The sequence below is a fragment of the Rhinatrema bivittatum genome, chromosome 12 (genome assembly GCF_901001135.1).
Source record: "Rhinatrema bivittatum chromosome 12, aRhiBiv1.1, whole genome shotgun sequence".
NCBI lineage: Eukaryota > Metazoa > Chordata > Amphibia > Gymnophiona > Rhinatrematidae > Rhinatrema > Rhinatrema bivittatum.
The window spans coordinates 5,443,419-5,575,936 of NC_042626.1; the positions used below are offsets into that span (position 1 = coordinate 5,443,419).

General features: G+C 45.3%; 4 protein-coding genes across 10 annotated transcripts; 2 read left to right on the plus strand and 2 right to left on the minus strand.

Moving 5' to 3' along the window:
* Window positions 1-37,256: 37,256 nt before the first annotated feature.
* LOC115074242 (olfactory receptor class A-like protein 1) lies at window positions 37,257-38,159 on the plus strand. Its single transcript, XM_029573538.1, has one exon. The coding sequence runs from the start codon at window positions 37,257-37,259 to the stop codon at window positions 38,157-38,159; it is 903 nt and encodes a 300-aa protein (XP_029429398.1).
* A 13,519-nt stretch (window positions 38,160-51,678) lies between these two features.
* LOC115074175 (polymeric immunoglobulin receptor-like) lies at window positions 51,679-79,241 on the minus strand. 5 transcript variants are annotated; one of them, XM_029573412.1, is made up of 12 exons: window positions 79,196-79,241; window positions 78,919-79,038; window positions 63,335-63,479; window positions 62,182-62,523; window positions 61,582-61,911; window positions 60,081-60,407; window positions 58,342-58,659; window positions 56,987-57,074; window positions 56,489-56,598; window positions 54,908-55,033; window positions 54,449-54,471; window positions 51,679-53,207 (listed from the first exon to the last, which is right to left on the minus strand). In XM_029573412.1, exons 3-12 carry the CDS (start codon window positions 63,390-63,392, stop codon window positions 53,121-53,123), a joined length of 1,809 nt encoding a protein of 602 aa, XP_029429272.1. In that variant the 5' UTR covers window positions 63,393-63,479; window positions 78,919-79,038; window positions 79,196-79,241; the 3' UTR covers window positions 51,679-53,120. The 5 variants fall into 5 exon arrangements, with proteins under 5 accessions (XP_029429272.1, XP_029429270.1, XP_029429268.1 ...); XM_029573410.1 differs by having other exon boundaries at window positions 56,987-57,077; window positions 78,932-79,038; window positions 79,196-79,239; XM_029573408.1 differs by having other exon boundaries at window positions 56,987-57,077; window positions 79,196-79,239.
* Window positions 79,242-81,663: 2,422 nt separating this feature from the next.
* LOC115074561 (polymeric immunoglobulin receptor-like) lies at window positions 81,664-114,525 on the minus strand. Of its 3 annotated transcripts, XM_029574131.1 has the most exons (17): window positions 114,382-114,525; window positions 106,955-107,076; window positions 100,350-100,691; window positions 98,550-98,879; window positions 96,970-97,299; window positions 93,332-93,457; window positions 92,964-93,092; window positions 92,451-92,579; window positions 89,090-89,215; window positions 88,722-88,850; window positions 88,209-88,337; window positions 87,244-87,384; window positions 86,686-86,848; window positions 85,925-86,040; window positions 85,718-85,831; window positions 83,239-83,299; window positions 81,664-81,975 (listed from the first exon to the last, which is right to left on the minus strand). In XM_029574131.1, exons 2-16 carry the CDS (start codon window positions 106,986-106,988, stop codon window positions 83,262-83,264), a joined length of 2,376 nt encoding a protein of 791 aa, XP_029429991.1. In that variant the 5' UTR covers window positions 106,989-107,076; window positions 114,382-114,525; the 3' UTR covers window positions 81,664-81,975; window positions 83,239-83,261. The 3 variants fall into 3 exon arrangements, with proteins under 3 accessions (XP_029429991.1, XP_029429992.1, XP_029429993.1); XM_029574132.1 differs by lacking the exon at window positions 92,964-93,092; XM_029574133.1 differs by lacking the exon at window positions 88,722-88,850.
* A 9,859-nt stretch (window positions 114,526-124,384) lies between these two features.
* Window positions 124,385-125,266, plus strand: LOC115074243 (olfactory receptor class A-like protein 1). Its single transcript, XM_029573539.1, has one exon. The coding sequence runs from the start codon at window positions 124,385-124,387 to the stop codon at window positions 125,264-125,266; it is 882 nt and encodes a 293-aa protein (XP_029429399.1).
* The last annotated feature ends 7,252 nt before the right edge of the window (window positions 125,267-132,518 follow it).

Sequence of the window (132,518 nt, forward strand, 5' to 3'; positions counted from 1 at the left end):
TGCAGTAGATTCCGGATTGTACTGGTAAGCAATGCAACGACATCAGCGAGGGTGCAATGTAATCATATTTCCTAGATCCTAATAAGATTCTTGCTGCCGTGTTTTGCTGGAAGGCCTAGTAGTAAGGAGTTGCAGTAGGCTAGGTTTGAGAAGATTAGTGTTTGCAATCCAGTACGGAAGTCCTGAAAAGTTAATAATGGTTTCAACCAATGAAGTATACACAACTTGGTGTAACCTGTTTTGATTAATTTTCTGATGTGCATTTTGAAAATCTGCCCCATAGTGTGCCTAAATCACAGTGTCCAATTGCTCGTTAACCTGTGTGCTAGGCTTGGCACATTTTATTGCATCGGGAGCACTGAGAGGAGAGGATCACCTTGCTGGTGGCTGAAAGGAATCAGTAAGTTTTTGCTTGGGAAATTTTCTTTTTTAAAAGTATCGGGGCGAAGTTAACTATTTAACTAACAGGCAAAAGAAAATCTGACTACATCACCCCCACCCTGATTAACCTTCATTGGTTGCCAATTGAATTTTGAATCATATTTCACACCCTCTGCATTCTACATAGATTGATCTTTGGTGAACACGTTGATGGGTTGAACACAGCCATCAGATTACACGTCCCGCAACGAAACTTACGCTCAGCAAACAAGGGGTTACTTTCATTACCCTCTGTACAATCAGCACGCTTGAACCAAGTGAGGGAGAGAGCACTATCATTAGCGTGTTACCAACCACATTAAGCCTAGAGTCCAACTTTAAAAAGTTCAAACGTGAATTAAAAACCTGGCTTTTTAGCGAAGCACATACAGTCTGAGTGCAACATGTTGTCTGATTCTATTTATGTTAGTTTTACCCTAAATTTAATTGCTTCTATTTGATTTTTACTGTATTTTATTTCATTTTGATCTCATTTTAATCATTTTAAGTATTTTTATTTAGCATTTTTTATATACCGAGGTATAGCAGAGTTGCCTTCACTCCGGTTTACATTTATAACAACCTGTTACATTAAAAAATTTAAATTTTAATTTTAACAATAAACTGAGAACTGGCATATAATGTAGTATAAACAAAAGTATGTATATTTTATTAGAGTTCTTATTTTTGTTTTATAGTATTCAATTTGGTTTTAAGAATTTCATTCTCCCCAAACTATCATTGCTGCTTGTTCTTTTGATAATTAATTTTAAGGAATTGTTAAAGGTACTCTCTATTTATTTTACAAACAGTTACCATACATGGAAAGACTGTTTTTGATTGTAAATATTTTGTTTTAATGACTACTTTTATATTCTATTGTAAACTGTTACGATGGCTCGTCTGAGTGACGGTATATAAAACTAACTAAATAATAAATAAATATTTGGGAATATTATTTAGTGTGTTTGTGCTTTTAATAGTCAGTAAGGCAGCAAATAAACAGAAGTTAGAGTGTTTGTATGATTTAAAAAAATGGTAGCCAGAAGCTAGAAATAAGCTAGGAACAGTGTATACCTAAGTAAAAAGGTTGAGAAGTTCAGTTCAGTTACTCACCTTGGAAAGGTGTTGAGGTAGTGTGATTTGGTTTGAGTAGGTACCAACATTGGTTAATCAAGAGAGCAGTGAGTCACTCAGGCTGACTAACTGAGCGGCCTCGGAGAGAACAGGGAAAGCCATTGGGGCGCAAGCTGAATTGAGGATTTATGTAAATATATAAAAGAGGGTTAATCTGGATGACATTAGCATACGTGGACTCCGGATAGACAGCGGTTCTGCATAGAGTTTTGAGAGTCTGCCTGATGTCAAAGAAGCGCGTGATAAGGGAATGTGGGTTGCATTGAGTCGCTCTTAGTGTGAGTGATGCTTACAAAACTTACAAGTATTCAAGATGTTTTGTTTTTTTATTTGGTAGATTCAGTTTTTGGCAAAGATTATGTACATACTGTCTGTGTGTTTTGTTTTATGTGTATGGAATTATGTATGTTATTCTGTTCCTCGCTGAAATGTTTGGATCAGTGGCTTATAAATTTTATAGAGAAATAACTGTGCTGAGGTGTTCTTCCTCGTAGAACAGGCATGAAGCCATTTCTGAGCACCGTCATCCTCACAGGCGTGAGAACACAAGTATGGAGTAGAACTGGGGCTGAGAACCAGAAAAGCTCATGGTTCAAATTCCACTGCCACTCCTTATGACCTTGAGCAAGTCATTTCACCCTGCACTGCCCCTCGGATTGTGAGCCCTCAGGGGACATGGAAATACCTGAATGTAATTCACTGTGAAGTGTCTGAAAGGCAGAATATAAATATACCAAAAAGGAAACAGTCCATCTTCCTGCAAGGAGGAGGAGCAAGCAACGCAGGCTGGAGTTCCCCTAAAACATCCTTCCTCAAGACAAGACAAGATTTCAGCAAGGATGCAGCTGATGGAAAGGAGGAATTCCAGCACCCCAAAGCTTTTCCTTATATCACAGACGCATTTGGTTACAGGCGCCAGCTGCTGAATAATGAGTGAGAGCCTGGGCTTCCTGCTGCTCACAACACGAATTCCCGAACACAAGCAAAAAGAGCCACTTCTAATGCTCCCAACTCCACAGCGGAGCCGGGCAAAAGCACCCCAGCGGAGTCTGAAAACAAGGCCTTTTTTATGTTGCTGAGAGAATCCAAAAAGCGAGAGTGCCATGCACGTGGCCCTCTTGCCAGATCAAGATGGCCGCTCTCACTTCAGGGCCAGCACCTTGTTCAGGAAAAGCAAGCTCACAACCTCTTTCTTGCTACTTTCTGCAAATCCTGTCAGCGTGAGTCCTTTTGTCGGACTGAGTGGGAGCGTAGTAGCTGATTTAGTCTGGTGCTGGTTCAAGCCTCTGCCTGTAATGGTGCTCTGTGTTTCTTTCTGTGTGGAGCCACGGAGCCCATAGGGTGATAGGGAAGAAGGCCACGGAGCCACGGAGCCCATAGGGTGATAGGGAAGAAGGCATTCTGTCCACGGGCGAGAGGAGTCCTCGAGGCCCTCCGGTGAACGTGGCTGCTCTTTCCTTCTGTTTGCAACAAACGAACGCATGAAACCCAGTAAATGTGGTTCTCTTTAATGGTCCCTGACTCGGGTCCCTTCTGGCACAGGGTGGACACCAGGAAGGCAGATTTCCCCTAGCTCTCTACCAGCAGCTCCCCCGGCACTGGGAGAACTGGAACCTCGTTCTTATCACTGTAAAACTTTCACTTCAAACTTCCTCTCTGACTGCAACTTTCCCCCTTCTCCAAGGTAAGTTACACGGGGTCCGCCTGCGCCCCTCACACACAAGGTTAGAAGAACCTCAGAGGCCGGAGCCTTTCAACCAGAGAAGTAAGGCAGGGAGGCAGCAGGTGCAGTTCATTTCCACCTGCTCCTGCTTCACACCTCCAGCTCTTAGGTAATTGAACATTCACTAGTTTACATCCCGAAAACAGACAAAGAGCAGACAAGAAGGAAGTAATTAGATGACTGCATTCGTCAGACTGCGGTATTTTCCACATTCTGAGAAACTCCTCGGCTTGCCTTTCTCACCTCCACTTTCTGTTTCAGATTTCTCCACCCACCTGCCCTGGTGTGGGAGATACTGATGGGATATCCGCAGTCAGGCAGCAGAGCTCCTCGCTCCATGAAAGCTTCCCCTAGCGGAGGATATTCCTCCTTTCCAAAAATACAAACATTTCGGTAGGGGAGGGAGAGGCAATTCCCTGGCGCTCTCTGCAGAAACATCACCTGACACTAAACGAAATCCATGGGGATAAATGACTTCTCTCACTGATTTCATTACCAAGGCTTTGGTGCAAATGAATAAATGAAATTGAGGATTTTAGGGTAAAATTCCTCAGAGGTGACAGGCTCTGTATCCCTGCTCCCATCCCCTGCTCCCTCCAGTCCTAACAGGCTCTGTATCCCTGCTCCCATCCCCTGCTCCCTCCAGTCCTAGAGGTGACAGGCTCTGTATCCCTGCACCCATCCCCTGATCCCTCCAGTCCTAGAGGTGACAGGCTCTGTATCCCTGCTCCCATCCCCTGCTCCCTCCAGTCCTAGAGGTGACAGGCTCTGTATCCCTGTGCCCATCCCCTGATCCCTCCAGTCCTAGAGGTGCCAGGCCCTGTATCCCTGCTCCCAACCCCTGATCCCTCCAGTCCTAGAGGTGACAGGCTCTATATCCCTGCTCCCATCCCCTGATCCCTCCAGTCCTAGAGGTGACAGGCTCTGTACCCCTGCTCCCATCCCATGCTCCCTCCAGTCCTAGAGGTGACAGGCTCTGTATCCCTGCTCCCATCTCCTGATCCCTCCAGTCCTAGAGGTGACAGGCTCTGTATCCCTGCGCCCATCCCCTGATCCCTCCAGTCCTAGAGGTGACAGGCTCTGTATCCCTGCTCCCATCCCCTGCTCCCTCCAGTCCTAGAGGTGACAGGCTCTGTATCCCTGCACCCATTCCCTGATCCCTCCAGTCCTAGAGGTGACAGGCTCTGTATCCCTGCTCCCATCCCATGATCCCTCCAGTCTTAGAGGTGACAGGCTCTGTATCCCTGCTCCCGTCCCCTGATCCCTCCAGTCCTAGAGGTGACAGGCTCTGTATCCCTGCTCCCAGCCCCTGATCTCTCCAGTCCTAGAGGTGACAGGCTCTGTATCCCTGCTCCCATCCCCTGAGCCCTCCAGTCCTAGAGGTGACAGGCTCAGTATCCCTGCTCCCATCCCCTGATCCCTCCAGTCCTAGAGGTGACAGGCTCTGTATCCCTGCTCCCATCCCCTGAGCCCTCCAGTCCTAGAGGTGACAGGATCTGTATCCCTGCGCCCATCCCCTGATCCCTCCAGTCCTAGAGGTGACAGGCTCTGTATCCCTGCTCCCATCCCCTGAGCCCTCCAGTCCTAGAGGTGACAGGCTCTGTATCCCTGCTCCCATCCCCTGATCCCTCCAGTCCTAGAGGTGACAGGCTCTGTATCCCTGCACCCATCCCCTGAGCCCTCCAGTCCTAGAGGTGACAGGCTCTGTATCCCTGCTCCCATCCCCTGATCCCTCCAGTCCTAGAGGTGACAGGCTCTGTATCCCTGCTCCCATCCCCTGAGCCCTCCAGTCCTAGAGGTGACAGGCTCTGTATCCCTGCGCCCATCCCCTGATCCCTCCAGTCCTAGAGGTGACAGGATCTGTATCCCTGCGCCCATCCCCTGATCCCTCCAGTCCTAGAGGTGACAGGCTCTGTATCCCTGCTCCCATCCCCTGAGCCCTCCAGTCCTAGAGGTGACAGGCTCTGTATCCCTGCTCCCATCCCCTGATCCCTCCAGTCCTAGAGGTGACAGGCTCTGTATCCCTGCACCCATCCCCTGATCCCTCCAGTCCTAGAGGTGACAGGCTCTGTATCCCTGCTCCCATCCCCTGATCCTTCCAGTCCTAGAGGTGACAGGCTCTGTATCCCTGCACCCATCCCCTGATCCTTCCAGTCCTAGAGGTGACAGGCTCTGTATCCCTGCACCCATCCCCTGATCCCTCCAGTCCTAGAGGTGACAGGCTCTGTATCCCTGCGCCCATCCCCTGATCCCTCCAGTCCTAGAGGTGACAGGATCTGTATCCCTGCACCCATCCCCTGATCCCTCCAGTCCTAGAGGTGACAGGCTCTGTATCCCTGCTCCCATCCCCTGAGCCCTCCAGTCCTAGAGGTGACAGGCTCTGTATCCCTGCGCCCATCCCCTGAGCCCTCCAGTCCTAGAGGTGACAGGCTCTGTATCCCTGTGCCCATCCCCTGATCCCTCCAGTCCTAGAGGTGACAGGCTCTGTATCCCTGCGCCCATCCCCTGATCCCTCCAGTCCTAGAGGTGACAGGCTCTGTATCCCTGCCCCACCCCTTGATCCCTCCTGTCCTAGAGGTGACAGGCTCTGTATCCCTGTCCCATCCCCTGAGCCCTCCAGTCCTAGAGGTGACAGGCTCTGTATCTCTGCACCCATCCCATGATCCCTCCAGTCCTAGAGGTGACAGGCTCTGTATCCCTGCTCCCATCCCCTGAGCCCTCCAGTCCTAGAGGTGACAGGCTCTGTATCCCTGCTCCCATCCCCTGATCCCTCCAGTCCTAGAGGTGACAGGCTCTGTATCCCTGCACCCATCCCCTGATCCCTCCAGTCCTAGAGGTGACAGGCTCTGTATCCCTGCTCCCATCCCATGATCCCTCCAGTCCTAGAGGTGACAGGCTCTGTATCCCTGCACCCATCCCCTGATCCCTCCAGTCCTAGAGGTGACGGGCTCTGTATCCCTGCTCCCATCCCATGATCCCTCCAGTCCTAGAGGTGACAGGCTCTGTATCCCTGCACCCATCCCCTGATCTCTCCAGTCCTAGAGGTAACAGGCTCTGTATCCCTGCTCCCATCCCCTGATCCCTCCAGTCCTAGAGGTGACAGGCTCTGTATCCCTGCTCCCATCCCCTGATCCCTCCAGTCCTAGAGGTGACAGGCTCTGTATCCCTGCTCCCATCCCATGATCCCTCCAGTCCTAGAGGTGTGTTCTTTTTAGTGGCTGCACGGCCCGTGACTGGAGCCAGGTGTGTTCTTTTTAATGACTGCACAGCCCGTGACTGGAGCCACGTGTGTTCTTTTTAGTGGGTGCACGGCCCGTGACTGGAGCCAGGTGTGTTCTTTTTAGTGACTGCACGGCCCCCGACTGGAGCCAGGTGTGCTCTTTTTAGTGGCTGCACGGCCCCCGACTGGAGCCACGTGTGTTCTTTTTAGTGGCTGCACGGCCCGTGACTGGAGCCACGTGTGTTCTTTTTAGTGGCTGCACGGCCCCTGACTGGAGCCACGTGTGTTCTTTTTAGTGGCTGCACGGCCCCCAACTGGAGCCACGTGTGTTCTTTTTAGTGGCTGCACGGCCCGTGACTGGAGCCACGTTGTGTTCTTTTTAGTGGCTGCACGGCCCCCAACTGGAGCCAGGTGTGTTCTTTTTAGTGGCTGCACGGCCCGTGACTGGAGCCTGGTTTGTTCTTTTTAGTGACTGTACGGCCCCTGACTGGAGCCACGTGTGTTCTTTTTAGTGGCTGCACGGCCTGTGACTGGAGCCACGTGTGTTCTTTCTGTATTAGAGGGAGGCTGCAGCTATGAAGAGTGGAAGCAGAAAGTCATGACTCCGGGACAATCCAACATGAAGGTTAATGTTAGAAACACATCTGCACAGCAGCTTCTAGATTTTCTGCGCAAGGTAGTCCATATTCCGGTGCTTTATTAGATGGAGATGTTTGCTTATTAAAAGCTGTAAGTGCTTGGTTGAAGAGCAGATGAAGTGTTAGGTTCCCCTGTGTGGCAGGAAGAGGGCAGTTTCTTTCTAAAAGACAAGACAGCCCCAGGGATTTGCCTTTTCTGCTGTTCTTTTTAATATTTGCATCTTTCCTTTTTGCCAGGTTCCTTCCAGTTTAGGAGTTGGCTACAAAATGCCTGCTACTGCTGTACCCTTTTACTTCCCTGACTCTTGCAGTACTCAGGATGCTGCCTCCAGAATCTCCCATTGCGTTGCTGCCATCAACAGCTGGATCAGCATTAACAAATGTGCCCTCCACTTGAATAAAACTGAAATTATTGTGCTTGCTCACTGTCCCTCTGCGTCACCCTTTACAGTCTGAAGATGCCAATCATTGCTCAGGCTTTGCCTCTGCGCTGCTGCGATGACTTCGTTTTGCAGGTTTCATCGTTTGCGGAAGCTGGAAATCTTTCCCCAATGAAACTTGGCTTCCGGATTGTGATTCAAGCCCTCATAATTGCACCCACTGATGATTGCACTAAGCCCTTGGACAGCACTTCAGCCCCCCCCCCGTGCAGGGTCAAGTTCAAATGCTAACCCTAAATTTCTAGACTGCTTTATTGCTGTATTAAAAATGTATTGCCCTTGTCTTTCCAGAACCTTCTCGATAGTCCTTCTATTGAGTCAATTCATCTGGCAGAAGCGCGTGAATGAGCTCACGAATGATCGATTCCAGTCAATCGGGCATTTCTCAGCCAGCCGTGCCGGTTATAAATGATCAGCTTTGCTTTACAGAGGCTTTGCCTTCTTAACCTATGTTTCATCGGCTGGAGTTACAGGGATTTGGTGAGCTCCGTCTTCGTTTAATTTAGCGTCTAAATGTTAACGTGGTTTGATGGATGCTTTTTGTAAACCGCCGAGAATTGGTGAACGAACAGGATAAAAGTTTTTTAATGAAATAAAACAGGAGCAGACCAATAGAGTAAGTCACTTCTAATCCCTGCTCTGATCCATCTGCGTAGGATGTGGGGCACAGAGGTGGCTGCTGTTGCCTTTAAAAGCAGTGACTAAGAGGTCCATAGTCAAAGATATTTAGCCAGATAACATGTAAACTAAGCAGCCAAATGCTGACTTTTGAATATCCTCAACACTTATCTGGATAAACTTTAAGTTGATAAGTCCTTATCCAGCTAGCATTTTGGGAGTGTTCAGGATCTGAATATTCATTCATCTGTATCCTGCTAAATTAAGTGGATAATGCTAGGGCTGCTGCCTGGGCGCAGTCCTGATCTTTCACTTACTGAGACTGTAAACACAAAGAATGGTGCTTTCTTGTGCACCTTTGGGTGTGCAACGGGCGATTTCTGCCAGGAGAGGAAAAAGCATTTGGTGAGTTGATCAGAACTGCAGGCTGAATCTGGGTCTGGGTCCTGATCCGGGCCTCTTCCCTAAAAAGGAGCAGACGACGCCTGCCTCAGAATCTAAGGGAGAGGAGCCATGAATCAGCTTGAAAGGAGCCCACTTATACCTTTGGACGGAGCTCAACAAAGTCCTTGATTCATTTCGTTTATGTCCTGCAAGTCAACTTCACAGGGCCAGTACAAGAGTATTAGGTGCCCTAGAATATCCTTCAGTCTCGTGCCCTCCCCCTTACGCCCCTGCTATCAGGGGCAGCTCTGGCACAGCATCCACTGTTCACTCTCCTCTCTTGCCCCCTGGCGACAGTGCCCAGCATTCCTTCCCGTCCCCTTCTCCCCCGACATCACTGCCCTCTCAGCGCAGCAGCAATAACGCCAATCTCTTTGTCCCCTCTTTCTCCACCCTGACCAGAATCCTCTCTCTCTCTCTCTCTTTTCACCCCAATCCCCAGCATTCTCTCTCCAATCTCCTCAATTCTCCCAGCCACCCCCAAATTTACCTAGCATCCATTAGGGATGTACATTCATCACGGCCGATTGGTGGGTACGCGCGTACCTCACAGACGTGCTGGCACACGCAGGAAAACGGGGAGCATGCGTGTTTCTCATGATTAAAAATACACGCATACTCTCCGCTTCCCGCATGTTGTAGAAAGTCAGCAAGGGATGTGACGAGTGCACATCCCTAGTATCTGTGACCTTTCCTCTTGCAGTGCCGTTCCTCGACCATGGTGGCACCTGGAAGTTGTTTGCTGCCCCTCTGCCATCGGATAAAGTTTGACGCCCTAGGCAACTTCCTAGTTCACCTAATGGAAGAACCGGCCACGTAACGTCACGTGAGAGAACAAACCTCACACTCACTCACTTGGAAAAGCAGCAAAGACCCAGTGGATATCTCAGTGGCATGCAGAGGGCAATACTCCTGGAAGTAACACCCACGCTCGGAAGACTTTCTACGCCGGTAACTTCATTGCAAAAAACCTGCCCTCTAAGTGAAAGGAGAAGTCTTTGGGGACAGCAATCCCGTGTCTTGTGTTTACCTTAGGGAGTGCTTTCATTTGAAAATCACGACAAAATATATTTCAAAAGAAAACAAAAGTAAAACAAATACAATTTCAGTGTTAAAAGATGCAGGGCTACAATACAATGTTACATTTTGCAGCCTGGTTTACACCAACCTGCTCCTGAAAGGAGCCTGGGCCTATTGTGAATCCCTGCAAACCAATGACATCACCCATTGCAGCACCTGTGATGTCACCTGTGAGTTATGATGTCACTCAGCACATGGGTCCGTAGGAGCTCGCTGCTGAGCAAAGCAGGGCTGGCCTTTAACATGGTGCTTATAAATGATTTAATTAATACGGTCACCGCTGGAACTGTGGCCCCCTACGTGTGTCTGCGGTGACATGGGATATCAACTTTTCCACTAGCACAGCCCTACATTACAAAACAGGGGTTTTCTGTAGCAGTTGGCAGATCAGCAATTACAGGAATCTCTGACCATAATGTTCTTAAAAATAAAATCCATGTCAGTCTTCTAAGGATGAGAACAGAAAAAAAAAAAAAGAATAATTTATAATGCAAACAGTGTCACCTAAAGAATCAGATCTGCTGAGGGTACAGGTGATGGGCAAGCTGCCTTTCACTGCTACCAGAACACAAACATAAAATATTCCTAGAATAGGAGCTCGGGATTGCCACCCTGAGCAGGCTGATCCCATCCTGGTTTTGTCCTACTACAGGCCTGGAGTCGTCGTTCCGATTTCCCGCCCTGCATGCAATGGGCAAAGCCAGGATTAGCTCAGCTTGTTCAGGTTAACCTGGGTAAACAGTTCCTTACTCCTCAGCAGCTCCCCCTAGAGGACTCCCAGGGATTGCACGTCTGCGGTATCCAGATCGCCGGCAGTAAGAGCTGGCTGTGCCCACTGTCAGGCCGATGCAATACCGCGTGCGCTGCCGCGACTGACGCACGTCCATAACCCTCGATGCAAAACGGGGGTTAGCAAGTCCAAAACACACGTCCAATCACGCGCGTAGGTAATAGCGCTCATCGCATACAAATACATGTTAATGAGGCTATTATCTATTCCCCCCTTGCAGAAAAAAAAGAGCGCCCGACGCACACAATTTTACTCGCCAAAACTAATGCCTGCCCAGAGCAGGAGCCCAAAAAGTGTACAGTAAAGCAGAAAATACTGCTTTTCTGTCCTTCCTCTGACTTAATATCAACATTAAGTCGGAGGAACTAAAAAATTAGACTGTCCTGAGAAAAAAAAAACGGGTGCCGGCGGTCAGGTTATGAAAAAGGATGCTCGATTAACGAGGGCTGACAGCCACCTCTCCCGGGCGCCCGCTGCCGAGGTCCATGGGGCACACAATTTCCCCCTAGCGCCTCCTTTTCACTGCGGCAGCCCGTTTGTATTTTTCATTGGGTGCCCCAGAGAGGTGGAGTGGCGCATGTCAAGGGGGCGGGCGCTGATATTGCATCAGCCTGTGTGTGTGTGTTTATGAGAAAAATGCCGAGTACACACACAAGGCTCACCTGCACTTCTGCAGGAGCACCACTGAGATGCGTTTGGCAGTTTTTGTACATTACTAATATCCGGCCTGTACCGTAGGGATGTCGAGGCTTTGAGGCTGAGCCTACCAGGAAGCTACAGCCAAACGTCACAGTGAGAAAAACACAGCATTCTTTCAAGAACGGAAATTTGTGCCTTCTAATTCAGAAAAGACCTGCGCACCGCTTCCCATGAGATAAGGACCTGGCATTCTGTGATCTCATGGTAGTGTCGCTGCTGGCCTGACGTCAGTATTTGGTAACCCGGCACCTTTTTTTTCTGTTGGTTAAAAAAAAAACAGCCCCAGAGGGCAGGTTCATCTGTCTGGGCTCGTCTGCTCTTCCGGTTTTGTCTGTCTTTCTTCAAACATCATTCTTACATTATATTGCAAAGAGGGAAGCTTTGCATCATGGCTTAGGAGGCGATATTTCTCAAAATTTACATACAGTGGAATTCACAGTTTCACCTGCACAGGCGTTCATCATCCACTTCAGTCTTATCCCAAGCACCTGCTTTTCTGCAGGAAGTTTCCAAGTTAGCAAATTCTATGGTAATTATGTGGCTAATTTGCATAATTTTGCATCAAGATTTACACCTATGCAAAAAAGTCTAAATTTTAAAATATTCACATTGTTTAGAAACAAAACAATCAAACTATATACAAAGAAAAAAAATACAAAGAAATAAAATCAACACTTTATCTAGCAGCGACATACGAATTACAAACGTTTAACTGTGAAATTAAATGAAATTCAAGGCAACTATGCTTTTTATATTTTCTTCAGCAAGTCTCTCTCGTCCTTATGTAAGCTGAAAATGCCCCTGGTATCAGCAGTTTCTTATGATGTTAATTACGCATAGGGCTCGAGATTCACTTCTTATCCTGCTAACCCAGCAGCCACAACACTGAACATAGCCGGATAAGTTTTAAGTCAGTCAGATAAATAGCTCCTCCCCATTATGCCCCCTTCCTGTCCATCAGCCTGCATATATTGGGGGTACAACAAGGCTTGAAACTTGTCAGCAGTAGTGCCAGTCATCACTCTGCTGCTTTCTTCAAATGATCTGGTTAAGGGGGGGGAAAGCTTCAGTCTGGACTGATGATTATGTGCAATTGTCAATTATGCAGCAAAAAGCTAATTATGCAATTTCTCCCAGGACTGTATAATCGCAGGAGCCTAGGGACACTGGTCTTAACCCTCAGCACTCCTTGCTCTTCCAGTATTGAATAGGGATTATGCTTTCATTTGCAATTAAACCTGTCAATTAAATCCACAACCCAAAACTTTTTAAAAATCCTCCCCCGCTAGTTTGGCCTTCACCCCTCCTTCCCTTTTGTCTCTCTTCCTGAGTCTTGGGATCCGAAGCAAGCAACAGCGATCTCTAGCTGCTCCTGCCTCACCTATGCCGTTCTCCACCATGGCAAAGCAGGCAGAAGCAATTCCCAGTCACTCCTGCTCCTCTCGTGCCGGCTGACTTACTCCCCAAGCAGGTGCAGGTCTCAGGTCAGCCAGCGCCATTGTGGAGTGAGGGGCAGGAAAGGCAGGAGCAGTCAGACGTCGAGGGCAGGGGGCTGAAGGATGGTAAATCCAGGACACCCTTTGCTTTTATTATGGGAGCTGGCTTTCATCAGTGAGGGGCCAGGGCGGGCCGTCAGCTTTTGGTGGCTGATATTTACAGGCACTAGAACATTTTAACAGGCGCTTCAGAAGTATTTTTGTAGTTTTTAATATGTTTAAATGGCAAAGTCCCGCTTATCTGAGGCTCATCAGAATTTTTATACACTTTTGGTTCCGTCTCCTGCAGAAGTCAAACTTACTCTTACCTGTTCACATTTAGAAAGCAGCTGAAGGCCTGGGGTTTTGTACAGGCTCTTCCCCGACTCGGATCTCCAAAGGAACCCAGTGCTCACACAGCCTCACCCCTAAAAGTTCATGCTGAAAGCTATTTGTGTGCATAAACAGCGCAGGGTCGAGTGGGTGTAAACATTTTTTTACGCACACTGATCAGACGTGTTCCAAGGGTGAAGACGGCACCTTTTTATTTTAAAACGTTTGTGTGTAAATTCATGTTGAAAATCCTCGGTAAAGTCTATATGTACAATGCAGCGTACAGGCTGCTGGGAAATGACTCCTCACCCCTTTTTTTTGATTGTTTGAAGTTTATGGTGTTTGTTTTTTGTAATTTTATGATTGTACTGTTGTTGAGTTTCTTTTTGTGATTCACCTCAAGGCTCTTCGAATAGCATGGTGGAAAACCTAATTTAAATAAATAAAATAAATATACAAACAGCATGCATTAAAAAAGCCATGCTGACAGGGTGCATTTAAAGCTATTTACAACTGTATCCTGCTCCTGTTTCCAGCCGATGGAGACCTGGTCTGCTCTGACGCAGTCCCTCCTAGGCTACTTAAACAGGCTCTGAACTGGCCTCACATGGGTTAACAGCTAGAAAAGGCAGGATTTCCGCCCTTGTGTGCTAGAGGCTCCGTCTGCCCTATCACATGCATATATTCCTTTGAGGAGTTTTACGATTAATTGATTCCCTTTGTGAACATTAATCATTATTTATTGGGACACAGCTCTGGTACAATTCATAATGCTGCTCTTAACATCAGCTGCACGCACAGCTATTGAAGGAGTCTGGGGATAGGATGAGAACTGCTGTGCTTTGTAACTCTCAGGTTTAAAGTGAAATGAATATTATATAATAAGCAAACTGTGCAAGCCTAGCAGTGGTGCTAGAAACAGGCTGGCCTTCCAGTCTGCTTTCTTTAAATCCTGGTTAGAACGAGAAAAACTCTGCTCTCCATTAAAGGCAGCATCTCTATCACCTGCTTCCTTCTCTTAAAACATGTCGAAATCATTCTTAAAAGACTAGGAACTTCTTTTTTCATATTTTCTAGGCATGAGGAAATCACTGTAAATTTATTGTTTTGTTAAAACAAAATACCTCGACAATCAAAGGTAAAAATCACAAAAATGGAAAAGCTGAAACATTTTCCATATTGCACTTAAAAAAGAGCTATGTCAGAGATGAAGTAAGAGCAAATTACTCATCCTTGGGATATTTTTGTTTTAAAAGAATTATGCACAAGTCATGGAGAAAGAAGAGAGAAAACTCCCGGGGACCAATTGGACCTGTTAGGTGAGACAAGCACTTCCTGTATCCTCTCACCTGTATAAAAAGGGCCAGAGATGGATAGGAGCATTCAGCAAGGCAGCAACACAGCATCAGGCCAAGGCTCTCGCAGCAGGTAAGAGGCGCAGCCTCGCTGCAGGTTGCTTCATTTACTGAATTCAAGGATAAGACGACATTAGGGAAGCGGAAGGGTGAAATGCTAGCTTGGGGTCTTGTCAGTGTTTCAGGTGATGGATTCATATTTCTTTGATAACAGAATGTAATGTGAATCATGCAAAGAAGGAGTCTCCTTGTGGGACGGGCAGAAAATCCTGATATTGTATCAAAACCGGAAGAAAAGGGCTTTTATGCTGTTATTAATTATTCCTATAAACTCTTGATGCTAAGTGCAGCCCCTTTCAGATGGAAATAGTCAGTCTTACGTATACTATATAAAGGTAACTAATTTCCCTTATTATCAAAACGTTCGACGCCTAGATCATGAGCGTCATAATAGGCATCATTGTGTTATGCTTCCCAGCATTTTGCACTCTGCCTTACCTATAACCATAGGTCAATGTTACCATCCAAAACAATTTTTTTTATATTTTGTGTGCTTCTTCACCCGTGATAATAAAATATGAATTAACTACTGAACTTGTTATTCTTATCCATATTCTGTGAGAACTTTTACTTATCTTGCATTCCAGTCCTCATGTTAGTTCTGCTGCAATCTGTGTATTTCTTACGATCTCCTTGCCAGACACAGTGCTGGTGTTTCGGACGTAATAGTGTCCTTCCTCGAGGGCTCTATTTATTGTTGCAACATGGTTCCTCTCAGCGTTTTTGCCGCAGTGAAATGCGGCAAAAACGCTGAGAGGATGGAACAAAGTCTGAGAGGATGGAACAAAGTCAGCATGGCTTTACCCAGGGCAAGTCTTGCCTCACAAATCTGCTTCACGTTTTTGAAGGAGTTAATAAACATGTGGATAAAGGTGAACCTGTAGATGTAGTATACTTGGATTTTCAGAAGGCGTTTGACAGAGTCCCTCATGAGAGGCTTCTAGGAAAAGTAAAAAGTCATGGGATAGGAGGCGATGTCCTTTCGTGGATTGCAAACTGGCTAAAAGACAGGAAACAGAGAGTAGGATTAAATGGACAATTTTCTCAGTGGAAGGGAGTGGACAGTGGAGTGCATCAGGGACCTGTATTGGGACCCTTACTTTTCAATATATTTATAAATGATCTGGAAATAAATACGACGAGTGAGGTAATCAAATTTGCAGATGATACAAAATTGTTCAGAGTAGTTAAATCACAAGCAGATTGTGATAAATTGCAGGAAGACCTTGTGAGACTGAAAAATTGGGCATCAAAATGGCAGATGAAATTTAATGTGGACAAGTGCAAGGTGATGCATATAGGGAAAAATAACCCATGCTATAATTACACAATGTTGGGTTCCGTATTAGGTGCTACAACCCAAGAAAGAGATCTAGGTGTCATAGTGGATAACACATTGAAATCGTCGGCTCAGTGTGCTGCAGCAGTCAAAAAAGCAAACAGAATGTTTGGAATTATTAGAAAGGGAATGGTGAATAAAACGGAAAATGTCATAATGCCTCTGTATCGCTCCATGGTGAGACCACACCTTGAATACTGTGTACAATTCTGGTCACCACATCTCAAAAAAGATATAATTGCGATGGAGAAGGTACAGAGAAGGGCACCAAAATGATAAGGGGAATGGAACAGCTTCCCTATAAGGAAAGACTAAAGAGGTTAGGACTTTCAGCTTGGAGAAGAGACGGCTGAGGGGGGATATGATAGAGGTGTTTAAAATCATGGGAGGTATAGAATGGGTAGATGTGAATCGGTTATTTACTCTTTCGGATAATAGAAAGACTAGGGGGCACTCCATGAAGTTAGCAAGTAGCACATTTAAAACTAATCGGAGAAAGTTCTTCTTCACTCAACGCACAATTAAACTCTGGAATTTGTTGCCAGAGGATGTGGTTCGTGCAGTTAGTGTAGCTGGGTTTAAAAAAGGATTGGATAAGTTCTTGGAGGAGAAGTCCATTGCCTGCTATTAATTAAGTTGAATTAGAAAATAGCCACTGCTATTGCTAGCAATGGTAACATGGAATAGACTTAGTTTTTGGGTACTTGCCAGGTTCTTGTGGCCTGGATTGGCCTCTGTTGGAAACAGGATGCTGGGCTTGATGGACCCTTGGTCTGACCCAGTATGGCATGTTCTTATGTTCTTATGAGGATTGGAATACAAGATAAGTAAAAGTTCTCACAGAATATGGAAAAGAATAACAAGTTCAGTAGTTAATTCACATTTTATTATCACGGGTGAAGAAGCACACAAAATATAAAAAAAATCGTTTTGGATGGTAACATTGACCTATGGTTATACGTAAGGCAGAGTGCAAAATGCTGGGAAGCATAACACAATGATGCCTATTATGACGCTCATGATCAAAGCGTCGAAAGTTTTGATAATAAGGGAAATTAGTTACCTTTATATAGTATTAATTATTCCTAGTCATGTAATTAATTACTTACAGTTTTAGTGCATTTAATTATTGGGAAAATGGCTTATTAGTGATAGTAATCGATCCTGGAGTGTACAAATACAAGGAAAAGATAAGAGCCAGGTAGAAGTGCGAGTTAAACAGCCCAGCATGGCCGAGGTCAATTCCAAAGCCTTCTGGGTTATGAAGCAGATGGTTGAGCAGCAGGGGGATGTGGGTTATGAGCTGGGGTCTCCCCATATTTGATTTTATGGCGACATAGGATACCTTGTTTTCGTCGTTTGGTCTTGCAAGGTTTATGAGAAAGGCACTTGATGGGTGCAGTATCTGAGCCTCCCTCTAGCAAAAGCACCGTAACCCAGTGAGGCTTCAGAGAATGCGGACTACTTAGCCCTTGAAATGTTGTGCACTCTGTCAGCAGCTCAGGTAATGGAGCACAATCCCTTTGCTTCTCTCAGACAGGAAGAATGAAGACCGCACGCGCTCCCTTTGCTTTTTTCATCGCGCTGGTTTTCCTGCATGCGACTTCCACGGACGGCAGAAACCTCCACATCGGGCAGTGCCCAGTGACGGTCGATATTCGTGAATTACAGGGCTACTTCAACACTTTGAAAGAGGTCATTGTAAGTACAGGCACTTGGGGGCTCTCCAGCAGGAAAGAGAACTGATTAGGCCCAAATTTAGGGATAGGCAACATGGAGGGGCCTGCTTACACTGCTCCCTACAGAGGGGCACTGACGGCACTCCAGGATGGGAGGGGAGGGACCTCCCCCACTGCCTATAGGCACCTCAATCTTAAATCCAGCCCTGGATTTGATTTAAGGCCCTGATAAGTTTACAATAATCATATTTATAGCGAGGGTGACCCTATACATCTACATCTACCTTTAATAATCTTTATAGCGAAGGTGACCCTATATCTCTACCTATAATAATCTTTATAGCGAGGATGACCCCATATCTCTACCTATAATAATCTTTATAGCGAGGGTGACCCCATATCTCTACCTATAATAATCTTTATAGCGAGGGTGACCCTATACATCTACATCTACCTTTAATAATCTTTATAGCGAAGGTGACCCTATATCTCTACCTATAATAATCTTTATAGCGAGGGTGACCCCATATCTCTACCTATAATAATCTTTATAGCGAGGGTGACCCCATATCTCTACCTATAATAATCTTTATAGTGAGGGTGACCCTATATCTCTACCTATAATAATCTTTATAGCGAGGGTGACCCCATATCTCTACCTATAATAATCTTTATAGTGACGGTGACCCCATATCTCTACCTATAATAATCTTTATAGTGAGGGTGACCCTATATCTCTACCTATAATAATCTTTATAGCGAGGGTGACCCCATATCTCTACCTATAATAATCTTTATAGCGAGGATGACCCCATATCTCTACCTATAATAATCTTTATAGTGACGGTGACCCCATATCTCTACCTATAATAATCTTTATAGTGAGGGTGACCCTATATCTCTACCTATAATAATCTTTATAGCGAGGGTGACCCCATATCTCTACCTATAATAATCTTTATAGCGAGGATGACCCCATATCTCTACCTATAATAATCTTTATAGTGAGGGTGACCCTATATCTCTACCTATAATGATCTTTATAGCGAGGGTGACCCCATATCTCTACCTATAATAATCTTTATAGCGAGGATGACCCCATATCTCTACCTATAATGATCTTTATAGTGACGGTGACCCCATATCTCTACCTATAATAATCTTTATAGCGAGGGTAACCCTATATCTCTACCTATAATAATCTTTATAGTGACGGTGACCCCATATCTCTACCTATAATAATCTTTATAGTGAGGGTAACCCTATATCTCTACCTATAATAATCTTTATAGTGACGGTGACCTCATATCTCTACCTATAATAATCTTTATAGTGAGGGTAACCCTATATCTCTACCTATAATAATCTTTATAGTGAGGGTGACCCCATATCTCTACCTATAATAATCTTTATAGTGAGGGTAACCCTATATCTCTACCTATAATAATCTTTATAGTGAGGGTAACCCTATATCTCGCTGTCAAAGGTGAGTCAGACTTGGTTTGACCACACTGCAGAATAGTCTTGGTTTTCTTTGAGAACTCAACTAGAAAAATGAGAGTTGCCTCGCCCTAAAACCAGCACTGGCTCAGCTAAGTCACCCTGGGCAATGAATCTCCCTGGTTCTAAAGATCTTTGAGTCCAAGTTAATCTTGGCTCCTTCAGTAGTGGATGTGAGGCTCAAAAGAACCCCAAACCTCCAGTTAGTTCATTTTACAATAGCTGGATTGATGGGCTTGGGTTAAGTTTGGGGGAGGAAGATAATGTGAGTTTGTGTGTGGCCAATGATACCCAAAATAAAAGAGCAGATTTGGAGGATTTAAATCATCTCCGAAGTGCATCTTTTATCTTACTGAAGTAAAGTTAGGAGCATGATTCAGGTGGTTATAAAAGGTCCATGTTTTGCTGAATCACGCCAGACTGGCAGGTCCTACCTGCAGTCTGCCCAGATGACTTCACATTGCTCTTAACTTTCTGCCATTTCCATTCCAGCAAGCTCAGGATTCGGAGACAGATGTGAAGCTCCTGCAGCGTTCCCTGTATGAGATCCAGGTAAACATCCATCATTATTTCCATCGTATAATAAATGTGTTAATACTCTGTGATTTCATTCAGAGTTTTATTACACTCCAGGATGAAATGTCTGTGTTTGAAGTTTTTCATATTTTATTTAGATTTAGATTCCACTTTTCGCACTTTTTTCAAGTGGATTACATTCAGGTACTGTAGGTATTTCCCTATCCCCGGAGGGCTTCCAATCTAAGGCCTGGATTCATCATTCATTGCAGAATGATGAATCCAGTGAAAGCCAGCAGCCTTTCGCACCAAATAGCAACTCCACACGGACTCAAATTTGCATGCTATTGCACGCTTTAGAAAATACCTGAGGCAATGGAGGGTAAAGTGACTTGCCCAGGGTCACAAGGAGCGACAGCGGGACTCGAACCCTGGTCTCCTGGTTCTCTAGGCTACTCTTCCACTTCACTTCTTATGTAGCCATGCACCCCATTATGAATATCAGTAAAGCAGGGAGGAGAGAGCGGTGCTGCTGTGCTGATTGTCATCGGATCCTCTCCCTTCCCTCTCTCCCCATTCTAGTGTCATGCCAATACAGATAAAGTGTGACTACAGCATGGACAGCTGAAGAAGGGACACAGGAAGGAGATTTGTTGTTTTGTTTTTTTAAATACTTTATTTATAATTTTCAAAATTAAGATAAATAAGCAATCCTGTTTTGACAGAAAATAAAACATTTAACCCAAGTGTAGAATAAAATAATAATAATAATAAAACTACAAAGAAAAACACAAAACATTCAAGTCTATCAAGTCCCCAAAAGAAGATGGAAGCAAGAGATTGAAACTGAATAGAACTTGCCAATCATAGAGTTATTCTACCTAAATGTCAGCACTAACACAGAGGTTCTGGAGCAGATGAGAGTAACCTAGCGCCAATCACAGAGTTATTCTACCTAAATGTCAGCACTAACGCAGAGGTTCTGGAGCAGATGAGAGTAACCTAGCGCCAATCACAGAGTTATTCTACCTAAATGTCAGCACTAACGCAGAGGTTCTGGAGCAGATGAGAGTAACCTAGCGCCAATCACAGAGTTATTCTACCTAAATGTCAGCACTAACGCAGAGGTTCTGGAGCAGATGAGAGTAACCTAGCGCCAATCACAGAGTTATTCTACCTAAATGTCAGCACTAACGCAGAGGTTCTGGAGCAGATGAGAGTAACCTACCGCCAATCACAGAGTTATTCTACCTAAATGTCAGCACTAACGCAGAGGTTCTGGAGCAGATGAGAGTAACCTAGCGCCAATCACAGAGTTATTCTACCTAAATGTCAGCACTAACGCAGAGGTTCTGGAGACGATGAGAGTAACCTAGCGCCAATCACAGAGTTATTCTACCTAAATGTCAGCGCTAACGCAGAGGTTCTGGAGACGATGAGAGTAACCTAGCGCCAATCACAGAGTTATTCTACCTAAATGTCAGCGCTAACGCAGAGGTTCTGGAGCAGATGAGAGTAACCTAGCGCCAATCACAGAGTTATTCTACCTAAATGTCAGCGCTAACGCAGAGGTTCTGGAGCAGATGAGAGTAACCTAGCGCCAATCACAGAGTTATTCTACCTAAATGTCAGCACTAACGCAGAGGTTCTGGAGCAGATGAGAGTAACCTAGCGCCAATCACAGAGTTATTCTACCTAAATGTCAGCACTAACGCAGAGGTTCTGGAGACGATGAGAGTAACCTAGCGCCAATCACAGAGTTATTCTACCTAAATGTCAGCACTAACGCAGAGGTTCTGGAGACGATGAGAGTAACCTAGCGCCAATCATAGAGTTATTCTACCTAAATGTCAGCACTAATGCAGAGGTTCTGGAGACGATGAGAGTAACCTAGCGCCAATCATAGAGTTATTCTACCTAAATGTCAGCACTAACGCAGAGGTTCTGGAGCAGATGAGAGTAACAATCCAGGAAAGCCTTACACTATTTACCTTCAAGAAAGATAGACATATTACCAAGTCACCGATTACACATTTTTCTGGGTATCTCAGGGGAAAAGGCCCACGAAGGCTAACCAAAGCATCTCCATTTTGGAGGAACATCTTCCTGCAAGACCAAGTCTGTTCACAAATGACTGGGAAAACCATAAAAAGAAAATGTGTATTAGGAAAAATGATTATTATCAGCTTTAGATGAACAAGATAACAATAATGTAGCATGACCTGAAGATTGTTTCAGGGACTTAGTTAAATTTAAAGTATCTGCTATGTCCAATGCTGGGAAAATGACTTCATTCACTCCATCGAGTTTTTGAAAAGGCAAATATAAGACTTTAAACAGTGAAGGAAGAGCATTCTCAGCCATACTTAAAGCTCCTTTCATTTATTTTTGAAGTAACTGATAAGGAGAGTCTAGAGGAGATCGTGGAAAATTCAATGTAGAGAGGTTCAAAAATCTAAATTATAGATTTCAAAAAACTCAAGCTTCCTATGAAGCAACAATACTGACTTTAAATGATGACATTTTAAATTCTGAAGTTCAACAGAAGGAATCCCGTCTCCACAGTCAGTGGTAGTGGTTTGGAACGCTTTTATTCATTTAAAAAAAAAAAAAAGAGAGGGGATGCCTGTAAAATAATCACTGCAGAGCTTTTATTCTAAAAAAAAAAAAAAAAAATAGGTGTGAAAAAATAAAAAAGTATCTACATTGGGCTAGAAAAGGAGAAGCAGGAGAGTGCCGGGCTGAAGACGGCATTGTATGGAAGTTTGCGGTATATATACGTCTTTAAACAGAAAAGCGACAGAGTCCTTTGTGCACAGGCATGTGTCGATTAATCTATGGTAGCTTGTTGGGCGTTTTAAAATGTTCATTTTATGAGCTTTGATTTACTTTCTGTATTTTATGCATGCAAATTGCAGTCCACTGTGAATATGCTTAGAATTGCAGAATAGATGTGAAAGAAATGAATTCATAAGAGGAAAGGTAGGGGGGTTTGCTGGTCATGTGGTGTCAAGCTCCATCTGCATCTCTTCCCCTCTCTCAGGCCTCGGAGCAGTGCTGCTTCCTCCGTCACCTCCTGCAGTTCTACCTGGGGAAGGTCTTCAAGCCACACCAGGCCAGCGATTCCCACACCAGGAGCCTAGCTAACTCCCTCCTCAGCATCAAGATGCAGCTGAGACAGTGTGTAAGTAGCACTGACAGCATTCACTACACATCAGGACTCCTCTCCCAAAGAGCGCAGGGAGATGATTCTGGCTCACTCATATTCCTACAGCAGGTTTTACAGACATGCACATACACAGTGAACACAAGCAGAGCCTGCCAAGGTTAGGACAGATGCCACCACAAACAAAGGCATGGTCTTCATTTTATTTCTTGACCTGTCTGATTTTTATACTCATTTTGTGCATGTTTTATTGGCATTAGCATGAAAACAAGATTTGCCAGTGCGGGGAGGAATCGAAGGCGGGTCAGCAGCTGTTCCAGGAGCAGTTTGAAAAGGTAAGTCAGATTTTGTACTGCATCAGTGCTTGAGTTTACTTTAGACAGTGCTTTCTGGTCCAATGGTGAAAGCCACATGAGTGTGGGCTCAGCAACCAGCTGATGATGCCTTTCCTTGAACAATTACTAAGGCGTGTTCCGTGCTGCCTTCCCTTGCCAGCCAAGGCTGGGGATGCTGCGGAGGTAGCACTCATAATCTCTGGGGGAAGGGAGGTGGCGTCTCAGGAAGTTCCAAACCTACAGCCTCCCCAGAACCTGCGCTAGAGTTGTGATTAGAGAACTAACTGTCCCTTTGTAGGCATGAGCTGCTTTCCAGAGCTGCGACCCACATGCAGAGCACTAATGGCACACTTCCTGCTTTCCTTATTCTAGCTGGATACTAATGCAGCCATCCTCAAGGCCATCGGGGAACTAGACCTTCTCCTGGACTGGATCAGAAGCAGATCCCGGAACTGACAAGCAACAGCGTCAAAGCTTAAAAATAAAACAGGAACAAAGCAAGAAGACCGTCCCTGCAGACAAGAATTTCCAGTTCTCGCCTGTAGTGTATTCAGCTGCTGCCACTTAATTATAGAGGAAATGGTCTGGAATTCATGTCTGTGCTATCAGGCTCTGGAACATGACAGAAGGCTGCACAGATCTACTGTGACTTTCAGGTTCCAGCGTTTGAGCTAAAAAATAGGAGTTGAAAAGGTTATTGTGTTCTATTTCTGCCAAAATTGAGAAGTATACGTTTTTTTTAAATATTTATTTATGGATTATTTATGGTTCAAATACATATGATATATTTTATTTATATTATGTTCATCTTCATTTGGCCTCAGTGCCTTTCTCCATGAATGCTAGAGATGGCTTGGAGGATGTCTTCTGTTGCACTGTTCTGCTACTGGACTGGAGTCCCCTGAGCTGCACAGCTGGCCTGTGCCATCACTGGCGCCCATGCAATTATGTGCGCTGAAAGCGGGCGCTGACTTTTCAGCGCCCGCTTTTTTTAATGCACGCATGGCGCCCACAAGGGGGGCGCCATGCAATATGGAAATTAGGGGGTCACGCTAGGAATGAGGCGCTAGGGTGGCTTGTGCGACCTTAGCGCCTTCTTCCTAACGCGACCCCGCCGCTGCTGCCTTTTATGAAGGCTGACGCCGGTAAACTCGGCCTGGGTTTTCATAACCTGCCTGTCTGCCAGTAATGGAAACGGCCGCTGAGTGCCCTGTATTGCATGGGCCCCACTGTCATTCCAGAAATCCTCCGAGAGTAAAGATGCCCCCAGGCCTGCTCTTCTGATCTTGTGGCAGGTGGACTTGGGCAAGGCTCTGAACTCCAGTATCGTGAAAGCACAAGGGCAGTGCAAATGCCTTTGTTTTGTTTTGTAATTCTGTCATTATTTATGCATTCAATTATCAGAGATGTATTTAAAGAGCATTTAATTTATCAGTGAATATTTTGTGTGATATTTAATGGCTATTTTATTCTTTGTTATATATTTAACTCTTGCTGTATTTCTGCCCCTCAGTAAGGGTGAGGATGAGGGCATGGACAAACTGTTAGCCTTCCAACTTGTGAGCTGATTTTTTTGGCTTGGGCTTTTGCACTCCAACATTTGTGGCTTGTGACTGGTGGATCTTGATTTGTGGCTCATGATTCACAGATTCCTTGAGGCTTCATCCCTCACACTGAGGGTACATTGTACCTGTGGCTGCTAAACAGGAACCCCAGGCTGGAAACGGCTTAGGTAACAGTGTTCAAACGTTATTTAAAATTATTTAAATCTATAAAATGTGCAGTCCAAGAATATATTTTTTCACCTTTCTATTATTGGAATAAAGTTGACCTGGTTTAGTAACTGAAGCTTCCTTTCTTTCTTGCTCCATATTTCATATCCGGTCATTCCCTTGCGCCTCATAGTGGGTAACCAATACCATAAAATAACTCCACTTAAACTGAAATCCTCCTCGCTCACCCGGCCAAGAGTTTGCTGCCTTCTGAACTCCGCCTAACCCGTTTCATCGCAGGCCTCCCAAAGAGGGAGAACCACTAAGCGCAAAGCTAAGAGAAGGAGGCAGATGAGCAATTAAGCGAAGGCGCTAGATAGTGTGGACAGGACATGCATCGCGCAACCTTTGCACCTTCAGCGCACATAGTCCAGGGGATCAGGAAGACTCAGGGTCACTTAGAAAATGACCCTCAAATGCTTATGCAGACGTCATGGTGCCTAGGGGCCACGGCAGCCAATCAAAATGCAAGCAGCCCCGCCAGCCAGATCCATGGCTCAGGGGAGCAGGGGATTTGGTAGATCTTTAGGGACTTTTCTTCTCAGTTCTTTATCGGTGGATAAAGGACTGATACAATGCACAGGAGATCAGGTCCACAAAAAGAGAAAAAGGGTTTACCTGCTTCAGGCGTGCGCCAGTGTAGGAGAGGCAGCAGGCAGGTCGCTGGCATTAAAGATGAAAGTTAAACTCCCAAGGATGCATTGGGGCACGCAAGGGCTTCTGGGATGGCCCAGCAGTACTTGCGACAGGCAAGCAAGTGAGAGACTGCCGGGGAGACATGGAAAACCTGCACTGGAGCAGCTTCTGGAAACGCATGTGTGGTATGGGCTGCCCTGCTCATATCAGCTGAGGTTTGGGGGACTAGAAAAAGAGCCGGAGACAGCTCTCTGCTCCTGGCCTGGGATCCAGCACAGCCTTTCCTCCTGCTCTTTTGGAGGGGAGAAAGCCAGTGCAGGGTCCCCTGAAGAGGTGAAGTGACCAGCACGGGTACTTTGAAGAGCAATGTGAATTTTCTTTAGTAACATTTTATTTAAGCAAATATCATCAGTGCAGAAGAAGAGGGTTTCACAAGCACATGATTACGGTTAGAATTGCAAGAGCTCCACATGGGAAGGAGATGAGAGAGAGAAAGAAACATCGAGGCCCATTAGCTCACACCGTCCCTTTGCTAGGGTCCCCATACACCCGGGAATTGGTGGCGCTCAGTATCTGCTATGTCTTGGACGTGCGCGTGCCAGTGTTCCAGGCTTGCACAGGTCTTTCAAAATTTGGCGATTGTGAATCGTGCAGCCAGTAGTGGCTGCCCGACCAACAGCCTGTTTTTTACAGGAATGGAGGATCCAGCCCATCTGCCTAAGAACCTAAGATGTCAGCTAATGTTTGCACCGAAGCGACCACACAGAGGTGAGCTTTGTAGAGAAGGTTTCAAAAAGCTGAGTTGCAAACGAAGGCCACTCTTCCTCTTCCGTGGCTCATTCCTCCACCTCGTCCCCCTTACCAGCCTGAGCCTTTTTACCGGATCGGAGTGTTATGACGGGCTGATCAGCCCACATGGCCGGCAGGGATTTTGAAACGAGATCTTTAGCCATGATTCAGGTGAGAAAGGTTTGTGATTAGATCAAGGATGACGAAGGATTTAAATCAGAAGCCTGGGAGCGGGAGCAGAGCAGAGCAGATCACTTTAAGTCCAGCAATGTGAATTTAATGCAGGTACCTGTTGCATGAGATGGGGAAGCTGGACAGTGATAATATTGCAGAGGATGAACAGTTGAAATCTTGGACTCCTTGCTGTGATGTCAGAGGTGTGTTGATCTCTCTGGGAAGGAATATCCTTGTGGACACAGTTCAGTTGCAGAGACGTGTTGAGCTTGCTTTCAGGAGGAGTTTGCAGCCACAGAGGGATCATTATGGGACACTGATAGCTGTTTGGTGAGAGCATATTTTAAAAATTTGGAATAAGGTAAAGTGAAAAAGTAAGGTTAAAGCATTGATGAGTGACAGTTAAAAGAACTGCTGGGAATGTAGATTTATAGACCCAGCAAGGCCAAGCACAAGAGGAAACTATAGATAAATGTGACTGTTATCTACAAGCTACAGCTGGAAGTGAGAATCAATCTGAGGATTTTCTACCTGAAAGAGGTTAACCAGTTTGCTGATCTGTATTACTAGTACCGAGTGAAGGAGTGAGGGTTTTCCAGACTGTACTGAGTCCAGGAAAATGAAGACATTTGGGACTCAGATGCAGTAACATTTCACCTCAGTCACTGCATAAACTGAGGTGCTCTGAATTCAAGATTTTATTCATTGTGTAAGCAGGGCTACAGCTCTGGTACTGAGAGACCTGTGGTAGTGTCCAGGATATTGGAGTGCATCTGAAGGAATACGAGGCTGTGATTTGCTTCCTCACTGATCCAGTTTTGCTGATCTCTCTGCATCCAGTAGATGGGGCTTGCTGCAATTATTTTTTATTTTCTCCCTACGATGAGCAAGTTCAATTAGACGGGGAAGACGCACACCGAGCAAGATATTAGCAGTTGTGGAAGATTGCGGGGATAGTGTAGCCAGTTACTCTCTGTTATTTTATTTAAAGCATAGGGAAGGATTTTCTTTCTGCAGGAGAGGAACAGCGACTGAGCACAGGGTGCTCCCAGGCTACTGAACGCCGGAGGAAGCAGGAGGCAGTGGAGACAAAGGTGGCCCTCAGTCATTCAGCAGAACCAGCTTCACCTGCTTGCCAACGGCATCCAAGCCGCCGGAAGGAGAGGGCCAGGCTTCTGTCTGTAACAGATAAGGGGGTGCACTCACTGGGACACAAAAACACAAAGCGTAGAGAAAGAGAGGAAAAGGACTGACATTACAGAGAAAGCAAACATAAGTAAGCCACAGAAAGAAAGAAGGACGGAGAACAAATTACTTACTGTTTCTTGCAGGGAGTAATTTCTTGTATCGGGTGACCCCTGATAACACTGATTTCATCTGGAGGCAAATGAGAAGAAAAATATGCAAGTAACAAATCCTTGGGTTTACCTGATAGTTATAAAAAACCCAATATAGAACAGTAAGACCTGAAGAAATTTTGTTATGACAAACGATATCTCTATCATACAAGCTTCATATATTTATTCGTCAGAGAACATCTTAACACTGTGAATACTTTATTACACTATACAGTCTGCATTTAACTTCAACATTTCTTTAAAAACCCCTGAGCATCAATGAATGTATTAACCCATTCAAATAAAAAACATACCACTCCATCATCATACACACTACTCACCACACTGCAACACACACCTCTTTCATTCAGCACCAAAATGACCTCTAAATAATACCAATTCTGAAGTTATCAATGTACACTACAAGTATGTATCAACATAGTCTTGAAACCTTCAGTGTCCAGATCAAGCCGCACAGTTCGAAAATGTTGAGGACTCCTCTAGCATGAGCATCTAGCGTAATAATCCCTTCCAATATTTATAAATGAGCCAACGCTTCTACTTAACTTATATGGATCCACCAAAAAATCCAGCGTTCATCAAATGTACTCAAACATCCCTCAGGCTCAAGAAAGTATTCCCATCCTGAAAGATGTATGTTCAGACAATCCTTGAATTCCTCCTCTTCCTGGCATCAAATTTTAAGCCTTCAAATTCAATAGATGGTGCTCCAGTTGCGCCAGATCACTGTCCAGCCTCTCAAATTAGTGCCATTACTAAGAGAATTTCTCCCATTCAGCCTCTGAGATATAGAACTGCTGCAGTTACATATTCTTGTTTATTTTTGTCTTTAGATAGAACAGTAGTAGCAGTCCTTTTGTTTGCACTAGTTTACATGATAGTTCACGTACTCTTGTAAATAATGCAGTGAACTGTAAAGGACGGTTATTGAGTGAATAATAGAGAGAGAGAGTTTATTGCACTGTACTTGTTTGATGAGAAGTGAAGATTTGGAGATTTCATACAGAACCTGTACAATACCTAGAAATTTGTACGATCGCTATTGATAGAATTGTTTCTGGTAAATTGGGGGTTTTTTTTTGTTATTTCTGATAAACCTCAATTCTTTTATTTTAAACAATAAATCTTGTTATTCGCCAGCGGAAGCTTTCCAATCCTGCTTTCCCTTCCAACCTCTGGGAGCATTGCTGGCTGGTTGGATTTCCCAAACACTCAAAATGAGCCGGTCGGGAAGAGGGCAAGATGTGGAAGCCCTCTGAGTTGCAACCTTGGTTCCAGTACCCCTCACATACCCCCATACACCGAAGCAGAGAGCTCATCATTACACCGCTTGCCTCTTGGGGGCGCTAGACTAACATTGAAATTCCTAGGCAAAATAAAATAAAAACTGAAAAGGAAGGTCTCTACTTAAGTTTTGTTATCCAAGCCCCAGGAGCTTAACCTGAGTGACCCCTGGCTGGCTGTGAGACAGAGTGAAGTAGGCGCTTGAGTGGTGTCATAGAGTCCAAATCCTTACCTCCCTTCTTTAAGGCCCTCGGGCATTGGCTCCTTAGCATGAGGACCACATTTCGAACAAAACCCCTCCCCTGGTTAGGTCACAATAATAGCTCAAGGGGCCCTCCCGCTTCCAGTGTTTCCTGATCGTTCCTCTGCTCCTGTTTTGTTCTTCTTTTGCAATAATTGCTCTTGGTTGTTTCTTCTTTTGTTCTATGTGGATCCAGTTGTTGCTGTGTTTGGTAGAGAGAAAAGCTTGGTAGTACTTGGAGTCTCTGGCGGATGTGATGCGTTGTGGAGATCTGGTTCCTTGCTGGCTGTGATGGGTCTACCTGGGGGTAGTCTTGGCTTGCTGTTTGAGGGATGGCTTAGTTTAAGTACAGTGATGTTTATGTTCCTTGGCTTGGGGAGTGAATTTTAATAAAAGCTGTGGCTTTTGTGTTATGTATTTGTGAACGTGCAAGGAGGCTTATAAGAACAGGGAAGCCCAGCAAACTCTTTGATAGCTCAGGACTCTGGAATGTGTGTTTGCCAGTTTTATTACCTGTGACAAGAGGCCCTCAGCGCCTAATTGCAGTTAGAGTTTCATCAGCACAGACTCGTTAATCTCTGGCTGCAGCAAAAGCTTTGATGCTCTAATTGCACTGTGGGGAGGAGGAGGCGGACCCTTTGCTGAAGAACCTCAAGTGGCCACCATCAAATACTGCTAAGTGCAGGTTATTTGTAATCTGCCCATCCCCGGTGGGGCAGAGCCCTGGAGGACTCTCTCATTAGCACACTTGCTACTTTTGCTAATTAGCAGCCACCTGCCTCCTGGGTAGATTGGGACAAACCTGCTCCCCATATGTTGCCTGCAGTGAGTCTCCCTGCGTTGAGTTTTCTGTGCAGCGGGGGACATCAGCGCGTCCTCAGTGCAGAGGGATCGAGGGTGGCACTTATGCAGTTGGTTTTAGATGGAAAACGATCTTAATGAGCTTTGCAATTTACTATTTATGCACAGCCGCTGTAGGGGTACAGTGCCTGTCTATCAATTTCATTGTCTTACTGCTGGGACAGTTTCTGGCATTTTGTGCGCACTTTTCTTGTACAAATTCCTGAGTCTTGGCCATGAGTCCCCTGCTGGGCGTCTTCCATGGCCTCAGTGAGATAGGACATAGGGAAGGAAGGAAGAGGACCTCGGGCTCCAGCCTGACTTTCCATTGAATGATTTGGGTGACTCAAAGAAGGATTGGTAATGAGTTAGAGGAGGGGGTTAACTGATACAGCCATCAACTCATAATCACGTCCTTACGGACACCGCTGAAGTTTCGGAGCACTAACAGTGTATCTCACCCTGTCCTTACAATAAAGCCCCCAATAAAGACGCATGAGACAACCGTGTTTCTAATTTCCCTGGAATGTGCAGGAATTAATATGAGAAAATCCGTGAAAAATAAAAATTTACTTTGAGAGTCGGTCGCTCCTGTCCTCTGCAGCGCTAGGGTGCACTGACAGAGCTGAACTGCCCATCAGCCCTCCAGGGAGCTACAATGCCAAGCCAAGAGATCTGGGTACTTCCAAGTCATATTTATCATTTCGGAAGAGAAAGTCAGGGATGTCACAAAGCAGTGGAGAAATCTCAGCCCAGAAGGGACGAGCTGGTCCTTCAGTTCTGCAGCATCCGGAGTGATGCCGAGTCCATGGGCCTCGTTCTAGTGACTCCGGATTCCTCGCTGGGGGAAGGAGACCCTAGTTATAGGGATCTGCATTCATGTGCAAGCAAAAGGAAAAAACAAATCCTGCCGCTCATGCACAATCCCCCAAAATGACAGAAAGACCCCCGGAAAATGAACTCCCCGCCCAGGGAGTCTGTTGCCCTGCACATCCTCACGACCTTTGATGAGAACCTGCAGTGCACCAGAAACAGCGCAAGGTGATACCTGAGCTGCTAGCAAAGTCATCTTCTCTTCCTTCCATTTCACTGCCAACCCCTGAAAGCTGCACCCAGGAAGGGAGGAGCAGGTCCTGCCCAGACCGAGGCTTAGTGTGCACAGCTCTGCAGGAATCATAGAAATGACGGCAGAAAAGGACCAAACGGTCCATCCAGTCCGTCCAGCAAGCTTATGGTAGCATCTGCCGCGCCATACAGGCCACCTTTGTAATTATCAGTTTCCCAGACTGTCAAAGTCAGGGAAAGCTGTTTGAGTCCAGCTCCCAGTTATCTCTTGCCATTGAAGCAGAGAGCAATGTTAGAGTTTCATCAACAGTATCAAGGGCTTATCGGTTAAGGGCAGTAACCGCCACACCAGCAAGTTACCCCCATGCACTCTTTTCCTCATTTCCATCCTCGAGCCTTTAGGGATCCTCAGTGTTTGTCCCATGCCTCTTTGAAATCTTTCACCGTTTGTTTCTTCACCACCTTCTCCAGGAGGGCGTTCCAGGCATCCACCACCCTCTCCATGAAGAAATATTTCCTGACATTGGTTCTAAGTCATTCTCCCTGGAGTTTCATTTCATGACCCCTAGTTCTACTGATTTCTTTCCAGCAGAAAAGGTTTGACGATTGTGCATCATTAAAACCTTTCAGGTACCTGAAGGTCTGTATCATATCCCCCTGCACCTCTTCTCCTCCAGGGTGAACATATTCAGATCCTTCAGCCTCTCCTCATAAGTCATTTGATGGAGACCCCTCACCATTTTGGTCGCCCTTCTCTGGATCCTGTAACAACTTTCAAAGGGAAAGCAGAGAAATCGTGGAAAGGCCAGAGGAAAGGAACCTTCACAGGTTGGGCCTGTGCCCAGAGTTTTAATGATTGTCCCCGACATGGGTTAAATATAAAGCACCAGCAAAGTGAATGAAGGCAGAGAAAGACCAAATGAATCCATCCAGTCTGCCCAGCTGGGTGTGTGTTTTAGGGTTGTAGCAGGTGCGGCTTCGTGCAGGCCACCCCTGTCCCTCACCGTTCTCATCTTCCCCACCTCCATGCATGCACCGCCCTCACCATGAAGAATCGTTTCAATGTTGTATCTATGTAAGTATTTCCCCTGTCTGTGCCCAGTAGGTAATTATCCTGCTACAAGGTCTATCTAGAGAACTCTTCCATCACTGTGCAAGTAAACTGAGGTGACACAACTGGGATTAGAGAGGAGGCACAGGGAGGTCACAGGGAGTTTGGGATTCTGCCCCTTGAGTCTTGATATTCTCCCTCTGATCTAACACCTACATAATTACATCTATTTTCAATTTAAAATCGGATTGGATTAAGATCTGGGAGGAGGGCTATAGACAGTAGGTGTGCTCTTCCGATATACATATATAAATACATTTCGCATTTATAAAGCCTATTATCCACTGTTTCCAGACTAAACAGAAGGGAGAGAACACCTGGCATAGGTAAAGATTTTTTTTCAAATACTTTTTTTTATATATAATATACTGAGTTTTCAAACTATTAATCTCTGATTTACTCTGATTCCACCTATTAAGATATGTTGCACAGAGGCTGTTAGTTTCAGAGATTTTCTGCTGTAGCAAAAGTCTAAAATGTCAGTAATCTATTTACAGCACAACATCAAGAGGGCGCCATTATACTACAGAAAGTGCATTGGGATAGTGAGCTGAAATATCTTCCTCACTGATCAGTTTCATTATACTACAGAAAGTGCATTGGGATAGTGAGCTGAAATATCTTCCTCACTGATCAATTTCATTATACTACATTATAGTACAGAAACTGCATTGGGATAGTGAGCTGAAATATCTTCCTCACTGATCAATTTCATTATACTACATTATAGTACAGAAAGTGCATTGGGATAGTGAGCTGAAATATCTTCCTCACTGATCAATTTCATTATACTACAGAAAGTGCATTGGGATAGTGAGCTGAAATATCTTCCTCACTGATCAGTTTCATTATACTACAGAAAGTGCATTGGGATAGTGAGCTGAAATATCTTCCTCACTGATCAGTTTCATTATACTACAGAATGTGCCTTAGGATAGTGAGCTGAAATATCTTCCTCACTGATCAATTTCATTATACTACAGAAAGTGCATTGGGATAGTGAGCTGAAATATCTTCCTCACTGATCAATTTCATTATACTACAGAAAGTGCATTGGGATAGTGAGCTGAAATATCTTCCTCACTGATCAATTTCATTATAGTACAGAAAGTGCATTGGGATAGTGAGCTGAAATATCTTCCTCACTGATCAGTTTCATTATACTACAGAAAGTGCATTGGGATAGTGAGCTGAAATATCTTCCTCACTGATCAGTTTCATTATACTACAGAAAGTGCATTGGGATAGTGAGCTGAAATATCTTCCTCACTGATCAGTTTCATTATACTACAGAAAGTGCATTGGGATAGTGAGCTGAAATATCTTCCTCACTGATCAATTTCATTATAGTACAGAAAGTGCATTGGGATAGTGAGCTGAAATATCTTCCTCACTGATCAGTTTCATTATACTACAGAATGTGCATTGGGATAGTGAGCTGAAATATCTTCCTCACTGATCAGTTTCATTATACTACAGAAAGTGCATTGGGATAGTGAGCTGAAATATCTTCCTCACTGATCAGTTTCATTATACTACAGAAAGTGCATTGGGATAGTGAGCTGAAATATCTTCCTCACTGATCAATTTCATTATAGTACAGAAAGTGCATTGGGATAGTGAGCTGAAATATCTTCCTCACTGATCAGTTTCATTATACTACAGAAAGTGCATTGGGATAGTGAGCTGAAATATCTTCCTCACTGATCAATTTCATTATACTACAGAAAGTGCATTGGGATAGTGAGCTGAAATATCTTCCTCACTGATCAATTTCATTATAGTACAGAAAGTGCATTGGGATAGTGAGCTGAAATATCTTCCTCACTGATCAATTTCATTATAGTACAGAAAGTGCATTGGGATAGTGAGCTGAAATATCTTCCTCACTGATCAATTTCATTATACTACAGAAAGTGCATTGGGATAGTGAGCTGAAATATCTTCCTCACTGATCAATTTCATTATACTACAGAAAGTGCATTGGGATAGTGAGCTGAAATATCTTCCTCACTGATTAGTTTCATTATACTACAGAAAGTGCATTGGGATAGTGAGCTGAAATATCTTCCTCACTGATCAGTTTCATTATACTACAGAATGTGCCTTAGGATAGTGAGCTGAAATATCTTCCTCACTGATCAATTTCATTATACTACAGAAAGTGCATTGGGATAGTGAGCTGAAATATCTTCCTCACTGATCAATTTCATTATACTACAGAAAGTGCATTGGGATAGTGAGCTGAAATATCTTCCTCACTGATCAATTTCATTATACTACAGAAAGTGCATTGGGATAGTGAGCTGAAATATCTTCCTCACTGATCAATTTCATTATAGTACAGAAAGTGCATTGGGATAGTGAGCTGAAATATCTTCCTCACTGATCAGTTTCATTATACTACAGAAAGTGCATTGGGATAGTGAGCTGAAATATCTTCCTCACTGATCAGTTTCATTATACTACAGAAAGTGCATTGGGATAGTGAGCTGAAATATCTTCCTCACTGATCAGTTTCATTATACTACAGAATGTGCATTGGGATAGTGAGCTGAAATATCTTCCTCACTGATCAGTTTCATTATACTACATTATAGTACAGAATGTGCATTGGGATAGTGAGCTGAAATATCTTCCTCACTGATCAGTTTCATTATACTACAGAAAGTGCATTGGGATAGTGAGCTGAAATATCTTCCTCACTGATCAATTTCATTATAGTACAGAAAGTGCATTGGGATAGTGAGCTGAAATATCTTCCTCACTGATCAGTTTCATTATACTACATTATACTACAGAAAGTGCATTGGGATAGTGAGCTGAAATATCTTCCTCACTGATCATTTTCATTATACTACAGAAAGTGCATTGGGATAGTGAGCTGAAATATCTTCCTCACTGATCAGTTTCATTATACTACAGAAAGTGCATTGGGATAGTGAGCTGAAATATCTTCCTCACTGATCAGTTTCATTATACTACAGAATGTGCATTGGGATAGTGAGCTGAAATATCTTCCTCACTGATCAATTTCATTATAGTACAGAAAGTGCATTGGGATAGTGAGCTGAAATATCTTCCTCACTGATCAGTTTCATTATACTACAGAAAGTGCATTAGGATAGTGAGCTGAAATATCTTCCTCACTGATCAGTTTCATTATACTACAGAAAGTGCATTGGGATAGTGAGCTGAAATATCTTCCTCACTGATCAATTTCATTATAGTACAGAAAGTGCATTGGGATAGTGAGCTGAAATATCTTCCTCACTGATCAATTTCATTATAGTACAGAAAGTGCATTGGGATAGTGAGCTGAAATATCTTCCTCACTGATCAGTTTCATTATACTACAGAATGTGCATTGGGATAGTGAGCTGAAATATCTTCCTCACTGATCAATTTCATTATAGTACAGAAAGTGCATTGGGATAGTGAGCTGAAATATCTTCCTCACTGATCAGTTTCATTATACTACAGAAAGTGCATTAGGATAGTGAGCTGAAATATCTTCCTCACTGATCAGTTTCATTATACTACAGAAAGTGCATTGGGATAGTGAGCTGAAATATCTTCCTCACTGATCAGTTTCATTATACTACATTATAGTACAGAAACTGCATTGGGATAGTGAGCTGAAATATCTTCCTCACTGATCAATTTCATTATACTACAGAAAGTGCATTGGGATAGTGAGCTGAAATATCTTCCTCACTGATCAATTTCATTCCGAAAGGCTTCACGCCTCTCCTGAGTGTACAGCAAGCATTCTTTACCCAGGTCCGTGCCTTTCTCAGGGACTGGTGTACAGGCGCCAGTGTTTGGATGGGCCTTTGATAAGATGGACCTGGGCTTCCTGATTCCAGTCCTCTGTCCTTGTGACTCAAGGCTTGGAATTTATTCTTCAAGCATTCAGGTGTCTATCCCAAATGAAACTAAACTATTGGAATGTAATCTCTCCATCCTGTTTGTCTGACTCCTGCAGTACAATAAAGGGTGGGTAGCTAGCTGAGGCATGGTTCCCTCCGGGTATCCATTTCACTGCTACCTATCCCAGAATGTGTGCCTTTCTGGATCTTCTGTACTAAGCATTCCCTCCAGTAAGAGTGCTGTACTCATGGATAAGATTGTCCATCTGATATGCAGGTAAGGTTACCTGGGCTGAGTGGAAGGGATGATGGGTAGGGTGGCCTCATGTAACCACTTCAGCATAGATGTCCTTGAATAATTTTTGTGTACAAATTATTAGGTGTAATTGTGTGCAGATAGTTTGGGGGGATCATTACAAAGCAAACAAATGCGAGTAAGTAAGGCCCTCAAAATGAGAGAATCACATGTTGTACATCCTGCTCTCTGAGTCTGCAAGGAGCCGTGTTCTGGAAATTGGTGTAGCTTCTGCAGGTAGATGCTACATATGTTATCTGCAGTCATGCACCATTGCCCTCCCTCTGACTCAGTGTATAGAGTCTATGAGCATCTCTCTCCTTATACCGCATGGGTTTCATATTAAAACCCTAACACAGTTCTCATTTTGCATTTGGATATAGACTGTAGCTTCTGAATTAGCAGGGGGAGAGGGGTTGAACTTCACTAAGCATTACAGCCCTTGCGTCAGTGATGAGTCAGGGACTTCCCAGTCACACAGAAGCTCGCTGACATAAAGTGGCAATCCAGTGCATTGGGAGAATATGCATTTTATAAGGCATAACATGAAGGCGCCATGGATGTGACAGTACTGGGAATCTGTTGTTTTTCAAGCAGAAAAATAAATGTGTTTCAGTAATAAGATGCTCCTTAGGGTCTCCTAAATACTTTAAAAGACATCACTCAGTTGCTTCAATGCAAAAGCACACTGGCGCTCCTTTCCAGCAGTGCTCCGTTCCTGCCTTATTCTCATTCCTTTACTATTACAACTTACAAAATCATCTCCTTTAGGTGGAAGACTGGAATTTACTGCTTATGGACCTCCCCCAACTAATCAAAGGAATTGTCTTTATCTCAACGGCAATAGTTGGAATGATTGGGAATGCGGTCGTATTGGTCCTGTTCTCCTTTCTGGCATGCCAGGAAAGAAAGATCCTGCCATCAGAGGTGATCGTTTTGAACCTAGCTGCAGCCAATCTGGTCATGGCCGTGACACGAGGACTTCCGCATGCCCTCTACGTTCTCGGGGTGGGAAACTTCTTCAGTGACACCGGCTGCAAGGCAGTGATTTACACTGCTCGGGTTTCCAGGGCCTTGTCCATCTGTCTGACTTGTTTCCTCAGCTGTTTCCAGGCTGTCACTCTGGCTTCCACCTCTGTTAGCTGCATGCGCCTAAAACTACATTTGCAGACCCAGGTGCTCCCCATTGTCTTCCTTTTGTTGCTCGTAAACGCTGCCTTCTGCATCTCTCCCTTGCTGTTCACCATCTCAGGCACTAATATGACAAACCTGAAATATGCTTTTAGTGTTGGGCACTGCCTTGTGATATTCCCTGATAAACTGTCCCTGCACGGGAATAGCTTTGCTTTGTTCGCTCGTGATCTGCTGTTTGTGGCTGCTATGAGCGGTGCCAGCTCTTACATAGTGTGCACTTTGTACAGACATGGGAAGAGGGTGCGAGGCATAAGAAGCTCAGAGCGTTCCCAGAAGATTTCGGCAGAGGCCAACGCAGCCAGAATGGTCACCAGCCTGGTCCTGCTCTACGGTGTCTTCTTTGGGATTGATAATACCATTTGGTTGTACCAGAACGCCTGGTCCATGAACTCCCTCGCTGCCGCCACTGACGCACGTTATTTCTTCTCCATTTGTTATACCTCTGTGTTCCCTGTTGTTATCCTAATCTTCAACCAAAGGATCTTGTACAGCGTTAAAGGGTTTCCCAGTCAAGAAAAATTGTGTGTGAAAGAGACTAGTAAAATTAGCTCTGTGGAGTAGCCCCTCTGTTACATTCTGTTCCCTAATTGTAAGCGATGCTAGCAGTGGTATGGAAGACTAATCGATATGGAACAATGTCACAATAGTTGCAGGTACATTGCCAATAAAACAGAAGCCTTCTGGAAGGTAATGGATAATGTTTATGGTTTATGGAAATCGTGCATAAGAAACCTGCCAGTTCTTGCAGTCCTGTGCAGAATGTGAATCAGAGAAGGAATTAAGGTATTAAATGTGGACACTGAAAACTAAGACACCCCCCCCCCCCCCGTCCCGTAAATCTGTTCTTAAATCGGTCCTAAGAGACAAAGAGCCAGATCTCACTTTCAGAAAGCAAAATGGAGAAAAGACTACAAATCCATTTCCTAACAAAGGTCAAGTAACCTAGCAAATGGCAGCAAAAGACATAAATGGCCCATCCAGTCTGCCGCTCTGTGCGGGTTACCCCCACGCCTTCTGTTGAGGGTAGTAACTGCCGCTCTGTGCGGGTTACCCCCACGCCTTCTGTTGAGGGTAGTAACTGACGCTCTGTGCGGGTTACCCCCACGCCTTCTGTTGAGGGTAGTAACTGACGCTCTGTGCGGGTTACCCCCACGCCTTCTGTTGAGGGTAGTAACTGCCGCTCTGTGCGGGTTACCCCCACGTCTTCTGTTGAGGGTAGTAACTGCCGCTCTGTGCGGGTTACCCCCACGTCTTCTGTTGAGGGTAGTAACTGACGCTCTGTGCGGGTTACCCCCACGCCTTCTGTTGAGGGTAGTAACTGCCGCTCTGTGCGGGTTACCCCCACGCCTTCTGTTGAGGGTAGTAACTGCCGCTCTGTGCGGGTTACCCCCACGCCTTCTGTTGAGGGCAGTAACTGCCGCTCTGTGCGGGTTACCCCCACACCTTCTGCTGAGGGTAGTAACTGACGCTCTGTGCGGGTTACCCGCACGTCTTCTGTTGAGGGTAGTAACTGACGCTCTGTGCGGGTTACCCGCACGTCTTCTGTTGAGGGCAGTAACTGACGCTCTGTGCGGGTTACCCCCACGTCTTCTGTTGAGGGCAGTAACTGCCACTCTGTGCGGGTTACCCCCACGTCTTCTGTTGAGGGCAGTAACTGCCGCTCTGTGCGGGTTACCCCCACGTCTTCTGTTGAGGGTAGTAACTGCCGCTCTGTGCGGGTTACCCCCACGCCTTCTGTTGAGGGTAGTAACTGCCGCTCTGTGCGGGTTACCCCCACGCCTTCTGTTGAGGGTAGTAACTGACGCTCTGTGCGGGTTACCCCCATGCCTTCTGTTGAGGGTAGTAACTGACGCTCTGTGCGGGTTACCCCCACGTCTTCTGTTGAGGGTAGTAACTGACGCTCTGGGCGGGTTACCCTCACGTCTTCTGTTGAGGGTAGTAACTGACGCTCTGTGCGGGTTACCCCCATGTCTTCTGTTGAGGGTAGTAACTGCCGCTCTGTGCATCTTACTCCACTGCTTTACTACCATCCTAGGGATTCTCTGTATTTATCCCAGGCTTTGTAAAATTCTGCTACTTTTTTTTCTCTCCTCCACATCCACTGGGAGGGAGGGAGCATGGCATTTCAGGTCCATATTTTCTGACATTTGCCCTGTGTCTCCTCCCTTGGAGCTTCATATCATGCCCCTTAGTTCCAGAATTTACTTTCCATTGAAAAAGGTTTGCCTTATGTATATTACTAATATATTTTAGGTAATTAAGAATCTGTATCATATCCCTTCTGTCTCTCTGCTCCTCTAGGGGGGGCATTTTTAGATCTCTGTCTCATCATTCCCATGTAGGGCTCACACAAATTGAGGTGCCTCTCTCTAGCCTTTCTGAGATGTGGTCCCCAGAACTAAACACTGCATTCCAGGTGAGGTCTCACCTGTGACATGTACATTGGCATTATCACCTCCTTTTCTATGCTGGTTATGCCCCTCTCTCTGCATCCCAGCATCCCTCTGGCTCTAGCCACCACCTTGTCATACTACTTCACTACCTTGAGATCATCAGACGCTATCATCTCCAGGTCTCTCTCTTTCAGGCCGATACAGAAATAAGAAACACGGGAGAGTGGGCGAGCGCCCGCTGTCCCGGCGCGTGCACAGGCCAATGTCCTGGGTGTGCGATCCAGTAAAGAAAAATATGCTAATTAGGGCCCGCGGTAAAAGGAGGCGCTAGGGACACTAGTGCATCCCTAGCGCCTCCTTTTTATAGGAGCGGTGGCTGTCAGCAGATTTGACAGCCGACGCTCAATTTTTCCGGCGTCGGTTCTTGAGCCCGCTGACAGCCATGTGTTCGGAAACTGGATGCTGGCAAAATTGAGCGTCTGGTTTTCAACCCGCGAGCCGTGGGCTGATTTAAAATTTTTTTTTTTATTTAAAATTATTTTTTACTTTTGGGATCTCCGACTTAATATCGCCATGATATTAAGTTGGAGGGTGCACAGAAAAGCAGTTTTTACTGTTTTTCTGTGCACTTTCCCAGTCCCGGCAGAAACTAACGCCTACTTTTGGGTAGGCGCTAATTTCTGAAAGTAAAATGTATGGCTTGGCTGCACATTTTACTTACTTAATCGCGTGGGAATAACTTATAGGGCCATCAATATGTGTTTGCATGTTGCGGGTGCTATTAGTTTCGGGGGGTTGGCTGCGTGTTTTCGACATGCTATTACCCCTTACTGAATAAAGGGTAAAGCTAGCACGTCGAAAACACACGTCCAAACGCGGGTTGCAGCGCACTGTACTGTATCAGCCCATTTGTCGGTGCCCATCAGCTTCTCACTAATCATTTCATACAGCTCCTTTGGATTTCCACGCTCCAAATGAATGACTGTACTGTTTTGCATTGAATCTCACCTGCCCAGCACTCAACCATGCCTCAAGTTTACTTAAATCACTAGTCATTTTGATGGCTCCTTCAGGTGCGTCCACATTGCTGCAAATGTTAGTATCATGAACAATATGACACTAACTCAAGCAGAGATCATTATAAGCCTCCTTCCATCCTACCTTTTTTTTATACAGTATATTGTAAATTTGTGAGCAACTTGTCAACAACTTACTTGTGCTCAAAAGGTCGCAGTTTGCAATGAGTTTGTTAGATACAGCACCTCTCTAAAAAGCTTAAAATAGTATTGTGAAAATAGAATATCGAACTGACTTGTATTAAGTTCAAATCTGTGAAGGCTATCCTGCCAATTTTTTAAAAATAATTCACAAATTAAATTGAATTATTCAAGTCTTCAAAGGCACTTTACAAATCGCAGCAGCTTTCTCTAAACAGCTCAATGGTAACAGTTCACAGCTGGTACAGTAATTGTAAATGTTTAGTGAAATCAAAGCAAGATTGTACTTATCATTATGAGGTTGCTCAAACCGCCAAATCAATCTTTGAGTTTTTCTTTCAAATATCCGGACATTGAGAAGGTTTTGCCGCTATGCGGCTGCTTCAAGGAAGAAGCTACTCAAAGGGAAACCATGCACAAAACATAACAAGAAAGATATTTGTTATTCCTAAAGGCCATCACTTTTTATAAATGATATCCATAAAATGATTGCTCCTTGTGAACCCAACACAACACATCCATGTGAATATCGTAAGTCACTTTGTTTATTGTTGAATGGATGTCAATAAGGCAGAGGAGTTACAATTCCCTCTATCAGGCTCTCCTCAGGAACTCACAATCCATATCACAGGCCGGGTTTACTGTTGAGTCCTCATAGATCGCTTAAATTGTATCACCTCTTCTTATAAATATAGCAGGAAGTATTTTTGTTGGACTATCTACAATCTAAGCGATCATGGGAGTATTGTGGTATGTAGGGTCTCAGGGATCAGCTTGTTGCAAATTATCAGATAAGAATCTTACGCTGGTGGATCTAAAATACAATTCATGGATTCACAAATACAGAAGATGCAAACCATCCTCTGGAAGCACTGCAAAACGCCCAACATGTTTGGCCAATAGACGGCTTCCTCAGGGGCTTTTAACGCTGTGTGGCCCCCAAAAGTTCATCACTGAAAAGAAATAAAACAAAATTAACAAAACCAACAAACTACAAACAATAAATGACTCCCCTGTTTACTATTAAAATGGCGAATTAGTGCCATGCTGTACATCTGCACTGTTGAAATCATAAAACCACCATCCTACTTGACTGACTTGCACCACTTGTAACGGCCAATCAGCCCTAAAACCCATCAGTCGCACAAAAGGGGGAGCCCCTGAGACTGAATGGATCAAGAGCAAACCATATCCATCCCATATTTTACCTGGAATCCAGAGGCATCTTCAGCACTCAAAACAGTCAAAGCACTGGCTTTGACGGAATTAGGTCCCTCTTCACGAAGCAAATCTTCCAAGACACCTCAGTCGCTCATAATCCAAGACAAACCCCACCCTTGGTGCTGAAGCTGCCTGCTTTCTCATTTCATACAGTTTTAACTCTGTAATCTTTTTGTTTGCCTGGGTTTTAGCTCTGTTTTTATCTTTTATTTTTTGTACATATACTTATGTATATTGTGAACCGCCTCGAGCAATATTTATGAGTGCGGGTTATACCTTTTAATAAATAAATAGGCATCCCCCCAGCTTCCTAAAATGAGCAATGCAACGTTGTGCCTGTTTCTCCCCCAAGCTTCAAACTGACACCAATTTGTCTGGAAGAACAAAAAAAGCAGGGCAAGAAATGTGCTCTCCAGCTGCCTCGGCACTGCTGCACCAGTTATTCAGCAGTTATAGTAAAACAGGCCGAAATATCACATTGCAGTGGAAATGGAGCATTTGGTGTGAATTGGAAGTTTTGCATTTCTGGGACTCAGCGGTCATGTGAAAGGTTGAGAAGCACAGAGTCTCGGTTCTGTCCGCAGACATAGGCTTGTCCCACCCGGGTGGGAGGTGCAAGCGATGCATCGAGTGACCCTGTTACGCATGAGCTACATTTGGAAGATTACCTAAGGCAACCTTCCCGATGCAGCTGCATTTAAGCAAGACTTCTTTAACATGCCAGAGGTGCTTGCTGCTGAGATTCTGCTCTCTTCATTGATTTCACAAAAGATTAGTAATCATTTAGCTCCATGACTGTGACTTCCTAGGCATTAATTAATTGACTTCATAATGGAATTAACACTGTCCCCAGCACCACAAGGGTTAAATGATATGCGTTAGAGGTCGATCAGAAATCCTTATGTCACAACTTGACTCTTGATTATTTCTTGGTTCTTTATTTTTGTGAAGATAAGGTTGTACACTGCTGAAGAAAAGATTAAGAAAAAACAAAGTGCAGTGAGTTATAAGAAATATGAACCCATTCCCCTCCCCATTCCCCCAAGAATAACCAACAGCAGACTTGCTAGTTCACTGCAGTGAGTTTCACGGCTGTTCAGCACTAGCGTCTGGACAGCTCCTAAGATGGATACAAACTGACAGACACATCAAAGTCAGTAATGCATGTCAAATCTTTGAAACACGCCAAAATGGGGAATTTGGAAGAACATTTTGCTGATCCTAACACTTATCACATCAGATGCATGGTAATATGTTACTCACTACAGCTCCATTTCAAAGCAAAGGGTGTCATAATGCCATTATAAATCCATAAGTGTAGTTTAAAATAAAGGATAGTAAAATATTTGTTGAACTTTGTGGCATAGTTGGCAGAACATATGATATTTCTACAGTGATAGAAGGGATTTGGCACAGTACTTAAACATAATAATTTATTGACTTGGAAATTCAGATTAAGGGAAAACACCTTGAACTGAGCTCCAAGGATAAAGGAACTTATCCAGGGTCAAACAGGAAGTCAGCCGAAGAGCCTGAGATTGGGATTGAGTCAGTGGGAGGAGCGACCTGGCACCTTGCTCCTCCTCCTTTGGGTTTCGAGCTCGGCTGGAACATGGGCTGGGATCTGCCATGCTGAGCCTCTATTTGCAACTCCCTGGGATTTTCTCCTGCTTTACATCTTCCCCCTCCCAAATAACTTACTTCAGCTCAGTCCTTGAAGTGTTGGCCCTTGGTCAGAGACCATGCAGCAGGGCTTCTTCCATAGCAACTGTTGATCCTAAATCTAGCCATTAGGTGTCACCATTGTGCAATGACTATGACAATCTCTTCCCTCCCGGTACCCTGTTGCCTTGGCAGGAAAGGCAATTTTTTTAAAAGCCTACTAAGAGCTTAGCCAGAAAAGCCTGAAAATTTGCAGGTAGATTTTAAAAGCCCAATGTGCACCAAAGCCAAGAGATTCGTATCTCAGGCCAGTGCATGCCACATGGATTTTAAAAGGTGCATGTATCTCCCAGTGTATCTCCCAGTATGCACACAAATCAGGAAGTCAAACAAGGGATGGACTGTGGGTGGAGTCTGGGCGGGACATAAGCTTTCCGGGTCTGTAAGATGAAGTATGCACGTAAGTATTTACACGCACAAACGCACGCCAGGGTCCCCTACTACATAACTTTACTTCTGCTATGGATGGCATGTAAGTTTTAAAATTAAAAAATCAGGGCTAGTCAGCGAGGTTTGAAGGATCAGGGCTAACAGGGAGGCTAGCTAGGGGGCTTAGGAAGTCAGGAGCCTTTACCTGGCAAACTGGGAACAGACTGGGAAACTGGTAATTGCATTGGTGTGCATATCTAATAAAATCCCCCCACTTATGTGATAGAGCCAGCATTTGTATGCACAAGTGCACATCCATACAAAAGTGTGCAGAAATGTATGTGCATACAGCCAGTTTTATATTATATGCGCATATACACGTGTATGTTATTAAATGGCCTCGACCATTTGGGCCATTTTAAAATTTTATCAACCTTCCAGAATCCTGCGTTCCTCTCAAAGAGGAGTTCTTGAGATTCCTTCCCCTAAAATGCACAATTACACTTTACCCGTGACTGCGCTTTCTCAGATGCTGGGCCTACTCTCTGGAACTCGCTACCTATCAATCTTAGATAATGTGACTGCGTAAAAAATTTCAGAAAACAAATTAAAACTTTACTTTTCAGGTTAGCCTATTTTTAGATGTATATTTTGTCTTTTTATTAATTTTTTGATATTTATTCCATTAGCTTTGATTCATTTTATGTAACTTTTATGTTCTGTCAATGCTATTTAACTCTTTTAATCTTATGTTAAATTTTATGTTCATTGTATTTTTTAGTTTTTATAGTTTTAATATCTGTTTTTACGATTATGTATGTTATTCTGTTCATCGCCTTGGCCTTTTTGTGTTAGTTGATTCATAAATTTTAATAAATGTAACTGTAAATGAGCCACCATACTCACATACATGTACACCTGCGCGGCTGTTTAAAATTTACTGTTTTGATGAATAAGGAATTTTCAAAGATCAGATTTTATGCCCTAAATTCAGGAGATACCAAACTCTAAGTGCCCAGCTAAGGTACTGTGTTTCAAATTGAACACATAGAGGTGGATATTAAAAAAAAAACCTTGAAAAACATAAACTTAGGGTCCTAAGTTTTCAGCTGAAAATTCAGCCCCTAGCAATTCATTTGCCTAGATTTAGGATCCTACATTAGGTGCCTACTACTGAAAATCAGTGCTAAGCACTTGTTTCTCCATCCTAAATCTGACCCCCTTTTTAATAGCACCAATAGGACCTTAAATCCTAAGGTTAGGCGCTTAAACCCTTTGAAAACTGAACTCTTACTTGTAATTTTCAGAACTGGAGATGAGTTAGAGATTTATATTCAGCCAGCCAGCTAGCTGGCTGGCTAACTTAGCTGGGATACTGAGCAGCACGCATGTATATGCTAAAGAATAAAATATTGCCCAGACAAGATGGGGTACCCCAGTATTCTGAAAAACCTAAAAAAGTGAATAACCTATCATTAAAATCATCCATTGTACCCAAAGACTGGGGGTGGCCAGAGTAACCCTGATCTTTAAAAAGAGCTCCAAGGGTGATCTGGGAAACTATAGATCGGTGCGCCTGACTTCAGTGCTGGAAAAATTGTGGAAACTATTCTCAAGATCAAAATCAAAGAACATATAGAAAGTCATGGTTTAATGGGACACTGCTAACATGGATTTACGCACTAATCTGCTACATTTTAAAGGGTTAATAAACATGTGGATAACAGTCAGCCAGTGGATGAAGTATAGTTGGATCTGCAGAAGATGTTTGACAAAATGCGCCATGAAAATCTCCTGAGAAAGTTAAAAAGTTATGAGAATGGGGGCAGTCTCCTATTGTGGATTACAAACTGGTTAAAAGACCGGAAACAGAGAATAGTACTAAATGTTCAGTTTTCTCAGTGGAGAAGGGTAAACAGTGAAGTGCCTCAGGGATCTGTAGTGGGACCAGTGCTTTTTAATATATTTATAAGCCGGCAGGACTTAAGCGAGTGCCCCTTACAGGATGGTCAGTAAGAGTCCAGGTACTGGTGATGGTCAGGCCGTGTGAGGCCAGATGCTTTGGTAAAATATCTCTAATTTTGAGCTGTGAAGCTATGATGACACTCAGTAATAAGACATAGAAGGAGGCCTGGATTAAGTGGAGGTTTTGTAAGAATCAAAGTTGAAGCTGACAAAACCTGAAATGGCCTGCCAGCAGAGCTGCTGAAGACCAAGTACTTGAAAACATATGGGGCATGCTTGGGACTGATATGGAGGGCAGTAGTAGGAAAAGAGTTCAGAGATTGGAAGACATTGGAGGAGGGGGGTGAGAAAGAGCTGTGTCCGGCTGCATAGGGGAATTTATATCTTCATCTCTCAAAAGGAGACTCAACTAAGCAGACTGGATGGGCCAGTTTGGTCTTTATTAGGGGTTTGCACAGACAATATTTTCATTTCATTTCAGTTTTTTCATTTTGTTTGCTTGTTTTGTTTTGCATAGTTTTATTTTAAACAAAAAAATCAACAAGTTAAAATTTTTAAAAATTAAAAAAACCCCAAAATAATATTAGATCCAGCTGTCTGTATGCATGAAGCCCTTCCCACTTAGCCCCCAACCTGTCCCCTCCCAACCTCTTACCCCATTCGTAGGATTTGGAGACAGTTCAGGGGTAGGAGAAATTCCCAGTTGCTTTTGCCCTGCCAATGTACTTGGAGAAAATGGTGCCGGTTGACCCAAGGCTGGTGCCATTATAAATAATTACCATACAACAAAATGGTGCTGGCCAACTCAAGGCAACTGTATGGCGATTATCCAGAATGGGCCATCCTCGAGTCCACTGATCTCATTCTCTAAGCTGCATCAGAGGGGAGGAACGATTAGGGTTTGTTCCTCAAAGCCTATGGCTGGGATAAGGGATTGAGGAGGCAGGTTGGGGACCAGGGCCGGTGCATCCCATTAGACGAACTAGGCAGTCGCCTAGGGTGCCAACCATTGGGGGGCAGTGAACAGCAGCCATGTGAGGCCACGAGCGGAGCCTATCCAGCTCGTGGCCAAGAGGTGTAGAGACTCGGACCGCAAGTGGTGCCCATCCTGTTCGTGGCCCAGAGAAGCACAGAATTGGCTGGCTGTCAGAGGTGCCCATCCTGTTCGTGGCCCAGAGAAGCACAGAATTGGCTGGCTGTCAGAGGTGCCCATCCTGCTTGCGGCATCTTTGTGAATGAGATCAGGGCCTGGGCTGGAGCTGGGGGAGAGGGGGAGGGAGGATGGATGGGCGCAAGACAGAAGGTTCACCTTGGGTGCCTAACACCCTTACACTGGCCCTGTTGGGGACAGTACACAAGGGAGAGCTAGGTGGATTTTATTTAATCAAAATAAAAACAACATTTCATTCTTATTTTGTTTTGATTTAAAAACAAATTTCCGGTCAAAGCACATCCCCAGTTTTTATTTGCCAACATTTGCAATCTTACAATATTTAAAAATTGACCCAAAGTGAGGCAACATTTGGTATCTATGCAGGCAATGAATGCTTTGGTACTGTAATGACATGAAGATTTATTTATTTTGCTTTATTTGTTATTTGTATGTTTATATTTTTTATTTTATTGTTTGCTTATATGATATTGTTATCTGTTTTGTTTGGAATCTGCTTAGCATGACATAATCACCATAAGCGGAATACAAATGTTTTAAATGAATAAACTCCAGAGTTAAAGGCAGAGTTGTAGACAGAGGTCAAAGGACTTCTCTTGACTCACAGTCCAGTGGAGGTAAATCTATATTCACAATTTTCTCTGTGGAAAAGGTTTGCAAAATGTGTTTGATTCTGATTGATAACACAATCATTTCCCCATCCTCAATTGGACCTATGCTCCTGAAGGCTGATGTGACTGTAAGTCTCTCACTTCTCCAGCAGGGGGCTCTACAATCGTGGTTGGGTCATCATAACGAAAAACATTGGTGCAAGTAATAAATACTGTAATGTGTGTTTGCCAGTTTTATTACCTGTGACAAGAGGCCCTCAGCGCCTAATTGCAGTTAGAGTTTCATCAGCACAGACTCGTTAATCTCTGGCTGCAGCAAAAGCTTTGATGCTCTAATTGCACTGTGGGGAGGAGGAGGCGGACACTTTGCTGAAGAACCTCAAGTGGCCACCATCAAATACTGCTAAGTGCAGGTTTATTTGTAATCTGCCCATCCCCGGTGGGGCAGAGCAGTCCCTGCCCCCATGAGCCCTGGAGGGCTCTCTCATTAGCACACTTGCTACTTCTGCCTCCTGGGTAGATTGGGACAAACCTGCTCCCCATATGTTGCCTGCAGTGAGTCTCCCTGCATTGAGTTTTCTGTGCACTGGGGGACATCAGCGCGTCCTCAGTGCAGAGGGATTTGGGGGGGGGGGGGGCAGCTCTTGGCCCTAATAATAGAGGAACATGATAACAACTGGAGATAACACATGCACATTATCACCAAATTGCTTCTGGTTTGCTCCCATTAGCGCCTGCATTCTGCCACTCATCCATCCCTGCATCCATTAACATTTGTAGTGATTCAAAGGGTCCACTGATATTCCTACAGGTCTACCTTGAAGATCCTTCACCTTCTTCTGAAGGCTCTGACATAGATAAAGCTCTATTACAGGTGAGGACACCATCCAGCCCTCATCAGCACGTACATGGGATCTCAGGAGAGGACACCGTCCACTCCTCGTCAGCACGCACATGGGATCTCAGGAGAGGACACTGTCCAGCCCTCGTCAGCACGCGCATGAGATCTCAGGAGAGGACACCGTCCACTCCTCGTCAGCACGCACATGGGATCCCAGGAGAGGACACTGTCCAGCCCTTGTCAGCACATACATGGGATCTCAGGAGAGGACACTGTCCAGCCCTCATCCACACATACATGGGATCCTAGGAGAGGACACTGTCCAGCCCTCATCCACACATACATGGGATCTCAGGAGAGGACACTGTCCAGCCCTCATCAGCACGTACATGGGATCTCAGGAGAGGACACTGTCCAGCCCTCATCCGCACATACATGGGATCCTAGGAGAGGACACTGTCCAGCCCTGATCAGCACGTACATGGGATCTCAGGAGAGGACACCGTCCAGCCCTCGTCAGCACGTATATGGGATCTCAGGAGAGGACACTGTCCAGCCCTCGTCAGCACGTATATGGGATCTCAGGAGAGGACACTGTCCAGCCCTCATCAGCACGCACATGGGATCCTAGGAGAGGACACCGTCCACTCCTCGTCAGCACGCACATGGGATCCTAGGAGAGGACACCGTCCACTTCTCATCAGCATGCGCATGAAATGTCGGGAGAGGACACTGTCCAGCCCTCATCAGCACGGCAGTGGACCTCAGGCGAGGACACCGTCCACTCCTCATCAGCACGCACATGGGATCTCAGGAGAGGACACCGTCCACTCCTCGTCAGCATGCGCATGAAATGTCGGGAGAGGACACTGTCCAGCCCTCATCAGCACGGCACTGGACTTCAGGCGAGGACACTGTCCAGCCCTCATCAGCACGGCACTGGACTTCAGGCGAGGACACTGTCCAGCCTTCGTCAGCACGTGCATGGGATCTCAGGAGAGGACACTGTCCAGCCCTCGTCAGCATGTGCATGGGATCTCAGGAGAGGACACCGTCCACTCCTCATCAGCATGCGCATGAAATGTCAGGAGAGGACACTGTCCAGCCCTCGTCAGCATGCGCATGGGATCTCAGGAGAGGACACTGTCCAGCCCTCATCAGCACGGCACTGGACTTCAGGCGAGGACACTGTCCAGCCTTCGTCAGCACGTGCATGGGATCTCAGGAGAGGACACTGTCCAGCCCTCGTCAGCATGTATATGGGATCTCAGGAGAGGACACCGTCCACTCCTCATCAGCATGCGCATGAAATGTCAGGAGAGGACACTGTCCAGCCCTCGTCAGCACGCGCATGGGATCTCAGGAGAGGACACTGTCCAGCCCTCATCAGCACGCACATGGGATCTCAGGCGAGGACATTGTCCAGCCCTCGTCAGCACGCGCATGGGATCTCAGGAGAGGACACTGTCCAGCCCTCGTCAGCACGCGCATGGGATCTCAGGAGAGGACACTGTCCAGCCCTCGTCAGCACGCGCATGGGATCTCAGGAGAGGACACTGTCCAGCCCTCTTCAGCACGCGCATGGGATCTCAGGAGAGGACACTGTCCAGCCCTCATCAGCACGTGCATGGGATCTCAGGAGAGGACACCTTTTTATACTTTATGTATTTTTGTGAAATAAAATGTATTCTATGGATGGTTTCAGGACTTGTAGCTGCCAAATCGTTTGAATCTGTCTTTAAATATACAGAGTCTCAACCAATATTGTAACCGACTTTAAATTTATTGTAAAGGCCATTCATGGTAAAAAAAAAATAAAAAATATGGAATATCAGATGCCAGTAATAAATACCATGCAGCTCAGTACAGATTTGGCTGTGCAGCAGATGATGCCCTGCCTTTCAAACTGTGCACAGAGATGTAATGGCTGCTGGGACTTTTCACTCGTACACTTTATGCCAATTTTCAAAAGGAAAAAATTCCCTTTGAAAATTGATTGGGGAAAAGCATTTGCATGGACCTGCTCCTGTGCTTCGTGTGGGTGCTTTTTCCAACTAAATTATATGCACATGCTCCCATGACCCCATGTCCAGGACACCTCTGCTCTCCGTACATAAACGTGTGCCTGCAGCAGCACTACCCATGCATGGACCTGCTTCTGTGCTTCGTGTGGGTGCTGTTTCCATGACCCCATGTCCAGGACACCTCTGCTCTCCGTACATAAACGTGTGCCTGCAGCAGCACTACCCATGCACTTGTACAGCCATGTCTCAAAGACTCCATTTCCACATATAAAACCTTGATTTGAATGCTGAAATGGTTTTGACAATGTCCCCTGCAACAGTAACAGAACTTTTTCTTTTTGCTGGGAAAACATTCTTTACGAGACTTCACCAGGTCCAGACCCGGACCCACGTGGGCTGCAGATAGAAGCCCAGACTTACTCAGACATCATGGGGGTCACTGAAGATGATCTTTGTCCCTGATCAAAAAGTCACCACAGCCTCTCCTGCTACTTCAGGAGTACTTCCAGATCTTTCATATACGAGAGGTGCACCGGATACAAGGTCTGCTGCTGAAAATCAAACCTCTTTATTGGTTCCACAAAAAAATCAGTAATTAATCAGCTCACTGAATCTGATTTCATAGACATTGCTGCTCAGAGCTGGAGGTTCACAGAGAAATCAGCATTGTCCCCAGCACCCCAGGGGTTAATGAAAATCATCTGCAATGAAGCAAAAATCTATGTTTCACAATTTGCATCTTGAAGATTTTTGGATTTTTTTTCTTTCAATAAGATTACTATTATTAATCTTTAGGTGCTCTTTTTAAACGCAGAGTAAAATTTTGGGGATAATGCAGTGTATTAAAAAATGAATTTGTTGACTGGGAAATGCAGATTAAGGCTTGGAGATAAAGTGACTCCCAGCAGGAGGATTAGAACTGAGAAGACAGAGAGATTAGTTGCATACAGACAGGCTGATGCAATATAGTGCCTGGGCTGAGTGCACTGCTTAACATGCAATAAGGGGATTAGTGCATCCAAAACACACGTCCTTACCAGTGCATAGCTAAGAGTGCTCATCACATGTAAATTAATGTTGATGAGGCTATTAGCTATTACACCCAATGCAAAAAAAAAAAAAAAGTGCACCCGATGCACACATTTTTCTCGTGAAAATAAACGCCTGCCCTGGAGCAGGCACTAATTCTTGAGGATCCCCTAAAGTTAACAGAAAAGCAGAAAATACCGCCTTTGGGTTTCTTTTTTCTGGTCCTCTGACTGAATATTGGGAACGTTATCAATTTGGAGGAAAAAGGGAGTAAGAAAAACATTTTTTTTTAAAAAGTCACCAGTGGTTGTGCACAGGTTAGGAAAAGAGATGGTCATAAAATGGAGCATCCGTTCTCCTAACCCACACTGGCAGCCACTTCACCTGGGCGCCCAATGCTGAGGATGTGCTAGGGGCACACAACTTCCCCTAGTGCCTCCTTCTTACTGCGGCAGCACAGGGGGCTTCCCGGAGAGGTGGATCGGTGCGCGTTAGGAGATCCCTAAGCGCCCATTTTCCACGCGCCGATATTGCATTGGCCTGAGAGAGCAGGGGGATGGGGTGAGCGGTTTATGAGAGAGAAAGTTCCCAGGACCTCCTGAATCATAATCCAATGCTTTCACTATTAAAACCCTCTCCCCATCCTCCTGTGGGGAATTCCCTGCTTATACTAGGACAGTGTTGCAGAAAGAAGGGTGAAGTAAAGTATAGAATCATCACCTATATTAAAAACATATAGATTTCTAGGTACAAGACAGTCTATGTCCTGTTTACAAAGTACCAAATCATCTCTGCCAATCAATTAATAATCCAGGTGATTATAAAACCACACAACATATGCAAAAATCACAGTGAAGAAGCTGATTGGATGGAGAGCAGCTGCTCCTGGTCTGACTTGCTTGTGAGGGCTGCTGCGATGGACGTAATTTGCCAGACTTGCCCTGGACTTCTGGACATGGCTAGTTTCTTATGCAGTCAGAGGCCTCCTGGGGACTCCCGTCAGAGTGAATCAGAAAGGTGCTGTAGGCAAGATCTTCCTTTGAACCCTGAGGGCAAGAATGGAAGAGAGTTTGCTGTCCTCACATGCAGTGCTTCAGTTTCAGGAGACGTTCCATGTCCCAGGCACCGTACTAATCTACCAAGCACTCCGCGGCCCCACACAGAACCAAGGCAAACATTGCTTTTAATAATCCATCACAGCTAAGGTAGAGGGTGGGAGCTGCCTTCAGAACTGCCGTTTTAGCCCTCTCATCCTGCTGTTAGGCTCAGGAATAGACTCCACAGAATGTGCTTCCTTGCATTATCCTGTATCCCCAAAACACATAATGGTTAGTGCAGCGGGCTAATCCCACTGCTGCTCCTCGTGACCTTCGGTAATTCGCTTCAGCTACAAAGTTAGGGTTGAATTTAGGAGGGTTTCTCCCATTTTGTGTCTATGGGAAAAATGACCCCCTTAGATTGCGAGCCCTCTGAGGATAGGAAAATATCCGCAGTACCTGAACATAATCCACTTTAAATAATGTGGAGGAGTAAACGAATTCAGATAACAGAAGGATCTTTGCTCCTCATCCCTTGGGACCTTTCCCATTCCAAGGACAAGGGTTGACTTCACCTATGAAAACTAAAGCCATTTTGATTCTGCTTTGAGTGTAATCCATAACTCCCCCAGGAGATGGATTCCAATTTTGCCATAAATTCTGTGAATCTCTGCGGCGTTCACATAGAAGGGGCCAGACTTTGGGACACTTCTGTGCTGGACACTCCTGTATAAGGAAAACTAGTTACTGCTACACAGCTGCTGGGTCAGGGATGCTCATCGCTAACCCCCAAGGGCCATCAGCAGGTCTGCTTTACAGAATAAGGAAAATAAAATATGCAAATTATTCAGGTTCTTGGACCAAGCACATACCGAACCATTTGATGACTCTTCTTTATGGAGAATGTGAAACGCAGGCCTGCTGGTGTCCCTCAGGGACGAGAATAGGTAATCCCTGCGCCAGGCTCACACATACAGAATATTAGCAAACTCTTCCCATTTTACTCCTGTTTTAAAAGTGATTAGGATGACGGGCACCGAGTCCTGCTTGCTCTGTACTCTCTCTCTCCCTGCCTTTCAAACTGCCAGGTAACTAAAGGAGGTATTTGGCCTGATAAACCTTAGCCTAGTCAGAATGCACTGAGTTAGCCCAGTACAAAGGACTCACTACAACTTCTCTGCATATCTGAGTGGCCTAACACTGCAACCACAATACTTCAATGCGCACCTAGACCAGATTATATACCTTACCTTTTTGGAGCTCCTGGAAAAGTCTGGAATGGCAGAGAGAGACACAAGCATTAGTGCACAGAAGTCTAATCTCCATCCTGCATAGATTGAAGGAGAATTGTTACATCCTGTCTATGCTGTCCTCATGGCTGGGACTCGTATTCCCCAGCTCATCTCAGCACTGAAAACTTGCTTACTCTTCTCCACTAAATAATTAATTCTCAGAACTGTCTCATTTGTATCTCTTTGCTTCTTTCCTTGGTTTATCTGCCCACGTTTTCTCTTTATTTCTTCCAGCCCGGATTATGCAAAGCTTCCAAACTTTATGTAAGCTTGGCATTTTATTTCTAGGGTGCTGGTTTTGTAACTGAAGTGGGAGGGTCAGTCTACTTCCTATGCTTCAGTCTTTCTATTCCTTTCATTCTCTCTTAGCTATGAAACTTGTCTTTTTTTAGTTTTTTGAGTCCCTGGTGGCCGAACCTTTGCTGGAATCCATGTCGGTTTCCTGGGCATGGTCAACGGCAGTGTTGTCCTTCCCCGCATGCTGCGAATTGTCCAGATCTGCCAGGCTGATGTTAGTTCGGTAACTCCCAACAGAAACCAAATCTGCAAAAAAGAATTACGACATAAAATGCACTTTCATCTTGTGGTGCTGGTCTTAACGTTTTATGATGTTTAAAAAACGATTAGAATGATAGTTTTAATAGCATTTTTGATTCTTGAAGCCTCACTCCCCAGTTCTACTAGAGGGATTTTCTCTTTTTGGGGTGATTTTGCAACAGCCAGCACATATTGTAAATGAAATACATGAGTAAGTTGTAACAATTTACTGCACATATTTACGCCTGCAAAAACTTACACTCATGCATTTGAAAATGCAAAAGTGTGCGACGGGCAAAGCCCTCCCCATCTCTGTACCCAGCTGCGGGTAAAATGATGTGCAGATGGACGATACGTGCTTTTATAACCAGTCATTTCCCCAGGTAAAGCACTGTTTTCCTTTTGAAAACAACCCTCCCTGTGGCTGTGGGGAAGAATCTTTGTCCGTCCAGCGTCTTGCTGTTTCCTTCCAGGATCTGTGACCGCTGACGGGCTCTGGCGGGATAAGAACCTGCCGCATGCGACTATTCTAAAGCAGCGGCTCCAGCCTAGAGACTGAACGTCAGGCACAGGATACTTCGTTATACATCTCTCTGTTACGTCCGTCTGTGCTAGACGGCTTCGCCCCGTTTGCCTCACCTCGTTCACGGCTCCTCCCGCTTACCTAGGAAAGATGGCTACCACAGCGCCTACAAGCCGACCTCTCCGGCGTCCCCGGAACGGCTGTGGTGCAGCCTCCCGCCATGCTCCTCCCAGGTTCCTACTAGGGTGCGTGTGCGCGTGCTACCCACGTCTTTATTACAACCTTGGTGCGAACCTCGGGGGCGTTTCCCCTTGCTGACGTCACGCCATCCGGGTATATAACCTATTCTAGTTTGCTAGCTCGTTGAGTTAGCAAGGACTCAAATCCGTTCCTGTCTACGCTACTCTGCCGCTTCCGTGCTGCCGCTGGAAGCTCTCTCTCTCTGCCCTTCGGGGTAAATGCTAACCTGGGTACCCGCTCCTCGGGGGCCCTCTGCTTTATTTCAGGTGCCTTACAGGGAACAAGTATTCGCTCCTCGAGGGCCTGCTCTCCCTGCCTCGGTGCCTGCATTTCTTCTCCATCCTGGTGGAATCGCATACTTACAGCAAACACCTAGTGAGTACTCTCTCAGTCTGTCTCATCCACAGTACTTCCTTGCTGGGAAACCTGCTGTGGAACCTCCCATTACCAACGGGGTGAGAAGGGCTCCCTCTGCCGAGATCCCTGAGACTGCAACTACCAGACTGCCTCACTACTGCCACCTCTGGTGGAGATCTCAAGCTGTATAATAAAAAACTAACTGTATTTGTTCTGAGTCTAGCCTAGTACTGTGGCTCCTCCCCGTGGGTGTGGTCATCTACCACAGTACCCAAGGATCCACCCAAACACCGCTTAACCATAACACTCTCATGTTTGGGTTCCGGGGTATCTGCACTTACCTGAATTTTTTCTCCACTTAATGAAGAGGAAAACTGCTCCTGCCAAAAGGATTATGGCACAGATCGGCAATACAATTGAAACCACCTGCTGGGATTGGGTGGTTGCATGGCTGGAAAGAGTGAGGGACACACAACATTATTAGCACAATAAACCAACATGGGGTGGGAAAGAAGAATGCAAAGATAATGGGACATATAAAAATGTGCCCCTCATGGACAGGGTCACCCACCAGCTCCATATTCATAGGGGCAGGGGGAATCTGTATTGTTTTCCCCCTTTGCATCTATGGAATTGTAGTTCAAGTTGTTCTTGGCAAAGCAACAACTGCAGAACCATAAGTGGAATGAAGTGAAGTGGGACTGAGCCTGGAGCTATCACACAAAAGGCAACCTCTGCCCATTGCCTGGGGCCCCTGTCCACATGGGTGAATCGTTCATCAGGCAGTGCAGGTTAAGGATATTCCACAGTACAGTGAAACCGATGCTTTAGACACTGACCTTGATGTAGGAGGTTCCTGTTCTTGGTTATTTAAGTTTGCTGCTCTGTTACGAGGGATGCCTTCTGGCTGCATCCCATCCTGTGGCACTGCTGGAGGGAACAGAAAAGCCAGGTCAGTGTCCCTCCAGGTGGAAGTGCCTGCCTGACTGGGCATGGAATCATGGATATTCCTAAACTTGGACAGAAGAGTCCAATTGGAAGGACAATATTTCAACAACAGAGCTGTCCATGTCATCAGCTCATCCCTCAGCTTCTATTTCTTTATTGAACTTGACATGTTGCCTTAATTCAAACAGTCCTGAGGTGGCTACAGCTCCAGATTTAAAACGTAACTAATACAAGCCTCATGATCCTACCCAACCTTCTTCATGTCCCGCTTCCTACACAACTCCCCATACCATCCAATAATACCATATTGTTTAATCCCCATTAAACCATATCATTGATCCCTACCCTCAGACCCTAAAATCATCATCTATTCCTAAACATAAGCAACAAATAAAATAATCCAGCTAGTCCGGACGGTCATCAAAGCCTGCATTCAACATGCTCATCAAATCCATGAGTTACACAGCCAAACAAAGTTCAGTGCTCACTCAGATGCTTCTGTAAATAACTTCCCTTGAGGGATGAGACAAGCTGATATCCTGCTCTGATGCATCTCCGCCTGGAGCCTAAAGATCCTCTGGGACTTGAGGTCTCATGGAGAGTAAGAGACATATCCTAGGGTCCTGACTGACACAGCTGCTTCCTGTGGAACTCTGATTCTGACACCGATGATCGCCCTGTGATCTCAGACGTAAAATACGTTGAGAAGCTATGGTCTAAATCTGCACCTTCTAATACTGCATCTGAGCCGCCTACCTAAATCCAAGGCGGGTGGATGGTGATCAGAAGTCATCCGTGTCTACTGATGGTGTCAGTCCAGTTCCTTCATCTCTGAACCAGCAGCATCTTAGAATTCATTGGCCTTCCAGAAGGGCTAAGGTTTGAGATGAGACTCAATTCCTAAAGTACACCAGCAGCTCACTTTAGGGCAGGGTGTGAGTGCATGTGTGAAATCTCACGCTATGCGGTACCTGTCTTGCACATTAACAGTACAATACGTTGTTCGTAATCTGGCAAGAAATTCCTGAACTAGCTGTTAAGTTTATACACCGCCAACAACATTACTCAACTCCATTGCTACTTGAATGTGAGCTGTATTTGGTATCAAACATGCCAGCTCTGCACCCCTAATATTGAGCAAACGCCTTCACTGTGTCCAGGGAGGGTAATATATGTTGAGTTTAGCACCTCCCCCTCCTGTGTTAGATACTCTGTGTACTGTGCTGACACAAACATCATGGCCTACCTTCATGGCCTATCTTCACCTGCACTGCCAGCGTTTCTCCATAGTGATCGGCCTGCTTAACGCCACACCAGTACCACCCTTCATCCTCAGGGGTGATTTGGTTGATTGAAAGGGTAAGAACTCTCTTCTCCTTGTCACAGCTGACAGAGAGGCCATCTTGCTCTTCTCCGGATGAGGCCATGGGTTTGCAATCAGAAGCCTCCCACTTACACCAGTATTTCTGATAAGAGTTGTACTTGCAGGGGTAGTAGCATGGTATGTTTACCGAATTGCCGGCAGGCACAATCACAGTTTTTGAACCATTTAAGCCAGGTTGCCCTGTTTTTTGGAGGAGAGAAGATTGCATGTGATTGACCAGACTTGCATATTTTGCTAGACACAATACAACATGCTCAGTTTTCCAAAACCACAGCTTTCTCCTTTCCTCCTTCTCCATGGGGCTTCTAGCTCAGTTGGAATATGGGGCTGTGATCTCTCGGATCTGGGGATTCCATTCGTGGCAGTGAGGGCCTGGTGTGCTTTCCTTCCAGAACCCTGCAATCGCAGGTCCTGAATCAGCCACCAGGTGTCACCATTGCCTGTTGACTTGCTGTTTTCCTCCCCCAGGGGCTGTAACACTGCCTTTGAACCATTCCCAGCCCCAGCCGACCCAGTGAGCAGAAAACCTGGGCTGGGAATTAAACCCCCATACCATTCCACCCTTCTTAACAGGAAATAGAAGATCCTCAAGGTGATGAACCATAATAAGAGGGAAGTACACTTATTCCTGAGGCAAAATTCCTATCAAATGGGCAGATTTTATTTAAATATTATTTTTAAGGGTGTTGTGCCTCCTGCTTTCTCTGGGTTGGCTGAGGAAAATGGCAACTGTTTCTCTAAGCAATTTTTATAACCCCAACGTAATAAATTAATCAAAACTTAACTGATTCATAAAAATACAAGGAATCAAAATGTAGACTATTATAAATAAAAAACAGCATCCTATCCATTGTGGAGAGATGTGCGTGGGCCTGCAAAGAGTCCAAGACACTGATATGTGCGCAGCCAAAGAATCGGGCTTATTTTTCAGGAGACGGCAGGGGACTTTTTGTGACATTACGTCACTCAGAATCTTTTTTTAATTAGGATAAATTGACAAACAGAGATTTAAAAAGAAAGTTTTGCTGATAATAAACCAGCTCCTTTGGAAGCAGAGATGTGTGTGGATGGTCAATTCTTATTGTGAGCGCGCTGGGGAGAGGGGAATTCCTGCAGTGCCTGAATGAAATCCGTTCTGAAGTGCCTGAAGGGCGGAATCTAAATGAAAATAAAATAAATACTTTGAGGTTACATTTGTTTTGTATTCCACCTTTCAGACACTTCCCTGTCCCCTGAGGGCTCACAATCTAAGGTCCTGATTTTCAAAAGCATTTACATGCTTAAAACTGGGTTTTACACGTGTAAATGCACTTTTCCCATGTAAGAGGGCTTTTCAAAATTGCTACAATATCTGCCATTGAATTGTCAATAGGTTTTAGTGAACTTAACATGGGTAAATGGCTTTTGAAAATTGCTACGATAGTATGTTGCATTTGTATGCATAACACCTTTGGAAATTCACTGTAAGTTTGTAAAGTGACCTGCCCAAGGTCACAAGGCGTGGCGGAGGGATTTGAATCCTAGCTGCCGTTCTGAGCACTCGGCTGCTCCTCCACCCCACTCTCCTGCTGGGGAGGGCTTCGGCACTGGTGAAAACCTACCTTCCTTAATTTTCACTTGGACGGTGGAGGTGTGGTCCACGTTCTCATCACTGGTGACACACCAGTACCAACCCTCATCCTCTGCTTTCAGCTGGTTCATGAGGACAGTAAAAGTTCCATTCTCTGGGTTGTCGTACATCATGATCCTCCCTTCATAGTCATCCTTTACAAATCCGTCCATGGTCATCAACTGAGTGCAGCCGTGCTCCCTCCACTTACACCAGTACTTCTGCTGGTAGGTCACGTTGCGTTTATAGTGGCACTCTGCCACGATGGAGCCTCCCACTGCTGCTGTCAGGACTTTCTGTCTATTGGGGACATCCACCTCTGAGGGGAGTAAAAACAGTGCATCATGCTCTCAAAAGTATTGGCGCACGGTCTGGAGAGAGGTTTCAGATCCCAGAATAAGAAAGACAACAACAAAACTCACACTATCCAGGATAGACACCCGAAAGGAAATACTGCTGACCGCAGGTCAAGACAAGAGTGTGAAGGCCAATGTCCATTATACAGAAAGCTTGTGAACAGTCTGGTATGTACAGTAAATATTTATAGCTTGGTCAGCTGACTGACAAATTGCACAGTATGGAGCACATATGTCCCTATGGACAGAATGGCGAAATCCTCAGTAGGATGCCTAATCTGTAAAGTACATATGCACACTTCAGCTCACCCAGACCCAGTGGATATTCAAGCAGTAGTTAGCTGCATACATTATTTTGGCGATTAGTCTATTCAGATAAAGTACGCATGCATTTATATGGTGTTGACCAATGATATAAAGTGTGAGCATCAGCAGCATGCATCCTAGGTGCTTGCATTTTTTTTAAATGACTTACACATACATATTTTCTAAGCACCCTCCAAATGTGTCAAATATGTGCCTTGGGAAGTTTGTGGGTACTTCCTGGCAACTGAAAATCCATTTATGCAGATTCTAGGACCATCATGAGGCTAAATAGCAGACCTCCAATTCTGACAGCACTGGCAGATGCAGCCAATCTACCCTGTCCATTTCTCACACTAGCCCTCTATGCACATAGCATGGACACTGCTGGTATTGTACAAGTTTCTTGGTACTGTCAGCAGTGTATGTATGTTGATGGAATGGAACATACACACTGACTGCATGGCATTTTTGATGCTATGGAATATGTATTTATTTATTTAAAATTTGTATATCCCGCTTGCTCCATCATTCGCAGTGGGTTACAATAAGAACATGCATGAAAGGTAAAAGAGCAGACAAAAATCAAAGAGACAGAGATCTGTTCCTTACATATCACAAATAAAAGTGCGAGTGAAATAAGTGTAGGATGAGTATCATTTTCCTTCATGTGGTTCAGTACTGCAGTATGTGCCCTGTCATGATCTCATGTACTAATTAGCAAAGATTAATTCCATGTCCTTACTGGGCATTATCTATTGAAAACATTGAGATGGAGCAAGAGGGTTTCCAAGCCTCTGGCTGAATAACTAGTTCCCTGTTTCCTACTCTTACCTTCTGAAACCCGCAGGTCAATCTCTTTGGATTCTCCAGGTGCTCCATAGGTGCCAACCCCACATGCGTAGAATCCAGCATCTTCTTTCCTCAGGTGAATCAGCCTGATGCTGAAGGCTGCTGGGGTTTGATCATTATGGAGCATAATCCTTCCCTTGTAAGCTTCACCGACATTCCCGTAGCTGTCTATTACTGTAGAGCAGTTGCTTGGACCAATTTTGCAAAGGTACTTCCTTGAAGATGCAGACTCTCTGTCAAATATGCAGGGTATTAGCACAGTAGATGTCAGCTGCCCAAAGATGAGATCGGCTTCCTCAGGCACAGTAGAATCTGTTGGAAGATGACATCATTCAATAAGAGTGGTAGGCCAATGCACATCTTATCAAGTAATAGGGACAGTTCTGTTCAGGCTAGTCTAGGAGTTATTAGCAATATTTAAAGCAGTAAAAATAAAATATGGAAGTCAGTTGCTTCCATGCTATTGTTTTTGGAGAGCTGGGTGCTGATGGTGGAAGGTGAGGGGTGAGGGAATAGAGTCATAAAACCTCCCAGTGGAGATTACCTTTGACCTAGCTATTGGATTCAGCAAGCACAGGTTACCTTCAGTAACTGTTAGATATACAGTGGAAAACAGGCCTATGTTGTTCAGTCCAATTCCACACTTGTAGCTGCCTTGGTCTTCATGCTGTAGCTTCCCCAGTTGTACTGTGAAGAAGCCTTCGTCAGGAGAGTCCTTCATTGAGGCTCTCTTCTCAAACTTCTGACTGATGTACTTATTGGTAGAAATGACGGTGTCGCATCTTTTTTGATGAGCCGTTTCCTTGCACAGGAACTTCCTGGCATTCTTGTTGGCCTTGGGTTTGGTCGAGTAGTAGCACTTGATAGTCACCTCCCCATTATAAAAGCCGGTCACCTGTTTTGGTCCAGCTATGTCACTGGAATCTGGCCACAAGCACAAATCAAACAAGAAAGAGAAGGTGGGCATTTAAAAAACGTGTTTTAGCATAAAGATTTCTTTAAATCATCAAAATATGTTTGTTTTCCAATCTAGCACAGATAGGATTAACTTGGTGATTCTCAGCTCCCTTTCCCTCCTCTCCTACGGGGAATATTCATTAAATATTTCGCATACTGTGCTTTCTCTGTTTGGGAGGTGGGGTTCGGGAAGACTGGATTTAAGAACTATTGGCTTTAACGCAAACAGATCTTATTGAGAATTGTTTTGCAGGAAACTTTAGTAAATCTACTTTAATAACTTGAGATACAATTCTATTTATTTGTTTACTTACTTGCAGCAATTTTTTACCCACCCAATTGCCAGACATCTGTTCTGGGCGGCTTACAATTTTACATACACAAATCAGGAACGTAGCATAACAGCAATTATAAATAAATAAATAAATAAATAAACAAATAAATGCACTTTAAAAACAAAACAAAACACTTTCTTTGAATGAGTCTGGTATCATCCTATAAGTCTGTGGGCAGCCTATGAGGAGGCCCTGGAAGAGACTTGACTGTTGAATCTTGTCTACACGTCTTGCTGAAAGAGTTGACGTTTGTAAATGAGAAGGATTCCTAATATCTTGCATGGAAGGTAGATCTCCAGTAGCCATATTTGGTCCTGGAGGAAACTGGATTCTTTGCAAGTTGTGATATATAAAAAAACAAAAAATTAAACCAATGCAAGCCACTTATCTTTGGTTCTTTTTTTCCACAACTATCACCTTTTTTCACTGGTTTATTCACTCACCCCTTCCATGCATTAGTGGGAACAAACAAATGATGCCGAAGAATTGGAGATACACCATCTTAGCAAAATAAGAGTCACATTAAGGTCAGAGCAAACACCAATGATGACAGATAGGTTCTGTCTTCTGTCTTGTGGCTCCTGCAACCTGCAAAACAGAAACATTGAAAAACCAATCTTTCCTTCTCGGGATTGATTGAAAAGAAGCACAGAGGGAATTTCGACACCTTCAGCCTATGTACAGAATTTGCGTGTCATGTGTATCCAAAAATCAGTGCAAGCATTTCCATTGCAAAACAAACAGAGATGACAAATCTGTTGACAACATTCCCAGATTCAAAGAATTTGGAGAGAGTGCAAATCTGCAGACCCCTTGAATGTAAGTGAGGAGTGGTAAATGCTCTCATATAAACCAGATCAAAAGGATCCAGATGAGGTGAATATGGAGGCTGGAATTGGCTGAGGACAGTCAGATTCTGAGTCGAGCAAGTAATGAACTGCAGTGATTGGATCAATTCCATTCTTGGCCTGTCTCTGACCTGATTATTCTGAACACCACCTATCCTCCAGCCACCCAGTTCATGGGGATTCCTATAAGTAGATGACCTGGCCCAGTAAAATGTTTCAGGAAATCTCCATCATATGGGCTGTGAGTTTCAATTCTTATCCAAACAATCTCCACTGACTGAGTGCTCCCGACTGCCTTGCTGTAGCACTGGGTCATTGGAGTGACCTCTACGGACCCATCAGCACGACCCCCCTATACTCTGCTAAACATTTGTTGGTGGTCTCCAAGTCATCCTACTCTTGCCTTGATCTTTCCATGGTGCCCAACCTCACGCATGCAGCCAGTCCAGTAAAGGCCCCCATTTGTGCTCTGGCACAAGGCTTCCTGGTAATTGTATTTGTCAATGCTAAATAGTGCAACAGAAGCAGGGAATTCACCCTCAGGGCAGGTGAAGACGTCAAGAACCCGCAGGATGTCGGACATTCTGTGCAGCCCTCTGGGTGCTTCAGAGAGAAGACTTAGGAGAAATAAGAAACTAGGATGGAGGGGAGGTGGTGTTAAATCCCCAAACACTAAGGCGCTCCTGCTCAGCTGGAGCCCTGCTTTTGGCCTTCTTATTTATTCTATGACCTCGGAAGTACCTGGGGTTTCAGATTGCCACAGAACACAGCAAGTGCCAAGAAGAGGAAAACAAACAATTTTCCTTTTCTAGAAGGTAATTCCCCTAGTAAAGGTTAGATTTCATTTCCTCATTATCCTCCCAACAGAAGTCGCATTGTTGTGTTCTGTGTTTTTGTCCATGAATCACTTTCCTTTCATTTGCTCAATGGCCTCTTAATTCTGGGCAATTATTAACTGCTTGCATTACTTTAAAATGTTCCCTTATTAAACATGTAAGAAAGGGTTCATGGGAATACATTGGATTATATTGGAGCAGTATAAGAAGTGTCCAATGATGACTTTGCACCTGTGCTTTTCAGAACAAATCCACCTTCTGGAACAAAATATTTGAGGTGAAATTGTCACCAAACTGCTAATGAGAAATTTGGGGCATTTCATCCTCTGTCTAAAGGCTTCTTTCATAAGAACATAAGAGCAAGCCATACTGGGTCAGACCAAGGGTCCATCAAGCCCAGCATCCTGTTTCCAACAGAGGCCAATCCAGGCCACAAGAACCTGGCAAGTACCCAAAAACTAAGTCTATTCCATGTTACCATTGCTAATGGCAGTGGCTATTCTCTAAGTGAACTTAATTAATAGCAGGAAATGGACTTCTCCTACAAGAACTTATCCAATCCTTTTTTAAACACAGCTACATTAACTGCACTAACCACATCCTCTGGCAACAAATTCCAGAGTTTAATTGTGCGTTGAGTGAAAAAGAACTTTCTCCGATTAGTTTTAAATGTGCCCCATGCTAACTTCATGGAGTACCCCCTAGTCCTTCTATTATCCGAAAGAGTAAATAACCGATTCACATCTACGTGTTCTAGACCTCTCATGATTTTAAACACCTCTATCATATCCCCCCTCAGCCGTCTCTTCTCCAAGCTGAAAAGTCCTAACCTCTTTAGTCTTTCCTCATAGGGGAGCTGTTCCATTCCCTTTATCATTTTGGTCGCCCTTCTCTGTACCTTCTCCATCGCAACTATATCTTTTTTTAGATGTGGCAACCAGAATTGTGCACAGTATTCAAGGTGTGGTCTCACCATGGAGCGATACAGAGGCATTATGACATTTTCTGTTTTATTAACCATTCCCTTTCTAATAATTCCCAACATTCTGCTTGCTTTTTTGACTGCTGCAGCACACTGAACAGACAATTTCATTGTGTTATCCACTATGACGCCTAGATCTCTTTCTTGGGTGGTAGCACCTAATATGGAACCTAACATTGTGTAACTATAGCATGGGTTATTTTTCCCTATATGCATCACCTTGCACTTATCCACATTAAATTTCATCTGCCATTTTGATGCCCAATTTTCCAGTCTCACAAGGTCTCACAAGGCTTCGAGGAAAAGTAAAAAGTCATGGGATAGGTGGCGATGTCCTTTCGTGGATTGCAAACTGGCTAAAAGACAGGAAACAGAGAGTAGGATTAAATGGACAATTTTCTCAGTAGAAGGGAGTGGACAGTGGAGTGCCTCAGGGATCTGTATTGGGACCCTTACTTTTCAATATATTTATAAATGATCTGGAAAGAAATACGACGAGTGAGATAATCAAATTTGCAGATGACACAAAATTGTTCAGAGTAGTTAAATCACAAGCAGATTGTGATAAACTGCAGGAATGGTGAGACCGCACCTTGAATACTGTGTATAATTCTGGTCGCCACATCTCAAAAAACATATAATTGCGATGGAGAAGGTACAGAGAAGGGCTACTAAAATGATAAGGGGCATGGAACAGCTCCCCTATGAGGAAAGACTAAAGAGGTTAGGACTTTTCAGCTTGGAGAAGAGACGGCTGAGGGGGGATATGATAGAGGTGTTTAAAATCATGAGAGGTCTAGAACGGGTAGATGTGAATCGGTTATTTACTCTTTCGGATAATAGAAAGACTAGGGGGAACTCCATGAAGTTAGCATGGGGCACATTTAAAACTAATCGGAGAAAGTTCTTTTTTACTCAACGCACAATTAAACTCTGGAATTTGTTGCCAGAGGATGTGGTTAGTGCAGTTAGTATAGCTGTGTTTAAAAAAGGATTGGATAAGTTCTTGGAGGAGAAGTCCATTACCTGCTATTAAGTTCACTTAGAGAATAGCCACTGCCATTAGCAATGGTTACATGGAATAGATTTAGTTTTTGGGTACTTGCCAGGTTCTTATGGCCTGGATTGGCCACTGTTGGAAACAGGATGCTGGGCTTGATGGACCCTTGGTCTGACTCAGTATGGCATTTTCTTATGTTCCTATGTTCTTATGTTCCTGCAATTTATCACAATCTGCTTGTGATTTAACTACTCTGAACAATTTTGTATCATCTGCAAATTTGATTACCTCACTCATCATATTTCTTTCCAGATCATTTATAAATATATTGAAAACTAAGGGGTCCCAATGCAGATCCCTGAGGCACTCCACTGCCCACTCCCTTCCACTGAGAAAATTGTCCATTTAATCCTACTCTCTGTTTCCTGTCTTTTAGCCAGTTTGCAATCCACGAAAGGACATCGCCACCTATCCCATGACTTTTTACTTTTCCTAGAAGCCTCTCATGAGGAACTTTGTCAAACGCCTTCTGAAAATCCAAGTATACTACATCTACCGGTTCACCTTTATCCACATGTTTATTAACTCCTTCAAAAAAGTGAAGCAGATTTGTGAGGCAAGACTTGCCCTGGGTAAAGCCATGCTGACTTTGTTCCATTAAACCATGTCTTTCTCTATGTTCTGTGATTTTGATGTTTAGAACACTTTCCACTATTTTTCCTGGCACTGAAGTCAGGCTAACCGGTCTGTAGTTTCCCGGATCGCCCATGGAGCCCTTTTTAAATATTGGGGTTACATTAGCTATCCTCCAGTCTTCAGGTACAATGGATGATTTTAATGATAGGTTACAAATTTTTACTAATAGGTCTGAAATTTCATTTTTTAGTTCCTTTAGAACCCTGGGGTGTATACCATCCGGTCCAAGTGATTTACCACTCTTCAGTTTATCAATCAGGCCTACCACATCTTCTAGGTTCACCGTGATTTGGTTCAGTCCATCTGAATCATTACCCATGAAAACCTTCTCCGGAACGGGTATCTCCCCAACATCATCTTTAGTAAACACCGAAGCAGAGAAATCATTTAATCTTTCCGCAATGGCCTTATCTTCTCTAAGTGCCCCCTTTAACCTCCTCAATCATCTAACGGTCCAACTGACTCCCTCAAAGGCTTTCTGCTTCAGATATATTTTAAAACGTTTTTACTGTGAGTTTTTGGATCCATGGCCAACTTCTTTTCAAATTCTCTCTTAGCCTGTCTTACCAAAGTCTTACATTTAACTTGCCAACGCTTATGCATTATCCTATTTTCTTCTGTTCACGGGTTCACGTGGTTCATGGGTTCACATGGGGCACGGTTTCCTTTCTCCTCCCGCCTTACTCATTCCCATGTCAGGGAGTTGGCAGAATGAGGAGCAACTTAACAAGGCTGGAAGGGAATAATACAGGATGGGAGTGGGTTGCAGCAGGAAGGAGAGACCTTGGAGGGGTGGCTGCAGGGATCTTAAGGTGCCATCAAGAGAAATGTAGGGTTCTCCACTAAATACGTGTCCCTAGCTCGGGGGCTGGAAATGGCGTCTACCAATTCTTAAGGCAACGCCTTGTTTCAGCCTTGAAATGGAGTTGCTCCCAGAGGGCATATCGCGTCCCCTAGTGCCTTTCTACAGAGATCTGTGGTGGGAATTTTCAGGTGAAAAGTTGTAGCAGGACCTCTGCTCCCTGAGAAAGAGAAATCGAGGTTTCTCAGGGAGAAAACAAGGAGAAAACCCCTGGATCTCCAGAGGTTCTCTGGGATCCTAAAGCAGCAACCCACTATGTGCCAAGGGGAGAAGGATCAAAGAGATCGTGCCCCACGTGAACCCATCCTGTGGCTACAGTGGACAGGAAAGAGGAGTCTTGCCTGCAGTTAGTGGTGTAAGAATCAGACTGGAACCAGGATCTCCAACAGAAGGAGAGGTCCATGCAGAATGTGAGGCGCTGTGAGGTGCGACAGTATCCCCAGGGCACTGGACGTAAGATAAGTCAGAGGAGCTGCTGGTAGGAGAGTCAAATCCTAACAGCAGTCCCTGGAAGAAATGAAGCCAGGAAGCTGCATTGGATGCTCATAAACTTTACTGATTCACCCCGCACCATGAATACTGAAGAATTTTATTTTCAGGAACGCTTTATTTCTTTGGAGCAATAAATCCTGTGTGGCATTTGCTGTTTGTGCCTGAGTGTCCAGTTCCTGAGTTGGTCCCTGAAATGCATCTTCAACCTCGCCCCGTCCCGTCCCGAGAGGAGGTAACACCTCTGTACAGTCAGTGGTGAGACTTCACCTGGAGTTTCGTGTCCACTTCTGGAGGCTGTGATCTCCGAAAGGATACAGACAGAATGGCCGAGGTCCAGAATGGTGCAGAGGAGAGGAGAGACACAAAGGTATGACTGAGATATGAGGCTGACTCAGGAGCAACATCAGAAATGACCTTTTCATGGAACAGGAAGTGGATGCATGGAAAGACCTCCCAGGGGAGGGAACTCAGGAAGGCCTGAGGTGAAGGGAAAGGCAGAGTTTAACTGCCTGAATGGCACTGCACCAGGGGGATATAAAATGGAAAGGCTGGATGGGCCCTCAGGGTCTTATCTGCCCTCAGATTTGCTATTTTTCTGATTCTCAGAAGATTTTTAGTAAGCAGCCTCTCGTGCACTTTCTGTTTGCTCCTATTCCTTTGTCTGGTATTACCTGGATTACCTGGTAATACCTGTGCTTACTGAATCCAATAGCTAGGTCCCAGGTAATCCAGGTAATACCAGGGTCGCATGAGAAGAGTGCAGCTCCCTCTAGAGACACTTCCTAGCACTCCTCTCTGGCTGGCTCCTAGGCCTCCCTGCAGGAGCTGTACATCCCTCCCCTGAGGTCTGAGCTGGGCATGGACCCTAGGTCTCCAGCACATAAAACCAAATCCACCTTCCCCTCCTTCTGCCTGATAATGAACTCCAGTGAACATCATTATAATAACTCTCAGGGCTTTATCCACTCCCTGTGCCACAGAGCCATAAATTGCTGCTGAATTTACTCTGAGCTGCTGCTCAGTGCTATTTAGTTTGAACTAATGGAGAAAACGTGCAGTGGCACAAGCCCCGTCACAGACTCTCATGTTCCTGCTCTGTATTATTTCCTTGACTGAACGTGCAGTGAATCCCCAAGGCTGCCAGCGTCACTGGGCAGGAATGCGCAGCCTGCAGGTCTGCACTGGCATTCATCAGCGCTCCTGGGATCTGCAGCGGGACGCTCCCCCCCTCCTGCTCGACTTCTCACCAGAGGGATGTACTGCTAAGGAGGCTGAACATTACATGGCCTCTGTAATGTGCTACGTTCCTGAGCTGTGGAAATGGTCAGACCCATGGGGATATCTGACCCACAGCGTCTGTGTGTGTGTGGGGGGGGGGGGGGTGTTCTTATTTCGCCAGTTTATGGAGGGGGAATATTCAGCCGTGTCCCATGGAGATGAACCCCTGTGTGTGCTTTGAGGGTCCATCCCTCACAAGGCTTCCAGCTTTCAAGGGGGGCACCTGCCATCTCTCTCAGGTTATTTCTGGAAGTTGCTAATGATGATGTCGAATGTATTTTGGGGGGGTCTCAGTAGAAGAAAGGAGACTCTGCCCTGGTCCATGTTCTGCTTACACGCCCTTCTCAATAGAAGATTGCCCTCCAGGGTACATTGGCGCTTACCATGTCAGCAGCTGCCCTTTGAACGCTCCTGGCTGCCAAGCTCCCTTTAATGAGAGCTGCTTGGTGCTCTCTTGTTGATAAGAGTGCTCCACTCTTTTATTCCCTCCTTTTATGAGCTCCTTCCATTTCACAACACTTGGAGCATGAGTTGCTTTGTGCTGTGCCCTCCACTTAGTCTTTTCCCTCTGTGCGCCCTGCCAGAACTGCTTTACGACTGTTTTTTTAAGGCAGTGTGAGATGGCCAACGGCGCCTCCAGTTCCAATGCTAGCAAAAGTATTCAGGGGCCAAGTCATCTCTGAGGCGCTGGCTAGTAATGGCCCAGTCACTATGGGGCCGCTGTAATAAGACCCACGATTAAATCTGAGCTGATTTTTCTGCACAGTGCAGCAAAAACTAGTGGCAGCGTAGGATGTAATAAAGGCCACATATGCTAATTAGATACGTGCATGAAATCCGCATACACCTTCTCTACGCATATCCAGAACACTGCTAAAACTTGTGCTTCTTTCTTTATAACATTGCCAAAATCCATCCCTTCCTTTCCGAATACACTACCAGGACCCTTATCCACTCTCTCATCTCCTCCTGCTCCTCCCAGGTCTCCCGGCAAGCCATCTCTCTCCACTGCAATCTGTCCTAAATTCAGCTGCGCATCTTATCTTTCGTCAAAGTCGCTACGCTCACATAACTCCTCTTCTGAAGTCACTGCATTGGCTCCCCCATACAGTTCAAGCTCCTCTCACCTACAAATGCCTTCACTCTGCAGCACCTCACTGCCTCTCCTCGCTTATCTCTCTCTATTCCCCTCCTCGTGCACTCCGCTCTGTGCCCTTCTCCTCTACCGCCCCGCCACTTTCCGACTCCGTGCTTGGAATAGTCTTCCTGAACTGGTTCGTCATGCTCCTTCTCTTGCCATGTTTAAATCCCATCCAAAGACCACCTTTTTGAAGACACTTGTAGATCTTAAGCCTGATTCTCTGCTTTTAGTCTTGTTAACTAATTTTCTTTTCTTTTTAACCGTTGTCTTGCTTAATACCCTTAGTCTCTTCTCCTCTACGTTTGTCTTATTAGATTGTAAGCTCTATTGAGCAGGGACTATCTTTTTGTATGTTTGTACAGCGCTGCATATGTCGTATAGCACTATAGAAATGTTAAGTAGTAGTAGTAACAGTAATGCGTGCTCATGGCCCCTATGTAGTAAATTGCGCAGACATCTGTACAGAAATCTGTGCAGATACTTACCCATTGGCATGTGAACACCTGCAATTAATTCTCAGGGTGAAAGCCTTTCTTTTTGAAAAAAACGAATAAAATAGTAGTCCACAAGTTGATGTGAAGGTGGGTAGAGCAATATCTAACCTCTTCATGATGGGACTCCGACCACCGGTGAAAGCGTAAAATGCAGATTCTGCCTCATTGAGAAGCAGCCTTCTCTCTATCCATTTCATCCACCGCTTGGCTGACTGCAAAAAGCATCAAAAAAACGGTCTCCCCACCGATGCTGTCACTTAACTCCTGCCCTGACCCAGGCACTAAAAACCCACATTAAAAAAACTCACAGTAGCCCGATCTCCCTGCATTGCCCATGAATAGATAATCACAGATAACTACGCCGGTCAGAAAGCCAATTTGTGCTCTCTTATTTTCCCCGCTCACAAAACCCTTATTGCACACGCGTAATGGGCTTTGCACAGGAAAACGCGCGTATGGGTGTGCACAAACCCGTGCAGCCTCTGCGCACCTCATTACATCGGCCCCGAGGACTCTCCTCCTGCTGCTGCTTTGCAGAATTCAGGGAACTCTTTGCCTCCTGAAGAAAGCTGCATCTTAGTGACTTTGAAACAGGCGCACATGCGCACACGTGCGACATTTGCCGGCTCCCGACCAGAGACATATCCATTTTATAACATACGCGCGTAAGAAAAAGCCTGCACGCGCGACGTGCGCAGAGTTTTAAATAGACGCGCGCAAATTCCGCTGTGAACTTTATAAGGGATGCGTGGCCCCAAACTCTCCCCTGTTAGCCCCACTGGCCGGCCTAGATTTTGTTATTTCCTTACTTGCAGTAGTGACGTTACACGGCAGGAGATCCCGGCACGCGCCTGTGCATATATTTATGCACGCATATCTCTTGGTCTTCCCTGGCATTGCCCACCCCCTGCCCCTTTTTAAAAACCCTGCCCTGTCTGCAGGTATAAAATCTGCTCAGCGAGCACCAGCCCAACCCGTGCCCTTATCTGCCTACTTTGCCATGCACGGGGCTTTTAAAATTCGCCTTTAAGTCTTTTAGATTAAATTCAATTCAGCAAGCCAGGGCTGTTCTAGGACATGGATTTTCCCCTTCTATAGATTTTGGCACTGGGCACCTCTGAGAACGAGAGGCATCCTTGACCAGTCTGTGACTATTTCTAGGTCACAAAATGCCTTTTGGGAGAGTGGGAAGCTGATTACCGCTAACTCCTGGAATATGACTTTGCATGTGAGGTGGAGAAGCCTACGTTTATCTAATTTAAAAATCCAATTTTCCATCGCTCCACATAAAAACCTGCAAAGATTTCCAAAGCACCAGATTTCCCCTTACAGACATCCTTGGCAGGTATAAAATCCATGTGCTTGGAATATTCCTCTCACCCCCAGGACTTCCAGAGCTCATGGACCACAGCTGCCAGGATGCAATGGGAAAGAAGTTCTCCTTCCAGAACCTGGGTCGCCTCACAGCCCGCGAGACACCTGCAGTCTGGGTATAACTGGATGAGGTTTACACCCCCAGATTCTCGGCGCCAGATGCCAATCTGAACCCAGTATGTTAGCTGGTGCATCACCTCCCTTGGAAACTGCAGGTTATTCTGTTGATTACAAATGAAATATGGACCACATGTCCCTTTGATGACAAAGAGTGCTCTTGCCAAAATCTGCCTGCTTATTATGACCTTTTCTGCAAGCTTCTGTCTTCAGTGGCTTGATCACCACCACTCCTGCATTCCTACAATTCATTGCACTTCAGACCTAGCATCTAAGTCCATCCCTAAATTACAACGGAATCAGACTGCAGCCGTGCGAATAAGCTCTGGCTGGAGTGGGACGCGACTTAGCGCTATTTTAAAAGACCTTCTCTGGCTCCCTGTTTCCTGATTTAAAATTGGCCTGTAAGGCATTGACTGTGGTAGCATTTAAGATATTTAGAAATGGTCTATGCTGATGTGTGCCTCATCCAATCTTAAGATCAGTCAGTGAAGCTTGACCTTGCTTCAGCGCTGAAGGAGATGAGATGAGTGGAAACGCCTAGCACAGCAGTTTCTCCTGTTCTCTAGAACTCATTTAGAAAAGAATTATCTAGAAGATCAATAAAAACTTGGCTTTCTGTTCAAGCTCTTGGCAGTGACTGAGGATTTATGATGATAGCTTGAAGGTGTGGCTTAATGTCATTGGCCTGTGTGTGTTTTGGGGTTTTCTATCGTGATGGTTAGTATATTTTAATTTGTTTAGATGATATTGATTGTAATTTTATTGGTAATTATCATATATATATATATATGTTGTAAGATATTTTACATTTATTTTAGATGGTGATTTCCTTTATATTATGAATGGTACTGTTTGATGAATTATCTTTCTGCTTTCATTAAATGTTTCAGAAAGGAAACCTATAGAAACATAGAAATGATGGCAGAAAAGGAGCAATGGTCCATCCAGTCTGCCCAGCAAGCTTCCCATGCCGCGCCCTGCAGGTTACCCCATGCATCGGTCAGTGCTGCTTGACTTGCTTTGCTTATGGACTTGGTCATAGAAGCAGTCCCATGTTTTTTCCTTAATGTCTGCACATCAGTACTGCAAACTGTAAAAAAGTCATGGCTCGTGTTGGATGTCCCTGAATCCAAATTCCTCTTCTTTCCACCCAAGCAGAGAGCCATGCTGCAGTTGCATCACAAGCATCAAGGCTTATTGGTTAGGGGTATTAACCCCATGCCTTCTGTTAAGGATAGTGACTGCTGATCTGTGCAGGTCACCCCCATGCTTATCAGTTCCCCAGACAGTAAAAGTCAGGGTCCTCATTGGTCGCTGTCTGAATCCAGTTCCTCTGCCATTGAAGCGGAGAGCAATGTTGGAGGTGTATCAAAGGGTCAGGCTTATTGGTTAAGGGCAGTAACCGCCCCACCAGCAAGTTACCCCCATGCACTCTTTTCCTCATTCCCATCCTCGAGCCTTTAGGGATCCTCAGTGTTTATCCCATGCTCCTTTGAAATCTTTCAGCAGAAGAAGAGGTAACACGCTGGGGGGAGAAGAGGGCAATTTACATTCAGGTACCTGCATGCAATCCACTTTGAAGAGCAGATAGGCAGAATATGAATTAAATAAATAATCATTATAAAAAATAATCCTGAACCAAAGCTGGTTTTTCCAGAGGTTTACTCTACAAAGAGAAAATGCTTTGCTTCTTTGGAAATCTCAAAACAGAAAAAAAAATGATTTATGATCCATTGAGATTTCATGGGACTAAAATACCCTGTGGTGCAGAAGGCTGCTGAAAGGTGGCTGTGAATTTCTCATTGTAAACAAAAAGGATCAATTTGTCATAACAATGTCCCGCTCTCCAGTCTTATTTTCCTTGGCATGGGCCTCACTCCATGCTTCCTTGTTACATGAAGAACTGACAACTCTGAAATTGATGAGAATTATTAAAACAATAGACGATCATAACAGTAAATAGACTTCAGATCGCTTCCTGCTTGCTCAACAGAGCCAGGGCTTAACGTCAGGGTAGTGAAGTGGGGAGGGGAGGGGGGAAAGTGAGGGGTGTAAAATGGATGTGGAGTTTCAGGCTTGGTGGTGCTACAGGAATCACACTACAGTACAGGAAGGATTGCTCTTTTTGAGATTCGGCTGCTAGTCCCTCCTGTGAGGGTCTCTATGACTTTCAGCAAGGTCTAGAGCCGGCCACAGGAGGCAGCTCTGTAGCTCAGCTTTCCATAAGATGCGTTATTAGATGGATTGGATCTCAGGCATACCACGTCTTGTGACATAAGAGAGGCTACAAGCTCTTCCAGAGCTGTGACATCATTAGAGCACAGGAAGGTGCGGTCTCATGATGTCACTTCCTGAAAGCTTCACCGTCTCTCCCAAGGCATTAATGGAAGGTTTGTAGGGATGCGCGTCCCTTTCAAAGGAAATTTCCTTTCTTGTTTCTTATCGTTTTCAAAACCAAACCAAACTAAACCAAAGTTTGTTTCCGTAATCTGGCAGCCTCCTCCCAGAAACTTCAAGGGCAAGGGGTCATGATCTGAAGTTTCAGGGAGAAGGCCTCAGAAGAAAGATGAGAAAATCCTTCTTTACCAAGAGAGAGGCCATTGGCAGAGGTGGTGACACCGACACCATGATGGCACACAGAGAGCAAGCTGCAATATTGCAAACATCCCCCCCATCCCCCTTCAGAGGCAGGGGGAGAAAAGAAGCACGAGTGAGTGACACTGCAGACCAGGGGGTAGCAGGTGAAACCTCCCCAGAAACCAATGGATCTATGCTGGCAGGTTGGTGGCCAGGAACTGCCCAGCAGTACCATGGGGACATAAGCTGGATGTTAAGACAATAGCCTTGCTAGTTTTGATAGCTGTTCAGTTTACTACAAAGCTTGAGAGAGAAGAGAGTCTGGGTGTTGAATTAAATATGGGAACGTGTATGTTTATTTAAGCAGGAGGGAGAGAACCTGAGAGGAAGAGAACGAATGCTGACTGAATAAGGAGCGAGATCCTTGGCAGCAGGGGCAGATTTGATGGGCCTGCTGGTCTTTATCTGACATCACCTTTTGTGTTACTATGATGTGGTGATTTTAACCAGTAAATCCCCTCTGTTGGCTTTTTTTTATTTCTAGCAGGGCTGAGCAGCAGCATTTTAGGACACTTGTTTTTATGAGGCTGAGAAATGCGTGAACATGCTGTTGTTATTGGAGTTAGCAGTCTGCTAGGGAGTTAGGAATCTATAGTTATTTAGGAGAGTTGTGGGTGGATCCTTGGACTGGTGGCAGACGACCACGCCCCTGGGGGAAAATCCCAAGAGGGACCACCGGTCAGGCTCAGAGTTAGGAGATAGACACACACTAGTTCTTTTATTAGACACTATACTGAACCACCAGAGGTGGCAGTAGTGAGCTGGAGTGCCCGGCTGGGCTGTAGTCCCTCAGATACTGGAACAGCGATCCCTGGAGGATGAGCTTTAGAGAAACTGAAATATAGTGAGGAGGCAGGGTATGCAGAGTTCATGTACTGAACCAGATGGTAACACTCACACAATGTCTCATAGAAGCCCAGGAGCTGGAATGAATAGGCCCTCGAGGAGCGAGTGCCTGGTTCCAGGGAAAGCTCTGAGAGAGTGATGGTAACTCACTGGTGTAGTTGGCAGTGATGACTTCCAGGCAGAAGAGAATACGGAGCAAGTCTGGGATCGAGGGCCCTCGAGGAGCGAGTACCTGGTTCCAGGGAAAGCTCTGAGAGAGTGATGGTAACTCACTGGTGTAGTTGGCAGCGATGACTTCCAGGCAGAAGAGAATACGGAGCAAGTCTGGGAACGAGGGCCCTCGAGGAGCGAGTACCTGGTTCCAGGGAAAGCTCTGAGAGAGCGATGGTAACTCACTGATGTAGTTGGCAGTGATGACTTCCAGGCAGAAGAGAATACGGAGCAAGTCTGGGAACGTGGGCCCTCGAGGAGCGAGTACCGGTTCCAGACTGTCACCTGAAAAACAAAGGAGAGAGCGAGGCCCCCGAGGAGCGGGTACCCCTGGTAAGTCTGAGGAGGCAGAGTAGCTTAGGTAGAGTAAACCTTGCTAACTCAAACTGTTAGCAAATTCTAAGACCTTATATATCCGTCGCGGGTGACATCATCTCAGGGGGACACCCCTGAGGTTCGCGCCATCACCGGTATTTCTGTCGGGGCCGCGCTGCGCGCGCGCCCCTAGGCCTCCAGGAAACATGGCGGGTTGCAGCATCTAGCCAGTCCGGGGACGCCAGAGGACTTCGGCAGAAGGACGCTGCGGCAGCCAATCTTCCCACGGGCGAAGAGGGAGGCGCCAAAGAGGTAAGGAGGGTGGAGAGAGGGCATCGGGAACTGATGGACACAACAGATGCATCTGCTGAGGAAGGATCCTTAGCATTCTTACTCTGTATCATTCTCTCGCCTCATATTATATAAAGGAGTCGTCATGCTGCAATTTATGGAGTCATTTTCAAAGGGACTTCTGTGGTTTTATGTGCAGAAGTGTCCTTTGACAATATTGCCCACCTCATATGTCTATAAGTCATTCATGCACGGGTAGGGATGTGCACGCCTTTAAATCCAAATCAAAATGGCCCATTTTTGTTTCAATTCGTTGTACCTGAAACAAATGCATGGTGCATACGAAAACCTGAGGAGGGCAGAGGGGCCCAGGGAGACCCAATTTCATTTAGTTTTGTTTTGGGGTTTATTTAAAACTGAAATAAATGTTAAAATAAAGCAAAATAAATATTGAAGCCCCTCCACTGCCAAAATGAAAAATGAACTGAAAAGAAAGAGTTTGAGCTGCACATCCCTGCCGGGGGAGTGGAGATGGGGCAGGGTTTGCACTATTGCTTGTACTTTGCAAATTTCAACTGTATGCAGACATTTTCAGAGAAAACAGCTGGAAGAGGTGTGGGCGGATTTGGGGGGATAATTTACACAGCAGATTTATGTGCCTAAGCCTACTGTGAAAGTTGGTGTAAATTCTGTGCAAATCTGAATCCTAAATTAAGCAGAAAATCTGAAACGCACCCTTCCTACAGCAAAATTCTCGGCCCCAAATAAATCAGCAAATTCCTGCATTTTTTATCACCTCTCGACCAGGACACGTAGACCCGTTTCAATACCACTGAGGTGCCTGTACTTTCATTCAAGCCCAAACCATACTTTGGCAGGACTGCTTTGTTTAAGATCTCATCTAATTTTGCTGCTGTGTAGTTCTTTTTTTTCCAGTTCTGAAAGTTTGCTTTGGAATGAATACTCGCATCAGAATTTGTAGAAATGAGGGTCTGGGCTACAAACACATATTAAGTTATTGGTTTGGAGGCAAGATTCTGGTAAAGAAATTTAGCTTGGGACCTTGCCACGATTCCAGGGTGTGACTGGAGCACTGCGGGGAGTTTGCATGCCGGCAAGAAGGTGCCAAGTTGCCATAGAATTAGCACCAAAAACATCAACTGAAGGAAGAATCAGGCTACTTGGGGGTCCTTTGAACACGTGACACCTCCAAACCTGCCCCCAGAACCTCTTAATTCACTTCGTTGGCTGCACCCCTTGCAGTGTAGGCATAACTCTCTGTTCTGGGCAGATTATGAATTCAGTTTCAGAGCTTGACCTCCACATTAAGTACAAACTTTCAAGAGCCAAGTCACAGCCAGATCACACTAAAAAATCTGTAGTAACTCTTCAAACCAAACAGTGAAGCCTGTTACAAGTCCCTGTGGTTTTAGCAAAATCTATACCTTCCTTGTCCTGTATCTACAGTATGTAAAACAGAAGAACCTATTCTTCCAAAAATTACAATTAAGAGCCCTTTAAAAAGAAATTACAGTGACCTTTGTAGCACCCAATGAGTGACAGAGACAACGTTACTAATGAGACATTGTATTAAATAAACTTTACCAGATTGGCTCACAGAGTTCTGACTGGTTGGTTCTTTTGTTTCTGCTATTTGAATCCTTTTCCCAGCTAAGATCCTGAGGCTCTTCTCTCTGTCTCTCTCCTTGCAACTGACATATCGAACTGTGAACGAAATGAAAAAGTGAAAGTGTTGGAAACACTCCTACCTGAACCCACCGTAGTCCCGCCTGCTCAGCACCCAGAGAAAGAAACACAACTCCTGCTACCCAACGCTCTGCCCCTGCAGGACAAGGTAGGGTTAAAGAAAAGGCAACCACACCTGGACGGTGGTGACAAGGAATGAAGGTAGCCTTAAGAACGTTCAGCCCTCCTCCTTATCCTCCCCCTTCCTCCTCTCCAGCACTCCCCAACAAGGAAAGAAGACTGGGGACCACTCCCCATTTCCCTCCACTGCCTCTCTTCTGCAGTTTGCATTGGCTTCAGGGTTCTCTTCCTTCAACACTTCACAGGCTCCTGAAATTATCTTCTCTGCTTTTTGATTCCTTGTCAGATTCTACTTTCTTTCACTTCTCTAGCACTTTGGTGAAATTACTAAGCAGAGTAGGTTTGGTCGGCCTCCATGATCACTGTAACAAAACCAGAGTCCAGGATTTCATTCCAAGATCACATGATCTCACAGGATCAGAGGATCTTATGGGATCTCATTCCAGAATCACATGATCTAATTTCAGGATCTCATAATAACACAGGATCTTCCGAAATCTAATTCCAGGATTGCATAATCTCATGAGATCAGAGGATCTTCCAGTATCGGATTCCAAGATCACCTGATCACATGGTCTTCCAGGGTTTCAACCCAATATCACATGATCTCACAGGATCAGATGATCTCATTGGTTCTCATCGCATAATCACATGATCTTTCAGGATCTCAATCCAAACTCACATGATCTCACATGATCAGGAGATCTTCTTGGATCTTATTCCAGGATCACATGGTCTCATTCAAGGGTCACAGGATTTCACAGAATCAGATGATCTTCCAGGATGTGATTCCAAGATCACAACACATGGTCATATGATCTGATGGGATCTCATTCTAGGATTTCATTCTAGGATCACATTATCTCACAGGATCAGATGATCTTCTGGGATATCATTCCAGGATCACATTATCTTCCAAAATCTCTTTCCAAGATCACATAATCTCACAGGATCAGAGGATCTTTCAGAATCACATTCCAGGATCACAAGATTTCACAGGAGCAGAGGATCTGCCAGGGTCTGAGATATAGCTAGCCTACTTCTAGTGCAGGCCAGAGAGGTTTTAATGAACGGTTTAAATGCACAAGGATCCATGCTTTTTCTATGGAAGCTGTAAATCGAGGAATCACAACACAAAGCTCTAAGTGGATAGATTCAGGAAAAATGGCAAGTATTTTTTCACTGTGGTGTAAGACAAAAACAGTGAGACTGTAAAAAAGCACGGGATAAACACAGAGGATCCATAACGGCAAGAGAATGGTAATGACGGCACCGGGCAACCTTCAATGAGCAAAGGTTGCAGCCCAAGGCAGCAGTGATATGGCTGCACCTCACTTCCTGAAAGGCATGGGGGCAGCTTGCACGGGGCGGCAGATGCAATGGTAAAGGACACACAGTGGGACGGAGGGTTGGGGATTTGATCAGCACTAGGCAGACGGGACGGAGAACCTGCACAGAGCGGCAGTTACTATCACAAGCAATGCTGGGGAGACTGCATGGACCATTTGGTCTTTTTCTGCCGTCATTACTACCATTACCATCTTGTGTTCCTTCTAAAAACACTCCCAGCCAAGTTTTGTTTTGATGCAAAGTGAGGCTACAGTTTACCTGTAAATGATAAAGAACAATCTGAAAACTGAAGCGGCAGCAGCTTTGTGCTGGTAAATTCTGGGTTGTCTAAACATGATTTATATAGCAGCCAGAGGGAATGGTTACTGAAAGGCACAAGAGGTCTGCCATTAACCTTAAAAAAAAAGCTTAAATAATAAACGTGCAGCTGAACACCGGTCACAAAAACTATGATAATGAGACTGGAAAAATGTTTTCTCGGCTGTTTGTTCCGTTTGAGGCACTAATTACAAATTCTGCATGGATTACACACAGCTCTGCCATTAAAGGTGACTCAGAAAGATTTTTACCCCCGTTCTACAGCGTCTAAAACTGAACTCGCATGTCCCCTTGCCCCCAGCTTTCATTGCGTTTGCCTTGTTTTCGGGCAACATTTCAGGGTGCACAGAGTTTCCGAAAGTGGTGCACCCCCTTTCCCAAGTCTATATTGCATGCCAGTGGCTTATGGCCAAGCCACCCCCAAGACCAATCCCTTCTCTTTCAAGCTATGTCAGCTCCTCCCAAAAAAAGAAAAGCATTGAGCAGAGGTCTCATACAGGGGCCACAAACAGGATATTAAACGCCAGTATGAAAGACAAACCCTCCCTGAAAGGGTTAAGCCACTAGTGTAACCTAATAATCATTTCTTAGCAAGGGTCCATTTGCATAATTTCACCAACAAGGAAGTATTTCTCCAGCGAAAACCACAAGAGCTGGCACAGTTTCTCCCCACCCTGAACAGAGCACGGGGCTCACGACTCGGCATCCGAGATGCGGGGATTATTATCCCAGTGTGGAAAAACCAGCCTGTACCGCACATGCTCGGGGAATCCCAGCTTTCTTCTCCTGTAATAATCCTGGGTTCTAATCACAGTGCAGTAAACACAAAATAACTTTCCTTTCCAGAGAGCTGTGGGAAAGGTTGAATGGCACAGAAAAACAATTACATGAACTTTCTTAAGTGCTGTCACAGACGTAGCCTTCAGGTTTCGCAGGGGAGATGCTGCTTGGGGCATGGGGATCGCGGCCTGAGAAGATGAAGGGAAGAATGCTCGCCCAGGAGGCCAGAAATCCCTGAAAAGTAGCGCGGGAGGAGGCCACGATGGCGGCGCCTGGTCTGACTGACCCTCTCCACATCCCCAGCATTGGGTGGACCCTTTCTTTCTGCTTGGAGCCAGTGGCTCGGGCTGCAGCTTCAGTTTCACTTTCCAAATTAGAATTTTCGAGCTGTAAAGGAAGAAGCAGAATATTGCTTTCCAAATGAAATGAAAGAAGAAACAGAAAGTGTTTCAGTCTGTACCATTCAGAAACAGTGCGACTCTTTCCAAAATGTAAAAACATGGGGAAATGTTACTGAACATGAAAACCGACCCCCAAACCACACAAGAGTTTTATGGCCTGCGCACCCCAACTATTAGAGATCTGCCAGGCACTTGTGACCCAGACTGGCAACTCTTGGACACAGGATACTGGTCTTGATGGACCTTGGGCTGGCCCAGCAGGGCACTTCTTAAGTTCTTATGCACGCAGGATGCAACAAAATCTGCCTTCTAGTAGTCATGAAAAGTAACCATTAACCTCTGATGGAAAATCAGTTTTTGTCTTGCACAATGAATTTCTGGATACCAGAAAGTTTTTTGTTTAGTTCTGAAGATAAATCAGTTTTACTCTGCTGAAGGCTATTGTCCTAGCTCAGATCTCCTCAAGCTGCCAATTTACAATTCTAGCTCCTAATTTCACACTCAATTACTGCACATTGACAATGGATCACAAAGCTCAGGATGTATTCTTTCTTTTCCACAACATCACTGAAAAAGGTACAATGCCACTATCTGATGACAGCACACAGATAAGAACATAAGAACATAAGAAATTTCCATACTGGGTCAGACCAAGGGTCCATCAAGCCCAGCATCCTGTGTCCAACAGAGGCCAATCCAGGCCACAAGAACCTGGCAATTACCCAAACACTAAGAAGAACCCATGCTACTGATGCAATTAATAGCAGTGGCTATTCCCTAAGTAAACTTGATTAATAGCCATTGATGGACTTCTCCAAGAAGTTATCCAAGCTGGAACCCATTTCACAGTCACTTCTGAGTCTGAGCAGAAGATTTTTGACCTCTGGAAATTCGCTTCTGATTTTACCGAAAATCCCAAGCAGAGATTAGCGGACTGGTGAATTTGTTTCAAATTATTTTGATATTCGCTTCAAGATTTCGGTGGCTGTGCTTTGGATTTTCCCCTCAGATCCAATGAGATCTTCCCCAGAGGATTCAGGGAAAAAAAATCTGATTTCTTTCAAGAAACTGGAAGCAGGCTGAAGCCCACCTGCTGGTCCTCCTTCCACCCTGAATGGTTGGCTCAGCTCTACGAGTGATTTTAGGTCGTGAACAGAAGGGATCAGAGCTGTCACAGGTGCAGGCTTGACCGACACTGTGACTTGTCTTATCATGGCTGGGACTCAGATTGTGGACACTGCACAGATACCTTCTGGAGCAGGGGAGTGGAGTCTACGCAGTGTCTGAGGCCTCTGGATCCCTCAGCGGTCCTGAAAAACAGAAAGAGAAAACATTCTGATGGGGATGAATGGACAGAGATTTAACCCTGTCGCTGACTATAACCTGGGTGGGCTCTATTCCCCCTGTCAAAATAGCCCCTATTAAATAATTAGAGAAACTGAGACATAAATCAATGCTGGACAGGGTTTGTTTGAGTGAGGTCAGACTGACCAAGAATGAGAGTGGCTAATGCTGACCCCTGAGGACTGAAATACGAGTGCACACTATCCCATCCACAAGCAATGAGCCAAGTATGACCTGCAGCGTTAAAATCCTGCCCCACAACTGTGCACAGTATCAAACTGAGAAAATCAGACTAGGACGTACATCGAGTTATCAACTGGGTCGTGGAGGCATGGGGAGATGGGGGCTACATTTCCAAAGCTTACTTCGCACTTCTGCCTGCAAATCTATTTGCTATGCAGCCACTTAAAAATAAGTCGGCTAAGTAGACAGCTGGGGGATGGGGAGGAGCATTCCAGGGCCACAGTGTGGATTTCCATGTGCAATCTGACTTTCCCATAATCGGGCCGATACAGTAAATCCCACGGGAGAGCCGGCACTCCGAGGGGCGCGCCCGCTCTCCCAACACGCGCCCAGGCCACTAGTGCGTCCCTATTGCCTCCTTTTTGACAGGAGGTTTGACAGCCGACGCTCAATTTTTCCAGCATCGGTTCTGAAGCCCCTGACAGCCACGGGTTCGGAAAATGGACGCCGGCATAATTGAGCATCCGTCTTCCGACCCGCGGGCTGCAGGCACATTTTACATTTTTTTTTTTATTTTAAATTTTTTTTATTTTTGGGGCCTCCGACTTAATATCGCCATGATATTAAATCGGAGGGTGCACAGAAAAGCAGTTTTTTGGCTTTTCTGTGCACTTTCCCAGTGCTGGCCGAAATTAGCGCCTACCTTTGGGCAGGCATTAATTTCTGAAAGTAAAATGTGCAGCTTGGCTGCACATTTTGCTTTCTGTATCGCGCGGGAATGACTAATTTTTGGGGGGGTTGGCCACGTGTTTTTGACGCGCTATTACCCCTTACTGTAATAGCGTGGAAAACGCGTGGTCAAATGCGGGCTAAAAGTGCGCTCCACTGCAGCACACTGTACTGTATCGGCCTGAATGCAAGCATGCCATTTCCATGCAGAACGTTATCTCCCGTTCTGCAAGAGGCAGTGCTACACACACATAACCTCTATCCAAACTCCATAAATATGCAGACATCAGGTTGCACATTGGGCTTTTTTGCGTCTATTTGAAATTACACCCTTTACTCTGCAGTTAGCTAAAAAGATAGAAAATGTACTCCAAAGTGATTCACCCTGAGGTCAAATACAGAGAGTCAGTGACAGAGCTGGGGATTAGAACTGAGTCACGGGGAGATAAAGTGACTCACAGCCAAGTCACACAGAGTCAGTGACAGAGCTGGGGATTAGAACCCAGGCACGTGGAGATAAAGTGCTTCACACCCAGGTCACACAGAGTCAGTGACAGAGCTGGGGATTAGAACTGAGGCACAGGGAGATAACGTGACTCACAGCCAAGTCACACAGAGTCAGTGACAGAGCTGGGGATTAGAACCCAGGCACAGGGAGAAACCCTCGAACTGGTTTCTCCCTAAGCATACATCATTCCTCCTCTCACTCCCTTCTGTATTACCCTACCCCCTCCCTACCCCTTCTTCTCCCCCCCTCTCCTCACCCCTTCCCTTCACATTTGATATTTCATGTTATTCCCTATAATTGTACATTTTGTATATACCTGCAATCTTTGCCTACACTAATTTATTAATCTAATTTCATTCTTCTGTCACTTTTCCTCCTTTTTTCTCTTTTTACCCTCTTGTATTCATGTTATTTTAATTTTAGATTAATGCTTTATTTCCCCTACCTTTCCTTACTCTCTAATTATTATGTTTCAATATGTTCTAATTGTATTATGTTAAACTTGTTCGATGTAAAGCGCCGCCACAGGCACTAGTTTCTTGTTTCGCTGTGAACCGATGTGATATCATTGATGAATGTCGGTATATAAAACCGTTAAATAAATAAATAAAATAAAATAAAGTGATTCACAGCCAGGTTGATTAGAGTCAGTGTCAGAGTTGGGGATTAAAACTGAGGCACATGGAGATAAAGTGACTCACCCCAAGGTCATAAGAACAGGGCAACTCATCCCAAGGTCACATTCAGAGAGTCAGTGACAGAGCTGGTATTAGAAATGAGGCATGGTGAGGTGAAATGACTGGCTCCAAGGTCATAGAGAGAGTCAATGGCAGTGTTGGGTATTAGAAGAATATGAAAAATGAAGGATTTGGTGGATACAAACTGGAGTTTGCAGAGCAGTCACAGAGACCTGGTTTTATAAGCTGAGACTGCAGACAGTAAACCTGGCAGTCAGGTGACTTACTGTTTTCTTGGTCAACATCGGTTTCCTGAAGTTCAGCACAGTCACTCCTTGCCTCTCCTCCTAAGTTCTTTGCTTCCTCCATGGCAGTGCCGGAGCTGTCAGCAGGTCCCTGGGCTGCAACAGAGCCAGAGAGCACCACATGATCTCTGAAGAAGGGCATTCTCCATCACAGGGGTTCTGGGAGGAACGCGTTCTTCCTCGACTCACCTCTCTGTTTCTGCAACTTTTTCCTGACCAGTAGGAGAAGACCAGCACCCAGAAGTAATGCCAGCAGCAACACCACCATCAGAACCAAAAGCAGATGCGGTCCATTCTTCAAAGTGCTGAAAAGACAGTGCGAGTCATGTACAGGACTCCAGGCTCACATTCCACATAGCATGGAAGAGGCTCACAAAATGCACTCATACTGCAAAGTCTGTGACCGGATAAATAATCACTCTCTCATATTTAAAACAATTTAACTTCTTAAAGAATGAAACACGCCATATATGTACAGAACTGTATGGCTATAGAGAGATCTCTAGATCTTGTAGTTTGCCAGAGCAGAGAGCCACAGGGTTATTATGGGTTTCAGTGTTCCAGTTTTGATGCACATCAAATTATTCAGTCATGTGGCTAGCAGTTTTACGTATGAGCTACCAGGCCAGGGAAAACACTAGTAAAATCAGAAGTACCCCAGGACTGGATCAGTCTATTTGGTTGACCTGGGGTAAGATGGTAGCCCTATGCTCTGGCCTGGTCTGGCAGCTCAGAACTATTGTGGTGTGCATGAAAACCAGAACACAGAAACCTACAGCAACCCTGTGGCTCTCAGCCTGTGCGGTTGACCCGGGATAAGGTGGCAACCTTACTGGAGCACAATACACCGCTGACCACCGCGGAGTAAACCAGGGATACCTTTAATGGACATACACAAATACAGTTTTATCCTGTGCTTTCAAAATCTCAATCCCTGCGCCTGACCTCACCTTTCAGCAGGGGTCAGTGTTTCGTGGTTCGCTTTAGCTGTGCTGATGGGTGCCTTCCTGGTTCCAAGAGCTGGAGACTGGGTGCGCCCTCTGGTGTTCACACTGGGGGATGCGGTGTCTCTTACCTCAGCACCCACTGTGCCAGCGGCAAGCAGGACTGACCCTGGACACAAAAGAGAGAGATAGGCACGTGGCAAAGGGAGAAAGCGGTAAAATCCCAGTGCTTACATAAAATAAATGCACTCAAAGTGGATAACATAATAATCACCATTAAGATACGCGATGTCTGCTTTCAGAACAAAGGATGACTTTGGAGAGAGAAATTGTGAATGAAACCCACCACCAAAAGCGAGATTATTCAGTTCATTTATGAGCCACAGTCAGGGCAACAGCAGCTTGTGAGCTGGAACCGGTCTGTATGTAAAAAAGAAGTGACTATAAAGCTGGACATTAAGGCCATCTCCTTTGAAATGCATTTCCGTCCCTGCCAGAATCCCAGGGCACCATGCAGTGCTCACAGGCTGGCTGCATTATATATTGCACATGCTGCAGACGCACCTGGTCTGATGCTTTTATCTACGACCTCTCGGCCTCCAGTGGTGCTTCTGCCATCTGAGGGACCGGCGCGCCCTCTACTGTCCACTTTGGGGAAAGCAGCTCTTGACGCTGTTTGACTCCCAAGCACAGAATACGTCAGGCCTATGGAATATGTTTAATAAGAGACAGCTAAGCAAGGCCAACCTTAGGGGGAGCTCACAGGGGCAACTGCCCTGGCCCCACATTTTGGGAGCCCAGTGCCACCATGGTAGCCCCCATTCCCAACACTTTGAAGGTGGAGTAATGCACGGTAGTGGCCAGGGTCCCTCTGTAGTTGAGTTGCTCCCAGCCTCACACCTTTCTATGGTCAGCCCAGGGGTTAAGATCAGGAAAGGTCAGGGATTTGAGATTTTGGAAATAGCCAGACAGGGAGCAACTCAGGAAGGCCATCCCAGGCACATGGTGCTAGAAGACAGAGCACAGAGACTGGAATTAGCGAAGGCCCAGGCGTGTACTGAAGAGAGATCATAGGGATGGACTTAGGAGGAGACAGGAGAAGAGCTGCAGAGTAGGTGAGAAGAGGGGTAAAACGGTGGTAACCTCATTGGAGAAACGGAGGTGGTAACAGAGAACGGTGGTTCTGTGGCAGACCTGGAGAAGCAGTTTGCAGTAGTATAAGTGGGAGGTGATAAGAAAAAGGATAAGGGGGCTGGCAGTATGTTCAGAGAGCAGGCTGGATTTTGGAGGTTTTATAGAGAAAGAAATGGCAAGTCTTAATAGTATTTTGGTTGTGCGCTGAGCAAAAGATGGAGGGATGAAGATGACCTACAAGTTGGTATGTAAGTGGACAGATAGGATGGCAGTCTACAAGAATTTGGGTTTGCAGGAGAGATAAGACGTTCGGGCTTGGTCATGTTCAGTTTAAAGTGGTGGTGAGCATATTTCTGTCATTTGTGCCTGGACATTAAGAGAAGCTGTGTGCCCACCTGACCGAGACTTTTCATGGGTGGTAGTGCCAGTTTGCGGATCAGAATCAGCATTGGCAGACATACTCCAGGACCTTGGTACCGTCTGAGTTGCAGATGCTGGCAGAGTTGAGTCTGATGATGAAGAAACTGCAAGAAGAAAGAAACCTCAACAGGTTCAGAGATTTATTGCTTTGGTTTGATTTCATTCTGTGCAGCTTTTCTCTTTCGTATCATTTGGATCACTTTACCCCCGCCACCATTCTGATCAGAAACATGAGCCCAGGTCACGACAGATTGACCTCTTCAGCCATCTTTGGACCCAGAGATCAGACAATCATCCTTGAGCATGCAGGACTGGTGTTGATGAGAAAGGCATCTCAGTCTGATCAGAGCCCTCACAGGTCCATGTGGTTGGACTGAAATGCACGTCCATCCCTGCCAGAATCCCAGGGCACCATGCAATCCGCACAGGCCGGCTGAAGCTTTGCACAGGCTGCAGACACAGCTGCCGTGCACCCTGCGCTCACACACCTGGCTGAGTGGTTTCAGCAGCGAATCTTCCGGTGGCGTTTCTGCGATCTGAGGCACTGGGGACAGCTGATCTTGCTGCTGTCTGACTCCCAGGCACCGAGTATGTTGGGCCTGTGGAATAGGGAGGTTCTGGGGGACAATGACGACAGCAAATGCTTTGATTGTCTGGATTTCAAGCACAAACAGTTTCCCATAAACTTTGTGTTTGCAATAACTTTAGTTCTGACTTTGCTTTTGGTATTATTTATCCAGAAGCTGCAGAAGATCCATCTTTGGCTTTCATGCATCTCCTTATTCTGCTCTTGGTTTGTATGGGGAGTTAGAGTTTGCAGTGCAGGCTCCCAGAAAACTTTCACCACTGCACTCACCTGTCCCAATGCTTCTCTCAGGCCGCCAGGTGAGCCCAGTGCTGCCAAAATGAGGGGCAGGAGATCTTCTCTCTCTTTGGCTGGTGCTTGAAGATGGGGTTGTCGAGCCTGCAGTAGACGTTCTTGCTAAGTAGTCGCGGGGGATGGAGAAAGAAGAGGTTTAGGAGCAGGAGCAGAAAGGGAGGTTGGGGGCAGGATTGTGCTGGAAGGGGAGCACTGAGTGCTCATGGACCTGATATCAAAGCCCTGGAACCTTCTGGGCCGGAAGCATTTGCCGTATCCTAGGGATGGCCCTGCTTGTCAGTATGGGGGGTGGGGGTGGGGGAGATGGATAACTGCTGGGTACACTAGGGAGAAGATTTATAGGTAACCCCCACCCTCTAACTCTGCTTTTCACTGGACTAAAAGGAACAACCGGGCCCAAGATGCAGACCTGCATGCGCTGCTGTTTCTTCTGTCAGCCGCTGAGGTTTTTAGGGGTAGGATCCTGACCCTATGTTAGCAGAAGTGATGAGAGAGGGGAAGCAGGAGAAAGCTCTGGCAGCCTGCAGCTCTGGGTTATTCCTCATATGGACATAAGATATGTCATACTGGGTCAGACCAAAGGTCCATCAAGCCCAGTATCTGCTTTCCAGCAGTGACCAATCCAAGTCACAGGTACCTGGCAAGTACCCAAACATTAAATAAATCTCAAGCTACTATTGCTTATTAATTAGTAGCAGTTTATGGATTATTGTTTCTAGGAACTTATCCAAACCTTTTTTAAACCCAATAACACTAACTGCCGTAACCACATCCTCTGGCAATGAATTCCAGAGCTGAACTATGCACTGAGTGAAAAATAATTTTCTTCAATTTGTTTTAAATAAGCTACTTGCTAACTCTTTATCTGAAAGAGTAAATAATGAATTTACATTAACCTGTTCAAGTCCTTTCATGATTTTGCAGACCTCTATCATATCCCCCCTCAGCCGTCTCTTCTCCAAACTGAACAGACCTAACCTCTTCAGCCTTTCCTCATACGGGAGCTGTTCCATCCCCTTTATAATTTTGGTTGCACTTCTCTGTACTTTCTACAGTGCAACTATATCTTTTTTGAGATGTGGTGACCAGAATTGTACACAGTATTCAAGGTGTGGTCTCACCATGGAGTAATACAGAGGCATTATGACATTTTCCGTTTTATTCACCCTTCCCTTCCTAATAATTCCTAACACTGTTTGCTTTTTTGACTGCTGCAGCACACTGAGCCGCCGATTACAATGTTTTATCCACTATGATGCTTAGATCTTTTTCCTGGATGGTAACTCCTAAGATAGACCCTAACATCATGTAGCTACAGCGTGGGTTATTTTTCCCAAATATGCATCATCTTGCACTTGTCCACATTAAATTTCATCTGCCATCTGGATGCCCAATCTTCCAGTTTCGCAAGGACCTCTTGCAGTTTATCACAATCCGCTTGTGATTTAATTACTCTGAATAATTTTGTGTCATCTGCAGATTTGATCCCTCATTCATCGTATTCCTTTCCAGATCATTTATAAATATAAGTACAAATCCCTGAGGCACTTTCCAGATCATTTATAAATATAAGTACAAATCCCTGAGGCACTCCACTGTTTACCTCTCTCCACTGAGAAAACTATTTAATCCTACTCTCTGGTTCCCGTCTTTTAGACAACTTGCAATTCACAAAAGGACATCACCTCCTATCCCATGACTTTTTAGTTTTCTTAGAAGCCTCTCAAGAGAGATTTTTGCATGAGCATACAAACATTTCAAAATGCATTTTTTGTTTGTATTAGAGTAGAGTAGTCTATGAACCCCACATCACAACTAGCATATCGATAACACTATGTATGATAAATTTACCCGTAAAAGTACTTTCAGTACACTCGGTCATGACCCACTTCTCTAAAAATTATTTTGTCTAATGATATATTGTAACCGAACCTTTAACGGCCCCTGTTAGAATGTACTATAGTACACTTTTACCTGCATTAAATATGTGCCTACATGTAAACCTGTTAGAATGTACTATAGTACACTTTTACCTACATTAAATATGTGCCTACATGTAAACCTGTTAGAATGTACTATAGTACACTTTTACCCTCATTAAATATGTGCCCACATGTAAACCTGTTAGAATGTACTATAGTACACTTTTACCCTCATTAAACATGTGCCTCCATGTAAACCTGTTAGAATGTACTATAGTACACTTTTACCCTCATTAAATATGTGCCTACATGTAAACCGTTGCGATGGTGTATAACTTAGCGACGGTATAGAAAAGATTTTAAATAAATAAATATTAACAACCTGCTTTTCAATTGATAGGGATAATTTGGAATCCTTTAGCTCAGGTGATTCTTTACTTATAGTCACATGGACTGCTTTTCTTATTACTGGTACTTCTCTGTTGGGATGCCCTAACTCTGTTTCATTAGTACCCTTCGAAGATTCCTTCCTCCGAACCATTCACTGCTGAGCAACTGTCAGCTTACCCCTTATTCTAGTTTAAAAGCTGCTCTATCTCTTTTGTAAAAGGTAGCACCAGTAGTTTGGCTCCAGCCTGGTTAAGGTGGAGCCCGTTCTTTTGTAAAGATACCCCATTCCCCAAAAGGTTCCCCAGTTCCTTACAAAACTGAGTCCCTCTTCCTTGCACCATCGTCTCATCCACACATTGAGACTCCGGAGCTCTGCCTGCCTCTGGTGACCTGCGCGTGGAACAGGGAGCATTTCAGAGAATGCTACCCTGGAGGTTCTGGATTTAAGCTTTCTACTTAAGAGCCTAAATTTGGCTTCCAGAACCTCCCTCCCACATTTTCCTATGTCATTGGTGCCCACATGTACCACGACAGCCGGCTCCTCCCCAGTACCATCTAAAATCCTATCTAGGTGACGCGTGAAGTCCGCCACCTTCGCACCAGGTAGGCAAGTTGCCAGACGATCCTCACGTCCACCAGCCACCCAGCTGTCACCAACTATGATGGCCGACCTAACCCTTCCCTCCTGGGCAGTAGCCCTGGGAGACACATACTCAGTGTGAGAGGACATTGCATCATCTGGAGAGCAGATCCTTGCTACAGGATCATTTCCTGCTGCACCAGGTTGATGCTCTCCGATCAAGAGACTTGGCTACGATGTCCCTGAAGGTCTCATATATATATATATATATATATATATATATATATATCTGTGTGCCTCCCTCCTCCTACTGCTGTTTTATTTTCCTGGTACTATCAGGGATTGATATCAGACAGCCAGGGGGATTATCTGTCAGACCCATGCTAGCAGGCTGGGCGTATTTCTATCATTTGTGCCTGGACATTAAGAGAAGCTGTGTGCCCACCTGACCGAGACTTTTCATGGGTGGTAGTGCCAGTTTGCGGATCAGAATCAGCATTGGCAGACATACTCCAGGACCTTGGTACCGTCTGAGTTGCAGATGCTGGCAGAGTTGAGTCTGATGATGAAGAAACTGCAAGAAGAAAGAAACCTCAACAGGTTCAGAGATTTATTGCTTTGGTTTGATTTCATTCTGTGCAGCTTTTCTCTTTCGTATCATTTGGATCACTTTACCCCCGCCACCATTCTGATCAGAAACATGAGCCCAGGTCACGACAGATTGACCTCTTCAGCCATCTTTGGACCCAGAGATCAGACAATCATCCTTGAGCATGCAGGACTGGTGATGATGAGAAAGGCATCTCTGTCTGATCAGAGCCTTCACAGGTCCATGTGGTTGGACTGAAATGCACGTCCATCCCTGCCAGAATCCCAGGGCACCATGCAATCCGCACAGGCCGGCTGAAGCTTTGCACAGGCTGCAGACACACCTGCCGTGCACCCTGCGCTCACACACCTGGCTGAGTGGTTTCAGCAGCGAATCTTCCGGTGGCGTTTCTGCGATCTGAGGCACTGGGGACAGCTGATCTTGCTGCTGTCTGACTCCCAGGCACCGAGTATGTTGGGCCTGTGGAATAGGGAGGTTCTGGGGGACAATGACGACAGCAAATGCTTTGATTGTCTGGATTTCAAGCACAAACGGTTTCCCATAAACTTTGTGTTTGCAATAACTTTAGTTCTGACTTTGCTTTTGGTATTATTTATCCAGAAGCTGCAGAAGATCCATCTTTGGCTTTCATGCATCTCCTTATTCTGCTCTCGGTTTGTATGGGGAGTTAGAGTTTGCAGTGCAGGCTCCCAGAAAACTTTCACCACTGCACTCACCTGTCCCAATGCTTCTCTCAGGCCGCCAGGTGAGTCCAGTGCTGCCAAAATGAGGGGCAGGAGATCTTCTCTCTCTTTGGCTGGTGCTTGAAGATGGGGTTGTCGAGCCTGCAGTAGACGTTCTTGCTAAGTAGTCGCGGGGGGATGGAGAAAGAAGAGGTTTAGGAGCAGGATCAGAAAGGGAGGTTGGGGGCAGGATTACGCTGGAAGGGGAGCACTGAGTGCTCATGGACCTGATATCAAAGCCCTGGAACCTTCTGGGCTGGAAGCATTTGCCGTATCCTAGGGATGACCCTGCTTGTCAGTATGGGGGGTGGGGGTGGGGGAGATGGATAACTGCTGGGTACACTAGGGAGAAGATTTATAGGTAACCCCCACCCTCTAACTCTGCTTTTCACTGGACTAAAAGGAACAACCGGGCCCAAGATGCAGACCTGCATGCGCTGCTGTTTCTTCTGTCAGCCGCTGAGGTTTTTAGGGGTAGGATCCCGACCCTATGTTAGCAGAAGTGATGAGAGAGGGGAAGCAGGAGAAAGCTCTGGCAGCCTGCAGCTCTGGGTTATTCCTCATATGGACATAAGAACAAGCCATACTGGGTCAGACCAAAGGTCCATAAAGCCCAGTATCTGCTTTCCAGCAGTGGCCAATTCAGGCCATAAGAACCTGGCAAGTACCCAAACATTAAATAAATCACAAGCTACTATTGCTTATTAATTAGTAGCAGTTTATGGATTATTGTTTCTAGGAACTTATCCAAACCTTTTTTAAACCCAGTTACACTAACTGCAGTAACCACATCCTCTGGCAATGAATTCCAGAGCTAAACTATGCACTGAGTGAAAAATAATTTTCTTCGATTTGTTTTAAATGAGCTACTTGCTACCTCTTTATCTGAAAGAGTAAATAATGAATTTACATTAACCTGTTCAAGTCCTTTCATGACTTTGCAGACCTCTATCATATCCCCCCTCAGTCGTTTCTTCTCCAAACTGAACAGACCTAACCTCTTCAGCCTTTCCTCATAGGGGAGTTGTTCCATCCCCTTTATAATTTTGGTTGCCCTTCTCTGTACTTTCTACAGTGCAACTATATCTTTTTTGAGATGTGGTGACCAGAATTGCACACAGTATTCGAGTGGTCTCACCATGGAGTAATACAGAGGCATTATGACATTATCCGTTTTATTCACCCTTCCCTTCCTAATAATTCCTAACATTCTGGGGGTTTTTTCTGACTGCTGCAGCACACTGAGCCGACGATTTCAATGTATTATCCACTATGTTGCTTAGATCGTTTTCCTGGGTGGTAACTCCTAAGATAGACCCTAACATCATGTAGCTACAGCGTGGGTTATTTTTCCCAAATATGCATCATCTTGCACTTGTCCACATTAAATTTCATCTGCCATCTGGATGCCCAATCTTCCAGTTTCGCAAGGACCTCTTGCAGTTTATCACAATCCACTTGTGATTTAACTACTGTGCATAATTTTGTGTCATCTACAGATTTGATCCCTCATTCATCTTATTCCTTTCCAGATCATTTATAAATATAAGTACAAATCCCTGAGGCACTCCACTGTTTACCTCTCTCCACTGAGAAAACTATTTAATCCTACTCTCTGGTTCCCGTCTTTTAGACAACTTGCAATACACAAAAGGACATCACCTCCTATCCCATGACTTTTTAGTTTTCTTAGAAGCCTCTCAAGAGAGATTTTTGCATGAGCATACAAACATTTCAAAATGCATTTTTTGTTTGTATTAGAGTAGAGTAGTCTATGAACCCCACATCACAACTAGCATATCGATAACACTATGTATGATAAATTTACCCGTAAAAGTACTTTCAGTACACTCGGTCATGACCCACTTCTCTAAAAATTATTTTGTCTAATGATATATTGTAACCGAACCTTTAACGGCCCCTGTTAGAATGTACTATAGTACACTTTTACCTACATTAAATATGTGCCTACATGTAAACCTGTTAGAATGTACTATAGTACACTTTTACCTACATTAAATATGTGCCTACATGTAAACCTGTTAGAATGTACTATAGTACACTTTTACCCTCATTAAATATGTGCCCACATGTAAACCTGTTAGAATGTACTATAGTACACTTTTACCCTCATTAAACATGTGCCTCCATGTAAACCTGTTAGAATGTACTATAGTACACTTTTACCCTCATTAAATATGTGCCTACATGTAAACCGTTGCGATGGTGTATAACTTAGCGACGGTATAGAAAAGATTTTAAATAAATAAATATTAACAACCTGCTTTTCAGTTGATAGGGATAATTTGGAATCCTTTAGCTCAGGTGATTCTTTACTTATAGTCACATGGACTGCTTTTCTTATTACTGGTACTTCTCTCTTGGGATGCCCTAACTCTGTCTCATTAGTACCCTTCGAAGATTCCTTCCTCCGAACCATTCACTGCTGAGCAACTGTCAGCTTACCCCTTATTCTAGTTTAAAAGCTGCTCTATCTCTTTTGTAAAAGGTAGCACCAGTAGTTTGGCTCCAGCCTGGTTAAGGTGGAGCCCGTTCTTTTGTAAAGACTCCCCCTTCCCCAAAAGGTTCCCCAGTTCCTTACAAAACTGAATCCCTCTTCCTTGCACCATCGTCTCATCCACGCATTGAGACTCTGGAGCTCTGCCTGCCTCTGGGGACCTGCGCGTGGAACAGGGAGCATTTCAGAGAATGCTACCCTGGAGGGTCTGGATTTAAGCTTTCTACCTAAGAGCCTAAATTTGGCTTCCAGAACCTCCCTCCCACATTTTCCTATGTCATTGGTGCCCACATGTACCATGACAGCCGGCTCCTCCCCAGTACCATCTAAAATCCTATCTAGGTGACGCGTGAAGTCCGCCACCTTCGCACCAGGTAGGCAAGTTGCCAGACGATCCTCACGTCCACCAGCCACCCAGCTGTCACCAACTATGATGGCCGACCTAACCCTTCCCTCCTGGGCAGTAGCCCTGGGAGACACATACTCAGTGTGAGAGGACATTGCATCATCTGGAGAGCAGGTCCTTGCTACAGGACCATTTCATGCTGTGCTTCCTTTCCACTGTAAGTAAATTGCTCTGGCCATACTAAACTGAGTTTGAATAAGCCCTGTCATGTGATGAAACTTCCAGAGATCGGTTCAGCCAGAGTTGGCAACCCTAATTACTGCATTGAAGCAATTAGTGTTGCGGTGTTCTGATATTAATACATGCCTCCTCCTGCACTGTGCAGTGATAGCACCACTTGCAATGCACTGTGGGAGTTTAATTACTGCATTGAAGCAATTAGTGTTGCGGTGCTCTGATATTAATACATGCCTCCTCCTGCACTGTGCAGTGATAGCACCACTTGCAATGCACTGTGGGAGTTTAAGGCACTTGGAAACTAAGATGGCCGCCCTTCTGGCTCTAGGTTTTTCCTTCTCAGTGTTTAACTATTTTTAGTGAAACCGAGCATCGGAAAATTATTCAAGTGCACAAGACAACTAAAATAATGGGTAAGAATGTTTCTATCTTATCATTCCTTTAAGAAATCATGTGGTCATGCCTGTTAGAGAAGGACTCACAGTGTGCAGAGAAAGAGCAGGTGCAAGGATATGAGTCCTAGTACTGTACCTTTTATAACGCGCAGCCTGAGGGAGGATGTGAGCTCCTGGAGGCCATCAGTAAAGCCACACCAGAACCAGCCAGCATCGGTCTCTCTCAGCTGCTTCATCACCACCGTGTAGACCTCGACATCTTCGTTGTGAGGAGTCATTGAAATTCTCCCAGCAAAGGTGCTGTCCACGTAGCCACTGCTGTCAATCAAGATAGTGCACCCAGCGTCCTTCCATTTGCACCAGTATGTGAGATTAAAATTCCCTTGCAGGTTGTGATAGCAGTTAGCTGATACTGGACCTCCAGCAACTGCCTGGATTAACCGGGGTCTTCTGGGTGTAGTGACCTCTGGCAAGAGAGAAGAATGCTCTGTTGCATGTAAGCCTTCAGCAATTAATTGCAACAAAACTTTAGCTGGATTACTTGTCTTCTTCCAGTCTACACACTTTCTTAAATAAAATATAGGGGTGTTTATTTGTTTTAAAATTTGAAAAATGCAGCAAAACACTCTGCTTTATTTTGTGTTCTTTCCAAATGAAACAGAATGAAAAGCCCAAGGAAATTAATTGGGTTTTCATTTTGGGGTAATGGAGGGGTATGGGGTAATTCCTTTCACTGCTACAGTGAAAGGAATTACCCCATACCCCTCCAGGTCTTCCCCATCCTCCACCTTCCCCAAACCTATCTTACCCCATCCATTGGGATGTAGAAGACCAAATGGGCCAGGAGAGATCCACAATCACTCCTGTCCCACTGGGTCCCATTCTCAAAGTGACACAAGAAAATGGGGCTGGTCTGAGGGTGGCCAACTCCATCTTGAGAATGGGACCCAGTGGGACAGGAGTCACTGGCAATCACGCCTGCCCTATTTGAACTTCTATAACCCCACGGACTGGGTAAGATGGATCTAGGGAGGGTGGGAAAGACCTGAGGGAAATGGAGGGCAGGTTGGCAGGTGGAAGACTGAACCCAGCCACTTTGGTGTTTATTTTGTTTCAGTTCAACAAATCCAAACCAAAATAAATATATTTATTTATATAATAATATCACACAAAGAGCTAAAACTTCCAAAACTGTTTACAATAAAAAATAAACATCAAATCCAAAACAAACAAAACCTAATAACAAGAATAGACAAAGACCAATAAAATTAAACATGATATAAACAGACCCTAATGCACAGGGACCAGGCCCAGCAGGAGGCATTAGGTGGACTAGGCATTCGCCTAGGGCACCAGAAGTGGGCAGGGCACCATCACTGGACGTGAGGGCAGTATTATTTTTAACACAAAGGAGTCGGGCGGCAGGTTTGAAATTGTAGGAGTCGTGCATTGGGATGCATCCATCCACGATGTAAGGGAGCTCTGGCGCCGCAGGCACTGTTACTCAGGGTGGGGGGGGGGAGATAGAGAAAGAGAAGATATGAAGGAATATGACATCATCATGACATCACTGCCTACCGCAGCTGGACACCCTCGCACCGGCACTGCTGAGGTCCCACCCCTTGTCCACAAAAGCTACATCAAACAAAACAGAAAATAAAAGAAACAACAATGTTCTGTGCACCTCCCTAAGAAAAAGCCAAATGCGTTGCTTACCCTCCGAGACGTGCAAGTTGATATCTTTCCATGTCCCTTCTGTCCCAAACGTTTCCATTCCGCACCTGTACCACCCGGAGTCCTCTTTTGTCAGGTGATTAATTAGGACTTTGAATACTGCAGGATCTCTCTCTTCTGCAATTACGATTCTTCCCTCGTAATTTGCGCCCACATAACCGTCTGAGTCAGCCACAGTACGACAGCCTGCTCTGCCCACCCTACACCAGAATTTCTTCACACCAGTCAAGTTGCTCTGTAGTGCACATCTGATGGTTACAGATCCCCTCTGCTCGCCAAAGATCAGCTCTGGCTGGCCAGCTTTGCCTGGATCTGTTGGGATAGGTCACATTGGCACTGTATGTCTTCAAAGTGTCATATTAACTGCAGAGCTGCTCTGTAATGGCATGATCTGGGTGCATTTTCCATTCTGCAGAATTTTCACAATGACCTTAGTGCTAAAGCAGTTACCTCTCATTGAGTGACATGGTGGAGAGAAATTTGATTACTGCATCAAAATGTTTGGATGCAGAATGCCATTGTATGTTCTGGTATTCATATATGCAGGATTAGAAGCACATCTGCCCTGGGAGCAAAGCTGGGGCAATGTGGGGGGGGGGGGGGGGGAGGAGCTACGTTGCTCTTTTGAGACAGATTGTGAGGACACAAGCCCAAAAGGGAAGGATTGCCAAAAGCCAACATGCTCAATATAAATAACATTGCTCTCCTCCTACTACTACCTATCACTTCTACAGCACTACTCTATGTACACAGCACTGTACAAACACATATAAGAGACAGCCCCTGCTCAATAGAGCTTACAATCTAATCAACAGAAACGTACAGGGCAAAAGAGACTTGGAAGAACTTAATTTATTAAGAAAATGGCTGTGAGTGGGATAATCAGGGATAAGATTTAAAACAACCTTAAAACATGGGTTTTTAGAGTGGACATGAATAAGACCAGAGAGGGAGCATGATGCAACAACTCGGGAGTATATTCCAGGTGGACAACGCAGCAAAGTGGAAAGCACGGCATTGGGAATTGGTGATGGGGAAGGACCCAACTGAGAGTGACTTGCCTCGATGGATGGAGTTCACGAGGAAGAGTATAGAGAGAGAGAGAGAAGAGAAGATAGGTACTGAGGAGCTACAAAGTGAATGCATTTATAGGCAGAAGCAGACAAGGAGCCAATAGAGTGACTTGAGAAGTGGGGTTATTCGGTCAGAGTTGAAGAACGATACATTTTGTTCAGATTGCAGTGAAAAGAGATGGCTGCCTGGGAGATCTGAGCAGAGCAGGTTTCCGTAGACTAAGTGGGAGATGATGAGATCGTGATAAGGGTTTTAGTAGAATCTTCAGAAAAGAAGGGATGGACTTTGGTGGCAGTATAGAGAAAGAAATAGTACATTGTGTAGAGGAGGAGAAAGGAGTCAAAGATGAGCCCAAGGCTACTGGCTGAGGGGACTGGGAAAATGGCAGAGAAAGAGGAAGTGGGGACGTGGGCTTAGAAGAGCTCTTTCTTGGCCATGTTAAGATGGTGACGGGACATCCAGGCAGGAATGTCAGACAAGCAGGCTGAGATTCCTGATGACATTTCTGCTATAGAAAGGTAGATCTGGGAGTCATCAGCATAAAAATAGCACTGAAAGCCACAAGAGGACATCAGAGCACCAAGACACAGCATCACTGAAGCGACAGTCACTAGGCCTTCTCCCCTAATAATGTGCATGTAGGCACTCACAGACATCCCATTTTCAGCACCCGTCCCCACACGCTATAAAAACAAGGAGAACAGCTACCTTCTGAAATCCTGAGATTCACCGGGAAAAAGAAGCCGTTGTTATTCTGCCCAATTCCACATCGGTACTGCCCTGCATCTTCCCATGCTAGCTTTTCCATTTTCACCACAAACGTTCCATTCTTGGGGACGTCAGAGATGGATGTCCGGTTCTTGTGGCTTGGAGCTACGTAGGGGGTGGTGGAACTGACAGTGTCACAGCTTGAATGAAGTCGTGAACACTTGCACCAGAATTTCCTCCCATGGATATTTACAGAGGAGGTTTTGTAATGGCACGTTATGGTGATGGAACTGTCAAGCTCGCCGGTCACAGTGAAAGGTCCATATAAAGCCCTAGTAAGTGCTGAGAGAGAGAGAGAGATTATAGGACTGATTATATTAACAGTCTTATTCAGGGTTAATTATGGTGTGCTAGTACCAAGCCCAGCATTTCTAACCACTGCTGCCTATGACACATGACTCAGCATGCGGGTAGCATATCACATTTATTCAAGGCTGGTGCAAGAGGTGAAACTTACAGCCTGCTGCCCCACCTTCACCCCCACACACAATCAAAAAAATTATGCATTTATGATAGTAGATTTTACATGAACAAGAACATTTAAACTACAGACTCCTGAGATAAAAATATCACTTGCAACTTGTATAATATATTTACATGCAGGGTTGTAAAACCCTGCAAAAAAAGTAAAAAAGTACTCTTAGAATTGGTATTAGATGTTTTGCAATGTGTCTTGGGCATGGGCTTGGCCCTCAGAAAACCACAAGTAAACTGAATTACAATTACAATATAGTAAACCTCCTATGCCAAAATTGCAACAACCGCCAGCACTCAAACACTAACAGCCCCTACTTAGAAAAGGCAACACTGCAATTATTTCGCCAGGCACTAACATGCCAATATACCTACTATTAGGAAAACAGAAAAAGCCAAGCTGCCAAAGATCCCTAAGCAGAACATGTCAACTCAGTCACACATGCAAAATACAAACAGACCCTTACCAACTGCAGATTAAAGTGACAAATGCGAAGACAAAAACTGAACTGTAAACCACAAAAAGTCAGACTATGTATACAGTGCAACAATGGAAAAACAGAAACATTACAATTCCTCATATAACATCACACAATAAAATCAGGAAATATAAATCATCAATAGAAGTAAAACCATACTAATAAACAGAATATTTCAAAACAGCTGAAAAATTGAATAACATCCAATAATTTAAAACTCATATACATTTTCCAAAGATCAATAAAATATTTCCAAATAGCAGACACAATCACTGCAATACTGAAAAACTGAAAAAGAAAAAAAAAATCCCCTGCTGTGCTTAACCGGGATCTTTTGATTTCCAGGTGCCCTGAGATTGTCATGGAGTAGCAGGGGAGGGTTTGTTGCTCACAGTCTTTCTCCTATCCTCAATCATAGAACATGCTCTCTCGCTCTCTCACAGATACTCTCTCTCAGAAAAACAGCAGCAGCCTTTTCCTTCAGCTTCCATGGCAGAGGGGACTCCTTTTTCTAGAGGCCGCAGGGACTGATGCTGCTCTACTTCCTGTCCCTCTGGGGGGAGAGGGGGGTACTGTTGCTTCTGCTACTCATGTATTCAAATGTCAATTCTGCCTCTTCCTGCAATGGGGCATGCGCTGCTGGATGTGTGTGTGTGTGTGTGTGTGTGTGTGAGTCTTCCCTTCTATCCCCCATTAATCAATGACTATCTCAGGGCATCTGGAAATAAGTTTCCAGGTATGGAGAGAGGGATTTTTTTATTGCTTAGTGTTTGATGTGATTGTTATTTTGAAATATTTTATTGGTGTTTGGGAAATTTTGGATAACTGGTTTGAAATATTTATTCTTTTTATGAATATGGTTTTTCTATTATGATTGAAATATCAAATTTCTTTTTTTTAACTTTCTTTATCAAGGTTTTGTATCATAACATGAAAATAGCCAAAAAGCAAAGATAAATATGAATAGAAAATGAAAAACATTTATATAGCAATGAATCTCAAGCCCTCATTATAAAGAAACGGGGGGAAAAATAGAAAAAGAAAGAACAAAGAATATTTATCAATTAGTTCCCCAAACACAGATCCATCCAAAAGGTTTCCAAATGGAGGGAATCAGTGAAGATAAACTTATTCTTCTGAAAAAGCACCTCACATTTACAGGGGAACTCCAAGAAGAAGAAAGCACCCATGACCAGAGCAGCAAACATTGCCTTCCTTCATTCTTGAGTTTCCCTGGAAATGTCCGGAAATATCAGAACTTTCTGACCACAGAATAAGCTGTTTTGTATTTAAAGTCCTGTCGAAGCACAATCTCTTTATCAGAATCAAGTAGCAAATAACACGAAGAGTAAAACAGGAAGAGATACAATCCTGAGAGAAGGAAACAATTAGACACATCAGAGCTATCAAAGGGGACCTAGCAACTCAGGAAACCCTCTTCTAAATCAGGAACCTTTCTAGAGCTTGGCATGCAGAAAGCTTTTATCAGCAGAGAACTGCAGCCCCTCTACCACATATCTTTTAAACACCCCTACTCCTGACAAACATCTGCTCTTGGCAAAGTTGAGAAAATGAATGTTCTTAGATTTCATCCCTGTTTGTCCTTTATTGCAGCAGTAACGTTAGATTGCAAGGTAATTGATAGCAGCCGAGTGAGATAACACCTGGGATTCTAAGACTTCAGGTCTCTGATCCAAATCCGAGAATTTAGCTGAAGCCCACAGAAAAGTCAAAGATAGCGGAGGAACTGCTTGAATTAAAGAGGATTCCAAAACAAGTCAACGCAAGGAGATTTCTGATACTTCTTTAACCTCTGAAACTGTGATAGGAGCTGCAGAAGAAGGACATTAGGAACTTCTTTACAATCAGTATTTAAAGGCAATGTTATGACACTTTCAGGCAAGGGAATCCTGAGAGAAGGCACTTCCAAAGGAGTAAGATCACCTCCAGCTCCGTGTTCTGGGACTCCTATTCCTCTTCAGGGAGTCTCAGATTGATCATGGAGCTCTTCCATCCACAAATGAATGAAGCTGGATTAAAATGGGTGGTGGGCATGTATTGGAACTTAAAGGAGAGTCATGTTGTGAAGCAACATGATGATAAACATGAGAGTCCATAGAAACCCTTACTGGAGTCGACGCCATCAGGATAAGAACATAAGATCTGCCATACTGGGTCAGACCAAAAGTCCATCAAGCCCAGCAACCCATCTCCAACAATGGCCAATCCAAGTCACAAGTACCTGGCAAGTACCCAAACATTAAATAGATCCCAAGCTACTATTGCTTATTAATTAATAGCAGTTTATGGACTTCTCCTCTAGGAACTTATCCAAACTATTTTTAAACCTAGTTACACTAATTGCCTTAACCACATCCTCTGGCACTGAATTCCAGAGCTTAACTATGCGATGAGTGAAAAAGAATTGTCTCTGATTTGTTTTAAATGAGCTACTTGCTAACTTAATGGAGTTCCCCCCTAGTCCTTCTATTATATGAAAGAGTAAATAACAGATTTACATTAACCTGTTCTTTCATGATTTTGTAGACCTCTATCATATCCCCCTCAGTCATCTCTTCTCCAAGCTGAACAGCCCTAACCTATTTAGCCTTTCCTCATAGGAGAGCCGTTCCATCCCCTTTATCATTTTGGTCGCATTTCTCTGTAATTTCTTAAGTGCAACTATATCTTTTTTGAGATGCGGTGACCAGAATTGTACACAGTACTCAAGGTGCGTTCTCATATTGGAGTGATACAGAGGCATTATGACATTTTCCGTTTTATTAACCATTCCCTTCCTAATAATTCCTAACATTCTATTTGCTTTTTTGACTGCTGCAGCACACTGAGCCGATGATTTTAAAGTATTATCCAATATAATGCCTAGATCTATTTCCTGGGTGGTAGCTCCTAATATGGAACCTAACATTGTGTAACTACAGCAAAGGTTATTTTTCCCTATATGCAACACCTTGCACTTGTCCACATTAAATTTCATCTGCCATTTGGATGCCCAATCTTCCAGTCTTGTAAGATCCTCCTGTAATGTATCACAGTCTGCTTGTGATTTAACTACTCTGAATATTTGTGTGTCATCTGCAAATTTGATCATTTCACTTGTCGTACCCCTTTAGATCATTTATAAATATATTAAAAAGCACGGATCCAATTTTCACCTTCCTTTTCCTTCCCATAACTTTTGTATTGATCAATGCAGAGGGGTGTGCTGGTGGTGGCATACATTTAAGGTCACTCTCTTAAGGCATCCCCTGGCGCACTATATAACGTCAGTGCCGCACTGCCAGCAAGGGATGCCTCCTCCAGCTCCTTAGAACTATACCCCAGGAAGCGCAAACAGCTCAGGCAGGTTGATGTCCTCCAATCTTTTATAGTTCTTGATTTTATTATTTAATGTTTTATGAAGAATTGTAATGTTTCTGTTTTTTCCACTGTTTTTTGCATATAGAAGCTGGTTTGTTGTGCGTTCCAGGTCAGTTCTTCTCACCATGTTTCTATTTATATTTTCTGGTCTCTTTATTCTGTAATTGGGAAAGGTTCATCTGTGTTCTTCATATGTTAATGAGGTGAAGTATTTTCCTGGCATGCAGTTTCTGTGCAAGGATCTAAAGCAGTCTGATTTGTTTTGTTTTCCTAATAGGAGGTGTATTGGTGCTCTAAGGCCTAGTGAATTATGTGCAGTTCTGCTGTTTCCTAAAGTTGTTACTGTTTGAGTGCTGGCAGTTAGTGCTGTTTTGGCATGGGAGGTTTACTATATTGTAATGGTAATTCTGTTTATTCATGGCTTTCTGAGGACCAAGCCCACACCTAACATGCATTACACAAGTCTAATTCCATGTGCAATCCAAAGGGGCAGATTTTAAAAGCTGGATTTACACGCGTAGCGGGGTTACGCGCGCCGAGCCTATTTTGCATAGGTCCGGCAACACGCGCAAGCCCCGGGACGCACGTATGTCCCGGGGCTTGAAAAAAAGGGCAGGGTGGGGGTGGTCTGGGGGCGGGGGGGGGGGGCGTGGCCAGAGGCCTCCATAGGGCCTCTCAGCTGGCACGCACAACCTACATCTGCCCAGAGGCAGGCGCAACTTGCAAAACAAAGTTTAGGGGGGTTTAGTAGGGCTGGTGGGCTGAGACCGCTCCGATTTCGGAGCGGTCTCAGAGGGAACAGGGAAAGCCATCGGCTCCCTAGGGCCCGGTGCGTGCAAGGTGCACAAGTGCTGCGCGCATGTTATAAAATCGGGCGTAGGGTTGCGCGCACAAATCCACGCCCGCGCGAAGGTACTAAAATCTGCCCCAAGTGTCTTTTTTGCAGAGTTTTCTGGTTGGCACTACAGCAGTGCTTGTAAATATAATATGCATGGTATAAGGGATATTTGTGCCTCAGAAGACTTGAATGTTCTTTTTCATGTAAATCCGTTATAAATGTCTAATTTAATTGCCCTGTATCTGTAGAGGGTGTGGAAGTCAGGGAGGCCTGGGTGCAAGGCTGTAAGGTTTAATTATGTTCTTATGTTCAGAAACTCTGTTTAATGTAATGCCTCAACCGCGACAGTTTTGTTCTATGTAAACCGACCTGATTTGATATTCGTATTGAGAAGGTTGGTATATAAAAATCCTAAATAAATAAATAAATAAATAGGGTACCTGATACCCTTCCCTTGATCATGGGTTCCATGGGTGGGGTAGGAAGGTGTCTGTTTTTTTAAATATAGATTGCTGGAGTGAGCTGGGCTTTTTTTGATGATCCCGGGACAGAGACTGCATGATGTGAGGGCAGGGGGGCAGTACAGTAATTGTTCACACAGTAATTGCATGCATTGTTGTTGAGGACGACTCAAAGAAAGGCAGTGCATTGCCCAGTCTGACCCATCAGGGGGTGCTTAGTCCTGACCCCCAGCTGTCTGTCCTTATGACACTTTTGCACAGGACAATCAGAGATTCCATTACATTTTTTATGTTGGAAATTATTTATTTAAAAAAAATCCAGATATGCAAATTTGGCAGTTTTGTTGTATTTTTGGAAATCCAAACAATTCTAACAATGCCCTAATTTTTACAGTCAAATAATTAAAGTCAAATACCCAAGGTGTAGAGATGTTGCACAGAGGGGACATGACTTTTTCTGACTTTAATTCAATCCTTTCTGCTATGGACAACTAATGTTAGAATTTAACTATGACACTGGAATTGGCTTCTGTGTGCTCACAAAAAGCTCCCTGTTAGAAAGCTGCTTGCTTATAATTTTATACTCAGGCCGCCTCACATTAAAAAAGAAAACAAACTGAATAGTGTAGCAGTAAATAAAATGTGGAATTAATTGTCAGGAAAGGCATGCTGGAATAGGAAGAGGAGTGGCATCTCAGACACGAGAGGGAAGTGGGTTCCACACAGAGAAGTGACTGCAAAGAACAGGCAGGATCTTCCCCTAAATGACACACACATTGGCAGATGAGCCCCTGAGATGTCAAGATGGGGAGAGCGGTACATCCATGAACAATCTGAGACTGTTACTACATAAAGCAAGTCTTCATAGTTCTAGGCACTTCGCTGCATTCAAAGGGGGTAATAAGCATTTACCTGGCAGAAGAGAGAAGAGCAGGATCAGGGTCATTCTTTTCTCCTGCGGTAGAGAAAGGATAAACGTCCGTACTTAGGTGGTGGTTGACTCTTCTCTTTTGGATCCACTAGAATCAGATGCACTGTGGAAATGACGAATAACAATGAATGCGCTATGAAATCTGAGAATTCCCAAGAGCTTACAGTCATCTAAAAGGGTAGCTGAGGCAATAAAAGCCCAAGGGAGCTTCATGCACAAGGCGCCATCAAGTCATAAAGGTTGTAAAACCAGATGCCAGAGAGGAAGGCAATTCAAACATTGGAATTAAAAAAAGACATAAGATTAAGAAACCCCTTTTGGATTTGTTTTTAATTATTCATCCATTTCCAAATTGCAGCCCAAAGTGAGTTACAGTGCATGTTCTGAGGTCATTGGGCCGCTGGAGAGGACTTCCAGTCTAAGCTGTACGTAAGACGATGGAGGATGATGTGACTTGCCCAGGATTTGAGCCCTGCCTTCCCTGGTTCTCAGCCTGCTGGTTACTCCTGCCTAACATTGTATTTGCTTTTTTTCACCATCGCTGCACACTGAGCTGAGGCTTTCAGTTAATTGCATACAAGGACTCCAAGGCCCATGAACCAATCTCTGCCAACCAGAAGCCAAATATTCTCTGAGCTGGCTCAAATATCTCTTTGTTATGGGCTTAGTATCTCCAGATTGGGGTGATTTATCAGCTTCAGAAATCAACAAACTTGAATCCTTGTCGTCAGAGGGAAAACGCTCTGAGGATGAGAATATTGTCCCCACGGGGTCTTGTGACAAGAAATCTGCTCATAACCTTACGGACTCAGCTGAATCACCTTGAGTTAAATGATGACCCTTTCTATTCTGTAAGCCCAATTATTCCTCCTAGGTAAACTCTTAAATGAGAAATCACACAGTATCTATTGTGACTGCTCCCCTGTCAGCACGGCTCTCCTTACCATAACTCTATGAGCTAAATAATCAAAACAGTGCCCGTCAGCCAACAGATTATTCATTCAAAAATTCCCAGTTTCTCTTAGTTCCCCTTGTCCTTTGTGGCTGCACAAATATCTTCCTCCAACAATCAGCTGCCGCTCCCTTACCTTTTCTCACACAAAGATATTTTGCCTGGGACTTTATCCGATGGTGGCCCTGTGTGATGAGTTCATGGTCTGTGCCGTTGTCCATGGGATCCCTAAATTTGACGCTACCTCAATGGTGGTTCTGAGATACCTTTGCAGTGCAGTGAGCCGATGTGGCTATTATTACCACTCTGAACCCTGCTTTATCTATCTGCTAATCTAGTTATGGCTCAAATCACTCAAAACTGGACACCCAAGAAATCTACTTTTCACTCTGTGTAATGCGCAGAGCAGAGTTGCACAATATTTCAATACAATCACCAGATCTGGATCTATTTCCACAATTAATCTCCCGAAATATATTTTCACTCTGTTTGGATTGTGTTTCACCATTGGCTTTGTGTAATAACTATTTTTATAATTTTACCCCTGCCCTTTCAAGATCTCACTGGACAGGGGCCACATCTGGAAGCTTCTGGGCTATCAAGCAGCCCATGTGGCTCCCTGTGGTTTTTCTGGCAGGGGGAGGTCTTGCTGCACAATCTTTATGATTAGGGACACTCTTGTTGCTTTGGAATCAAGACTCTGAACCAGCTTGTGTTCTTTTGAAATGCATTTTCTTCTGGTGACATCCATAAAATAAATGTAACAGTTCACATGCATGCAAAGGACTCCCCTGCCTCTGGGTACCCCTTCAGGCTACTGTAGGAAACTGTCCTGAACTCTCTTCGACTCCTCTCAGTCCTGAATGTCTCTGCATGGATAGGGTAGGACACCTTGAGTTGGGCTCTTGTAGGCTCTTCTCCTCTTTGTTTCCTCCTGCAGAAGCTCCTGCTCTCCATTCTCCTTCCACAGCTGATGACACCATGCAACCTACTCTGTTCCCTTATATCTCGTGAACTAATTCAGAAGACACTAGGAGGAGAGGGATAAATCCCAATAGAGCCAGGAGAATGGCCCAGGGGTCCCAGTGCTGAACCCTGCAGCAGAGGGAACACACAACTCCTGTGCTCTGGCTTTTATTACCCCTCCAAAATTCCAAGCACCACCCACGGGGGGCTCTGCCTCTCACCTTAGGCACATGCTCTTTCTAATGGAGACCGATGTTTCCCAGTAAGCCACCTGTGGATACCACAGGCACAAAATGGGAGAAGATACAGCCTCACAGATCACTCTGTACATTGCATGAAACCCTGTCACTCTGTACCTCGGCCATTGTCATCTAGTCTGCCTAGGAGCTATTTATCTCTATCACTGTCTTGTGCCTCACCCAGGAAACAGTGAAATATCCAATGGGAACAAAATACAAGAACACTACAGCAGCTTGGGAGAATTCTTATTTTGCTCCAATAAATGCACTTAGATGCACTTTCCCCCAAACGGAGAAGATGAATACCAAGAAACTCCCCCCAGTAGGGAAAAAATGTGTTTATTTTTTTAATTCAAGTTTCTGTTTGTTTAATGTTTATTTTGTATTGTTTTGTTTGCTGAACCCAAAAAATGGTTAAAAAAATTAAAAAAAAAAAAAAAGAAAGAAGCAAAAAATCCCATCCCCCCACCCTGGCCCATATTTACCCCTTCCAAGGAGCTCTCTGATGTAGAAAGGGCCACGAGCTATCCCCAATTACGCCCACCCTGCTGGCCCCCAGGCTAGTGCTGTCCTCAGGACCAGGTGGTCCGGGTGGGGGATGGAGGCTTAGAAGAAGTGGGGGGGGGGGGGGGGAGGGGGGAATCTGCATCTGTTAGATTTTGATTTTCACTGACCTTCCCAAATGAAGGTCAACAAAGAATTGGTTTTTTCTTTGAATTTTCAAACAAGACGAAATGCGAGTATTTCATCAAGTTTGGTAAAATTTTGTTCAAAATGAATGCACACGCCTACCACCCAGAACTAAGGAAGCCTGCTTTCAGGGTGCGTGCATCTTGGATCAGAATAAACCCCACCCTGGAAGAGTTGTCACGTCCTGGAAAAACGGTTTGCACAGAAAACCATACAAAAAGATTATTGGGGCACATCCATCTTCCCTCAGAGAGGAGATTAAAAAGGAGAAGCAAACCTGCTGACGGCGCTCAGATTTGCAGTTTTAGAAGTGCAGTGCTGGTGCTTGACCAAATGACAAAACATGACAAGGAGAAAAGTGCAAGGGAAGAGAAATTGTGACTTCTTCAATGAGTTTCAGTAGCTAAAAATTGCCTTCTGATGAAAACCGACCCGTTGTTTATGGCATAACGGTCCCTGGTATAAGGAGGCTCCATCTTTTACAATCGCCGAACCAGCAAAATCAACTGTGGGATGAGTCACTGGCCTCACGCAGACATGGGATTCAGGTGGCAGACACCTTACATCCACCTCAAGCAGGGAGATTTTAAAACAAACCTTACACCGGTCTACCAGTCTCTAATCAGCTTCCAAATCCCCTCCCATTACAGGTATCCTAGGTATAATCAGCACCTCCTCCCCCCCCATTACAGGTATCCTGGGTATAATCAGCACCTCCCCCCATTACAGGTATCCTGAGTATAATCAGCACCTCCCCCCATTACAGGTATCCTGGGTATAATCAGCACCTCCCCCCATTACAGGTATCCTGAGTATAATCAGCACCTCCCCCCATTACAGGTATCCTGGGTATAATCAGCACCTCCCCCCATTACAGGTATCCTGGGTATAATCAGCACCTCCTCCCCCCCATTACAGTATCCTGGGTAAATTCATCAGCACCTCCCCCCATTACAGGTATCCTGGGTATAATCAGCACCATCCCCCCCATTTACAGGTATCCTGGGTATAATCAAGCACCTCCCCCCCCCCCCATTACAGGTATCCTGGTATAATCAGCACCTCCCCCCCATCACAGGTATCCTGGGTATAATCAAGCACCTCCCCCCATTACAGGTATCCTGGGTATAATCAGCACCTCCTCCCCCCCATTACAGGTATCCTGGGTAAATTCAGCACCTCCCCCCATTACAGGTATCCTGGGTATAATCAGCACCTCCTCCCCCATTACAGGTAATCCTGGGTAAATTCAGCACCTCCCCCCATTACAGGTATCCTGGGTATAATCGCACCTCCCCCCCATTACAGGTATCCTGGGTATAATCAGTCCCCCCCCCCCCCATTACAGGTATCCTGGGTATAATCAGCACCTCCCCTCCCATTACAGGTATCCTGGGTATAATCAGCACCTCCTCCCCCCCATTACAGGTATCCTGGCTAAATTCAGCACCTCCCCCCATTACAGGTATCCTGGGTATAATCAGCACCTCCCCCCATTACAGGTATCCTGGGTATAATCAGCACCTCCTCCCCCCCATTACAGGTATCCTGGGTAAATTCAGCACCTCCCCCCATTACAGGTATCCTGGGTATAATCAGCACCTACCTCCTCCCCCAATTACAGGTATCCTGGGTAAATTCAGCACCTCCCCCCATTACAGGTATCCTGGGTATAATCAGCACCTCCCCTCCCATTACAGGTATCCTGGGTATAATCAGCACCCTCCCCCCCCCCATTACAGGTATCCTGGGTATAATCAGTGCCCCCCCCATTACAGGTATCCTGGGTATAATCAGCACCTCCCCCCATTACAGGTATCCTGGGTATAATCAGTGCCCCCCCCATTACAGGTATCCTGGGTATAATCAGTGCCCCCCCCCCCCATTACAGGTATCCTGGGTATAATCAGCACCTCCCCCCATTACAGGTATCCTGGGTATAATCAGCACCTCCCCCCATTAACAGGTATCCTGGGTATAATCACACCTCCCCCCATTACAGGTATCCTGGGGTATAATCAGTGCCCCCCCCATTACAGGTATCCTGGTATAATCAGTGCCCCCCCCCATTACAGGTATCCTGGGTATAATCAGCACCTCCCCCCATTACAGGTATCCTGGGTATAATCAGTGCCCCCCCCCCCATTACAGGTATCCTGGGTATAATCAGCACCTCCCCCCATTACATGTATCAAGGTTATAATCAGTACCCCACCCCCCCCATTACAGGTATCCTGGGTATAATCAGTGCCCCCCCATTACAGGTATCCTGGGTATAATCAGCACCTCCCTCCCATTACATGTATCAAGGTTATAATCAGTACCCCACCCCCCCATTACAGGTATCCTGGGTATAATCAGTGCCCCCCCCCCATTACCAGGTTATCCTGGGTATAATCAGCACCTCCCCCCCCCCCCACCATTACAGGTATCCTGGTATAATCAAGTGCCCCCCCCCATTACAGGTATCCTGGGTATAATCAGGGACCTCCCCCCATTACAGGTATCCTGGGTATAATCAGCACCATCCCCCCCCCCCACCATTACAGGTATCCTGGTTAATCAGTGCCCCCCCCCCATTACAGGTATCCTGGGTATAATCAGCACCTCCCCCCCCATTACAGGTATCCTGGGTATAATCAGTGCCCCCCCCCATTACAGGTATCCTGAATATAATCAGCACCTCCCCCCCATTACAGGTATCCTGGGTATAATCAGCACCATCCCCCATTAAAGGTATCCTGGGTAAATCAGCACCTCCCCCCCATTACAGGTATCCTGGGTATAATCAGCACCCCCCCCCATTACAGGTATCCTGGGTATAATCAGCACCTCCCCCCCCCCATTACAGGTATCCTGGGTATAATCAGCACCTCCCCCCCCCCATTAAAAGGTATCCTGGGTATAATCAGCACCTCCCCCATTAACAGGTATCCTGGGTATAATCAGCACCTCCCCCCATTACAGGTATCCTGGTATAATCAGCACCTCCCCCCCCCATTACAGGTATCCTGGGTATAATCAGCCCCCCCCCCCATTACAGGTATCCTGGGTATAATCAGCACCTCCCCCCCATTACAGGTATCCTGGTATAATCAGCACCTCCCCCCCATTACAGGTATCCTGGGTATATCAGCACCTCCCCCCCCCATTACAGGTATCCTGGGTATAATCAGCACCTCCCCCCATTACAGGTATCCTGGGTATAATCAGCACCTCCCCCCCCCCCATTACAGGTATCCTGGGTATAATCAGCCCCCCCCCCCCATTACAGGTATCCTGGGTATAATCAGCACCTCCCCCCCATTACAGGTATCCTGGGTATAATCAGCACCTCCCCCCCCCCATTACAGGTATCCTGGGTATAATCAGCACTCCCCCCCCCCATTACAGGTATCCTGGGTATAATCAGCACCTCCCCCCCATTACAGGTATCCTGGGTATAATCAGCACCTCCCCCCCATTACAGGTATCCTGGGTATAATCAGCACCTCCCCCCCCACATTACAGTATCCTGAGTATAAATCAGTGCCCCCCCCCCCCATTACAGGTATTCCTGGGTATAATCAGCACCTCCCCCCACATTACAGGTATCCTGGGAATAATCAGCACCTCCCCCCCCCCCCATTACAGGTATCCTGGGTATAATCAGCACCCCCCCCCCCCCATTACAGGTATCCTGGGTATAATCAGTGCCCCCCCCCCATTACAGGTATCCTGGGTATAATCAGCACCCTCCCCCCACATTACAGGTATCCTGAGTATAATCAGTGCCCCCCCCCCCATTACAGGTATCCTGGGTATAATCAGCACCTCCTCCCATTACAGGTATCCTGGGTATAATCAGTACCCCCTGTCGCGTTACGGGTATCCTGGCTCTCGTGGGCATTGAATTATTTCATTTGATTTATATTCTGCCTTTCGACCACTTCAAAGCAGATTACATTCCGGTGCTTCCCTGTCCCCCGATGGCTTACAGTGGGTCTGTACCGGAGGCAGTGCAGGGTAAAGTGACTTGCCCAAGGTCGCTAGGAGTTTGGATGCAAAGCACTTGCTGGTACCATTGCTTTTTTTTTTACTATATTCGCCAATAGACCTTTTCTAACCATCAAATTAAAGAACAGCAATTTCAGCTTAATATGCCACCATGAATTAAAATCAGACCCCAGGACAGCACTCCCAGTCCTAACTTTCTCCTTGGCTCTTGACTGCATTACAGGTTTCGAGGTCTTTCCAAACAGGGGCGAAGGCAGAGGAGGTGGAAGGGAAGGTCACTCTGCCTGCGCTGGATTCCCAGCTTGCAGGCTCCTTAGGAAAAGTAAAGCCTCTTTCCTCCTTCTGGAGAAAGGGCCCGAAGCCCTGGCTGAGTGCTCTCCAAGTTCTGCACGTTGCAGGATTATTTCTGTTACAGAGAGAACTGCATGGTTGTTGTTGGTTGGGGGGGGGGGGGGGGGGTTTGCATTAAAGATACCCAAAGTTAAACCAGAGTTAAGTAAAAGCAAGCAGGTCACCCATTCAGCTATTGAGGCTCTGGGCAGTTTTAGAGAAGAAAATGCCCTACCTGTCGTCCCCTCAGGCTGAGCTTCGGATTAGAAAAGTGTCCCGGGGCGAGGCGCTCCACAGAGAAGATTTAGCCTTAAATCAGGAAACGTCTCTTAATCTCTTTCCTCTTGACCGAATGCCTTCCCGGGTTCCCCCGTGAGCGTCAGAGCAGGGACACAGGAGGAATCTCCCTTCCTGGGAACTGAAGCTCAGCTCGCCACACTACTCACCCTTGTAATCCAGCAGCATCTCCTCCCTGGGGACTGAGCAGCAAAGACCAGGAGTGGGCTCTGCACCACTGTCATTCACTGGAGGAAGAGAAAGAGCTGACGAGTCAGTGAGGGAAGCAATATAGACATTATTTTCTTTCGCATGATACAAATTTGTATTACATGTGGAGAGTCTGTTGCACACAGTACACAGAACTATGGGGTGATACTTTCCAGCGTCCTGTGCCAATCCATGTCCCAAGTAGCCACCAGGATCCAATCTTTCTTCTCCTAACCAGGGAAAAGCAGCGGCTTCCCTAAGTCTGCATGGCTAGCAGTGGTTTATGGACTGTTCCTGCAGGAACTTGTCTAGATTCTGTCTGAACCCAGATATGCTAACTGCTTTCACCACATCCTCTGGAAACAAATTCCACAGTTTAATTGTGCAGTGAGTGAAAAAATTACTTTCTCAGATTTGTTTTAAATGTGCTACTTACTACTTCATGGCATGCCCCCTAGTCCTTATATTAACTGAAAGAGTAAATAACAGATTCACATTTACCCATTCAAGTCCTTTCATGATTTTATAGACCTCTATCATATCCCCCCTCAGCCATCTCTTCTCCAAGCTGAACAGTCCTAACCTCTTCAGCCTTTCCATTCCCCTTATCATTTTGGTTGCCCTTCTCTGTACCTTCTCCATCGCTAAGGGAACTCACAAGCAGCAGGTGATGTGGCCACCCCAAGGGAGAGAGGCTTAGGATGCCCACAGAATAGGAAAGATTACAAATGGGAGCATCTAACAATACATTTTAAGTCTACATCCTGAGATTTCTTTTGACCTAGGAAAAACAGATATGAGGGCAGGATGCTCTCTCTAAATTATTTCTTAGCCATGATATTCGGAAAGAATAAATTCTCAGTGAGACCCTAAGTTGTAACCACCATATATAAAAACAATTAAATCCAGCCCAGTCTCAGGCCAAATAAAGACATTTTGGGGGCCTTAAGCTAATTACTGTTATCCAAGATTTTTGCAAATAGAGGTATTTTATCTTATTATTTTGCAAATATTTAGATGTGATAGCATCTTCCCCCTTATGACTCTGCCTTATAAATAACATGTTTTGGAGGTTTAACAGCGAAAGATATTGTGGAAGTTCCTATCCCAGAGGAAAATTCATTGCACTTTACTAAATAAAGGCTTTTCTTCCAAAATGCTGCTACTACCATTACTACTATAGCACTACTCACTGTACCCACACATACATAAGAGACAGCCCCTGCTCAGGAGAGCTTACAGTAATCAAGACAAGCACACAGAGCAAAAGAGATGTGGGGATTTCATTTATTACGAGAATGTAGAAATGCTCTCTGTGTGTTTTATTGCTTTTATATAGTAGAGTAAATTGCATTTAGTGCTTTTCCATCCAATAGAAATGTGCACACAGCCATCTGTGGGGTGGAGAGAAGACATGGGTTTAGTAAGGAGTGGCTTTGTTATAAGCTCTCGGGGGCAGGGGGCCCCATCCCACTCAGAATACCCGTACAACTTAAGTTAATCATTTACTAAACCACTTTGTAAGACACCATAAATGTTCTCTTCCCCTTTCTCAAACTATTTCACTTTAAAAGCCCAGTAAAATGAAAGTAACAGTTCCACACAGAAGACTTCTAGACACTTCCTGTTTTATTTTGTTTCCTAAAATATGTTTTCATGCTGGATAGAAACCCATAACATATTGTACAGCCATGCCAGGAACTTGATGACTGGGTCGTAAACTGGGAAATGTCTGTTTCTCTAAAAAAAGAAAAAAACAAAAGTCAGGCTGTGCAGCACTGCCGTCTGCTGACCCAGACAGAGAGGGAGCAGGGGCCAGCTCAGCTCCTGGATCCCTTCTGTAATAAAACGTTTCTGCTTCAGAGACCCACAGGCCAGATCACGCGTGATCAAGTTTGGAAGGCTTACAAAGGGCGTGGGTTTGCTATTCCTGCTCTCCCATCTCCACGCCGCAGGCAGCACCTGAGTCACATGGCCAGCCCCATGGGAGAGCAGAAATAAGGCTTTAAACGCACATTTTGCTTTAATTCTGAAAGATTTGTAAGTCCATGAAGGAAGGGCAGTAGGATTTGAACCCTGGCTTCCCTTGTTTGCAGCCCAGTGCTCTAACCACTCCATTTTTGGGCCTGGTATTCTCAGTCTTCGGCGTCCACACTGATACAGGGGTATTAGATGCCCCAGACAAACCTTACAGCCTTTCATTCCCCCTTCCATCCTTTCCCACATAATTACAACTTATGCATTCTTTTGCATTTTTAAATGTATTAACTTCCCCAACCTAGAAAGGCAGATTGCATATGGAAAGTAGACATTCAACGTACAATCTTCCAAAGTAAAAATATCACTTACAACAACTTATATGTTATATACACACTTTCAATAATAATCGTTTAACAGACTTAATAAACCACCTTTCTCATAGTCACCAAGGCGGTTTACTGCATCCCATATGGTGTTAGGTCCATGGTAAAGTGCACTGGGGGTGGACCTGGCCCACAGAAAGCCAGGAATAAACTGAACTACAATTCCAATATAGGAAGCCTTCCATATCATAAGTGCCAGCACTCAACCTATGAAAAAGCCATACCGCAAATATTACACCAGGCCCTAAACACCAATACCCCTCCTATTAGGAAAACAGATTAACGCCAGGTTGTTGTAAATCCCTACATAGAAACTACAGGCAGGCAGAATACCTCAAGCCTCAGTCACACAAGCAGAACACAGATAGACTCTCACCAAATACAGAATAAAAAGACCACAAAATATAAATTGAAGCGTGCAGACAAAAACTGAACCGGAAATCACAAGAATCCAAACTCTGCAAGCAATGCAAACCCAGTCAAGAAATATAAAACATTAAACATACCAATAAAAAGAATGTCAAATCCGCTGATAAAGTCAGCCAATTAAAAACACGTATAAAAATGTTTAAAATATTACCAAACAATAATAAAATATTTCAAAACAGCAGATACATCACATTCAATAATTAAACTAAGAAGGATAAAAATATCTCCCACTCTCCATACCTGGGAACTTTAGATTTCCAGTCCTCCTGAGATTGTCGTAGATTGGAGGAGGGGGCACAAACTTTAACCTCTCTCACACACACATATATACAGGTACTCTCACACACGCACACACATGTGAGCAGGCACTCTCCCTCATAGACACACACATACACACACAAAACCCCTCTCATATATACACACACACCCTCTCATACACACATACATACATACAGATACACACACATACACCCTCTCATATATACACGCACACACAAACTTCTCATACACACCCCCACCACCACCACCACATACATACACACACTCCCACCTCCCTCTCATACAGGCACACACCCTCTCATGCACACACCCGTACATACACACATCCTCACCCACACATACCCTCACCCACCCATCCATACATACACACACCCCACCCACCCTCTCATATACACACATCCACACACCCATACATACACACACCCCCACCCACTCTCTCATATATATATATATATACACACACTCACCCTCTCATGCACACACCCATACATACACACATCCTCACCCACACACACCCTCACCCACCCACCCATACATACACACACCCCCACCCACCCTCTCATATACACACATCCACACACACACATCCACACACCCATACACCCACACACCCCCACCCACTCTCTCATATAAATATATATATATATATATATATATATATATATATACACCCACTCACTCACCCTTTCATGCACACACCCACACACTCATACAGAGACCCATCCACACCCACCCTCCCTTTCATATACACACCCCTTTCATACATACAGAAACCCACTCATACACACACTCACCCCACCATCCCTCTCATACAGACACACACCCTTTCATACAGACACACACCCTCTCATACACACACCCATACATACACACATCCTTACCCATCCACCCTCTCATATACACACTTCCACACCCACACATACACACACCCCCACTCACTCTCTCATATATATTTATAGATATAGATATGCACACACACACACTCATACAGAGACCCATCCATTCCCACCCTCCCTCTCATACACACTCCCACCCTCTCATATGCATACACACACCCTCTCATACACACACCCCCACCCACCCTCTCATATACCCACATCCACACACACACCCACCCACTCTCTCATATATATATATATATACACACACACACACACACTCACCCTCTCATATGCATACACACCCCCTCTCATACACACACACCCACCCACCCTCTCATATACACACATCCACACACACACCCACCCTCCCACCCACTCTCTCATATATATATATATATATCCACACACTCACCCTCTCATATGCATACACCCCCCCTCTCATACACACTCACAAATTCTTTCTCACACACAGGCACTCACTTTCACACACACATTTTGGACCTTTTCTCTAGCTGCACAGCAAGGCCTTTCCTGCCGCCGGCTGTGGGGAAAATGCTGGTGGCACCGTAGTGACTCTTCTTTGGCCGCTGGGACCTTCCTTTTGCAGGCAGGGAGTGGGAACCCCGATAGCATGTCGCTGCTCCTTGCTGCCAGCACTGCAGGTTTTCCGGCTGCCAGGGTTTGCCTGAATGAAGGGTGAGGCTGCTGTGGCAGGAAGTTCAGGGGGCAATTTTGCTGCCTCAAAATCTTTCCGCCTGAAGCGGCCACCTCACCCTGCCTCATTATAGAGCCACCCCTGCAAGAGGAGCCCGGAGCCGCTGCAGGTGGGAAAAACGTTACAGACCCCTTCCTGCAATATTGCTAGGTAGAGCTTTCTTGCAGAAAGAGAAGCTATGAATATTGGAAATACATTTCTCCAAATGGAAGATGCAGTTCTCCTGCCTACCACTCAAAGGTGAGCTTGAGCTCCCTGAGCTTTGTGAATGACACCACTCAGGGCTGTGTGTGTTTGGAGGGGAGTGGATGGCACACCTTCTAAACTAATAGTTTTTTTAAAGCACTGCAGTAAACTTTCGCTTTCTCATGGGCACAGTGTAGAAAAACACAGGATGGTTCTTACCCTAGGGCCACTTAGGACCTTTAAATAAAGAAATAAAGGCCAGGCCATGGATTTTACAGAAGTGAAACGGACATGGCAGTTTTTATTTGCTTTTTAGTGATTGTTCCTGACTTTTGCCAGAATGGAAGTGCTTCCCACATGCACTACAAGTGCAGGGCATTTAGTTCTACTGTCCTCGAATACTTTTGTGAGCAGATCAAATTCAGAAACTGCAGCTATTGCCCTGTCCCAAGAGGACCCAGAATCCAGGGTAAGAGAGGGTAAGTGACTTGCCCCAGGTCACAAGGACTGCAGCAGGATTTGATCCCTGGTGGTTTCTGTGGGTCGCAGCCCCCGCTCTGACCTCTACCGTACGCCTCGTGTAGTTTTCATTATTTATTAAAGTGAAACATTTGGGATTAAATAATAACCCCGTTTAAACGAACATTTTGCCCCCACATTAAAGAGCTTGAAGAGCTGCATCTGTTGTCTCTTTCCAGATCACTGGATTTCCTACACTGATGCCAATGAGAGAGAGAGAAATCCCCCAGAGATCCCAGCAGCTCCCCACATCATTAAAGACAAAAGTGGCTGGGGTGCAGGTTATTTAAATTGCCGGAGCCTGCACGGGCACCGCATGGAGCAGAAAGGCTTGAAGTGGCGACCAGCAGCAGGATTAGAAGAGGAAGGTGGCGACTGAGAGCTGGTGAGTGCTTGCAAGGGGGCACGGGGGGCACGGGGGCACTGCCTTCCCACTGCTGCAGGAGTCTCGATTCGGAATCCGGATGGCAGAGCTGCACCACGGCAATTCTGAGGATCCTTTCCTGAACCTGAGATGATCTGAGCGGGTTCTCAGCTGCTGCGATAACTCCCTTCCCATAGAAAGCATGCATGAGATCCCTAAGCAGTCTGAAGCCGTCAGCTACACACCTGACAAAAGCCCTGCCAGCCAACTCGGGAATAAGCAGCGCATCCAGTGTCCTCAGACAGGGCTGGCGGTTCCTGCAGCAGATTTATATCAGCCGTCTGTGTATGGACACCATGTCCTGCAGCAGATTTATATCAGCCGTCTGTGTATGGACACCATGTCCTGCAGCAGATTTATATCAGCCGCCTGTGTATGGACACCATGTCCTGCAGCAGATTTATATCAGCCGTCTGTGTATGGACACCATGTCCTGCAGCAGATTTATATCAGCCGCCTGTGTATGGACACCATGTCCTGCAGCAGATTTATATCAGCCGCCTGTGTATGGACACCATGTCCTGCAGCAGATTTATATCAGCCGTCTGTGTATGGACACCATGTCCTGCAGCAGATTTATATCAGCCGCCTGTGTATGGACACCATGTCCTGCAGCAGATTTATATCAGCCGCCTGTGTATGGACACCATGTCCTGCAGCAGATTTATATCAGCCGCCTGTGTATGGACACCATGTCCTGCAGCAGATTTATATCAGCCGTCTGTGTATGGACACCATGTCCTGCAGCAGATTTATATCAGCCGCCTGTGTATGGACACCATGTCCTGCAGCAGATTTATATCAGCCGCCTGTGTATGGACACCATGTCCTGCAGCAGATTTATATCAGCCGTCTGTGTATGGACACCATGTCCTGCAGCAGATTTATATCAGCCGCCTGTGTATGGACACCATGTCCTGCAGCAGATTTATATCAGCCGTCTGTGTATGGACACCATGTCCTGCAGCAGATTTATATCAGCCGTCTGTGTATGGACACCATGTCCTGCAGCAGATTTATATCAGCCGTCTGTGTATGGACACCATGTCCTGCAGCAGATTTATATCAGCCGCCTGTGTATGGACACCATGTCCTGCAGCAGATTTATATCAGCCGCCTGTGTATGGACACCATGTCCTGCAGCAGATTTATATCAGCCGCCTGTGTATGGACACCATGTCCTGCAGCAGATTTATATCAGCCGCCTGTGTATGGACACCATGTCCTGCAGCAGATTTATATCAGCCGCCTGTGTATGGACACCATGTCCTGCAGCAGATTTATATCAGCCGCCTGTGTATGGACACCATGTCCTGCAGCAGATTTATATCAGCCGCCTGTGTATGGACACCATGTCCTGCAGCAGATTTATATCAGCCGTCTGTGTATGGACACCATGTCCTGCAGCAGATTTATATCAGCCGTCTGTGTATGGACACCATGTCCTGCAGCAGATTTATATCAGCCGTCTGTGTATGGACACCATGTCCTGCAGCAGAGCTGGGAAGGGACTTGCACTTCTGGACCGGGAAGCTGGGAGAGGCAAAGAGGTCCCAGAGGCCGAGCCTGCACCCTACACAACATCTGGCTTTAAGAAACTTTCCCAGACTGCCCCTTTACCTGCACTCCCCTCGTTAAATTCTCATTTTCAGGCAAATGGTCCATGAAGCCCAGCATCCTGTCTGCCAGTTCCCCTCATGGGAAAGAAAATCCCTTCACACCCAGTTCCTCAGCACTAAAAGGTCCAAGTCTGTCTGGCTAAGACCTCTTACAGAGAAACTTGGGCAAATGTTTTTAAAGGCAGCTCTGCTACTACTGCCCACCTCCTCCAAACAACAAATTCCACAGCTTAATTCTGTGTTGGCTGCCAAAATACCTCCTTCAGTTTGCCAGCACTTACCTTCATGGCTGCCCCCTAGTCCTAGTGCTGTGAGATGGACGTGGGCACTGTTAGCTGAGTGGCAGGGCTTGGAGTGAGTTCAACTTGTGCCATTTCAGCCGTGATCTTGCTACACTAACATGGGCACAAGCACACACTTCAGTAATATTTGCAAACCAGAGTCGCTCAAGGCTTTGGGGGTTTATGAACCTCAATCAATAATTTGCTGCTCTTTTTCCATTGATTCCTCAACATTCCTCATCTCTCCTTTCTTTCTTCATCCCTCCATAAAGCCTTCCATTCCCCCTTCCATCCACCCACCCTCTCCTTTCTTCATCCCTCCCTTCATTCACCCATTCATTCCCTCCTTCCCACCATCTAACCCATCCATCACCCAAACAGCAGGACTAGACATGGAGGTAGCAGGGCTCAGTTTCTTCCTGATGGCAGTGCTGGGGATCTCAGGTAACCTGACCATCCTCATCAGCCTTCCAAAAGTTTATGAAAGTAGAAGTCATCCTCTCAGACCTGGCTGGTGCCAACATGTTCGCTTAGCTAACCCATGGCCTCCCACAGTCCTTCCATGTGGTGGCGTTAAGCTGTCTTTTTATTATTTTAAAAAAGGAGAATGTTTGTGCTAGTCAATCGGTCATCTATGCCCAAGGACATTCATTTCATAACTGAAGCCCACTGGAACTTGCACATCCAAACACACCTGGAACAAATTCATCTCTGAAGTCTGCAGAGATGAATTTGGTGAGGGAGAAGAGAGGGTGAGTGTCTGTATCGGGTGAGATACCCAATAATCTGCCCTCTTCTCCTCCGCTTAGTACTGCCGGGCAGAAGTTCAGCTTTGAATTACATCAGCTTCCCAAATTCCTCAGCCAGTAACAAAAGAGGCTTTACAATATTAAATCAGACAGAAACCTGATTTCCTGGTGTGAACCCATCAGTGGCTTCCTGGGACAGCCAAATGCTGCAGGGGGGTAACTGCCTGGTTGAGAGAATCTCGCTGGGACTTAAGGTGAGCTCGGTCTGGAAGCTGGTTTTATAAATATAAAGATCTAGTGCTCGTTTTGGCAGCACATATGCTAAATAAACAGATCCGCTTCCAAAATGATAAGGGAAGCAAATGAGATCCAACACTGAGGCTTTTTTCTTCCACATTGGGGGATTCTCAGTTTGACTTTCATAACGATGGTGAGAGAAAGTTTTGGGATTGGTGTATGGAACGGCACATTAACTGATGCCTTGTTGGGGATGCTGTGTGTCTGAGAGGGAGACAGAATTAATGCAGGGATGAAGCATTACCGTAAGTATTTTACACTGAATCTTAACATCACTTCAAAGTTTGATGCTGGTCCATGGACTGTGGAGAAGAAAAGCCTTCATATTTTTCTTTTCATTTGATTTTCAGAATCCACTCTTGATGATTCCTATTACAGCCCTGAAGTAATGCATCTCCGAGAGGCTTGGCACGTCCAGGCCCTTGCTGTACTGCACTTATGTAGGATGCTACCAACATGCTGTGTTCAGTGGGAAATTCCACTTTAGCCTACAAAGATCAGGAACCCAGGGACCCTTAATCACTCAGTCTGATGATGCATGGCTCCTGCTTCCTAATACTGGATCCATCACACATGGCCATCTAAGGCAGATCGGATGAATGTGGCCTCAGAAGCTTATATACAGCATCATCTCTAGAGAATTCTTACACTGGTCCCATACAAGGTATTTATTTATTTATTTATTCATTCATTCTATCCCACAATTTCCAAGCAATCATTTAATGTGGATTACTAAATATTTATTTATTTATTATTTATTTATTTTAAATATTTGTTGCCCACCCTTCCTACGTTCAGGGCAGGGTAGGGAAAGCATACATAATAAAATCAAATTAAAGCAAACAGATGACGTCAAGTCAAATCCGTTTATAAAATCCAATAAAGCCAACAAATAGACGTGTAAAACAATTAATATTTGAAATTTAAATTACAAATAAGACTGCTACAGTTTTCAACGTACAAGAGAAGCAATTCAGCTACTAGAACTCTGTCCTGGGGCAAAGAAAGCAATGGAACTTGAAGCCCTGCTGGTGGGACTTGTCTTTTCTCTGGTCACCATCCTGGGCTTTCTGGGTAATTCACTCATCATTGCCTTGCTGTCAGTGTGTGCGTTTCAGGAGATGAAGCTGGCACCTGCTGAAAGAATTCTGCTAATGCTGGCAATGGCCAACCTACTCTTTGTCCTCACCTTAGGCCTCCCGCTCACTACGTCCGCCTTTAAATATCGCTATCTGCTGACAGATAAGGCCTGTAGAGCTGATCTCTTCCTGGCCAGGGTCTCCAGAGCTATGACCATCTGCTTGACCAGCCTGCTGACATGCTATCAGGGCATCACCCTAGCCTCAGCCTCCTGGAAGTGGAGGTATGTCAAAAGCCACATTCAGACTCATCTGAACCCCCTTGTCTTTCTCCTCTTGTTGGTCTCACTGACATCCAGCATCAATGCAGCCCTGTTTCCCATTGCTGGGAAGAACTTCACTGATTTATATCACACATTCAATTTGGGCTATTGCCTGGCTGTCTATCCTGATCAGCTTTCCTTTCAGCTGGTGGGATTCATTACCTTCTTCCGAGACTTGGTGTTTGTCATACTCATGGCATTTGCCAGTGCCTATATACTGTGGCTACTGAACAGACACGAGAAGCAGGTCAAAGACCTAAAGAAGAGCACCAATATGGAGAGCCAGGCTGCCAAAACCGTGCTCACCTTAACTGTAGTGTATGTCATGATCATTGGGATTGACAACATTATGTGGTTCTACCAAATCACCATGTCTAAGCAGGTGGCTCTCATCTCCGACACACGACATTTTCTCTCCACCTGCTATCCTGCGGTCTTCCCTATGGTGGTCCTTGTCTTCAATCGGAAGCTCCGCCAGAAGCTCTCCTGATGTTCTGCCTGGCAGAAATGTGAAGACCTGCTGGAGCACCGTCACATTACAAATTAACTCTTGGTTATTGTAAGAACTTTCTACAAGCAGAATACTTCTTTGTAAAACATCAGTAATGCTTAATAAAGTTGCATGGGTGCTGTGTTAATCCACCTGAATGCACAGAAATCAAGATTGACAAATAAAAACAAAAAATGATCCCTTTACTTGGACTAACTTCATATATTTCTTGACTAGTGTTCGAGAGCTAAAACCCTCTTCTTCAGGTCAGCCTTTCTGGCTCCTGGTTACAACTGAATTATAACATTTAGCATATTCCTAATAGATAATCTTGTTTTATAGGATTTGCATTCATGAGAGTGAATATTTACAGCTGGGTTGACTCTTTTGATAAAAGCTGCATCCGGTGGTATCGCATCCCAACGAGAGAGCTGTGTCTATTCTTTGAACTATAAGGAGAATCTGTGACTGCATGGACACGTTGACGCTGTATTCTCTATATGAAATATTTCTGCAGGTCGTTGTATCTGCATATACTGGGCAGTCTTTGGTTTCAGGGCAATCATGGAGACCCAAAAATCCCTTCAGATTTGGTGGTGATCATAGGTGCCAGCTGTGTGGGTGCAATAGGTGCTTCAGCAGCCCCCATGTTCAGCAAACTCTTTCGATGTTTCAAGGAAGAGTAATTTGGATTGAGTTTAGCACCTCCTCCACTTGTTCTGAAAAGTTGGTTCTTGGGGTGGTGATAATTCACAGCCTTGGGACCCATGCTGGCAGGGAATGGTACTAAACAGTTGGGGCAGTATGGCATAGGCTGTAGGATGAGGTTAGTAATTCCAGCCAAGAAACCCTTGTGAGAGGAGACATAGTGCACTGATAAGGGTGAGCAGTGCTGTACTGATGGATTGGGTATTGATCCAGATGGATCTCTGATCCTTAAGAGCTCCTTGTAGCAAGGTGCCAGGGTCCAGGTCGTCCCATCAGATGGCTGCTCTGTGTATATTCTGGAGAGTTTCTATGGATCTGGTATCACAGAACAAATAAATCCATCAGTACCATTTATTTTTTTGTGACACAAATCCCCATTTGAAGAGCAAATTACAACTATTCAGACCTACTGCAGAAGGTTTTCTTGATCCAGCTCATGTGAATATTTCTGCTTTGTGTAGAATGTAATAGCCAGACCAAGCACTTACAAAATTACTAACATGCTACACCTTTCGTAGTGATTGCTATATAAGTTATTTCCTTTCATTAGCAGGAACGTTTCACAGACTGGGAGATTGCTATGGAAGGTTTTCCTACATAAAGGAACTCTTCCCAGTACAATACTAGGTTAGACCACCAGGGGTCCTGCTGATGCCAGTAAATAAATTATGGTTTATGGTTTATTTGGTTTTCTATACCTTCGCATCAGTGGGAACCTTCACAACGGTTTACAACCATTTAAAGGAAAGTACAATAATATATAGTAAAAGAATGATGACAGATATAATATATAAAGAAGTAAAACATTAGTAATAGTAGTTAATCTAAAATATAAAAATTACAGCAGACAAGGGGTTGGTATTATCTGGCCAGGAAATGCAGAGCATATAACACAGTATAGATAAGAGTCTATAGCACAGTACAGTCACTGTCCCAAATGATTTTCAATTCTGCAAAGATGTGCAAGCTTCTTTGCTATTCTGCAGTTTATTGTAGTTAATATTTCTTTACAATTACAACTGCTGATTGTTTGAAAACATAGAAACCCCAAATAAACATTTTTGCCAAAATTAAAGTATGAAAGCCAGTACTGCTTGAAGAGCTGCACCTGTTGTCTGCTTCCACATCACTGGATTTCCTACACTGATGCCAATGAGAGAGGGAGAGAGAGAGAGAGAGAGAGAGACATCCTCTAGAGATCCCAGCAGCTCCCTCAGCTCTCCGGGCACATTACCTGCATCATTAAAGACAAATGGGTTGGGTCCAGGTTATTTAAATTGCCAGAATAAACGAGATGTGGAGCATTCACTGCCACTGAAATGTAGGGTTACCACTGGCTTCAGGTTTTTAGGACAGGTTGATCCAGTCCTTGTTTTACCCCTTTAAATGCAATAGAGAAATCAGATACTTGTTCTGATTTCCCTATTGCATTCCCTAACAAAATCAAGATTATAAATACCTGCATGCAGTCGAGTAAAATGTGGAGCCAGTTGGCAACCCTAAAGTGCAGAAAAATTTAAAATATTACAGTGAAACATCTTGGGAGAGTCCGCGTCCTCTCATTGCGAGCTGGTGAGGTCCTGTCGTTCTTCAATATGTGGGTGTTTGTGCACACATGTGAGTGCATGTGTGTGTGTTTGTGCATATGTGTGACTGCACGTGTGTGGTTTTGTGCATGTGTGTGACTGCACGTTTGTGTGTTTGTGCACACATGTGAGTGCACGTGTGTGTGTGCACATGTGTGCACATGTATGTGTGTGTATGCATATACTGTAGGTTTGCATATGCGCACTTGTATTTTTCTGTCAGTATGTATTAATGGATATGCAAACATGTGTTTGCATTTCTATCATGTGTAGGCATGGGGGGGGGGGGGGGGGGGGGGAGAAGAGGAGTGTAAGTTCAAATCTACTTTTGGAAATGTAAAGGTGCAGCAGCTTATGGTTCCTTTTCACTTCCCTTTCCCTCTACCCTCTAGGCACCAGCCTCCTAAAGATATTCTAATTCTTTGCCTTAACCCAAAGCACCCCAGTTTTAAGGCAGCTCCATCAATGCCTTAGCGCATGTGGGCATTGTAAGCAGAGTGGCATGGCTTGAGGTGTTCAACGTGTTGCCTACACTAACGTGGGCTCCATGCACCCAGTTCAGTAATATTTGCACAGCGATGGTTGGACATAAAAACGGAGACACTCAAGGCTTCTGAGGTTTATACATAGCAACATAGTAATGATTGATGGCAGAAAAGGACCAAAAGGTCCATCCAGTCTGCCCTCAATCAATAATGTGGGATTCTTTCTCTCTCCCTAAAACTCTCCATTAATTCCTCATCCCTCCATGTGTCCACCTCTTGCTTCATCCAGCCATCAATTGTCTCCATCCCTCCATGCAGAAATGCAACCACCCAATCCTCTCTTCATCCACCCATTCATCCTCCCTTCATACATCTATTTCCTTCTCATCCCATCATCTATCCCTCCTTCCACCCATCAGCCAAACAGCAGGACTAGACATGGAGATCTATGCCATGGTACGGAAGTCAGTTTCTTCCTCATGACAATGCTGGGAATCTCAGGTAGCCTGACCATCCCCATCACCCTTCTGAGATTCCTATATAGGGCTTACAAGTTTATGAAAGCAGAAGTCAACCTGGCTGGGACCAACCTACTTGTCTGCCTAACTGCACGGCCTCTCACATTCCCTGCACTTGGTGGGCATGAGGGGAGCTCTTCATGTTCTGAGCCACTCGGGCCATGACCATCATGTCACCTGCCTCCTGAGCTGCTTCCAATGTGTCACCATGGCTCGGAGGTGGCTGCATTTAAAGAGATTCCTGCAGAAACAGTTAATGCTTGTGCTCCTGCTGGTTGATGTGTAGTAGTATGCCCAGCAGTGCCAGCCTTCCTCTGATGGCAATGCACAGCAGGAACATTACCAACCAACCTGAAATACGTTTTCAATTTAGGATACTGCATTGTCATGTACCCTAGTCAACTATCTGTTCAAGGCATGGGCTTTGGCATGTTTTCCTGGGACCTGCTGTGTGTGACTATGATGGCAGCGGTAAGTGGGCATATTTTACCGATGCTGTACTGAAACAGGAACTAGGTGCAGCCAGTTCGCACCTGCCAGCACAATAAGGACAGGCCTCCCACATGGTGGTCACTCTGGTCAGGATTTACATCACCCTCTTCAGCCTGGATTGCCTGTTCTGGTTTTACAGCTCATGCATTCACCAAATGGTATCCCTTTGTGTCCAAACAGGTCGATACAGTAAGGTCGAGGTAGAAACAGTGAGGTAGTGTCAGGCGCACCCTTCCTCCCCGCACGCACAGTTCTCTTCACTAACTCCCCGATACTCTCCTCTAATCGCATGCAAATGCATGCCGCGGCTTTAAAGCGTTAGGGAAGGGTTATGCCCGCGTAACCCATTTTACTGTATAGGCGCTTAATACAGGCGCGCATTCATTCATCCAGGCGGAGGAGCCGGTGGCGAAAGCAGCCGGCTCCTCCACCTGGATGAATGAATTCATTCACTGCCAGTGGGGGCTGCCTCGGCAGCCCCCACCGGCAGTGAATGAATGAATGTGCGCCTGTGCGACCCCTGCGATTCGGCGCTCAAGGCAGTCACATGCCGTGACGTCACGCCTTGAGCGCCGAATCGCAGGGGTCGCACAGGCGCGCATTCATTCACTGCCGGTGGGGGCTGCCTCCAGCCCCCACCGGCAGTGAATGAATGCGCGCCTGTGCGGACCCGGCCTGGATTTAACACGCGACCACCCGCCGCCCGCCGGCCGTCTCGAACTAACGCGTGTCCCCCCGCCGCCGCTGCCTGGAACAGGCGGCCCACCCCGCCCGCGTCCTAGATTTAACACGCGACCACCCGCCCGCCCAGCCGGCCGTCTCGAACTAACGCGTGTCCCCCCGCCGCCGCTGCCTGGAACAGGCGCCCACCCGCCCGCAGCCTAGATTTACACACGCGACCACCCGGCTCCCGCCGCCGCCGGCCGTCCTGCACCCACTGCGGCCCTCCGACAGGTATTTAAAAATTTTTATTTTTTCTTCTGACAGGTTTTATGTGTCCCACATCATTACCTTGTTCTCGATCATCTCTGTATCGCTTTTTTTAAATTGTGTTTTATTGTTTTGAGTGTCTTAAGCGGTGTCGATGGATTTGTTACTAGACTCACAGTCCTAACTCCTACTAGGGGTAGGCGGTAAACTAACACGTTACGGCCACGGCAAAACAGTGCGTTACTAATGAGAGAACCTGAGTGCCCGTTACGGTATCGGAGGGGAATAGCTAATTCCTTCATTATACAGCTAATTCGTTCATTTACATGCCGGGTGCGGGAAGGGTTACGCGTCTGTTTTAAGAAGCGCTAAGGACGCGCAAAACTGGAGACTGTATCGCTGGTTTGCCTTACGCGTCCGAATTGTGCGCAGCGAGCTCGTTACAGACGAGAAATCTTCAACTGAACTTTACTGTATCGAGCTGAAAGTTAGCTATTTCTTTGTCATGTGCCTCTCTTCTGCTGTCCCCTTGGGGGTGGTGGTGTTCAATAAGAAGATCAGAAACCATTCCATCTAAATTACTACTCACCATCCCAAACATCATTGCGAAGCCCTTAGCAGAGATCATCAACTGTTATGTTTGTGGACCCTTGGGCTGGTTGGAACAGAAGATGGAGTGCTGTAGTAGTCCACAGCGGATGTCCCAACCAGGAGGCGGTTCGGAAGCTTGATGCTGGCTGACGCTCTGGTCTATGGTGAAGTCATTTGCGACCAAGGACTAGACCCTCACTGGACGAATGGACGGTATTGGACTGTAGAGGAAGAAGACTCTTCGCCCTGGAGACCGGCACTCCTCCGGGAGGAGCCCTTAGGAGTCCAGCCGCTGGGACTTTAGGAGATTCACCCTGGAAGCCGAAGTCCCCCCAGGAAGAGCCCATAGGGACACGGCCGCTGGGACTTAGGCGACTTCCTGATGATGCGGATGCAGGCGCCTCCTGCAGGTCATGGTTCCGGACAGCTGGCGCCTCCAGCAGGTCGTAGGAAATCCAGAAGTCAGTCCAGGAGTCGGAGTCCAAGCATGGTCCACAGCTAGTCCAGAGGTCGATATCCAGAGAGCGGTCCGCAGCCAGTCCAGGGGTCGATATCCAGAGATCGGTACGCAGCCAGTCCAGGGTCGGAGCCAGAGAGTGATCCAAAGCCAGTCCAGGGGTCAGAGCGATCCAAAGCCAGTCCAGGGGTCAAGTCCAGAAGAATCCACAGCAAGGGAAGCAGGCAGAAGCGGGACGAAGACAACCAGGAACACAGCAAACACTGGACAAGTCCAGGAACCTTGTTGCAAGGCACTGGGGGATCCTAGAAGCAAGATATTTATGGCTGAAGGCGTCTGACGTCATCCTCAGCTGTGCAGCTGATTTTCCCGCGCTGGCCCCTTTAAGAAAGGCTCCTCCCCGCGCGCATGTCAGGGGGCGGGACCAGCCGTGCCGAGTCGTCGACATCTCTCCCGAGGAGGGAGAGACGTGCTGAGGGGCCTGCAGGCCCGGGGAAGCTCTGAAACGGCCCTGGCCACCCCCGAGGTAGGTGGAGGGACTGGGGCACGGCCCGGGACCGCAACATCAACCGCTCGCTAACACAAGGACTTGTACCAGACACGCTGAAACTAGCCACTCTCAAACCTCTCCTCAAGAAACCCAACCTGAACCCTGCAGACCCAGCCAATTTCCACCCCATCGCTAACCTACCTTTTGTCGCCAAACTAATGGAGAGAATAGTTAACAAACAGTTGTCGGAATTCCTAGAAGACCACAAGATTCTCACAACAGCCCAATTTGGATTCCGCAAATCCCTCAGCACGGAATCCCTCTTAATCTCATTGATGGACAGAGTCCTCTCCGGCTTGGAGAAAAAGACCCCCTACCTCCTGGCACTTCTTGATATATCTGCAGCTTTCTACACTGTAAAGCATTCTATCCTCATCAACCGGCTCTCAGACATAGGCATCTCAGGATCAGCCCTTGAATGGTTCACATCATTCCTTAACAATAGGACATACAAGGTCAGAATAAGCAACAAGGAATCACACCCGGTCAAGTCCACTCTTGGAGTCCCACAAGGATCCTCCCTCTCCCCAACCCTGTTTAACATTTATCTTCTCCCACTATGTCATCTGCTCTCAAGTCTAAAGATCACACACTTCATATACGCCGACGACGTCCAAATCCTGTTGCCTATCACTGAATCTATCTCCAACACCATCAATTTCTGGAACAACTGTCTACAGTCCATAAATTCCCTCTTCACTAGCCTTAACTTAGTTCTCAATACTGCAAAAATGGAACTTATGCTGATCACCCTGGATGACAACTGTCAGGCTGCCAACAATCTAATCACACCGCTAATGATCTCCCCCACTCACGTAAGAGACCTTGGCGTTACTATCGACCACAGGCTGAATCTCAAAAAATTTGTCACAAACACTACGAAAGAATGTTTTCACAAGCTACACATATTGAAAAAGCTAAAACCTCTCCTCCAC

Coding starts and splice junctions, on each gene's coding strand:
- LOC115074242 (XM_029573538.1), top strand. CDS start 37,257: ATGATTGGGAATGCGGTCGTATTGGTCCTGTTCTCCTTTCTGGCATGC.
- LOC115074175 (XM_029573410.1), bottom strand. CDS start 63,392: ATGGTGTATCTCCAATTCTTCGGCATCATTTGTTTGTTCCCACTAATG. Junction 56,599..56,986: donor CAGGAACCTCCTACATCAAG/GTCAGTGTCTAA, acceptor CACTCTTTCCAG/CCATGCAACCACCCAATCCC. Junction 54,472..54,907: donor CGACATGGATTCCAGCAAAG/GTTCGGCCACCA, acceptor CTGCCATTCCAG/ACTTTTCCAGGAGCTCCAAA.
- LOC115074561 (XM_029574131.1), bottom strand. CDS start 106,988: ATGACCCTGATCCTGCTCTTCTCTCTTCTGCCAG. Junction 97,300..98,549: donor CAACTTGCACGTCTCGGAGG/GTAAGCAACGCA, acceptor CTCTCTTGCCAG/AGGTCACTACACCCAGAAGA. Junction 92,580..92,963: donor TGCTGAAACCACTCAGCCAG/GTGTGTGAGCGC, acceptor TTCTTCTTGCAG/TTTCTTCATCATCAGACTCA.
- LOC115074243 (XM_029573539.1), top strand. CDS start 124,385: ATGGAACTTGAAGCCCTGCTGGTGGGACTTGTCTTTTCTCTGGTCACC.